Source organism: Cervus canadensis, chromosome 7 (assembly GCF_019320065.1).
Source record: "Cervus canadensis isolate Bull #8, Minnesota chromosome 7, ASM1932006v1, whole genome shotgun sequence".
Taxonomy (NCBI): Eukaryota; Metazoa; Chordata; class Mammalia; order Artiodactyla; family Cervidae; genus Cervus; species Cervus canadensis.
Window position 1 is genome coordinate 49,320,603 of NC_057392.1, and position 144,179 is coordinate 49,464,781.

The 144,179-nt window shown below is 39.4% G+C and overlaps 2 protein-coding genes across 5 annotated transcripts; both read left to right on the forward strand.

Moving 5' to 3' along the window:
• Positions 1 to 39,757: 39,757 nt before the first annotated feature.
• On the forward strand, positions 39,758 to 117,529 carry ATP13A3 (ATPase 13A3). 4 transcript variants are annotated; one of them, XM_043473328.1, is made up of 33 exons: positions 39,758 to 40,254; positions 61,269 to 61,367; positions 61,823 to 61,996; positions 62,869 to 63,045; positions 63,341 to 63,411; positions 65,216 to 65,296; positions 66,453 to 66,522; positions 69,233 to 69,367; positions 70,050 to 70,122; positions 73,216 to 73,347; positions 74,465 to 74,644; positions 74,795 to 74,952; positions 75,642 to 75,830; positions 77,361 to 77,422; positions 81,149 to 81,299; positions 83,078 to 83,194; positions 83,807 to 83,824; positions 83,967 to 84,120; positions 84,217 to 84,337; positions 87,747 to 87,871; positions 89,522 to 89,697; positions 90,228 to 90,350; positions 90,430 to 90,509; positions 91,432 to 91,474; positions 91,563 to 91,672; positions 91,977 to 92,073; positions 92,991 to 93,063; positions 94,683 to 94,860; positions 95,795 to 95,982; positions 100,881 to 100,969; positions 106,003 to 106,083; positions 107,890 to 107,979; positions 114,111 to 117,529. In XM_043473328.1, exons 2-33 carry the CDS (start codon positions 61,317 to 61,319, stop codon positions 114,306 to 114,308), a joined length of 3,765 nt encoding a protein of 1,254 aa, XP_043329263.1. In that variant the 5' UTR covers positions 39,758 to 40,254; positions 61,269 to 61,316; the 3' UTR covers positions 114,309 to 117,529. The 4 variants fall into 4 exon arrangements, with proteins under 4 accessions (XP_043329263.1, XP_043329266.1, XP_043329265.1 ...); XM_043473329.1 differs by lacking the exon at positions 39,758 to 40,254 and adding an exon at positions 54,718 to 54,931; XM_043473331.1 differs by lacking the exon at positions 107,890 to 107,979.
• A 4,865-nt stretch (positions 117,530 to 122,394) lies between these two features.
• Positions 122,395 to 124,510, forward strand: GP5 (glycoprotein V platelet). The gene has a single exon (XM_043473334.1). The coding sequence runs from the start codon at positions 122,395 to 122,397 to the stop codon at positions 124,117 to 124,119; it is 1,725 nt and encodes a 574-aa protein (XP_043329269.1). The 3' UTR covers positions 124,120 to 124,510.
• Positions 124,511 to 144,179: the final 19,669 nt, after the last annotated feature.

Sequence of the window (144,179 nt, forward strand, 5' to 3'; positions counted from 1 at the left end):
TAATGGGACCAGATGCCATGATCTTAGTTTTTTTAATGTTGAGTGTTAAGCCAACTTTTTCACTCTCCTCTTTCACTTTCATCAAAAGGTTCTTTAGTTCTTCTTCACTTTCTGCCATAGAGTGGTGTCATCTGCATATCTGAGGTTATTGATATTTCTCCCAGCAATCTTGATTCCAGCTTGTGCTTCTTCCAGCTCAGTGTTCCTCGTGATGCACTCTGCATAAAAGGTAAATAAGCACTGACAATGTTATTCAGCCTCCAAGTTGTGTCTGACTCTGCGTGACCCCATGGACTATAGGTTGTCAGGTTCCTTTGTCCATGGGATTTCCCAAGCAAGAATATGGGAGTGGGTCACTATTTCCTTCTTCAAGACATCTTCTCAACTGAGGGATTGAACCTGGGTCTCCTGCACTAGCAGGAGGATTCTTTATCACTGAGCCACCAGGGAATGAAGAAGCAGCAAAATCTTGGTAGCCTAGTATAATCTACATGATCGCTTCATTGTATCTGTATTCTTGCCTGGAGAATCCCAGGGATGGGGGAGCCTGGTGGGCTGCCGTCTATGGGGTCGCACAGAGTCGGACACGACTGAAGCGACTTAGCAGCAGCAGCAGCAGCCTACATACCAGTGAATGAATTGTTGTAAAATTTTTATGGCATACAGCATTATAGTCATATTCATAATACAGTATTGGAACATTGTTACAATCTGTGAAAACCCACTTTCCTGTGATAATAGGCTGAAACACAGTTTCTCTAAGTACTAGAGAGAGCAAGAGAGGCATACTGTACAGTAATGTAATTCTTTGAAAGCAAATCTATAATATAGTAAGAAAAGTAACACAGTATTAGTTCAGTTCAGTTCAGTCACTCAGTTGTGTCCAATTCTGTGACCCCATGGACTGCAGCACACCAGGCTTCCCTGTCCATCACCAGCTCCTGGAGTTTGCTCAAACTCATGTCTCTTGAGTTGGTGATGCCATCCAACCATCTCATCCTCTGTCGTCCCCTTCTCCTCCTGCCTTCAGTCTTTCTCAGCATCAAGGTCTTTTCCACTGAGTCAGTTCTTCGCATCAGGTGGCCAAAGTATTGGAGCTTCAGCTGTACACATTATTCATATTAAATATCACTCACCTTATGCCTATGTAAGGATAGACTAATCCATTTCATTACAAGTTTGCACATGATGTTAAGGATAGACTAATGCATTTCATTACAAGTTTTGCACATGATGTTCATTGCACACAATGAACGCTTAGGCTCTGATGATGACACAGAAATGTCTCCTACAGTTTTTGTCATTCAATTATTAGGTTTTCACATGAAGACACTCACAAACATGTACAATAAACATTTATTTACTATTCATTAGGTAGAAGCGGATCATCATAGAGGTCTCCATCCTTATTGTCTTCATGTTGAGTAGGCTGAGGAGGAGGAAGAGAAGTGGTTTAGCTTGCTGCCTTAGGGACGGCAGAGGCAGAAGAACTGGAGGAGTCAGGAGAGGCAATCACACTCAGACATACATTGTTAATTTCTGACTTTTATTTTGTCATTTCATTTCTCTAAATGTTTCTCTAATGTTTCTCTGTTATACCAACTCTTCTCCAGTTTGCTTTAGTTTCAGTGCCTGAAAGATAGAAGGGTCTATGTCTTAGAAGCCAAAAGCCATATTGAATATCTTGAATAAGCAGAATATTTCTGCCAGATTGTCTAATATCACTGTTTTATGGCACTGCTTTTTCTACATCTTCCTCATGTCTGGCCCTGGTTCAGAAGTGCTCATCTCAAGTCCTCTTCTGTTAATTCCTCTAGTGTGATGTCTATTAGCTCCTGAATTTCTACAAGATCCATATCTTGAAACTCTTCACCCCCTCACCTTTTTTTTCCTATCCACAGTCTCTTTCATGATTTCCTTGACTGGCTCTGTCATGAATCCTATGAAGTCATGCATAACATCTGGCCAGGTTTCTCCAGTAGGAATTTATTGTTTCAGGCATAATGACTTTCACAGCTTTTTCTATAACAATGATGGCATCTTCCATGATGTAATCTTTTCAGACTTTCATGTTGTTCTTTCTGTTGAGGTTTTCCTCTGTAGCATTGATAGTCATTTCCAGACAGTACCATGAATAAAGAGCCTTAAATGTCCTTCTGACCCTCTGATCTAGAGGCTGAATTAGAGATGTGTTTGGGGGCAAGTAGACTATTTTGGTGGCTTCAAGTGTTGAACTTATGAGATTTGGGGTGGGGGGTGGTGCGGGCAGGAACAGTGTCCAATATCAAATGAACTGTGAAAGGCATTTATTACTGGCAAGGTACTTATTGACTTTAAGGACAAAGCGTTGATGGAACTAATGCAAAAAAATTGTTCTTATTTTCCAAATCTCTTTGTTGGGCAACCAGAAGACTGTCAGCTAGTGTTTATCTTTTCCCTTCAAGGCTCGAGGGTTAGCAGCTTTGTAGACAAGGGAAGTCCTGATTATAAACCTGACTGCATTTGTACAAAATAGCAGTATAAGCCTCTTGTCCCTTCCTGTCCTAAATCCTGGCGCTCACTTCTCTTCATTACTAATAAATGCCTTGTATGACAATTTTTTTCCCCAGAATAGAGCAATTTGTCTGCATTAAAAATCTGTTCAGATATTCTTTCTCCTCAATGATTTTCTAATGGCATCTAGGATCTCCTGGCTGGCAGAAGCTGCTTCTTCTATTGTCTTCACATTTTTAAAGCTGTATCTTTTTCTAAAATGATCAAACCATCCTTCGCTGGCCTTGAATTCTTTAGACCCCTCACCTTCCTTTTGTTTTAAGGTGTCATGTAATGACTTTGCTTTTTCTCAAAACATACTGGAGTCTGTAGGTATGCCTTACCTATGGCAATATTGCACTCACATAAAAGCTGCGTTTTCAACACATGACAAAAAAGTATTTCACCAAAAGTGCAATGTTTTCACCCTGCTGGTGTAGCTGCACTGACGGCTTTGTGGATTTTCTTTTCTTTTTTCACAATGGTCCTTACTCTAGGAAACGGCAACAGCCTCAGTTGCAGACCTCAATTTATGGTGCATATTAAGCAATTTAACTTTTTTTTTGTAACGTCATGACTTTTTTCTGATTCTTCAGAGCACTTCCAACATCTCTAGTGGCACTTCACTTGGGTCCCATGATGTTATTCAAGGTTTAGTGTATTGCACTAAACATGATGAAAAATGCATGAAAACTGCTAGGGAGAAATTTTTTCTTCATTTTTAAAAAATTTTTTCATTGGAACTAATTACTTTACAACATTGTGCTGGTTTCTGCCATACATCAACATGAATCAGCCCCAGGTATACATATGTCCCCTCCCTCTTGAACCTTACTTCCATCTCTCACCCACTCCCACCCCTCTAGGCTGTCATAGAACACTGGGTTGAGCTCCCTGGTCACACAGAAAATTGGGGGAGAAATTTTTTTACTGTCATTTAAAATTTATTAGACAGATGAACCACATACGTGGAGATGATTAGTGCCACATGGTGTTTAAAGTGGATACTCACAATACTTGAGCTTATGGCAATAGCAACAGCAGTTGGCTACAAAATTGTTACAGTAATACTTAAGTAGTGTGTACTACTTAAGATTTAATACAGTCTGTGAGTGTTTTTTGCATATAAGTTTTGATACATTTTAACTTTTTAAATAGATTTTTATATATTTTATGGTAAATGATAAAATAGATGAGCATCTAGTATCTACATAGATTTTTATGCATTCATGACACACTTCACTTAAAAAATTACTTTTTATGCTTCTAGGTTATGTGGTTTGTCTGAGAGTTTTTTCAAATTGTCACAAATCTCCAAAATTTTTTTTCAATGTTTATATTGGAAAAAATTTAGGTACAAGTGTATCTACACAGTTCAAACCTGTGCTGTTCACAGGGCAATTATATTGGCAAAAAATTTTATATTTATCAAGGGACTTATATCCATGTATATAAACTGGGCAATAAATGGGCAATAAAATGGGCAATAAAATTAGACAATGTGTCACAATATTCTTTTAATTGCCCTCTGCAGATAACACCTTTGCCGTGTGGGGCACTATAGTAATGTTTGCTTAAAAGTTTTTTTGTTTTTTTTCAGGAACAGGGACTAGCCTTGCCTAGTTCAAACAGGTTGAGACCACCAAGCGTTTAGTTGGGCCCTAAGTGTCTGATGATGAGCTTTTGATGTCCAAGGGCCAAAAAAACTCTACCCTCAGTTAAGGCCAACACCACCATTTTTTGAACATGTGTCCCATGAAGAAGCATGTAGCTCAGATACACCTGCAAAGAGTGTATCTCACAGGTTTCCTCACCTGTCTTATATCTCTAATGACCTTTCTTCCTGATACTCATACCTTGATTTTATCCTGAGCCCGTCACCTTCAGAAGGCAGATTTAAGACTTGTTTTTCCATCTCCTCACTTGACTGCTTCCCAAATAAACCTTTTCTCTGCTGTATACCTTGGCATCTCAGTATTTAGCTTGCCACATGTTGGGCAAACAAACCTGGTTTGTCACACCAGCACTCTTACTATTAGGTTTTTATGCAAGGTAAATAAAATCATATATCCACATAAAATTTTTTAAGTAATCCGTGAAAGGAAAAAAAAAAATTGACTCCTCCAAATTAAGAGCATTTATTCCGCAAAAGACCATATTAAGAGGATGAAAGAAAAATCTGAGAGAAAATATTTGCAAACCACATATTAGACCAAAAGCTAGTTTCTAGAATATACAAAGAACTCTCAAAACCCAACTGCTAAAAAATCCAATTAGAAAATGGTCAGAAGGAAAGAACTGACATCCTGAAGAAGATATACAGATGGTAAATAAGCACATGAAAAGAGGTTCACCATCAGAGGCCATGAGGGAAATAAAATTTAAAGCACATGAACTATCACTACATACCTAGCAGAATGGCTAGAATAAAAAATAATGGCAACACCTAATGTTCATTAGAGTGCAGAAAAGCTGGATCACTGACAATCTGCTGGTGAGAAGGTAAAGTGGAATAGCCACTCTGGAAACGAATTTGGATGCTCTTACAAAACTAAACATGTAGCTATCATATAACCCAGCAATTGCTCTCCTGGGCATTTCTCCCAGAGAAAAGAAAAAACTCATGTTCCTGCTAAAAAAACTGTACACAAATGTTCAAAAACTTTATGTCAAATAGCCAAAAATTGAAGACAAGCAGGTATCTTTCCAAGTGTGAATGGTTAAATAAACTGTGTACATCCACATTGTGGAAAACTACTCAGTAATAAAAAGGAATAAACTCTTGATGTATTCAATGACTTAGATAACTCTCCGGGAAAATATGTGGCATGAAAAAGTTGATTTCTCCTGAATTACATATTGTATGATTCCATTATATTATATCCTTCAAATGGCAAAACTACAGAAACAGATAAGAGATTAGTGGTTGCCAGGGCCTGGAGAGGGGAAAAGAGAGGTGAATGGGGATATAAAAAGGCAACACAAGAAGCCCGTGTGATGATGGGACTGTTTTATATCTTGATCATATCAAAGAGGACAGACCTAAGAGTATATACTGTGTGACTCTATTTACATGAAATTCTAGAAAAATAAAAAACTGTAGTGAAAGGAAAAGATCAATGGCATTGCCAGGGCCCAGAGGGTGAAGATACAGAATGATTGCATATGGTTTCCAAATAAATTTTGGGGTGATGGAAATGTTCTATCAATATCACCATTGCAGTGTTAGTTAAATTACATTGTATATTTGTTAAGGATTTCCCTGGTGGCTCAGTGCTGAAGAATCCACCTTCAATGCAGGAGACACTATTTAATCTCTGGGTCAAGAAGATCCCCTGGAGAAGGAAAGGGCAACCCACTCCAGTATTCTTACATGGAAAATCCCATGGACAGAAGAGCCTGGTGGGCTATAGTCCATGGGGTCGCAAAAAAGTCAGAGATGACTTAGTGACTAAATAACAACAAATATTTGTTAAAATTCATTGGGATTTCCCTGGGGATACAGTGGCTAAGACTCCACACTCCTGATGAAGCAGGCCAGGTTTGACCCCCGGTCAGGAAACTAGATTCCACAGCTGCAACTAAATAAAATCCCGAATGAAGATCTAACAGCCTGTGTACTGCAACTAAGACCTGTTGCAGCCAAATAAATAAATAAAAATAAGCAAATATTTAAAAGAAACCTCAACTAATTGTGCACTTAATATTGATGATGAGTTTCATTAAATTATACCTGACTCCCAAAATGGGGCTAATACATTCAGATGAATTTGCAACTTTTTCACTTAACTTTGTATCATGAACTCCTAGCTTCAGGGTGTATAGCTTTTCCTTCTTTTCACAACAGTTGCATAGTATTCCATTGCATGGGTGCCTCATAATGCCACAATTAATTGTTCCCTTTTGATAAGCATTTGGGCCATATCCAATATTTTATTTTACAAATAATGTTTTAATAGTTAACCTCATCATATACCTTTGCATACTGTGTTTTTATTAAATGGATTCCTAAAAGTGATATAGCTTGGTTAAATGTTATATACAATTAAAATATTAGTAGTAAGCATCACATTGCCCAATAAAATAAGGTGGTTTAACTTGTACTCTCGCCAATGATGAGTGAGAGTCCTGTGGTTGTTCTAAGGGATTCTTTTTAAGCTCATTTACTTGTTCCTTTTCCCACAGCATTTTCATGCAGTTGGTGTTTTCCTTTTCACAACTCCCACAGGATTTCTGTAGCTTTGAGTTTTGACTGTTGATGCTTTGCTAGGATTTGTAGAATGACCTAGTTATTTGATGACCACTCAATAAACAAGGAATTCATATGACAGTGGTGAGCTGGACATGAAAAGCAATACTATATAGCAGGATAAATGGCATGATACTTGTACATAAGTATCAAACATACTGATAATAATGATAAGAGAGATGATGATGATAATGGTAACATTAATAGCTAAAAATTATTGAGCACTTACTATGTACCAAGAAGTAGTCTAAGAACTGCAAATATATGTATTTAATTCTCCCAATAATGCTCTGAGGTAGAGACTACTTCTACTGTTTTCATTTTATAGACTCCTTGGCTGGGCATTGAAGGTTGAATAGGAGTTAACTAGGTTACGAAAGGTTGTGGATTAAATGGAATCAGGCAGAATGAAAAGTGTGTACAAAGGTCAAGGCAGAAGAAGGAAAAGTCAATTCAGAGGTCCCATGAGTAACAGCACGTGGCTGGCAACCAAAGGGAACAGGATAAGAAGAAGCTGGAGGAAGTTCATAATTGGGTGGCTAGAGATGTGTCTCATTTTCTCTTGCTACACACACACACACACACACACACACTGCAGTTGGCTGTTCTCACCATTTTAACCTATGGTTTCTAGCAGAGAATGCAGGAAGACTTCTCATTAAGAAGCAATGCCTAGTTTCAGACCCAAAGATTAAGAGCCAACCAGACAAAGAAGAGGAACCACGTGTTCAGGCAGAGGAGGTGGCATGAAATGTCATGACAGGAGTGCTTAAGGAACTGACTGGCTTAAGGTGGCTGGGTATAAAGAGCTAAGGGAGAGGGACCATTGGTGAGGCCAAAGAAGGTGGCAGATGCCAACTCACGTAGAGCCTGTAGTCCACATTAAGGACTCAAAACTTTGATTGCAAAATCACTCAATGAAAAAAAGTGATTCACTATCTACTCTAGACAGGCCCTGTCTTGGAGGCCAAAGGAGATGCAGTGATGTGGGCTGGACTTCTCTGGTGGTCCAGAAGAACTTGCCTGCCAGTGCAGGGAACACAGGTTCAGTCCCTGACCTGGGAAGAGTCCACATGCCACAGAGCAACTGGGTCTGTGGGCCGCAACTATTGAGCCTGTGCTCTAGAGTTCAAGAGTCACACTACCAAAGCTTGTGTACCTAGAGCTCATGCTCTGCAACAAGACAACAGCAATGAAGACCCAGTGCACCTAATCAAAAAAAAAAAAAAAAGACACATCTGTTAACATTTTAAAAAGTGATGTGGACTGCCTTTAAGAAGCTCACCGATTAGCTAAGACAGTAAGACATGAGCAAATATAAGGGAGCCAATCAATGATAAAGGGCCACATATAAAAAGGAGTGAATGTGAAATGTTGGGTTACAGGAGGGAAAGAGAATTGGCTGGGGAAGTGGGATAGTGAGGGGTGGGAAAGGAATGAAGCCTTGAAGGGTGGGTGCCATTTGGAAAGAGATGGGGAGACAGCCTTCCATATCAGACATTTCAAGAAAAAACAAATGAGATCTATCTGATATATTTGGAAGAGACTGAGTAAGCCCACCTAGCCAAAGCATGGATGTGTGCAAGGAACATGAGAGAACCTTAGAAGAGGTGCATAACATCAAATGAGGAAGGGTCTGACATGCAAGGCTAAGGAATTTGAATTTAAATTTTTGTGGGCAAAGAAGGGCCATTCTGCCCTTTTCAGTGTCAAACAACTTGAATAAGGGATTTTGTTTTACAATTAATCTGGAACAAGAGAGATAACCAAGTCAGGGAGCCAACTTCAGAGGTCAGTGCTTACGCCAAAGTTCTGTACAAGGTTGGCCAAAATAAAGAAGAACCGAAAGACCAAAGGGAATAATGCACTGCATTATTTACATCTTTTTGCAGGAAAGTAATTTTCTTTCTTACCATGACGTACATTTTCTTTTCATGGTAATCTGCCTTCAAAGCCTTGAAGATGAATGTATTTAAAGTTCTGGAAGCCAAGTCAAAAGCATAGTATGGTGTCTTTTAGGAACGTGTACTCAAGATTCTTTATTGGCATCCACCACTATATTTCACGTCCACACTCCTGTTTGCTGAGTTTCCTTTTTCTACAGGATGTTCATTATTGAAGGATTCTTGAGACAATAATAAAATACATTGCAATTATTGCAATTATTTCATTGCAATTATTTAAAAGGATGTTTGCTTCTCTTGAGCGTTTTTACTCACAGCACTTCTGTGGGTTTTCTCACGCCAATAACCAGTTCTCCAACTCTCCAGACACCAACTGGGTTCCTACAATTCAGCTCTGTTCTGACACCGCTACCCGGCATTAGCCCAGACTCTACAGAGTTAAGGGTTCAGTACCACAAGACTGTCCCACTTATAAGAAACCCAATATTTTCAGATGCCAGTTGAAAGTACTGGGTCCCTTGGGTACCCACACTTCTGTCCAGTTTGGTTACAGGATCAGGGGTTCCCAAACTCACCCCACCAGCTTCAGGTTTGATCATTTGCTAGAATGACTCACAGAATTCAAGAAAACACTTTACTTTCTACCAGTGGCTTATTATAGAGGGTGCAAATGAAGAGCCAAATGAAGAGGTATACAGGGTGTGGTCCAGAAGGGCCCTGAGCCCAGGAGCTTCTGTCCCTGTGGAGATGGGGTGAGCCACCTTTCCAGAACAGCGATGCATTTGCCAACATGGAAGCTCTTCCTGCCCCAGGTTTTTATGGAGGTTTCACTACATGCGTGTGATTGAGTAAATCACTGGCCATTGGGAATTAACTCAATCTCTAGTATTTCTCTCCAGCCCGGAGTTTGGAGGTCTGAAAGTTCCAACCCTCAAATCACAGGGTTGGTTCCCATGGCAACCAACCCCACAAAGAAGTTACTTAGGGACCCACTAGAGCCTCTTTAGCATAAACTCAGGTAAGGTGGAAAGGGGCTTATTATGAATAAAATACCCCAAACACTTCTTTTCATTTCTATCACTCAAGAAGTTTCAAGGGTTTTAGAAGTTCTTGTATCAAGGAACTGGAGATGAAGACCAAATATGAAGGTATTGGGTTGGCCAAAAATGTCCTTCCGATTAAAAAGAATTAGTTAATTATTTATTTTGGCTGCTCTGGGTCTTCATTGCTGAGTGGGGGTACTCTTTGTTGCAGTGCATGGGCTTCTCACTGTGGTGGCTTCTCTTGTTGCAGAGCATGGGCTCTAGGGTGTGCCGGCTTCAGTAATTGCAACAGAGGAGCTCAGTAGTTGTGGCTCTTGGGCTCTAGAGCACAGGCTCAATAGTTGTGGCACATGGGCCTAGTTGCTCCATGGCATGTGGAATCTTTCTGGACCAGGGATCGAACCCATGTCCCCTGTATTGGCAGGCGGATTCTTAACCACTGGACCACCAGGGAAGTCCTCCTTCGGCTTTTAAGTAAAAATAAAAGATAGACTTTTCATTTTCACCAAGAACTTTATTGAACAATGTGTTTACTGTTTTGTTCCACTACCTTCTGCGGTTTTTTTCAGGCAACTTCACAATTCTGTCTTCCCCAAACTGTTTATCTTTTGGAGCAAAGGACTGTTACAAGTGTTTTTACAGTCTTTCAATGAATTAAAATCTTTTCGTTAAGAGAATTTTATAAAGACCAAGATAAATGTACATCAGAAAAAGCAATGTCTGATGAATACAGTGGATGAATCAGAACTTTCCAGCCAGCTTGTAACAATTTGCTTGATCATCTAGAAGCATGCAGTCTTGCATGATCCTGATGAAAGATTATGTGTTTTCTGTTGTCTAATTCTGGATGCTTTTCATCAAGTAACTGCTTTCAGTTGGTCTAATTGGGAGCATTACTTGTTGAAATCAATTGTTTGGTTTTCTGTAAGAAGCTCATAATGGAGGACTCCCTTCCAATTCCACTATATACACAACATCACCTTCTCTGGATGACCAGCCTTTGGTCATCCAAAAAAAACTGGTTTATTTTGTGGTTTATTTTGCTTGCCCTACAATCTCTTCCATTTCACATTATCACACAGTAGCTAGTTTTCATCACCCATCACAATCTTTATTAAAAATGTGCCATCTTTTTAAAGTAAAGTGTTTCCAGTGAACACTTAGTGTTTCTTCATTATTTGGCCCTCCCTTGTAAAATCAGACAACTTCATGAGAACCCGCTTAAAAACCATGGAGCATCACCCCATCCAAAAACACACCATGTTCACACTTACACACCCCCACCCCAAAACACACGTACAATTTTGCCTGCAATCTGAGACAGCTGAAACTTGTAGCCTCCAGGTTAAGTATCACTGTCCCTGTGTGTCCAGGGGACAAGTGCTGTCTGAAGGCCACAGAGAATTCAAACAAAATTCTGTTACCTCTATAGTGTTAAGTAAAAGGAAGAGAAGATATGAAATGTATTTCAATGATAAATTTTATTAGATTTTTGAAAGGTTTAAATGGTAAGATTCATAATAACAAAAAGCTTTGCATGTACACACCATAAAATGCTAATAAATTTAAGGGATTCAGTTTCCACTTGTATATACCATATGGTACAGAGCTTAAAGTGGAAGAGAGGTCTCCTCATTTCCCCTTCCCCACTCCCATACAGTTGTCCCTCACTGGACTTGTTTTCAAGGATTTGTAACGTGACAAAGGCTATGCTGGGTCATAGGTGGTGGGAAAAAGAAAGATTGTGAAGACTCTTGTCTTCTAGGGAGGTTTATAGCCCTGGGGAGAAGAACAGGTGTATAAAAAAAAAAATCACACTAATAAAAGACATCAATGATGTGCTAAAATAGACTTGTGGGAAAGCAGCAGAGGAAGGAGGTAGTATTAATTTTGCCTGGAGGTGAATTTGAAAGGAGCCCAGCAGAATGGGAAGAATGTTCAGGCCAAGTTTGTTTGTTTGTTTGTTTCTTCCCCTTTCAGCCATAGGAAGAGAGAATTCCAGGATACTTCTACCCTGGACTTGTCACTTGGACTCTCTACCTGCTATTCCAAAAAGAGAAATGGCCAAGTACATTCAACCTTCTCTTCAGTAATGGATGAAGTGGCTAATGTGTGTCAGGAACACTGCCAGGCAGTTTCTAGCTGTTATCCCGAATTCTGATGACAACAAAATGGTGGTCAGTGTTAGCCCCATTTTTTCTGAGGAAACTGGGTTCTGAGTTGGGACTTCTCATGGTCATACAGTTAGAAAGTGGCTGAGACAGGACTGTCTTTTTCCTCGACCCCACTTGGTTGCTTTAGGCCCATGTTAAGGGACCTTGTTGGAAAAGACTCTGAGGCTGGGAGGGATTTGGGGCAGGAGGAGAAGGGAACAACAGAGGATGAGATGGCTGGAAGGCATCACTGACTCGATGGGTATGGGTGTGGGTGGACTCCGGGAGTTGGTGATGGACAGAGAGGCCTGGTGTGCTGCGATTCATGGGGTCGCAAGGAGTCGGACATGACTGAGCAACTGAACTGAACTGAAGGGGCCTTATGATGTTGTGTGGTGCGTTTAAGCACAGGCACACACAGAGGACATTTGATACTTATATGAATAAATGGATACCTGAGGAAAAGAACAAAAGACTAAACTTTCCCAGGTAGGCAGTTCCCAGGAAGCCTGTCTTTGCATCCTGCAGAATGAATTTATCTAACTAACTATTGCCATACCAGCTGTCAGACTGGGGTCCAGAGAGACTCGCCCCAGCAGGGTGTGCCAGCCTCTGCTACAGGCACAGTCTGGAGAAGTGTACGTCTACCCAGCCGGAAGCCCTGCTTGTGTCTGAAAATTCACAGCACTACGTCTCAACTGTTCTGTCAGACTTTGCCACCGCATGCCCTGGATTTCACCACATGTGAAGAGGACTTGCTTTGCCTACAAAGGCTATAAGCTTCCTGAAGATGGGAACTCCATCTGCACCAATGTTACCAAAAGGAACTCGGGTCTGCTCACCTAATATGCAGCAAAACCAGTCTCCTTCACCAAGGAAAGTACAGCTTTTTTTTGCAAAGGGACAAGCAAGAATAATGGGCAGTTCATGCCCAAAAGCCACAGACTCCCTGATGATTTCAGGGAAGGGTCTTTAAGGTAACCTTTAAGGATGAGGGTCACGGAGTTCATAATCAGCTCAGAGACACTCTTCTGATTGGTTGGTGATGAGGTAATAGGGTAGTATTTCAGGGTCTTAATCATCAACCCGGTTCCAATCAGTCTGGGGTCTTGGTGCTTGCAGTATGGCATCACCATACTAGTGATGGTGACCCTAGGTGGGGGGTCTTAGTTTATGTAGAACAATACAAAATTATGCATCCAACTGTAATCTATCTTTGGGAGGAACTAGGAGTCCTGGGACTCTATCGTTTTAATCATTAACTGCTTGAGTCTGTTCTTCGGAAACTCAGGGAAGGCAAAACAAGAAGCAGGGGCCATGGAGGAACTTCTGTATCCTGGAGGCCCTCCTTTTTTTTTTTTAATACTCATCAGTCTTGAGGGGAACAGAAGCAGGACAAGAAAGGGAATACGGTTTTGGATAAAGAGGTTAACCATCAACTCAGCGGGGAACTCAATTTTAGTGGGACTTGGTTTTATCACCACCCTGCTCCTTGTGGCCCTTGAGGGAGCCAGAGCAGCTCTAAATTGGGAACCGCCATCCACCATTTTCATAAAGATTTACAGAGGCATAGCTGTCACTTGAAGCCTTTTAAATTATAGTGTCAAATACAATTACTGTTATTATTAGAGTAAGCACTCGATAAGTGCTTGCGAAATAATTAAACAAATGATAAATAAATGTTCCAGGAATTCAGATTAGTGTAGGGGGAGAGGCCACTGAGTAAGGGAGACTGGAGGGAGGGAGAATTTGGCTACGATGGCATATGGGAATGAGATTGGCAGTGGGGAATATTTCTAGAAGGGAGAAACTGCACCAGTATGCGGTTCAGCGCCAAGTACTATTTATATGCAGCAACATCCTGGTGGTCAGAGGAGTTCTACAAGGAAGTTGTGTGGAAAGGTAACTCAAGATAGCTAACTTTGATCAAGAGTCGCTTTGTGCTAGGCACTAAGCTGTGTGCTTTATCTGGGTGGCCTCCTTTCATCCTCACAACAGACCCATGAGGTGGTTACTGTTATAGTCATCAGGAAATTGAGACACAGAGAAGTTAATTAACTTACCTGACGTCTTTGTTGTTCAGTCGCTCAGTTGTGCCTGACTCTTTGCAACCCCATGGACTGCAGCATGCCAGACCTCCCTGTCCTTCACCATCACGCCAAACCATGCAGTGATTTGAATGCCAAACTATGCCCTTGGACTCCCACAGTGGCAAAGGAGAGCTGCTGAAGGTTCTTGGACAGAGAAGTGATATGGTAATATGGGTGCTGCGGGAAAAAAAAAAAAGCAATACAGCTCAGTGGTTAGGAGTTTGGGCTTTGGCACCAAACTATCTGTGTGTGGTTTTTTTTTTTTAATCTCAGTTCTGCCACTTGGCATCTGGGCTCTCTTAGATGTATTATTTAACTGTCTATGCCTCAGTTTCCTCATCTATAAAATGGGGGTAATAAAAACATCTAGTTTTTAGGGTTTTATGAGGAATATTCCCTGGTGGCTCAGATGGTAAATAATCTGCTTTTGATGCAGGGACACCTCGGTTTGATCCCTGGGTTGGGAAGATCCCCTGAAGAGGGGAATGGCTACCCACTCTGGTATTCTTGTGGAGAGAATTCCATGGACAGAGGAGCATGATGGGCTACAGCCTATGGGGTCACAAAGAGTCGGACATGACAGAGAGACTAACACTTTCATTACTTCAAATGAGATAATAAATGTAGGGCACTTAGAAACATCGATGGCATGTGTGTGCGTGATAGCTCTTAGCTGTTATCGATATGTTAGCTATCTGCTAGGTGAACTGGAGAGGTCAGATCAGGGGCCCAGCAGGAGGCAAGGACTGAAGCAGGGATGCCTAGGGTCATGGCAACTGGAATAAAAGGGTAAGACAGTTTAAAGTAAGATTTAATCAGATTCATTTACTGGAAAATGAGATAAAGAATAGTTAATAATGACTCTCAGATTCCTGGTCTCATTACTGGGAGGAAAGGGATGTCTGACAGTGACAGGAACACTAGGAGAGGAGCTAGTTTGGGGGGCAAGACCACATTTATGGAAGGCATGGGGAGCATGTCAAGGAAACTCTGTGTTCTATCGCTGGCTCTGCCACCAGCTTGGCAGAAGCCTCCTTCTTCCTCTGGGCTTTCTCATTAGCAAAATGAAGCTTTTACGCTTGAGAGCTCAAAATCAGATATTTTCCAATTTCACCTGAGAGTACCCTAAAGGGAAATGATGCTGTCAGAATGGTTAAGGCTTTTTGAGGTTCAAGGGTAGATGACAAGAGGAAGGCAATAATAGAACAGGACTTCTCCCCTTTTTCTACTTTAAATTGAGTTATATTTGACATATAACACTATATTAGTTTCAGATATACAGTATAGAAATTTGATATTTCTATATATTACAATATGATCACTACAAGTATAGTTATCATCTGTCACCTTACTAAGTTATGACAATATTATTGACTATTCCTAGCATATTCCCTATGTTGTACATTACCTTTCATCCCTGTGACTCACTTATTTTGTAACTGGAAGTTTGTGCCTCTTAATCCCCATCACCTATTTCACTCCTTCCCTCTGGCAACCACATGCTTGTTCTCTGTATCTATGAGTCTGCTTCTGTTTTGTTTTTTTTTTTTCCCATCGGTTTTGTTTTTTAATTCCACATATAAATGAAATTAAAAAAATAAATGAAATCATACAGTATTTGTTTTTCTATGTCTGAGTTATTTCACTGAGCATAATATCCTCTACATCCATCCATGTCATAATGGCAAAGTTTCATTCTTTTTATGGCTAATATTTCATTGCATATATGTGTGTATATATATATATATATATATACACACACACACATCACATCTTCTTTATCCATTCATACACCAGTGAGTACTTGGGCCCTTCCATATCTTGCAAATTGTAAATAATGCTGCAAAGATATAGAGGTGCATATACCTTTCTGAATTAGTATTTTTGTTTTCTTTGGAAAAATATCCAAAAGTGGAATTGTTGGATCACATGGTAGTTCTAATTTTTTGAAGCACCTCCATACTCCACTTCTCCATAGTGGCTGCACCACCAACTTACAATCTTACCAACAGTGTGTAAGTGTTTCCATTTTTTCCCATTCTCGACAACACTTGTGATTTGTTGTCTTTCTGAGAACAGCCGTCCATTCTGACAGGTGTGAGGTGGTTCCCCCTTTTTTTCCTTAATTCCTCCTTAAATCTTGCACCTCAGACAGGCTTTGAAGATAGCTTGTCGCATGGATCCCTGGAGGAGAAGTGTCAGAGAAAGTCAAGTTCAGTGTTTATTTGATTTAGATGCTCTCTCTTCCCCTTGATTGGTTTTTCAGACTTCCCCTTGATTGGTTTTTCAGACTTTGTTTTTCTACCAGATTAGAGAAGAAAGGGAAGGTTGTTTTTAAAAGTTCACTGTCCTCAGCACTGGCATGAGAGACACAGCGACAGAGAAACTAGAACCCTTGGTGGTGGCAGCAGCCCAGGAAAGCTTATGTTTACCCAGAGGGCACACCTGAGTGGGTGGAGCACCATCTGCCTGGGACACACTCGGAACTAGCCTCCAACAGGTGTGTGCAGCAAGCTTGCCGTTCAGAACGGCTATTGGAGAATGGGCAGGCACTTTTATGAGAAGAGCCGAATTTCAAAATAGTTTTTTACATCAAGTAAAATAGAATAACAAAGCCGAGGCTTAATAATGAAGATATTGAATGCATGCCAATCAACTCAGAAACAAACACTGGGAGAAACATTTGTTAAAAATAAGTACTACTAAAAAAAATAAATAAATAAGTACTACTTCCACAACATAGCAGGACAGTAGCACAAAGGAGGTGCTCTCTCCTTTTTTTTTTTTTTTTTAGAGCTGACAACTGTGCTTAGACAATTTTCTTCAGGTTGGACAATATTCAGGAATTAAAATCAACTCTTACATATACTGGTTGATATCATTGAAAAATCTTAACTGGTTCTCAGGTTTAATGATTGGAAAAAACTGTCATTAAGTAGCCTCCTTTCAGGCTTCCTTGGTGGCTCAGTGGTAAAGAATTTGCCTGCCAAGATGCATAAAAGATTATATTTTTATTACTGTTCAAACAAGTGATTAAATTTACTCTTTGCAGTAAGCAGGAGTTCACATGCATTCTTTAAACTGCTGGACTTCGTTGTGCATCATTTAAAACGTTTTGTATGTTCCTTCTTATCTATGTTTACTGTGTGTTCTTGAATAATGTTCATTTGTCAGGAGAACTGTGAGAAATAAACTATGTGGATACTGAAAAAAAAAAAAAAAGGATCTGCCTGCCAATGCAGGAGATGTGGGTTCAATCCCTGTGTCCAGAAGATCCCCTGGAGAAGGAAATGGCAACCCACTCCAGTTTTCTTGCCTGGGAAATCCCATGGACAGAGGAGCCTGGCAGACTACAGCCCATGGGCTTGCAAAGAATTGGACATGACTTAGCAACTGAACAAAAACAGGTTCCTTTCAGTTAACACAGAGTCATCACTGTCATTTGTGTCAGCAAATATTTATTGGGTATTTTTGTATTAGGTAAGGTCCTATTTATCAAAAGTATTTTAAATACTTTAAAGCACTGTGCAAAAATGTTAGTGTGTTTGGTGGAAGCACAGATTCCAAAAATTTCATGTCCCACATTTTATAGGTAGAGAAACTGAGGTTCTAGGGAGCAAAAAGACTCACCAATCATCGTTTCCTAGTTTCACTACAGTGCCAGGTTGTGATCATTCAAGGAGATGAGACATGCCAAATGACTGATAGTCTAGTTTAAGAGAGGATATCAAGAAATGGAAACCATGGGGTTTTTAAAAAATTTTGTTTGTTTTTGGCTGCCATAGTCTTCATTGCTGCACATGGGCTTTCTCTTGTTGCAGTAATTGGTACTCTCTAGTTGCAGTACTCTCTAGTTGCTGTGCCCAGGCTTCTCATTGTGGAGGTTTCTCTTGTTTTGGAACATGAGCTCTAGGGTGGGCATGCTCAGTAGTTGTAGCACATGGGCCTAGTTGCTCTGAGGCATGTAGGATCTTCCTGGACCAGGAAGTGAACCTGTGTCTTCTGCATTGGCAGGCAGATTCTTAACCACTGGACCATCAGGGAGGTCCCAGCCATGGTGTTTGTTCTTTGTTTGTGTCCCATTCAAATAGCATGACGGATGCTTCTGAGGATGAACTGGAGACCTAGGAGCCTGAATCTTCCATGCAAGTTTGGAGAGACAGTAGTGAAACCTAATAGAAAAGAGGGCACAGAAATGACTAGAAATGTATCCAGGACTCCCTGGAGAGATGGCAGGCTGCTGAAGACTGCTGGTGACTGCCCTGAAGCAAGCGTTCGATATCTAGGGAAAAGTCTGGGAAACTTCAATGATTGGTTAAGTATCAACACAGAAAACAGTGTGGTGTGGTGTGGGCAGAACCCATCTTTGGCCCCATCACTCCACCAGAGTCAGTCTCAGTGAAACAATCAGAAATATGGACAAAACTTTATATTTTCAGAATTATTTATAATTGCCTCTGTACTCCTCATTTTTCTTTCCACTCTTTGCTTTAGTCATGCTGAAATTCTTGTAGTTCCTCTGTACATGATGCATCTTTGTTCACGTCCCTAGGCCTTAGTATATGGCTTCCCTGGTGGCTCAGTGGTAAAGAATCCACTGCTCATGTAGGAGTGGCAGATTTGATCCCTGGGTTGGGATGATCCTCTGGAGAAGGAAATGGCAACCCATTCTAATATTCTTGCCTGGGAAATCCCATGGACAGAAGAGCCTGGTGGGCTATAGCCTGGTGGGCTCTAGTTCATGGGGTCACAAAAAGAGCTGGACATGACTTAGCAACTAATCAACAGCAACAAGACCTTAATATATACATTGAGTTGGCCAGAAAGTCACTTGGGTTTTTCTCTTACACCTTACAGGAAAACCTGAATGAACTATTTGGTCAACCCCAAATATTGTGTATGTCATATTATATGTACTATTTCTAACTCCTTCCACTTTTCATTTTTATCCATCCTTCTACAATGAGCAAATTGTCACCTCCTTCCAGAAGCGTTTTCTTGTCACTAAACATTTTGGGCTAAATTGGGTCTCCTTAAAATTCTTGTGTTAGGGCCCTGACCCCACCCAAAGCCTCAAACTGTGACTGTGTTTGGAGATAGGGCCTTTAAAGAGGTAATTCAGTTAAAATGAGGCCCTTAGGAAATGATAACTCAATCTGACCAATGTCTCTACAAGAAGAAATTTGGAAGTACAGACACCAGGGGTGCACAAAGGCGGAGGAAAGGCCACATGAAGACACAGTGAAAGGCCACTGAATGCAAGGCGTGGAGAAAGACTGTGTAAGAAACCAAACCAAACCAAACACCTTCATCCTGGATTTTTAGCCTCCAGAACTATGAGAAAATACATTTCTGTTGTTTAAGCCACCCAATGTGTGGTCCCTGTAGGTCCTTTCCTCTTTGGGTTATTGTAACCCCTTGTGCCTCCTCTTGTCACCTTATTTTCATATTGGGTTTCTGCTTCCCAGGTCTTCTTTCACCTTTTGAGTTTCTTGACGTCTGTCTAGACTTACTCAATTTACATCTTCAACCCCAGCCCAGTGTCTGACCCGACACCCAAGGGTTCAATAAATGCAGGATGAATGAATTAATCTGAATGAAAACAATATGCCGTGTAAGTGATGAACAATGAGGAATAGGATAAGCAAATTATAGCATCTTCATAGGACTAAAACATGCTTATGACTAATTTTGAATAATGTAGGGGGGAAAAGCTTATGTTCTTATATTAAGTGAAAAAAAGGTGGAAAAACAGATTCTACCCTCAGGATGTACACAATGTATATTAAAATGTATATTTTAATGTACAGGATGTATATTAAAATGAATCAAAGGAAATATATGAAATGTGCCCAGTGCCTTCTCTGGATAGTGGCATGTTTGTCTTAGTTCTTACCTCCTGTTTTGGAAATTTTCACCCCAGTGTTTCCTACTGAGAGTCAATCTGTACTTACCTCTTTTGTTGCCTCTCTCTGTAGTTCAAATTTCTGGTTTCTTATTTCTGTTTTATGAGTCAAGACTATAAACTCCTTGGAAAAGTAGCAGTGTTTTTGTACTATTATTTCTCTGGTACTTGGCACATCCTATTAAACACTAAACATTTAGTCATTCACTAAATAATTCTTCAATGAATAATGGCAATAGCAACCACAAAAATGAAAGTTTTTTTTTTTTTTTAAAGGAAACTCTCATTAAATCTCTTTTCCTTATGTCTGGAAATCTGGAAATATGTGAGCAGAGATGATGGCTTGTCACTATGAATGGAAGCCAGTAATGAATCAAATAACCTTGCATCAGAAAAAAAAAAAAAGAATGAGATAGGCCCACAGTGAAGAGAAGTGTTATGCAATATGGGAAAACTTCCTAAAAGACCCTGGGTCTGTCCACCCATGCAACATGCTGGGGGTGGAGAAAGAAAAATCTGACTATATTTTGTCAGATTTCTTTCGAATCCCTTCAGAGTACCGGTCAGTCTATTTGTTCCTCTGAAACTCGAGGTCATGGTAAGATAATACATGAGTGTTTACAATGAAAAATTACTATCAAAACACATGGAATGTTTAGTTCCCACAGCTAACACTTTTTCTCTGACTTTAGCCTGTTTATGGTGAAGTTTAATAGCAGACACCCCCAGCCACACCTGGAGATGGGATGTTTCCATAAAGGTCAGGTCAAGTTCTCCTTCCGAAGAGTGACTAATACAGGGAAACCCGCAGAGCCCCACTGTGAGCTCGGCACCCTGGGTCCATCTCAACTTCACATTCAAAACAGAAAGAAGCTTAGTGGGCCCGAAGCAGAGGTGGAATCTTAGAAAAACACAGCTGCCGGGGTTAGCATGCTCGTGCAAATGCTCCTCCATGTAACGCCTGTGCCCCTTTCTCATTTACTTGCCTCTGAAAGCTGAACTTGCGGCCTTTAATTCCAACAGACCTGAATGGATGCTACTTAACTATGCCTTGGATGTAGTAAATTAGCACCCTCTTAGGAAGTCATTCAGGTATTAAATATTTAGGAACTTATTACAAAAGAATTGCAACATGTAACCCCTCAGGCAGGAAAAGATGTTGCTAATCTGTTCCATGTATGGAGCAGTGCTAGCTGACAGGACAGGCTGCTGGTCATAAATCCATTTCATCAAATCCTACCTTGTAAATAACAAAAACATCCAGTATAACCTCGTTTCTTCACTTTTCCTACTTCTTATTATTACTTTTTTTTTTTTTGACCATGCTGCATGGCATACAAGATCTTAGTTCCCTGGGCAGGGGTTGAACCTGCCCCCTCTGCAGTGGAATCTATGGAATTCCAACCGCTGGATCACCAGAGAAGTCCCACTAACTTATTTTTATTTTATTTATTTATTTATATTTTTGCTGGGCTGGGTCCTCATTGCTGCACGGGCTTTTCTCTAATTTTGGTGAGCAGAGGGCTACTCTGTAATTGAGGTTCGTAGGCATATCATTGCCGTTGGCTGCTCCGTGGGCTCTAGGACACATGGTCTTCAGTAGTTGCAGCTCTTGGGCTCAGTACTGAGCCCATGTGCTGCCACTACTGAACTGCAACTATTGAGCACAGGCTCAAGAGTTGTGTCACAAAGGCTTAATTGCTCTGAGGCATGGGGGATCTTCCCCAACTAGGGATCAAACCCTTATCTTCTGAATTGCCAAGCGGATTCTTTATCTCTCAGCCACCAGGGAAGCTCCCTTCCACTAATTATTATTAATTTTCCTCTCTGTGGTCCCCTTTAAGTTGAAATTACATCTTAGTGTGCAGAGAGAGAATATTCATTAATACAGCAAAAATTTCCAGGATTGAGTACCTTCTCTGTGCCAGGCATCACTCTAGGCATTTGGGACAAACCAATAAATAAGATAAAGATCTCCGTATTTGGAGCATATAAGGAGCATATATTCCAATGGGGAAAACTGACAATAAACAATAAGCATACTAGCAAACACCCTCTTCCAACAACACAAGAGAAGACTCTACACATGGACATCACCAGATGGTCATTACAGAAATCAGATTGATTATATTCTTTGCAGCTGAAAATGGAGAAGCTCTATACAGTCAGCAAAAACAAGACTGGGAGCTGATTGTGGCTAGATCATGAACTCCTTATTGCCAAATTCAGACTTGAATTGAAGAAAGTAGGGAAAACCATAGACCATTCAGGTATGACCTAAATCAAATCCCTTGTGATGATACAGTGAAAGTGACAAATAGATTCAAGGGATTAGATCTGATAGAGTGCCTGAAGAACTATGGATGGAGGTTTGTAACATTGTACAGGAGGCAGTGATCAAGACCATCCCCAAGAAACAGAAATGCAAAAAGGCAAAATGGTTGTCTGAGGAGGCCAAACAAATAGCTGTGAAAAGAAGAGAATCTAAAGGCAAAGGAGAAAAGGAAAGATATATCCATTTGAATGCAGAGTTCCAAAGAATAGCAAGGAGAGGTAAAGCCTTCCTCAGTGATCAATGCAAAGAAAAAGAAGAAAACAATAGAATGGAAAAGACTAGAGATCTCTTCAAGAAAATTAGAGATACCCAGGGAACATTTCATGCAAAGATGGGCACAATAAAGGACAGAAATGGTATGGACCTAACAGAAGCAGAAGATACTAAGAAGAGATGGCAAGAATACACAGAAGAACGATACAAAAAAGAACTTCACAACCGAGATAATCACAATGGTGTGATCACTCACCTAGAGCCAGACATCCTGGAATGTGAAGTCGAGTGGGCCTTAGGAAGCATCAATACAAACAAAGCAGGTGGAGGTGATGGAATTCCAGTTGAGCTATTTCAAATCCCAAAAGATGATGCTGTGAAAGTGCTGCACTCAATATGCCAGCAAATTTGGAAAACTCAGCAGTGGCCACAGGACTGGAAAAGGTCAGTTTTCATTCTAATCTCAAAGAAAGGCGATGCCAAATAATGCTCAAACTACTGCACAATTGCACTCATCTCACACGCTAGCAAAGTAAGGCTCAAAATTCTCCAAGCCAGGCTTCAACAGTACGTGAACCATGAACTTCCAGATGTTCAAGCTGGATTTAGAAAAGGCAGAGGAACCAGAGATCAAATTGTCAATATCCGTTGGATCATCAAAAAAGCAAAAGAGTTCCAGAAAAACATCTATTTCTGCTTTATTGACTATGCCAAAGCCTTTAACTGTGTGTATCACAACAAACTGGAAAATTCTTCAAGAGATGGGAATACCAGACCACCTATCCTGCCTCCTGAGAAATCTGTATGCAGGTCAGGAAGCAACAGTTTAACTGTTGCTGGACATGGAACTGGACATGGAACAACAGACTGGTTCCAAATTGGGAAAAGAGTACATCAAGGCTGTGTATTGTCACCCTGATTATTTAACTTATATGTAGAGTATATCATGTGAAATGCTAGGCTGGAAGAAGCACAAGCTGGAATCAAGATTGCTGGGAGAAATATCAATAATCTCAGATATACAGATGACACCACCCTTATGGCAGAAAGCAAAGAAGAACTAAAGAGCCTCTTGAAAGTGAAAGAGGAGAGTGAAAAAGTTGGCTTAAAGCTCAACATTCAGAAAACTAAGATCATGGCATCTGGTTCCATCACTTCATGGCAAATAAATAGTGAAACAATGGAAACAGTGACAGACTTTATTTTTGGGGGGCTCCAAAATCATTGCAGATGGTCACTGCAGCCATGAAGTTAAAAGACGCTTACTCCTTGGAAGAAAAGTTATGACCAACCTAAACAGCATATTAAAAAGCAGAGATATTACTTTGCCAACAAAGGTCCATCATAGTCAAAGCTATGGTTTTTCCAGTAGTCATGTATGGACGTGAGAGTTGGACTGTAAAGAAAGCTGAGAGCCAAAAAATTGATGCTTGCGAACCGTGTTGTTGGAGAAGACTCTTAAGAGTCCCTTGGACTACAAGGAGATCCAACCAGTCAATCCTAAAGGGAATCAGTCCTGAATATACATTGGAAGGACTGATGCTGAAGCTGAAACTCCAATACTTTGTCTACTTGATGCAAAGAACTGACTCATTTGAAAAGACCCTGATGCTGGGAAAGATTGAAGGCGGGAGGAGAAAGGGATGACAGAGGATGAGATGGTTGGATGGCATCACCGACTCAATGGACATGAGTTTAAGTTCCGGGAATTGGTGATGGACAGGGAAGCCTGGCGTGGTGCAGTCCACGGGGTCTCAAAGAGTCGGACATGATTGAGCGACTGAACTGTATTGTTACTAGACAGGAAAATTTTCTAGAATGTTCAAAGGTCATAGCTGATATGGAAAATAATAGTGGGACTACATACTTTTGGGGCTAGTGGTGCAGGGAGCTACGGTGTTAAACAGGTGGTCAGCCTCATGGAGAGACCAGAGCAGGCATGAAAGAGTGGGTGGGGTTGGGGGGGCAGGCAGTTGGCCAAGCAAATGTTCGGAGGAAGAGCACGGCAAGAAGGACCAGAAGAGCAAATGCCCTGAGGTTGTGTGTGCTGCTCATGTCAGAAGAACTCCAGGGAGATCACGTGGCAGGTGAGGAATGAGCTTGGGAGGAGAGTAGGCGGGGACAGCAGAGGAAGAAGGGAATGAGGAAGCAGGTTGCGTTGGCTTTGCAGCCCATGTAAGGATGTTTTCAGCTTTTCAAGTCCACACAGAAGTTGACTGAACAGACCAGGTGGTTCTTTGAACAGAGAGTGGAATCCTGGGAATGAGACCTGGACTTTGCTTCTCCCTCTACCGCTGAGCTAATTTCCTGAGCCTGGACAAGGTCTATGTCAGAGCTGCCATCTCCAGGGTTGAATTAACTCATTCCTAATGTTCCTTTCTTTCAGTTCTGAGGTCCTGGGACCTACATGTGATAGGAGCAGCAATTGTGATTGCATTGCAACTCAAAAATCTCTCACATTGGCAGGCATCAGACCTAAAATCTTCAGACAAGCCTATAGGCCTCAGCCCTGAAGGCATGGGACCCCCCTGAACACCCGAATGAGAACTATAGAGAAAGGTAGAGCTGCATTTGCTCACAATTGTAAGGAGTTTGTGGGGTCCTTGAGGCATAACCATGGACCTTCCCCAACTGAAAGTGACCTGTGGGTTATTCTTTAAGAATCAATGCATTTAAGGAGGGTTGTTAATTTCCCCTGAATTTTCTATGAAATATGAAAATATTCCATACATTTTGAGAAACTGAAAGAATAGTACACCAAACTTCACATCTTCCATTTAAACTTCAAAAAATGTTAATATTTTACTATAGCTATGTATCTATCTTTGTTGTTTTATTGTTGTCGACCAATTAGAAAGTTGCAGATATCAAGGCACTTTCTTCCAAGATAGTTGCCCCAAGTATCGCTTAAGAATTAGAACAATCTCCTATTATACCACACCACTATTATCACATATAAGAAAACCAAGACTGATGAAATGTAAATTAAAAATTCCCTTTATTCTAAGAATCCTTTTAGATACTTCAGGATTCCAATCTAGGTCCACGTGTTGCATTTAATTTTATGATGGCTGGTCTATTTTATTCCAAAATAGTTTATCCACAATTTTGTTTTCTGATTGTTTATTTTCAAAATATTGACATTTTGGAATAGTTCAGACCAGTTGTCTTATGGAATGCCCCTACTTTAGGATCTGATTGATTGTTTCCTACTAGTGTCTAACTCATTCCTCTATCCCTTGCTTTCCCTGTAAACAGGAAGTTAGAGCTAATGGAAATTTGTGAGTTTTAGTTAGATAGAATACAGTGTACTCTGGGAAGAGGTGGTTCATTTTCTAGGTATTGACTGAATTACTTAGATGATCACTTTAGAAGATTATATTTAGCCTGGTAGGACTCCACCCCCATCCTTGACCCACCTGGGAAGGGATGCTATATGTAGACAGAAAGGAAGTTTTTCCTGGCAGTAAGAGGAGCACTGAATTTGGAGTTTAACCCTGAAATTGATCATATCCCTTTATCAGTTTCCTCATCTAAAATTTAATTTTCTTTTTAATGGATTGTTGGGTTCAAATGAAAGATTAGAAAATTCTTTTTTAAAGATCTGTGTGGAAGTAGCTCTGCTTCAGGGACTGACATCCAGTTCAGAGACATCCTTGATTCATCTCAAGTAAGTGAGCAAAGTGTGAAACTATCTATCTATTGTCTATATACCTACCTACCTATCCATATAGAGTAATGAATTTTTGTCATCTCAAGACTGACTGAAAAGAGTAATGTGGGTCAGTTTTTCAATGATGATTTAAGATAGTGATAATCATGGGCAATTTTGCCCTCAAGGGGACATTTAGCAATGTCTGAATACATTTTTGGTTGTCTAACTGAAGACCTGTTACTGGCATCTAGTGGGTGGAGACCAAGATGCTGCTGAATATATTACTATGCACAGGACAGCCTTCCCTCACCAAAGAATTATCTTGCTCAAAATAGCAATAGTATCAATATAGAGAAATCCTGATTTAATTTAAGGTACAATTAAATATTGAACCTTAGCCCAAAGTCCTGCACCAATCCTTCAAATATTGGGATTTGAAGTAACTTAAATTCCATGCCATAACACAGCAAATTACAAATAGAAAAGAAAAACAAAGAAAAAAATGGAGATAAAAATATGTTAATTATTTCAATCAACATAATTGCTACAGTTCAACTGAGCTTTCTCCAAGGCTAAAAAGAAATCACAATCAGTTGTATAATTTTGGTGATTAAAAAGAATAATTCCTAAAGGACATTGCTTTTCCAAAAATAAATTGTAAAATGTTATTTTCATAATGTATTTTATAATATGGTAGCAATAAATGACCTGATAATGGGATGGGCAATGTTTTCAGTATTCATGCAAAAAATGCAAAAGTTAGTTCCATATGGCTATTTATAACAGGAACTTAGATAAAAGCTATGCAGAAAATATTCAGATGAAATGCCTTCAGGGTAATTCTGAGAGGCACTGGATTAATATCATTCCATTTGGAGACTTCTGTTGGTCTAATTTGATTAATGAATTAGATTATGATACCTGGAGGGATATAAGGTCTAAGTAAAGGCAAAACTGAACCATGGCCTGGAGCCCTTATTATGTTTTTAAAAACTTTTTGTAAATACAGTATTTAAAAAAATATCTTTATTGAGATATTTTTCACATACCATAAAAATCACCATTTTAAAGCATGCAAGTCAGTGGCTTATGGCAAATTCATAGAACTCTACAACTGTCATCATCATCTAATTTCAGAATAACTTCATTACTCGAAAAGGAAACCCTGTACTTATTAGCAGTTACTTCTTCATCCCCCTGAACCTCCTTCTCTCACCCATGGCAAACATTAGTCTACCTTCCTGTCTCTGTGGATTTGCTTATTCAATCTTTTTATTGCCAAACAATATTCCATTATATGGATATACTCATTCATCAATTGATGGGCATTTGGATTGTTTCCACTTTATGATTGTTATGAATGATGCTATGAACTTTGGCAAATTTTTATCATGAAAGGATATTGAACTTTGTCAAAAATTTCTGCATCTATTAGGAAGATCATGTGGTTTTTGCTCTTTATTATCTAACATGGTGTATTGCTATTGTTGTTATTCAGTCACTAAGTCGTGGCCAACTCTGCGACCCCATGAACTGCCCTAACCTGGAATACCAGCCTCCTCTATCCTCCACTATCTCCCAGAGTTTGCTTAAATTCATGTCCATATTGAGTCTGTGATGCTATTTAACTTTCTGATCCTCTGCTGCCCCTTTCTCCTTTTGCCTTCAACACGGTGTATTATATTTATTGATTTTCATATGTAAGATCAACCTTTATATTCCTGGGATAAATATTACTTGGTGATGGTATAAAATCCTTTTTACATGTTTTTGGACTTGTTTTCTAGTAGTTTAAAGACACTTGTGTCTATATTTATAAGGAATGTTGGTCTGTAGTTTCTTGCAATGTCTCTGTCTGGTTTTGCTTATTAGGTTAATGCTGGCCTCATAGACTGAGTTAGGAAATGTTCCCTTCTATTTTATTTTTTGGAACAGTATGTGAAGAATTGATATTCTTCTTTATTTAAATGTTTATATACTTTGTTGGTGAGGTCATCTGGTCCTAGGCTTTTCTTTGTGAGAACTTTAAAAAATTACTAATTCAATCTCTTTATTTGTTACAGGTCTACTTAGATTTTCATTTCTGCTTGAGTCAGATTTGATAGTTTGCATCTTTCTAGAAATGAACCCATTTTGTCTAGGCACCTAATGTGTTGAATAGTATAATTATTCATAGCATTCATTTATATATCTTTTAATTTTTATAATATAAGTGACGATATTCTCTTTTTTATTCTTGATTTTGGTAATTTGAGTCTTCCCTCTTTTATTCTTGATTATCTAGGTAAAGATTTGTCAATGTTGTCAAAATTTTCCAAGAATTAAGTTTTGGGAAATCAGTTTTCTGTAATGATTTCTTATTCTCTATTCAATTTATTGTCATTTTAATCTTTATTATTTTTTTTGTAAATATACTATTAAAAGTTTACATAATATTCCATCATGTGGATGTGCTATAAATTACATTCCAATTTTACTGACTATCTTTAGGTTTTCTCTTCCACCATTTTTCTCCATTATGAATGATGTCTGAGTGACCATCATTATGTAAGCATTTTCTGTGTTTCAAATTCTTATATGAGTTAATAGAGGAGAAATGTCTTTGGAAGGGCACGCTGGTCCTTTAATTTACCCAGCTAGTTTGTTATTAGGTTTCTATTACTGAAACATCTTGGGCAGATGTTGTGAACATTTCTAAAGAAACTTGATACATATAGGATTATTCCTTCTTACAAAAAATTAGATAAAGAAATAAACACATAAATGGAAGAAGTCACTTTCAAAGTTCCAAAATAGGTATTTGAGGGATATGATGGTCTTTTTTAATGTGTCAATTAGACTACAGTCCCCAGATACTTAGTCAAGCATCGATCAAGGTGTTGCTACGAAGGTATTTTGTAGATATGATTAAAGCCCTTTGTTGACTTTCAGTAGGGAGGTTATCGAAGATGATCAATTGGTTGAATCAGTTGGAAGGTCTTAAGAGCAGGGCTGACTCCTGTCTGGAGAAGAAGAAATCCACCTGAGTGTTCCAGTCTACCTTTACTGATGGTCTGCCCTATGGATTTCAGCCTTGTCTAGTCAATCCCCATGATCGTGTAGGCCAATTCTTTGCACTAAATCTCTTAACAGATATCTTCTACTGATTCTACTTTTCTGATTGATCGCTGACTTTTACAAGGAGGGCCAGATTTAATAAAATTTTTAAAAAGTTAAAAATTCTAAAACTCCTTCTACTACATTTATTAAGGCTGTAGGCTAATCTATTCAAACTCTATTGAGAGTCTACCACCTAATGTTTACTCTTCTAGTTGCTTGGGTTATAGGAATGAACAAAATAGAGAAAGTTTCTGTCTTCGTGGAGGTTACATAGCAACAATAACAATATTGACCACCTGCTACTATAGTCACATGTAGGGGATAAAAAGGTGAATATGACTGTACCTTCTCTTTTGGAGCTTGCAATAAGTCTGTGAATATTTGAATTGGTATGAAGGAGAGTGAGACTGAGCATGAATTTTAATTGTAGGAACACATAATTTCTAATGGAGAGATAAAATCAAGTGTTTCAGACACCCGAAGGAATATTCCCTTGAAGGAATATTTGAGATCTTTAAGATCCTGAGACTTCAACTTCATTTATATTTTAAAAATGAAATTAAGTTCATAAATGTATTTAAAGGTATCCTAAAGAAATCATATAAGGTTAAAAAATTATAAACGGAATTGTTAGTAAAACTCCAAGTGGTTTCACTTTGGTGTTCTTTGTGGGCAATGTAAACAATTTATATTTAAAGAGTCCAGTGTCAAAAAGCAATAAGGAAATAGTGAGATGTTTCTTGTGTTCTCCACCTTAATGCCTTGTTTTATTTCATTTTGTACCTGCAGCTGCTGTGGAATTTGCAAAACCTTGAGCTGTTTGGACTCTGCTTTCTAGCTTGGATTAGGTTCCAGGTAACCTCATCGTGGAGTTGTCTTTTGGATCAACTTACTTTTGAAATGCTCCTGAAAGAAATTCTTTGGTAATGGGACTTCCATACAGTAGCTCAATCAGTACAGTATTGTCTTAATTTGCCAATTTGGTAGAGGTATTTTTTTCTTTTGAGAAAAGAAGAAAAAGAAGAAGAGCAAATGGGTTCTTTTTCTTTATAACTATAAAGGAGCAACTGTCTTCAGCACACAGACGATAATAAACAGCCTTCTAGTGATCTTGAGTTATGAACCCACAGTTTATAGCAGGATGAAAAGCTATCGACCTGAATGAGGCAATCATTTCCACCCAGCTGACATATGCCGGTCCTTTCACCTTCACTGAACAATTCTTTTCTGCTGCCTGGAGTATAAAGGAAACAATCACCTGTAGCTGGACTTGTTCCTCGTTCGTTTTGGAAGCCAGAACTACCAGCTCTGAAAATAGGTCATGAGTATAGTAGTCCCTGAGAGGCTCACAGGAAGTAGTTGCAAAGACAGGGGAAGTTTTTAACGACTGTCCAAGAGGCCAGTGAATGACAGGTGTTCAGGAGTTTCTCTGCTTGGCATCTGAAACAGCCGCGTGGAGGAGCTGCCTTGGGGACAGAACGACAGGTGTGAGCCTGGCACCTGAGCCCCATAAACGTGGTGACTTTGCTCTGTTGTACAAGAAGCCATGACTACACATATTGGGAATCATCATGTAGGGCTCAAAGGATGATCATGGAGGATTTACGGCATTAACTTCAGAACCCAATACAACAGTTCCAGGTGGAGAGTCAAGGTTGTGATGAACAATTTCTGAATTAATTCCAGTTCTGTGAGGTTGGGATCCCATGATATCAGGCATATGTTTCTACTAATAATTGTTATCATGGATCATTTGTTACTGAAGTTTATACCTTATTGTTATAGTACAAATGCCAGGGGACAGTGGCAAAATTGTTATGGTAAAAATGACAGGGTACAATTACAAACCTGACTTTATGTTTCACTTGTCTTACTGGCTCAGAACACAATTTCAGAACCAGTTTGACCTCAGGAGTTACTAGGTTCTTAATGAAAATCATTGTCTCTCCCATACAAATAGGCAGGATACCATAGAGCAGGGATCAGCCAACCTTTTCAGTAAAGGGCCAGATATTATAAATATTTTGGGCTTTGTGGTCATATGGTCTCCATCACAACTACTCAATTCTGCTGTTGTAACACAAAAGCAGATTTATGTTTATTTATGTAAGTGTTTACATAAACAAAAATGGTTATTTATATAAATAAACAGACATGGTTGTATTCCAATAAAACTCTATTTATAAAATCAGGCAGCTGCTTTGACTTGGGGCCCTAAAGTGTAAGAGCACAGACTTTGGAGCCAGGTTCAAATCCTGGCACTGTTGCTAGCTGTGTGACCTTTGAGAACTTAGTTAACTTTTCTGTGCTTTGGTCTTTCGCATCTCTCAGTTGACAGTAGTTGTTTTTGTTCAGGCGCTAAGTTGTGTCCACCTCTTGGTGACCCCATGGACTGCAGCAGGCCAGTCTTTCCTGTCCTTCACTATCTCCCAGAGTTTGCTCAAATTCATGTCCACTGAATTGGTGGTGCTATCTAATCATCTTATCTTCTGTTGCCCTCTTCTCCTTTTGTCTTCTATCTTTCCCAGCTTCATGGTCTTTTCCAATGAGTCAGCTCTTTGCAACAAGTGGCCAAAGTATTGGAGCTTCAGCTTCAATATCAGTGCTTTCAATGAATATTCAGGGTTGATTTCCTTCAGGATTGATTGATCTCCTTGCTGTCCAAGGGACTCTCAAGAGTCTTTCTTCAGCACCACAATGTGAACATCAGTTCTTTGGTGCTCAGCCTTCTTTATGGTCCAATTCTCACATCCATACATGACTACTGGAAAGACCATGCTGCTGCTGTTGCTAAGTCACATCAGTCATGTCCAACTCTGTGTGACCCCATAGAAGGCAGCCCACCAGGCTCCCGTCCCTGGGATTCTTCAGGCAAGAATACTGGAGTGGGCTGCCATTTCCTTCTCCAGTGCATGAAAGTGAAAAATGAAAGTGAAGTCGCTCAGTCGTGTCCGACTCTTCGCGACCCCATGGACTGTAGCCTATCAGGCTCCTCCATCCATGGGATTTTCCAGGCAAGAGTACTGGAGTAGGGTGCCATTGCCTTCTCTGGGAAAGACCAAAGCTTTGATTATAAACTGTTGTTAGGAAGATTAAATAAGTAAATGTGTAAGATATTTAAATAGTGCTTAGCTGACAGTAAGTGCTTTATAAGTGTTCATTAGATAACGAAGTCCTATATAAGTGTTTGTTAGATAACCAACCATTCTGTGAAGTAGGTAATAATATTCATATTAAAATTGAAATTTTAAGAAATAAATATGTTACTTCTAAGGAGGTTAAGATTAGAACCTAGTTTTCCCATCTCCAGTACAATTCTCTTTTTTTTTCATCAGAAGTGAAATCATTATATCTAAACACAGGGAAATTCATAGGAACAATTAGCTTGTATTTTTTCTCCCCATCCATGCAAGGGGGTACTATAAGCAGTAGTGTGCTGGCACTGATTTGTGTTGGCTCATTAGAGCAGATTGCTACATTTTCAGGAATTTTGTGAGCTGTGTCTACTGTTGGTAGCTGGAATATGGCTGTGGTGGAAATATTGACACCATGAAATTGGCAGGTGCTACAAATCAGGGCTTTTTCCCTCCAGGAGTACTGGTTTACCAGCACGTGATGGGCTACATGCCAGCAGTGAGCAGTCCTCCAAGCATGGGTCCTATGGTTTGAACAGTGAGTTTGTAAACCACATTCAGTGGCATGTGACCCACCAAATCCTAGGGCACCGTGGCCTGAGAAGAATGCAGATCTCTGGCTTTCTGTCTTGTGGCAGAGACAGAGAAGATTACATGCTTTGCTTAGCAACAGAAACAAGTCTGTGGTGGCCTCTGGACCCTGATTTCTAGACATCTGACTCACAGCTCTCCTTCTCTTCTTGTTCCAACACACACACACACACACACACAGAGACACACACACACACACAAACACAGAGGCATGTGTGGTTCAAGCTAAATAGGGACAAAATGACTTAGGAGGAACTAAAGGAAGTAGAAAGCTTGTTAGGCGAACACCATAAAGTACTTTAATGGTCACTTTTCATAGGAAAGGCAGTGAGTGCTATGGCATTTTTGCAATTTTTTTTTTTTAGTTTTTCCTAAGGTGTAGTCCTTCCTCAAAACTGTCTTCTAGCCTTTTGTGGAAGCAGCAGAAGAAATAGCAAAGAGGCTGGAGTCAGTCAGTAGGACAGTAAGTCAAATTGCTTCCTCTTATGAAGTTGTGAACCTCATTTTTCTTCTCTATAAAATGGGAAGCTTAGTCATTTCATTGTTAGTTTTGCATTGTGATTGTGAAAATCATTGGAAATTTGTTATTCATTTATTTAGCATATTTATTACTGAGTACCATCATGAACTGGGTCGTACATAGGTGCTAAGGATGGATGAGTTAGGTACCTGCTCTTGAAAAGTCAGGGTCTGGGTGCTTAAACAGATAATCCAAAGGGTTTGGATCCAGAGGCTAGATCCCTACAGCTTCATTTGGTTGTACTGATCAAGAGTTTGACCCTGAAGCCAAGGTTCCTGTGTTGAATCCAGGCTGTGGGTTGTTTATTAGCTCTGTGACTTTAAGAGAGTTATTTATTAATAGTATATTTTCCTGCTCTGTAAAATGAAATTTTAAGCTTTCCTCAGTTTCATCTGTAAACACTGAGATGACGATAGTACCTACTTCCTGAATTATTCCAATGATTAAATGAAATAATATATGTAAAGCTTCCTCTGTTTCTTCATCTATAAAAAATGCAGATAATAGTAGCCACAGCTTTTAGTGTTGGTATTGCTGTAATGATCAAATAACATATGACAGTAGTTAGAATTGTAAAAGCAAAAACATGAATATAACATAGACTAATGGAAGACAGAGACTAAACAAGGTACTTATTCAAAATTGTAAATGCAGTGGAAAAGATGAACAGAATAGGAATCCTTAGCCTGAGAGTCAGGAAAGGCATTTAACAGAGATGGTGTTTGAGACTGTACATTCATTCATTCACATTTGACAACAAACATTTGACGGTCTACCATATGTCAGGCTTCATGAGAGTGTGCTCAGTCACTTCAGTCATGTCCAACTCTCTGCAACCCTATGGACCATAGCCCGCCGGGCGCCTCTGTCCATGGATTCTCCAGGCAAGAACATTGGAGTGGGTTGCCATGGCCTCCTCCAGCGGATCTTCCCAACTCAGGGATTGAACCTGTCTCTTATGTCTCTGTCATTGGCAGGCAGGTTCTTTACCACTAGTGGCAGGTGGTAATCGATCCCTGGGTTGGGAGGATCCCCTGGAGGAGGGCATGGAAACCCACTCCAGTATTCTTGCCTGGAGAGTCCCATGGACAGAGGAGCCTGACGGGCTATGGTCCTTAGGGTCGCCAAAGTCAGACTGCACTGAAGCGACTTAGCAGCAGCACGGGTGCCACCTGGGAAGCCCATGCAAGGCTTCATCCAGTGCTAGATGTGTAGTGATAAACCAGACCAACTCAGCAGCACGAGGAGACGGCTTCTTGGGAGGGCAGGGGAAATGCTTTCTGTGTCCCTTCCCCTTAATTCCAAAACTCCTTTGCCCTTTACAAACATGGAAAACTGATACTTTTTCAGTCTTACATAAAGTGCCATGCAAACCTAGCCTCAAGACAAACCATCTCCTCTCTCAAAAAGACTATCACTTTTAAGCCCCTTCTAGAAAAATTCTGGCACCGTAATAAGTCCTCATCTTTACAGAGTTGAAATCTGGTGGGGGAGATAGTGTTAAATACATACATAAACTCACAGGTAACTAAAATTGGGATGATGGTTATAAAGAAAATAAATGGAGGGCATCAGAAAATAAAGGAAACAATGAATAGCTAGGGAAGGCCTTTATCAAGAACCGATGTACACATATTTAAGCCAAGAGCTGAATTTGCGAGGGTTAGCCAAGCAAGGAAACAAGGGAAAGAGAGAAATGGTTGTGCAAAGTCCCTGAGGGCAGGAAAGTGCAATGTGTTTGAGGAACTGAAAAAAGGCTTGTGATTGGAATGAGGTGAAGTAGGGAAAAATCTAGGATGGGAGGAAGGTGAAAGACAGGAGTGCCAGTAAAGGTGCAATGTGGGGCAGGCCACATCCAACACTGGACTATGTAGGTCAAAGAAGTTCACATTTTATTTCCAGTGAAATAAGGAGCAATTGAAGATGTTTATCAGAAGCTAGGCTCCAAGTCACACATAGTAATTCACTTTGCTGTTGTGTAAGAATGGGATTGGAAATGGGTAAGGATGAAATGGTTTCTGGGAAGGCAGGCATTCCTGATGTGAAGAGCCAACTCACTGGGAAAGACTGAAGGCAAAAGGAGAAGAGGATGGCAAAAGATGAGGTGGTTAGATAGCATCATGGACCTCATGGACATAAATCTGAGCAAACTGTGGGAGATAGTGGAAGACAGGGAAGCTTGGCACGCTGCAGTCCATGGAGTCACAAAGAGTCAGACACAACTTGGTGACTGAACAACAACAAGGATGAAATTCGAAAAATCAGTAGGAGGGTAAGGCAGTAGTTCCAGGTGAGAGATGGAAGTGGCTTGAATTATTCTAGTGGAAGTAGAGATGGTGAGATATGAAAGGATTTGTAGTGAATTTGATAATGAATTGGAAAGAATGACCCCTAGGTTTCTGGTTTGTGGAGCTGGGTAGGTAACAGGGCCACCAGACCAGAAAGCCTGGGTGAATGTCTGGTTTGGGGAAGAAGGGCAAGAGTTGAGTTTTGGATGAGTGAATTGATGAGGTACTAGTGAGACATTATGTGACATATGGCTCATGGACATATGGCCCAGGGATTCTGAAGTGAGACCTGGGCTACAGATATATATAATTATGTTGTAAATGTACATACAGATGATAGCTATCACCATGGTGTTTGATATCATTTGGGGGAGCAAATATATGGATCAGTGCTGTTATCCTTTTGGGGGGTTCCAGATAACTTTGAAAAGCTGATAGAAGCTATACTTCTTCCGTTAAAAGTATTTGTTTTCATTCAAGTTTAAGGAATTTACAGACCTCCCGAAGCCCATCCACAAGTTTTGTAAGGTCCATAGATGACAAAACCAAAGCAAACCAAAACAAAGACCAAAATCCAACAACAAACCCAAACAGACTGTACAAACAGAAAAACGGGCCCTGGATTGAGCCTTGGGGAGCAGCACCATTTAGAGGTGAGACAGAGGCAGTAGCCACACGAGTCTGAAATGATACACACAAAGAGGGAGGAGGAAATCCCAAAGAGACATGGAAACAGAGAAAAGTGTTTCAAGAATGGGAGATAAAGTTGCTGAGAGGGCTGAGAGATAAAGACTGAAAAGTATCCACTGGAGTTGGCAATAGCAGTGACCTTTGGGAGGCCCAGGACTATACTTAGAAAGGTTAGAGCTCTTAGAAGGAGGCACTGTCTGCCCCTCTGCAAAAAGGTGAGTGAGGGAGATACTCCATGCACGTGTGGGTTAATGCATAGATTTGTGGGTGTTCCCTCTTGATGGTCTACTTTTTTTTTTTTTTCAATGAACTAGAAAGGTAAAATGATGGTAAGAGGGGAAGACAATCGAGAATAAGGGTGGAAAGTGACGTGAGAGCTTACCAAATGACTGAGTGACTAATCACATGCACACATGGAGGACTGTTACCTATTTGGAGTTGTGATTGAAGGTTGGGTCTTAAGGAATGAGGAGGATTAGAGGGAAGGGCTGGGCTCAGCATGAACAGAGGTCCAGCTCCAGAATTATCCTGGGCCAAGAACCAGTCAGCCTTCCAGAACATTTCAAGGCTCGCTCCACTCCCTTTCTCTTCATCTTTGGCTTCTCCTTTCCTGGCTTGTCTTTCCCCTTGACCTGTAAACATGCTCAAGCTTTTCCCAGTGACTCAGCAGCTCCTCCCTTCAGTGTCCAAATTCTCTTCTTTCCATACCCAGAACATCTGTAACAGAAAACTATTTGAAATGTTCAGTTGCCCTTTTTCTTCCTATAACTTTTTCTTGTTTGGTTGTGTGTTGCCTTACTTTGGGGACGTTGGCTGCTTCTTGAAGTCTGGGCCTCTCTGTGGTCTTTTAAAGGCATGAGTGCATCGACAAGTTCCTGTTGGGTTCCTCTGAGATACATGCAACAGCAAGACACCAGGGGGAACTCCTGCAGGATTTTAGATACGTTTGTATTTTAGATAGTTCACTCTGGAGGCTGAATGGAGGATGAATTTGTCTGAAGAGAATGTTAGGAGGTTACTGTAATAGTTCAGGTTGGAAAGGATGACTGGAATGTTTGCCAGTGGAAATGGGGGTAGAGATTGAGGTGTATTAGGGAGGTGAAATAGAAATGACTAGATGATTGGATAAGACAAGGGGCTGAATCAATAATGACTTACACTTGGACTTTTCTAATGGTTCAGTGGGTAAGACTTTGCCTTCCACCGCAGGGGGAAGAAGCGGGATGGGTGGGCAGGTTCCATCCCTGGTCAGGGAACTAAGATCCCGCATGCCCTGCTGCAAGGCCAAAATAAAATAAAAACACTCACATTCATTCTCAACTGTCTAATTCTGATGGCTGTGGATGCTGGTGCCAACAGCTGAGGGAGGGGCTGCTTTGAACGCAGAGGGCAAGTTTAGTTTTAGACAAGCTGAGTTTGAGGTGCCCCTATGATACCTAGATAGAGCTTCCTGGCAGGCAGTTGGATATTTGGGTCTAACTCTTGTGGAAGAGGTCTGGGCTGCAATTGCTGATTGGGTAACTGCAACCGTGAGGTTGGAGTTCATCTCCTAAGAGTGGAATAAGAAGAACTGTGGGTTTGGAGTCTTGCATATAAGGTGGAGATTCACAACTAGTGGCACATAAGGATGCCACCCAAGGAGGCAGAGGCCTTATTTACTGAGATGTGAGAACTGGAAGAGTATACTTTTCTGCAAACCAAGAGAATGTTGAGATTCCAGAAGGTGGGGGTCATCTGAATTGTCATATGTAGCAGAGGGACCCAGAAAGAGAATGCCTGCAGGGTGCCTACTAAGATTTGGGAGAATGAAAGGCAGGGATTCTCTTGCTCAGGCAGGGTGAGGAAGGGTGTGTGTTGGGGAGAAGAGGGGAAGCTAGAATGCCCAGTGCTGAGAAATGAGGAAGTGGAGACAGCAGAGAGACCACTGTTTAAGAGGTCATGAGAGGGAGAGAAGCCCTTGGAAGCTAACTGGAGAAGGGCACTTAGAGCGGAGGTTGAGCACCATAGTTTTGTTTTTAGGAGCTAAGCTTGTTTAAAGGCCAAGGGAAAACAGCGAGGATCCAAGCAGCTGCAAGAGGTGAGGAAGGAAGGTTTAAGGGCTCAACCCCACCAAGACAGCTTCTTACAGTATGCCCAGCAACTACCACACTCCTTATCTCATTTACTCATTTGAGGGAGGAAACAGACGGTGAGACTGATCCCATGGGCTAGAGAGAGGGCTGTAGATCCATCTGGGTACCGTGTGCGCCCACGCCACGCGGTACGAGAAAGTGCGCGTAAACTGTCCCACTCCACGTCACGTAGGGGCCCAGGAACAGCGTGTTCCTGGCTCCCCGTGAGGCGACATCGATGCTATGGGTGTGTGCTGTCTCAGATGAGGTGTCACCACGTGTCGCGGATCAAGGGTAGCAACCCCCGACTTGTAGTATCATGTGCCAGGAACCAGAGCCTGAAAGCTCCCGAGGGCGGTGCACCAGAGGTCGGGAGTCTCTTCCTTACTTCCGCCCCTGCAGATGGGAGTTCTGTTGGCCGCGAGGTGAATGACACTAACAGTGATGGCGGGGCCTAAAAGGCGCGGGCGAGAGTCTCAGGGCGGAAAGATGGCCGGAGCCGGAGGCAGCAGGTGGCTGAGCGCGCTCCTTGTGCGCGTTGCCCAAGGGACGCCGCGAAACCGAACTCGCCATTTGTTCACCTGGCCGGAAGATTAGTTCATCTCTGTGCCCCGAGATAAACCTTCTACTAGGGGAAGTGTTTAATTTGCATCCAGCGCTGTCGGAAGAAAATCCCTACCCCTGGAGGAGGTGTAGTGGGCGCGTGGGAGCTTTCTCTTGGGTACGCCTTCCAGTCATCTTCCCAAGGCTGGGCACCACTGAGCTGGTTGTTAAATGCGATCTATAGTTTTTGGTTTCTGCAAGGGCGAGTGTAATGTTAAGGAACTGCGAGCCGAGCCAGGATCTTAACCTCCTCTCCATCATTGTTGTACAAGCTACCTCTGTGACCTTGACTCTGGGCAAGTCAGGCTAGGCCCCTCACTACAACTCGGTTTCCCTGTTCATAAAATGAGGATTTGGACTGTAATCTGGTCTTTGCACGGCGGTCAGGATGGCAAATACCACGTCCTCCTACCAAAAAAAAAAAAAAAGCCGTCCTGCGTTAGTAACACCTCCCCAACAGACAGCCCCTCTGCAGCGCTCTTCCTCCCTCTTTCTCTTTGGCTCCAGCCTGGGGAAGAGGGGCTCAAGGAGAAGATGTGGGCGGGGCCCGGCCTTCGCCCCGCCCACTCCGGCCCCGCCCCGCCCGACGTACCCTCTGCGCCCCTCCGCCTTCGGCGCTGGATGAGGCAAGCACGTGACCTCACATCCGGCGCGGGAGTCCCGAGCTAGCAGCGCGCGCTCCCCTGTTCGCCCGCTGGCTCTCCCCGCAGCGTGATCCAGGCGCCACCGCTGAGGGGAGGGGGGTTCGCTCCGTCGCTGGAGGCGAGAGGCAGTTTCGGAGTGCAGAACGCCCCCCTCCCCTGCCTACCTCCCCCTGTCGTCTGCCCTTGTTCTCGCCCTGCTCCGGCTGCACGCAGCCACCGCGGACGCAGAGGAGGAGAGCGCGGACGCCCTAGCGCCCGGCTCGGCCCGGGCCCCGCCGCGGCGCCTCCCTCCCCTCACCCGGAGCCGCAGCGCGCGGCGGCGGCGGCTCCTCGAGCTCGAGAGATCCGCTGCCGCCGGCGCCGGCCGAGGGCGATGGGGCTGGGCTGAGGTGAAGCGGCGGCGGCGGCTACAGCGGCGAGCCCGGCCCCGGCCCCACACGGCCTTTTGGCAGCTCCGGACGGGAGGCCTCCCGGGAGACGGCGCGGGGGCGCCAGGTGAGTGGCCCTAGCTTCCCCGAGACGGCGGAGGGCAGGGTGAACGGGGCGTGGAGCGGGTGGTGGTGGTGATGTGGGAGGTTGGAAGAGGGGAGTGGTATTGTTGGGGGTGGCGGGCCCCAGGTGAGCTCGGGGTCGGCCTCCCCGGGCCGGAATTGGGCATCTTTTTTCGGGGAAGGTGTGTGTAGGGTGAGGAGGGGAGCTCTAAGACTGCTGATTGTCTGGGACAGGTGGGGCGAGAAGAAGGGCTCCACGTTGTGGGTGTGAAGGCCTGGTTGGGACACGCCGCTAGTTGGGGAGGCAAGTGTGTTGGGGTTTGGGAGTGAGATGGTGAGGTGGTCCAACGCTTTTAGAAAGTCCTGGAGATGGTGAGATCGAAGGTAGCAGTATTGGCAGGGAGCTTGATGGGTTTGCTCGTGTGCTCGCTGAGGAATCTTGAGTTCGTCCTGAGCCACGGAGTAGTAGCCTTGCCAGTCACCGCATTAAGCCGAGTGAGGCCCAGAGAGGAAAAGTGACACAACAACTTGCCCAAGGCCTTTCACTTCGACCCTAGAAACACCTAGGGCGCTTTCCTCCAGTACTTACGTGACCTCTCTCTTTATAGCTTTTCCTTCTCCCCATGTCTTCCACATTCTGGTGGATGTGTGACCTGGTTTTTTCTTTTTCTTCTGCGGGCGCGGGGAACCGAGGGAATCTGATTTTGTTGTGGTTGTTCAGTCACCAAGTCGCGTCCGAGACTTTGCGACCCCATAGACTGCGGCACTCCGGGCCTCCGTGTCCTTCACCGTCTCGGAGTTTGCCCAAATTCATGTCCATTGTATGGGTGATGCCATCCAACAATCTCATCCTCTGTCGCCCTCTTTTTCTGCCTTCTATCCCAGCGTCAGGATCTTTCCCAATGAGTCGGCTCTTCACATCAGGTGACCAAACTATTGGAGCTTCTTCAGCATCGGTCCTTCTAATGAGGATTCAGGGTTGATTTTCTTTTAGGATTGACTGGTTTGATCTCCTTGTTGTCCAAGGGACTTTCAAGAGTTTTCCAGCACCACCAGTGATTGGGGATTGACAATAATTCAGAGCTTCCGAATTTGGAAAGCTTTTGTAACAGGTGTTTATCCTTCCTTTCCCCATAGCTCTGACAGAAACATCCTTGGATCTTAGTGTCTGGACATAGATCTTGGTGTCTGGATCTTGGTGTCTGGACACCATTAGATCAGGTGAGGGTGAGACAGCTAAGTGAGATTTTTGAACATTAGAACAACATAGCCTGTTTTTGATCAGAGAATTGGGTAAGAAAAATGTTGATTGTGGTTGCTTTGAATCCTAAGTAGTGCAGTTATAATAAAGATATTAAGTAGCAATTTCTTTTGAAAATAAAGTTGACAGTGTTTGACTCCGTGTCCAATTATGTAGTAAGAGGGGTGAGTTCTTTGTCCAGGAAGTTTTATTTGGGGTAGCTCTGGTTATTAAAATTATCATACTGTTACTTTGCTTAACTTCCCTGTTCTTCTTTTTCTTTCTTTTTTTTTATCAACAAAGGAGAATACTAGTACTTACATCACAGTTTTGAGGACTAGCTGAGAGCATATGTAAAGGAAATAGTAAATAGTTTTTTTCCCCCTTCCATTCCATATACTGCATCTGGCTGTGCTTGTTTAGTATGGTGGATTTGTAACCACTGTGAGTGTAAAGTTTCAAGACGTGAATATACTTTATTGCTAAAATTGATGAAAATCCTAGGAAGTGGGCAGTGATGAGTGATATGGGGTGTCCTGTGGAATTTTGTCTTTCTTTTGTAACTTTTCCCACTGGTCTAGGTGATGGTGGAAATGGGAACTTCATGCCTGTGAATGACAATGAGAATTGTAATTTCTAAAATCTTAGGAGACAGAAATAGAATTTCATAATGATATTGATTACTTGGTTCATTTAAAGCTGGCTTCTGTTCACTGGTATACTGGGTAACCTAAGCGGGAGACCTTGTGAATGCATCTTAAGTTGAATAGGAGTTAGCAGCTTATCACTTACTGAAAACAACATTCTTAAAACAACTGTCAGTGGTATGCTAAAGGAACATAGTCTAATGTCTGAGATCTACTTGACACATATTCAGAAGGTTTGTTCCAGTGATGGAATGTGTTCTGAATGTGCTAGATAGCTCATCTGGTTCAATCTGGATCTAAGAGTTAGCTGATGAGATTTAGTCTTTGGTTTTGGAACATAGTTTTTCTGTGTGAAATGAAGACCACTGGTTTTTTGGAGAGAGTAAATCTGTAGTTATCAAAACTGTATTCTAATTGACCCACTTAACTAGTCCAGGTAATGTGCAAGGAAATTATAGCGTCTTTAATCTTCATTTGTTGAGAGTAGAGGAATAAGAGAGGATCAGAATTGGGCCACATATTTTAACATTCAGGTTAAAAAATAAAAGGTTCTAGGCTTTTTAATCTGGGGAAAAGTCAGTATCATTTATAAGGTAGAATATGTTGAATTAATGGTGACCTGAAAGTCGTTCAGTCGTGTCCGACTCTTTGCGACCCCATGGACTATATAGTCCATGGAATTCTCTAGGCCAGAATACTGCAGTGGGTAGCCTTTCCCTTCTCCAGGGGGTCTTCCCAGGGGTCGAACCCAGGTCTCTCACATCGCAGGCAGATTCTTTACCAGCTGAGCCACAAGGGAAGCCACAGGGAAATTAATGGTAACTAGTAATTATAAAATTGAGATAAAAACATTTGTATTAGTAAGATTAAACATAGAGGCAATGTGAAATGTCATGAATAAATGGTAATTGGAAGAAATGATCTCTGTTACAATGGTGAGTTGAAATGATGTTTTGATCTTCAGTAAGAAAGGAAAAACGTGGAATGAAGGAAAGGGAGAGTTGGCCAGGTGTCAAATGTCTGAGAGTGAGGAAAGTTGAGGATGAGGAATGCTGAAGAGTTTCCATAGACCAACTGTCCTGTTTCCTAACACCAGACCTCATGATACCTAAACCCAAAGGCTTGTATTGGGGCCTTTGCTAGATGAGATGGTAAGTCATTAACTCATAACAAACTTAGAGACTGTCCAAATTTAAAAAGGACTTATGTACCATAAGGTGTCTCCACAAGGGAAGAGTTCTTACAGATTTATGAAAATTTAGCTGCCCAGAGGCACATGTCTTTGAAGTTACAGGTGAAATGCATCTTTCACCCCTTCTATCACCAAAGGCCACTAAAACTAGTATGAACTGAGAATGCAGGAAGGAGTAGTACTCTGTGTTTGAAGTCTTTTTTTTTTTTTGCATGTGACCTGAGATGAGTGAAGTAAGTTGTAATCAATCTCTTAATCAAAATTTCTGTCTAGTTAACCCTTTCACTTACTTGCTATGGATCTTGCTTTTAAACAATCTGTTGAGGGAATTCCCTGGCAGTCCAGTGTTTAGGACTCTGTGCTTCCACTGCCAGGGGCCTGGGTTCAGTCCCACAAGCCACGCCCCCCACAACCCCCCACCTCCCCCAGAAAAAAAAAGCCATTGACAGTCAGATACTAGTTAGGTTAGAAATAAAATTTCCAAGAACAGTGAGTTAGAGTAGGATTTCATGATTATATGATGTGAAACTTGCTGATGTCTATATAATCTTTCTCAAAAATTTTAAATAAAAATATTTCTCACCATTGCTGGTAGCAAAGTGAAGAACTGTTCTACCTTAGCACACTTGATTAATTGATTCTTACTTAGTTTTTCTTATTTTTTTCACAAAAGATTTATGAGTTGGACATTGAAATAAGGAGGTATGAGATTGGAAAATAATAATGTTGAACAGTCAAAGGTTATTTAAATTAGTCCCTTCTTTTTATAGAAAAGGAAACTGATGTCTGGAGAGGTAAGTGACCGCGTGTTGGTAAAGGAGAAGCTTTCTGTTGGTTGGGTATTCTTGTCACCCTGTCTTTAGTCTGTACTGTGTAGTAATGGCACATCTCAAAGCTTGGTGGATGTTTGTGGGTTTGTTTTTTCCCTCTGTTGAGAACCAGCTTTAAAGGATTGCTTTTGATCATTTGACAGACTTCTATTACCTTTTGTTTATTTTAAAATAAGTCACGGAACAGCTCTCACATGTGTTTAGTATGGCTTCTTTACAGCATCCTATTGCTGTCTTTTTCCCACTTGTGAAGTAGGATGAAAAATACATTGGTAGCTTACTCTGCTATATAAAAGACAAATGTTTGGATCTTCTTTCTGCTCTAAAGACCTGAGTAAAATGAAATCCAGTTTTATGTAGGAGCTTTGGACTTAAATTCTCATCTAAGGTAAAATCCTGTGTAGTCAAAATTACCCGTGAAAAAGTGGTTTAGGAAGGCACCAGTTTGAAAACTTGTTAACCGACGTACTGTTTTTCAGTTCTCACAAGCTAGTGTTTTCCCCAGCTGTTAGTACAGGTGACTTTTTTTCTGGAGTCGTAATCTCGACGGGTGACTGGACTTTGGATCGACTGAGGAACAGCAGTCAGTCTCCATTGCGTGCTCACTCTGGGACGAGGATGTGAGGGCAAGCATCCTACCACTGTTATTTAGAGTATTTTTCTCTCTTGTTTTTCTTTTTTTCTTGCAGCACAGATAATTGGATTGATGTAATTAAATCCATGTGTGCTGTGATTCTACAGTGTGAATAATACAGAAAGAAATTAGGTGTTTTAGAAAATCTATTTCCCTCGGGTTATACTGGGTGTTTTATACCACACACTAGCATAATTAAGGGCTAAGGAATAAAGTTGGGATTACTGGGGCACTGTTGGCACTTTTTGTAGTTTTAGGTGGATATTCAGCTGCTTTCAGTGTTTTTAAGAGTGAATGTCACCTTACTAGGAGCAAGATTTGCATTGTATTAAAACAACTATAAGTTGTTAATGTTTTCCATGAAGCTTAAAGTATTTGAACTTAATATCACTCTGGTGGTAGCACAGTAAGAAGACCCCATTCTTTAAAGAAATGTCATGGTGTCTGAAGATTTAACAGTCATATGCCCCAGTAGAGGGCATGGTATATTGGTTAAAATGTGACCTCAGAACCTTACACACATAAGAGATTTTGAATTCCAGCCTCATCACTTAACTACCTCTGTAGTTAAGTAGTTTTTAGTTTCTCCATTTGCTGAATGGAGGTATTAAAACCTAGAGAGTTCTGAGGGTAAGAGGCCCAGTAATTGGTAAATTACTATTGTTAGTTTATTGACTTCCCTGGTGGCTTAGACGGTAAAGTGTCTGCCTGCAATGTGAGAGACCCGAGTTCGATCCCTGGGTCAGGAAGATCCTCTGGAGAAGGAAATGGCAACCCACTCCAGTACTCTTGCCTGGAAAATCCCATGGACGGAGCAGCCTGGTAGTCTGCAATCCATAGGGTCGCAAAAGAGTCGGACACTACTGAGTGACTAAACTTGCAACTTTCACTATTGTTAGTTTAATAATGTTTAACATAATCAAAACAAGTCGTACCATGTGTGTGTGTGTGATGAGTGTGTGGATTGTGATTGAGGATTGCTTGTTTCAACTAGAGTAGCAGGCCATAATAACATGCTGTTCAATTCAGGCTGTTAATAGGAAAAATACCATGATTTGGCATCTTTGGTAGCAACATCCTAAAAAGTGTTAATTTCATGTGTCTCTAGTATACATTTGATGTATATTGTTACTGGGTGTGTCTTCAGACTAGTCCCTGCCCTGCCACTCCCCCCCCCCCCCCCCCCCCCCCCCCCCCCCCCCCCCCCCCCCCCGCCTTTCTCTGTATTACTGTTAACCTGTTGTTTCTCTCTCTGGCTACATTTGTAAAATTTATTTTATTCTATTTTATTTTTTTTCTGGCTACATTTATAAAATTTAAAAATATGTTTAATTATGTTTTCTTAATAGGATTTTATGTTCCCTTATTTAGAAATTCTGATTAGTGAAATATGTCTTCATCTTTTCCTTAAAAAGAGGGCTTGACATTTGTTTCATTTCTGTGGCCTTTGGATTGATTTCTTTAAAATGTGAGTCACTGGTTCTTCTTGGATCAAATATTTTTTCCTTTCTATTTTTATTATATCCCCAAGCACCAGAGGTGAAGTTCTTACTTGTCTGCTAATTATCATAATATAATTCAGTTTACTAAGTAAAATGTAAAGTACTACAGGCAGGTGACCTAAGTAGCACTTAATTACTTGAAAGACTAACCTAGCAAATTCTTAGTTAAAACAGATTTTTATTTTATCTATTTGTTATTTACTTATTTTTATTTATTTAATCTATTTTTATCTGACTTCTTTTGATGTGAAAATATACTTGTTATGATCCATGGGTGTTTTCAGTTCAGTTTTTAGTGAGAAGAGTAGAAAAACTGCTTAATTTTGTCAGGTTCAAAAGCATCTTAATGTGTTTTCCCCCAAATCCTTTTTCTGCATCCCATAGTGAATGACCTTTCTGCATGTTCTTTTAAAAGTTGTGGCAGTTATCAGTTACTATAATGCATAAGAGTTGTGATTTTATAGGCAGTAAGGAAGGAGGCTGGGTTAGGGCTTCTTAGTTGAGCCCTGAGATTGTGTTAGCATATCTAGCTGTTGGATACTGTTAGATCCTGTGGGTGCCCAGCACAGAACTGAACGTTGGGTATACACTGAGAAGTGAGTCTGCCTTCTTGGAGGTACACAGCCTAGCAAGGGAACTCAGAACTGCTGCACTGCACCCCATTTACATGGTATTCTTTGGGAATGTGGGCCCCTCCTCATGGCTTTGGGTCTCTTTCAGTTGAGAAAAGTTCAGAAGCTTCATTACATACAAGTTAATCCATAACTTTATCAAACAAGGTCTTTCATCATAATTTGATTCCGTGCCATCTTTTAAAGCTCCGTTTCCAGCCGTTCATCAGAGGCCGTCCTGAGCTCCAGCTAGTTCAGGCAACGTGTATTCCCTGACATTTTCTCAGATTTCGTACCTTAGCACTTCTGCATGTGGTAATTCCTCTACTTGGATTCCATCCCTCTCTGGTTTCCGGTCTTTGTACTGCTTGTTTGCCCGTTGAACTTCACCCGTCAGGTCGTCAGATCTTGGATCGAGGGAGAGCTGGCCCTTTTCTGCAGAGTCCCCTGTCCCCGCACACCTCTCCTCCCTCCCCGGGCCCCGCCTGCTCTCAGCGCTCCCGTGGTGCATACTTCACTGCAGTCTGCAACCACTTTGTGTGACATGTTTGTTTGCTTACTTACTTGTCTAACCTAGATTTGGCTTCTTGAGGTTAGAAATGTAATCTTTGTAATCTCCAGAATGTAGCACGTACTTGGCATGTGTGGACATAACATTCCAACAAATGCTTTTTTATGAAATAGGAAGTAGTGATCAACCATAATGATTCTTGCTGGAATGCTAATATAATATTATTAGATTTATTTTGAAATATTAGAGTACTTTGGCAAAATCTTGGTTTCCTCAATTTGCCTTTCCCTAAATCAAACAATTGGTCTGGGGTTAGGTTTCAAGATACTAATACTTGGTTAGGATAAAGGCCCTGTTTTAAGTTCATTGATGAACGTGTTGGGAGACTCCCTGTCCATAATAATGAAAAATTGACCATCAGTGGCCTCTAGAACAGAAACAAAGCTTTTCAGTCCGAGAAGAATGGGTGATCCATGGGCTTGCCACAGCACCAGCTCCGTCTGCAGCTGCCGGCAGCGCCCCTGCTGCTCCTGGGCAGGGGTGGATGAAATGACAGTGAGGAAGCCCTGCAGGGAAACTCAGTCAGAAGTACTCTTGACTCTGACGTGAGCCAGCCTCTCTGCGTACTAGGCCGCACTGCCCACTGCATACTTAAAAAAGAATAATTTCATTACTTAGAGAGTCATCAAAGCTTCCTAGAGGAGGTTGTTGACCATGGTCTGGAAGGACTAGCAGGAGCTCTTCAGCCAGACTAAGGTAGGTAGGGGAGGGCATTCTTTGCAGAAGGAACAACATATATAAAGGAATGGAGTGAGGAATCAGTAGGGCTCTTAGAGGAACTGCAAGCTGTGTTCTGTGTAGATGGGATTAAGGTTTGTAGGAGGTGGATAATAACCATTGTTGACTGGAGGATGATGTTGACAGCTGGGCAGGGCCAGGTTCCGAAGGATTTTGTCTTCCAGTTGGTTGTGACTTTGTCCTGGAGCCCTGTCAGGCCTCTCTTCTGCCCCAGTTTCCCATGGAGGGCAAACACATGGTAGTATTGTGTGTTGTAAACTTCCCAAAGTCTTGCTAGTAAAAAGGCTGATTCGCTTTAATTCAGCACTTTTCTTCAATTTATATGAGCAGGCAATGCGTTAAAAATTTTGGAGGGACTTTTGTCAATTGGGAAATGCTGCTGCAGACAGTAGGAAGCTCTGGAAATTTTAAACAAAGAGAAATGATCCTATCTTGTTCTTCTATTGATTTGAATGAGGGAGACTGGAGAGGGCTCTGGACCCAAGCTGAGGCATGCAGGTGCAGATAGGGGAGGTGGGTATGAGAAAAGCAGAGATGATAAGACAGAGCCCAGGTGGATATAGAAGGTGTGGGATAGGTAGGAGTCTAGGGTGACTTTCAAATTCGTGCCATGGTTTTTGAGGCAGGGGCTATCTGTTATAGAAGTAGAGGGAGCTGGTAGTAGTGGCAGCAAGTGGGAGAGCAGGTTTTTGGAAGATGAAACAAGCCTTTTGGGTGTTAGCAAAATGTGGTCAGTATATGTTTGAATCTGTGGGTCTGGGAGAGAGCAGTGCTGACAATACTGATTGGTGGTGGCCATGGTCGATGGGACAGTGGTATCACCCTTTACCCCTGACAGAAGCATAGAGAATATTAATGGCTAAGAAGTGGGCAGAAGAAGTGGAGGCTTGGGGAATATTAATAATTAAGAAGTGGGCAGAGGAAGTAGAGGCTTGGTCCCCTGGCTACCTGCCTCATGACCCAGGCTAGTGTGATAGGAAGTAGAATTCAGCTGCATTGTGGAAGGTAAAAAGGTCATTTGTGCTCTGTCTTGGGAACTTAGTCACTGTTTTCTGTATGAAAGTATGTGTTTCAAGTATGTGTTGCTTTCAGATGAATTTTTGGAAAATGGATGGTGCTATCTACATGACATCCCTTAATTTGTTGGTAAGGCTTTTCGATATAAAGTCATTCTATGCTTGGCTTTCTAGGGAAAGTGCAAAATGCTAATCTTAGTTAAGTGAAGATTATTTTCCTTCAGTCTTTAAAAGACAATATTGATTGAAAGCTGGTAAATAAAGTAGATAATGCCAGTTAAAATATTTTGGACACTAAAAATCCTTCTACAAATGTTAGTCAATATTATTATAGTTGACGTAGTACCCAAACACATTGATTTTTTTTCTTTAATCCTGAATAGTGGATTACAGAATGACCATAGGAAATGAGGAAGTTTAGATTTCTGTGATAGTTGTACCTTGAGTAAGGCTGTTATCCTCTCCAGCAGAAATTTAAAGTTCCATATCATTGAAGTGTTTGTTGAATGCAAATGTAAGGTCCTTCCCATGCTGAGTCAATGTGGGTAGGTTTCAAATTGGAGAAAAAAGAGTAAGGTGGGTTTTCCCACATTCACTTAATTGAAAAAAGCTGATCCAAGTGCCTATCAACTGTAATTGTGAATCTGCAGGATTGGGTTTTTTGTACAGAATGGTTTCCTGGTGATTTTGTGTTCTTTGGGGTTGAGTCTTTATAATGTTTGGAAGAATGAAATGTGAGCCATGCTGAACTACTGAGTTAATGAAGAAAAATTATTTGGAGTTTGTTGTTATAAGAAAAATGAACAAATCTGTAGTCCATTTGTGACTCCTTAACATACTGAAGATTTAGAAGTATAATTCTCTGGAAAGTTCTCCTGTTCGCCCCTCTCTTTTTTTTTCCCCTCTACTCTTCCCTGTCCCCCCCCCGCCCCCCCACTGTTTCTAATCCTGGTCCTTCCTTTCCTCTGCTGCTGTATTTTGATACTTTTCTGTGCAAATGATCACTTTATGTTTTAATATTCAACTACAGTGTAGTCTTTTGGAATACTTTTAATCATCAACTTAAACTGAGCATTGTAGTGCCAGTAAAACACTTTACTCAGCTGAAATGACAATGCTGTAAACACTGTCCTAGGAGCATGCACTGATGGTTGCATCACTGGGGTTACTGTCAACTGCAACAGTGACGTTTATTTAAGCTATATCCCAGTTGTACCTATGCTAAAATGTGAAGTATGAGTCTTAGAATTAATGTGTCTAGATTTCAAAGACCACCTTTTAAATTGCTGATTGAAATGTCAAACAAGCTATTATGGATTTGGATTAATAGCATTACAGTTTAGAAGAAATAGTAATTTGCATTAAAATGGAAGAAACATTCATGATATATATTGCTTAACGAAAACCTTTACCGCACCTCTATAAAGTAACTTTTTAAAATTGAAGTATAGTTGATGTACAATATAATGTAAGTTACATGTGTAAAATAATGGTGATTCACATTTTTAAAGATTAGGCTTCATTTATAGTTATTATAAAATATTGTATTCCCTATTTTGTACAATATATCATTGTAACTCACTCTATATATAATAGTTTGTACCATTTAATCCCTTAACCCTGAAAGTCTAATTTTTAGTTTGGGGAATTAGGTTCAAACAATTTGATTTATTTACATAGTTATTAGAACTCTTGATTTGTCAGTTCCTATTGTATTAAATGCCCATGCTATACAGTTTCTTCTGAGTTTAAAATACTATCATTTGTTTCAACTAGATTTTTTGTAAGTACCCATTCTCACTCCCAAAGGAAAAAAAAAATCCAAAACTTTTATATTCTGTTTCAGAAGTCTAACAATGCAGAGAGGAATTTGAAGAAAGGGTTAGTGATAACATACATTTATAGGTACATGTGTGATTTTTAATTGGGATTGTTGGATCAGAGTATGTAGGAGGTTTAAGTTTTCGTCTATAGTCAGTTGATTTTCCAAAAAGCAAGTATAGATTTACTCTTAGCAATGTATAAAGGTGCTTTTTTTTTGTTGCCAGTTTAATAGATAAGTAATGTTTTATCACATCATTTCATACTTTACCTTATCTTGTTCTCCAGTAGGATCATGTGCTCTTTAACTATTACTGTTTTCCCTCCTCCCTGGTTCTACAACATTGTACCCTAAATTCTAGTTTTAGAGGAGTGTGAATTTGGGAATAATCTGTATGAAGGGAATAATACATCTGCCTTCCCCTCCCCATTATCTTGTGTTTTATGTTTATTGCGATGTCTTATTTTCCATTGAGATACATGAAACAGTATTATGAGCAGCTCCTACTTTGTCATATTAATATTTGCACTGGTACTAAAAAAATTTTGTATAAAATTTCTTACCTTTAATCATACTTAATTGCCTTGTCAAAGTTGTGAAAACTGTCAGCCTTTCTTACCTGTGTTGGAGCACCACCTAACGGTGAAAGAGCGCAACAGCGGACTGTATACACAGGCAGTACTTCAGGGGGTCAGAAACTTCCGTGGTCGGAATGAATCGTGACTTATTACAACTGTCTCATTTTAGTGGAGGAATTGAAACCAAGTTGGGTGAAGGAACTTGCGAAATAGTTCATGGGGAATTAGTCGACATTTAAGAACAAGTTAAAGCTGACTCTTGAGTTCTGTACTCTTCTTTCTGTTTTTGTTATTTTTTTTTGTATTTTGGGATAATGGTGTATATCTCTTACTGTTCCTAATATAGTAACGAACATGGCATATATGCTCACTTAAGATTTATAGATTAATTAGTTTGATAAAATAATTTAGAATTTGCTGTTGCTTATGCTGTATCTCTGGTTAGTACTTTTCCTCAGTGGAGCCAAAATAGAGGAGGAAATAGAAAAATAAAATAATAAAAAAATAAAAAGAACCAACTGTAGCTTTCTTGAAATAGATTTGTTAAGGGAACCTTCAAAATGGCTACTTTACTGTGTCTGGGGTAAAATAACAGTGTGAGAGAGTGCTATTCAGGCAGAGAGAGTGGAATGCTTTAATGAGACCATTTGGAGGTTCCCACAGGTCAGGCCCACAGGTGGCCATGTGTGGTAGAATTAGAATTCTGTACATATGCTCAGTCTTTCGTCTTTCTTTCCTTATCTATTTAAAAACATTATTGCACATAGATGGTAGGAGCATTCAAAGAGTACTGAAGTCTCCTCCCTTCCCATCCTGACACCCTGTTGCCCCAATAGCTATGTCACCAGTTTACAGATCTGTTCAGCCTTTTGTTTTAGGGGTGGGTGCCAGTCTTCTTTTGAGGCCTTTTTGGTTCTGCCAGTTTTGAATATTCACTGTTTAGGACTGGCCTTAACCACAGTGAGCCTTTCTACTAGTAAGATTTTGAAATCAATCTAGCAATTAGAGTACTTTCAAAACTTTCCTTGAGTAGGGAGTTTTAGAAGGTTGAGGTTGAATATATGAGGAAGATTTAAGGGGAAGTATAAAAGTTTTAAGATCAGAGTAACTTGAATAAATGAAAAAAACTCATTTTAAGTAGACAAACTTAATTATTTAATTATGTGAACTTAGTTATGTATGTAAATGATTAATTTTACTTATTTCCTTTGTAAATTAAAATAATAAAAATGAAGCATAGATGCCATTTGTCAGTTCAAAGGTGCCTTCTCCCAGTTTTTACTGATTAAATGCTATACAGTTGATTGTAATACTCAAAGCCATTATGTTATGTAATGATAGTCTTACCACGTGGAGTTTCTCTGAATAAATGGGTTTGTTTCTTTCTTTAAATAGTATATATAATGAAAATGATTAAAATGTATGCATATATGCTATAGTGCAGGTTAAGTTCTTAATGTTACTTACTCTTAATGTTCTTAAATTGACCCTAAGACAGAAAATTGCATTACCTTTCCTAATTATAACTTATTTTGTTAAGCTATCACATTGTTTTGTAACTTACAAAAAATAAATTATACAAAGACTGCACTTTGCAAATGTAAATACAGTTTTGGTTTGGTGTATATTGGATACAATGGTCTTCCTTAAGCCTAAACACAGAAACAAAAGCATGTATTATAAGAGAAAGTTCAAGATGGGAAGTGATAAAATGGGTATTGAGTAGAGCTTTGTTAAAATTTAGCTGGTATCCTTGTAAAATTTCCATGTATTCACTAAATTATATTATGTCATTCTTATTGTTAGGAGCTGACTTGAGTGTTAAGTTTTACCCTTGTCGCAATTTTGTTACTGCAGTTGGGAGATTGAGATTTTTTAATTCTTTTTACACAAATATTTGTATAGATATTAAAATTAAGGTTGTACAGTGAGTAAAGATTTCATGTTTGTTAGGGCACATTTTATTTCAGTTGACTGCTGCACATTTTATTTCAGTAGAACTGCTTTTGAATTGCAGAAGGTCATCTTAATTGCTGAGGATGCTACACATTTGACAATGAAATAATACTCAGAATGCCGGCTGTGCTGTTTATTCTTTAGGATTTTTATGACACCTTTTGCTTTGTGATATTGAAAGATATATTTATCAAATCTTTATTTAACATGAGTAGATTTGTTTAATTCTAAGGAAAAAAAATCTAGAACTACAGAATAAAGTAGGATGATTCATTTTGTTTTTCAACAATACAAGGTAGCCCCAAAGTTGAGTGCAGTTTTAACTTTTAAGACTTCAAAAGTACATGTTTACAGACTTATGAAGGGTATCATTTGAGAACTTTTTAACTCTTAATTTTGTGATCATTAAATAGTATGTTTTTATTTCTTTTAACTCCAGTCTCCCTGAAGTTGGCAAATACCAACTGAAGTAAACAATTAAAAATATTTATTCAGAATATACTTTGCTTGAGGTTTTACTTGAGTGGCAGATCGTTAATGAAATCACCTTGTAAAATTATCTACTTTGGAATTTTAGGCATGTACATATCCTCAAAGAAAACCTGCCACATATACTGTTATAATATTGTTACATACATATCCTATAGGCACATACATATCCTCAAAGAAAGCCCTCTACACATAGTCTTATAATATTGTTACAACTCATGTGAAACTCAGGTTTGAAGCAAAGATACCTGAAGTTTGGGGATTTCTGTTCTTGTTGAGGCCAACTCATTCTGTTTTAGGAAATGAGATCGGACTCTTATCCTAGATTTAATACTATACTTTATATAATGTAGAAAAAAGTTAACTTTCACAAAAATTAGATTTAGTGAGATTTATTCCTGATAGCTTCCTTTTGTCCTGTGCTGCTGTTTTTACTCAACACAAAAAAAATCAGGTTCATTGTAAATGCAAGGAAGGGTTTGGTTAAGCACAATAGCCTATAAGCTGCTTGCTGTTTAGATAACATCAAGGCTTGTCATGCACTGTGGAATTGGGACTTCAGTACACTAGCTAGATGCGATTTATTCAAATATTAGGAGCTCTTCAGTGGCAGTCAGATGGCAGGAAGGTGTATCTTTTGAAAATCCACTTAAAATTGGTGCATTAAAAAATTCTGAATTTTAGTGTCTTAGTCATTTTGAAAACAGTTCAAAAAGAACTCAAACAAGTACGAGGCAGAAAATTCTTGTTTGAATGAATTTTTATGCTTAGTTTTATTTTGTTTTTTGTTAAGAGTTGGCTTTTGAAAGTTCTGCTAATATCGCAGTTGGAAGGAATGATGATATAGTGCTATTGGTAAGAAAAATTTCTTTGTTTTTTTATGATCTAGAAATTGACTTGATTAAAAAACACATGCACTCAAACCACCAGAAGTTATACTTCTGTAAGTCAGTAGATTTTAGAAGTTTGATATTAAAGCTTTAAATATTTAATTGGATAATTAGTAGACTAGGTTTACCATGTATTTTCACCTTTATACGTAATTTATTTTGAAATGTTTATGTAGATTTTTATCTTCATAGATATGTCATAGAAAATGTTAAGGGATTTCTATTTATGTACATATTTTTAAAATTTAACTATACATTTTCAGCATGTGTATGTTCATTTGTAAGCTGTTGCAGTTGTCTCACGGGGTTTTACTAAAAGTTTATGTGAAAAGTGAAATCTTGGTAATTTCCTTTGAAGTATAATATGTCTAGGGAGGATAGTAATTGGTGACTTTTAGAGAAACTTTTTATTTGAATTACTTAAATTATTTTTACTGTTTCAACTTTGGTAAAACTTGGTAACACATATAAGAACTTTGCCTTAAAAAGTAAGTTAAATTTCAGAGAAATAACACTTGTAAGATGAGTAATGAGGTAATATGGTTAAGAATTATGTTTAAAAAAGTGTGAATTCAGATTGTTCTAGGCAGTGCATCATGTAATAGCTCATTTAAGTATTTTTGCTGTGGTCATATGAAATGAAAATGTAGTTATCTTGAGCTAATGTGTACTCTCTCAAGAGATATTTTAAATAGTTATGAGTATAGGAAATTAATGAAAAGATTGATTTTTAATGGTAATTTTTTTGTCTAAAATTATAAAAGCATGTTATTTATCTGCAAATATATTCTATGCTGAAAAATTAGAACTTATGCAAGTGAGGACGTGCATCTATATTTGTAGGCAATGGATAAAAGATGAGAGTGAAGAAGGATTAGATTCAAAACCCAGGAGTAAGAGTTTATGGATAATACCTGATACATAATACGTTGAGTCAGTAGATTTGGGATTCAGAGGCAGAGTCCTCAAGATCTTATCCCTTGGTGCCGGGAATGACTGTTCTCTGAAAATTTTCTTCTGTTTTCTCCTCAGATGCATGGCTTTTTAAAAAAAATTATTTTATTCAAGCATGATTGATTTACAATGTTGTGTTAATTTCTGCTGTATAGCAAAGTGATTCAGTTATTCACACACACACACACACACACACACACATACACATTCTTTTTCACATTCTTTTCCGTTATGGTTTATCACAAGATACTGAATATAGTTCCCTGTGTTATACAGTAGGTCTTTGTTGTTTATCCTTTGTATATATAATAGTTTGTATCTTCTAATCCCAAACTCCCAATCCATCTTTTATATATATTAACAAGTAGAAAGAATAGTATCATCTTTAAAGAGTAGAATAATTAGTATAATGAACTCTAATGGACCATCACTCAGCTTTTAAGTCAGTTTTAGCAGTTATCAACTCATGGCTATTCCCTGGTCCATAATGATTTAAAAAAAAAAAATTTTTTTTTCTTTGGAAGTAAGTTCAGACCTGCTGAAAAGTTGGTATGTTTGTATCAAGTTGCTTGTTGGTTCCTTGATTCTCCTTCTGATATCTGCATAATCTAAAGCAATGTCTTCTGCCGTAGTCCTAATATTGATAATTTGTACCCTCACCCCCACCCCCCGACTTCCTTGTGCAACTAGAAATGATTATTTTATTGATGTCAAAAAACCAGCTCTTTTTCTTTAATTTCATTTATTTCTTCTCTAAATTTTAGTCTCTCTCTTAATTGCTTATACTGGGTATTACTTGCCATTCATTTTCCGCTTTCTTAAAAACCTTGTAAGAGTGTGCTTTCATTTCTCAATGTTCTTTGTGCTGTTGTTGTGTATAATTACCCACATAGTTACAGTTTCTGTATTCTTCAGACCTTTGTAGATATCTGTATTACCATCAGTTATCTTTTTTACCCCCTGTGTCTGAGGACTTCCTTTAACTTTTTATAGTGTAGGTTTGCTTTTTTTTTTCTTTTCTTTTTAACCAGCTTTTATATCTGTAAAAGACTTAGTTCAGCTTTGCTTTTGGAAGATATTTTTTTGCTGGGTATAGAATTCTCATCATAGTTTCTTTTTCTTAATACTTCAAAGATCTTCCTCTGTTTTTACCTGCATTGTTTTTAGCAAGAAATTTAATGTCATTTTAAATTTATTTTCATCACAATTTTGAGCAGTTTGATGGTGATATGCCTTGAGGTAATTTCTTAATGTTTTTGCTTAGTGTTGGTTGAACTTCTTGGATCTGTGGGTTTATAGTTTTTCATATAATCTGGAAATTTTGGGGCCATTATAGAGTTACATATTTTTTGTTCCCTTTCTACCTTACATGTGTATCAGAGTATTTGAGGTCGTTTCACAGCTTACTGATGCTTTTATGTTAGCTTTCTCCCCTCTCTTTAGTCTGTTTTTTCCTCTCAATTTTTAATTTTGGATATTTCTGTTATTTTGTCTTCAACTTCTTTGATTTTTTCCTGTAATATCCAATTTACTGTTAATTCCATCTAGTATATTTTTCATCTCAGACATTATACTTTTTGTGTTCAGTTTGGTTATTTTTTTGTATCTTTCATGTGTCTGCTTCACGTGATCAGTCTTTCCTCTTGTTTTTTGAGCATGTAGACTACAGTTACAGCAGTTATTTTAATGGCCTTGTCTACCAATTCTGTTATCTCTGTCAGTTCTAGGTCCTCTTTTGTCCATTGATTTTTCTCATTATGGGATGTCTCCTTTTGGTTCTTTGTAAGACTTAAGTTTTAACTGGATAGCAGACATAGTAACTAGATAGTTTACATTCCTGTAAATCTCCTTGGACTGTATTCTGTGAAGCACTTACTTGGAAACAATTTTATTCTTTCAAGTCCTAGAAGTTTTGTTTGGCAGGACCAGAGTAGCTTTTGGTTTGGGGCTAGTTTGAACCTACTACTACTGAAGCAAAGTGAAAGTTGCTCAGTCATGTCTGACTCTTTGTGACCCCATGGAATTCTTCAGTCCAGAACACTGAAATGGATAGCCTTTCCATTCTACAGGGCATCTTCCCAGCCAAGGTCTCCCGCGTTGCAGCCGGGTTCTTAACAGCTGAGCCCACAAAGGAAGCCCAAGAATACTGGAGTGAATAGCCTATCCTTCTCCAGCAGATCTTCCCGATCCAGGAATTGAACCTGCATCTCCTGCATTGCAGGTGGATTCTTTACCAACTGAGCTACCAGGGAAGCCCACTGAAGCAAAACCCTCTGGGTCCTCCTGATTCCATGCAACTAATGAGGTTTCCCACTGTGGTTGATGGGAACAGGTGCTCTCCCCCATGTGAACCTGCTGCATTCTTCCCCTAAAACCTTTTGAATGGCTTTCCCTGGTCTTGGTAGTTTTCTCACACAGAAATGCCAATCAGTATTCAGTTGAAGACTTGAGAAGAGTCCCCGCTTTGGAAATTTTTAGTGTTCATTCTCTGTACACACCTCTTCTCTGGTAATCTGCCTTGCAAACCCAGTCACTTTGGCACTTCCTTAGACTCCCAGCTTCATCTCTTCAACTCTGGAAGATTGTTGGGCTCCCCCTGGGTTCCCTGTCCTACTTTTTAATTTATATTTTGGCATCCTGTAATTACTCAGTTTGTAAACTGGGACAATTATAGAGCTCACCTAGGTATTTCCCATTTTTATATCAGTTTCTTCTGTTGAGTGAGACAGTTGTCAACAGTTGAAAGAAACAGTGACACAGTTGAAACAGTGACAGTGTTTTTTTCTTGGCTCCAAAATCCCTGCAGACAGTGACTGCAGCCATGAAATAAAAAAGACGTTTGCTCCTTGGAAGAAAAGCTATGACAAACCTAGACAGCGTATTAAAAAGCAGAGACATTATTTTGCTGACAAAGGTCTGTCTAGTCAAAGCTATGGTTTTCCCAGTAGTCATGTATGAATGTGAGAGTTGGACCATAAAGAAAGCTGAACTCTGAGGAACTGATGCTTTTGAACTGTGGTGTTGGAGAAGACTCTCGAGAGTCCCTTGGAGTGCAAGGAGATCCAACCATCCTAAAGAAAATCAACCCTAAATATTCATTGGAAGGACTGATGGCTGAAACTGAAGCTCCAGTACTTTGGCTACCTGAGGAAAAGAGCTGACTCATTGGGAAAGACCCTGATGCTGGGAAAGATTGAAGGCGGGAGGAGAAGGGGACGACAGAGGATGAGATGGTTGGATGGCATCACCGACTCAATGGACGTGAGTTTGAGCAAGGTCCAGGAGGTAGTGAGGAATAGGGAAGCCTAGTGTGCTGCAGTTCATGGGGTCGCAAAGAGTTGAACATGACTGAATGACTGGACGGCAATTTTGGTTGACATCCAGTTCCTTGAACTATATAGTTTTAGATATTTTATTAATTTTGTTATTTTATTGGGTTGGCAAAAAGTTCGTTTGGGTTTTCCATAACATCTTACGGAAAAACCCAAATGAACTTTCTGGCTAACCCAGTAGTTAGGATGGCTAGTCTGGTCTATGTTTGTACATCTTGGTTGGAAGCAGAACTTGCTTCCATTTAAGCATTTGAAGAAGTTCTTCTCAAGAAGCATATTTTAGGTGGTGGTGAGAAATGGGGGGTCAGAATTATACGTTTTGGTTGTTAAAAATGAGTGGGAAATCCTGAGCGATGACCCTGAGATTCAGGCCAGAATTTAAGGAAGGACCACAGATTAAAGGTTAAGAACCCCAGATTGGATTCTTTAGTGGGGACAGTGTCAGAGCAGAGTTCCTTTGCCTTACCCTTTGAAGATAGGCATATGCACATTTGAAACCTTGCAGGATTGGACTAAACCTTACAGGCTCAGGCAACAACAGCTGACCTTTTCTACACGGAAAGAGGTTGGATTTGCTCATTCTGCATGTAATCTATGGCATCAGGTGTATAGCCCTTGAGACCAACTGCTACCTCAGGTCATACTGATTTGATGGAACAGGCTTATATTGGTGGGATGATTCTAGTACTGTACTTTTTTACAGCTGCAACACACCCTAGTGTGAGAAGAAATTGTCACTAAATTACCTAAAAGGTTTTTTATGATAATGAAACTTATTTTCCTCTGAAAAACAGGATAACTCTGAGGCTTCTTTTCCATGATGGCACCAAGTCCAATGTATATTGTGTGTGTGTGTGTGTGTTTGTAGTCAAACTCTTGCATTTTATTTCTGTGGAAAACCCTGCCTCTACTTACCCTCAGCCCTGTCTTCAGGGCTACCACAAGGTAGAGAAACTTTGAGTGCCCATTCAGGGACACATCAGTGTTTTTTATAGGTCATTTTCTTGATGGCATAAATCAGGAGATTTCAGTAGTCTGATGTGGGGGATTAAGTTGAAATTCTGCAGTTGTTTTACTTTCCTATTAATTCATATCAGGTAAACATTATATAGCTAAATTCTTTATCAGGTCACTCAGGAAATATTTTTTGAGTACCGGCCACGTGTCAGGATTGTGCTATCCACCAGGTAGATGAGTGGAGGCATGGCATCTGAAATGAGGGAGGTAACATTCTCACCGTGTTCCGCAGAGGTCAACCACGTCTAAAGCAGTGGCTCTCAAACACTCATCCATCTCAGGGCTCAGACCTTTTTACATTCTTGAAAATTATTGTGAACTCTAAGAAGATTTTGTTTATGTGGGTTATATCTATTATTGCCACATAGATCTTTAAGAATATTAACTTACTAAAGCAGTAATAGATAAGTACATTTTCCCAAATATATAATTTCCAGAAACCAAAAAAAAAAAAAGAAAGCAAGAAAATCTGCACTGTTTTCCATTTTGCAGCTTTCTTTAATGTTTGAATTTAATCTTTTTTAATACAGGAGAAATTTTTTGTCAGTGAGTTCAATAAAGTTTCTGCTAGAAATGAGCATCATGGGTAGTCAGAAACAATAAGATTACTCAGTGGACTTGGAATCATGGTGGTCTACAGTAGGGGTCCACCTGCATTAAAGATTCACCCTTGGCCAGGATTGCCATACATGTGGTAGGTGCTCAGTGGATGAGTCTGGAGATTGAAAAAGAAAGATTCTGTAATTTCTCTTAGAATTTAAATGACTTTGCAGCAGGGCTAGTGCTAGTATAAATTAATTAGTGAAATATATCAAGTTTTATAATAGTAAGTAATTCAGTTTCAAGAATTGGCACACCATTGAAAATGTCATGAGAATCAGTTAACACTTTAGTGATTACTTAAATGTCAGTTAAACTTTTATCCAAACAAGAAGTCTGATAGTATGCAGTTACTATACAGTATGCATCTACTAAGATGTTTGTTACTCTTTCCCTCAGTTATCTTCAATTGTTCTGAAGCACACTACCTTTCCAACCACTGTAGATATGGACAAAGAAGAAAGAAAGACTATCAACGAGGGTCAGGAAGATGAAATGGTAACCAGCTTTTACAATTTACTTGTGAAGTGTGAGTTTATTTTTCTAGGGAAGTAGAAAAGTACATTTAAAAAAACACTAAAATGAAACACAATAAAACAACAGCTAAGTCCATGTGGTTTTTTCCCTTCTGGCTGTGTTTTTGAATTGGGCTTATGTAATACCTCTGGTGTTATTCTCCTACGGCTCTAGTGTGCTTCCTATTTCACTTGTGAACTGTTAAAACTCAGAGGAAAGAGATGTTTTTTCATTTGATATAACTTAAGTTATGTTTGCTAATGCTTATATATAGTCCTAAATGCAAAATTTCTAATTTTTCCTTTATAAGAAAGTTTAAAATCAGCTTAATAAAACTCAGCTCTTTCTTCGTGGTGTAAGTAGGGGAAAGATAGGGTTGTTACGTTGGAACTCTTATAACATTTGATATGTGGTTATTAATCACTGTGGCCATGCAGGAGATTTATGGCTACAATTTGTGTCGCTGGAAGCTTGCCATCGTTTCTCTTGGAGTGGTGTGTACCGGCGGCTTTCTTCTCCTGCTCCTCTATTGGATGCCCGAGTGGCGGGTGAAGGTGACCTGTGTGAGAGCTGCAATCAAAGACTGTGAAGTGGTGCTGCTGAGGACTACTGTAAGTCCACATGATTACTTGTAGTGGATTATTTGTGGGGTAAAATGATATATTTATGTGTGTTTTGTTCAAAATAAAATATGATGAGAACATCATTGCTAGGATACAATGAGAAATACTAATCCTGGTATTTCTAAAGTATCTGTGTTCCAAGTGACTAATATCCCAGTGATTTGAGTTTAAAGGAATCTTGAAAGGGAAAAAAAAAAGCAAAAGTGTTAGTCACTCAGTCATGTCTGACCCCTTGTGAACCCATGAGCTGTAGCCCACTAGGCTCTCCTCTGTCCATGGAATTCTTCAGGCAAGAATACTGGGTGGGTAGCCATTCCCTTCTCCAGGAGATCTTCCCAACCCAGAAATGGAACTTTGCTCTCCTGCATTGCAGGCAGATTCTTTACTGTCTGAGCCACTCAAATCTACCCTCTTTTATAGCTCTTGATGCGCTGAGAGATTAGATAAATGGCTGGTCTGTCAAGGTTACCTGAAAGGACTGTATCCCAGATCTCTTCTATGCAATGTTGCTGCCCCCCAGGTTTTGTTTTGTAATCTTAATTGGAAGTATTTTATAAGAGGCTTTAATACCTAGTCTCAGTATGTAGATGGATTAAATCAAGAAATTACTCAATAATCTTTTATGAGATCCTCTATCAGTAAAGAATGACATATATAAAATGGTAAGTGATCAAGAACACTTTATATTTGAATTTATGCATCTTCATGAAATGGTTTAACATTTAGTGAGTAGAAAGTGACACTTTCTCGTTTAGAGGTTAGGGTTAATAAATAGCATATCATGTAAAGAATGGAAACTGTATATATGGTTATATAATATGCATAATTGACTCTTTACCCTTATTCCTTTCTCTTTGAAGGATGAATTCAGAACATGGTTTTGTGCAAAAATTCGCTTCCTTTCTCTAGAAACTCCCCCATTTTCAAGTTCAAAATCTCTGGTTAATAAAAATGGCCATGCAGTTCACTTAACTGAAAATCTGGCTGAAGAGAATAGGCTTGAGATGAATAAATACTCACAGCCTCAGTCACAACAGGTATTGTTATCTTAGTCTCAGTGTTTCTTTAAAAACTGGGATTGTTACATTTTATGCTACTGTAGATAGCCTATAATTTTGTACTTGTACTTATTTTTAAGATAAAACTATATGCATATAAAATACCTGTTTATCACTACATGTAAAGTTTAAATATTTACTAGAAGAAATGGATTATGTCACATGTGATTGCTTTAATTTTAATAGTTGTTATATGCTAAATTTGTGTTAGTAAACTTAATTATTAGCAAGTGATGATAATGCTTTTGATGTAACCTTTTTATATGTTCTACAGATTCGCTACTTCACTCACCATAGTGTGAAATATTTCTGGAATGATAGCCTTCACAATTTTGATTTCTTAAAGTAAGTATTCTTCTTTTGTTTGGAGTGTATGAGTGTATTGATTATGTTTTAGATAGAAAATAATTCATTTTAGTGTTACATAAGATGGAAGATTTCCCTTCACTTAATTTTAATAACTCCCTGGTGGTATTTGAATACTCAGCAATACTCAGTAACCAGTTTAGAATAAACCCCATCTGCAAGTTGTACCCTGGCAAAATTGACACAGAAGTTAGAAGCACCATGCTCCCAAAATCTAGTCTAAATCCTTTTCTTTTTGAGGATTCATCTCAGAGTAAATTTTGAGTATACCTCTTAGCCTGCCTGAGTATCTGAATTATCACCTCTCAATTTACTGATGGTTTCATCCATTTGTATTCAATACTTGAGGGATGGAGTGATAGACAAACGTTAAATTTAACTTTCATATGTAGATAAAGATGAGACATGGTCAAATGTGTTAAGCCTTGGGTAGAACAAATTGGAATAATTCCTTAAAATTTGATTTTTATGGAGACTTCAAGTTACATCAGCAGTGAATTTACTAGGATTTTACTTATTTATTTATTTTTGCCTGCGCCACATAACTTGTGGGGTCTCACTTCCCTTACCAAGGATTGAACCTGGGCCACAGCAGTGAAAGCCCAAAACCCTAGCCACTAGGCCACCAGGGAACTCCATTAAGATTCTATTTTTATTGCTGTTAAAGTGATTATCATAAATACCCATTAAGTATCCTTGCTTGAGAGTGGCAAAGGAATTCTTTTTTTTTTTTTTTTTTTTTAGGGATTCTTAATATTAGCAGTAAGAAGAGAATCACCTTATGAACATTTAAAATATTCATGCTTGGACTTTTTTCCTCAGACGTTTCCTAAAGAATCATGTAATTCCTAAACAATATTACTATATTCCTAAAGAATTGGAATATTATGGAATGGAGCAGGGCAGTTCTACCTGCCTAGTTCCGAAGACTGTTCCTAGTTAAGAACCATTGCTTTTTTTTAGAGAATACTGCCAGTGAACTGTCATTTTGTTCTTAAAAAAATTTTGACTTGGAGTTGATCCCTGCTACCCTGGGGGAAAATCGCAAACATGTTTGTTGTGGAGGCTTTGCCAACCATAGCAACTTGTAGGATTTAAACTTATTCCAATGATTGCAGTTAATTATGAAGCTTAGTTTTTTCTTTTGGAAAAAGTAGAAAAAGATTTGGAGTTAATTCTCTATAGAGTTTTTGTGAATAGTATCTCGGTTTAAACAAGCATAATTAAGACATTTGAGAGGAAAGTAGGTATGTTAGTCGAATCTCAGTTTTAATCATTACAGATTTTAGACATTGTCTGTGACTTAGACAAATTCTGCACTTCTCCTTAGATGAGAGAAGGATTCCGATTGATGCTTTTGTAGAAAGAAAAACAAGTGAGTAGGACTTACTAGTGTGAAGCTTCAAAATTTAAGAAAGGAAACTCGATAAAAAGTAAAGTTTGAAACACTCGAGTTAGTCATACTTTACCTTTAATTTTTTTGGTTATTAAATGTTACAGCTTTGGCACAGACTTAAAGGATAATAATATTGTTGTATGGTCTTAACCTGTGATAGATACATTGGGTAGCTTAGAAGTTGCCACATTTGAGATTTAGGCCTTTTATTACTGTTTATCTTAGGAAGTGGATATTTAAAAATTCTCATCCATTGTCTCAATTTTTGTTAGGGTTTTCTATTTGTAAGGAAATCACACTTTAAAATAAGGAATATAGAAAAATGAGGCATTAAGAAATTTGGATATTTTAAACTTTGTTTAAAGTAAAAACTTTGGATTTATTTAGGGGACTGGATGAAGGTGTTTCTTGTACGTCAATTTATGAAAAGCATAGTGCAGGACTGACAAAGGGGATGCATGCCTACAGGTAATCTTTATCCAACTAAAGTTAGATCTATTATCAAAATTCTGAAATAAAGTAGTTTACCCTTTTACCATATAGTTGTAATATTAACAAGTATTTAAATATTATAACATAGTAATTGACAGCTTATTGATATTTTATTTGGGTGAGACTCTCTCAGTTTAAGAATTATAAAAGTGTTGAAGCTGATTTTGAAGTGAATATCCCTGAAAATATACTGTATTTCATCATTTCTAAGGTGCACACTTTCCTACATTTTAACATCTCTAAAAGGAGGGTGTGTCATACAGTGGGTGGAGTGTCACCCTTTACTTGACAGCATTTTAATCTTTCTTGATAGTACATAAAATCATGGAATGTCTTATGATTGATAGCATCTTCGATTTACTGAAATATTGGGAATTGTAAGCATGAGCTCAGATTTACTAAAATGAAAATTTGTAAATTGGGAGACAATATCTTTTTTATAGTGTTATTCTTTGCTAAGGTATAAAAGTATACCAGTGTATTATGTATTGTAAACGCCGTTTTCAGATTAAATTAGGAATTTTCTTGTACTCCTCTAGCATGTTCTTTTAAAGGGTTGCAACATAAATTCATTCATTCAGACTTCTGCTTCATAAAACATGAGAATTAATTTATCATCTAGAGAGTACTATTATAAAGAATTTAAGTGGAAGGTTTTAAGCAACTTTTCTTAAGCATTAAAAAAAGGCACCAAATGTATACTGTTTTGAAATAAACATTTTTAATGCAGTATTCTTATTGGAAAAATAGTACAGGACACCTCAAATTACTTATGTAGTCTCTTGAAAAAATTAATTGCAGTTCAGAATTATTGAGCTGTATTGTGTATATGGGTGGAAAAGAAAATCTTTTGCTGACATAGTTTATTGTAGATGAGTGGGAGAGGTACTTGTCACACAAAAGATAAAATAATAGCAGTGTAGTTGTCCATTATTGACTATGTTGATTTAAATACTGTAGATAGAGAATTTAACTTGTAGAAGACAATTGTTTAGAAAAACGAATGTTTTAAGTTCCAGAATTAAGGAGCAGTTGGTGTTTTGAGCCTGATCTAATGCAATGCCTTCCGTAAATTGCACTGTTAAAATACAGTATAGTGTAATATTATTATTATTATATTTTCCTGTTATAGAAAATTGCTTTATGGAGTAAATGAAATTGCTGTGAAAGTGCCTTCAGTTTTTAAGCTCCTGGTTAAGGAGGTAAGACAATTGTTCCTGTCTTAACATTTGTGATCAATAGGTTTGTCAATTGAAAAGAGCCAGGATTTAAGTAATAAGAAGATAGTCTTGTTTTTTTGTTTCCTAACTTCTCTTTGCTTATTTTTTTTCTTGGAAGGTCAGAAAGATCTTTCTCCAGTAGATCAGTAATTTGGGGGCATGATTACTTTTTTATTTTGTCTGATTTTTTTGGTTTTCTTGTCTATAGATTTTTTCTTATTCTCAGGAAGTTGTGCATCTAAACCTTGCCCTATTTTGCAGATGTGTACCTCTGTCTCCCCCACCCCCAATTTTAAAAACAGTTTATCATGTTTTCTTCACGTGGTACACTCTTAGGAACTAGGCATCATGCCAGATGTTTGGAATTAAAAACATTACATGATGAGTGACAGGAATTTGTACTTTAGCCTAGGGGGAATGCAGGTCAGTAGTTACTGTAGCGACTTTAGTTTGTAAGAGCCATAGAGGAGGCGTAAGTAAAGGGTTGTGGCATGTAAAGAAAGGGAGTAAGTGGCTTTGCCTAGGAGAGTTAGGCTCTCCCGTTTTCTTTCTGATTTTGGGCTAAAGATCAGAATTAGCTGTACTGGGTCAGTACTTTGAGTAGAAGTTAGATTGCCTTCCATCATTTCTCGAGAGTAGCTGTGTAATTGAGCCTTAGAGCACAGCAACGTGTAACGAGTCGGAATTAGAAAGACTGGCTTGTAACATGACTCCATCTGTAACCAGCTCTGATCATTAGAAGCCCTTCTCCCTGCTGCTCTTGTATTGGTAAAATTGTAGTAAATCCTTTAATGGCCTCATTTGATTTTGAAGTAAAATAGGATTATGTATGTGAAAGTGCTTTGAAAAGTACAGAAACATCAATTTTAAGACATTGGAGATTATTAATGAAATTGATAAAATACTATAAAATTTGGGTAGTCAAAGTCCTTTAGCAAGACTCTTTTTTTTTGGGAAGTAAACCTGCCAATTGGTTTTTTATTGGCCAAATCAGATGCAGACATCTTTTAAATTTTTTTAGATTATGAAAGGATGATAACACATTTATAGGAGACTTGGAAAATGCAGAAGAAAGTTACATATAATTCCACTATACATTAGTAATTTTTTTAAGTAAATTAAGGTTTTTAATTGGAGTTTTAATATCAAACTCTCAGAAATTAATAGAATAAATAGAAAAGTAGAAGGATGTAGTAGACCTAAAAAGCAGTATGAACCAATTCAACGTAGTAATAATTAAGATTTATATAATTTTCACATAACCACAGGATACAATTTCTATACAAGTTCCCATAGGCTATAAACCAGAAGACACTGGAACATATCCAGGGACATAAAACAAGGGGGAAAAATTTCATGGTCCAAAGGTACTGAAATCACACAGTCTATTCTCTTTACCACTGTGGAATTATGTTAGATATCAATATCAAAATATACTTGAAAATAACACACATACTTTCAAGTGCTATGTGACATTTGCTGTTAGAGATCTTTGACTAAGCCATTAAAAGCCTCAGTAAAGTTAAAAGGCTGAAAAAACACAGAAGGTGATTGCAGAGAAGAAAGGATTTAAGTGAGAAATTAATATCAAAGATACTTTAAAGGTCTCATGTATTTGGAAATTGAATGTCCATGTTTAAATGATGGGTGTATGTAAGAAGCCATAACAAGGAAGATTAGAAAATATTTTTAACAGAATAGAAATGAAAAGAGAATTTATCAGAATTTGTTGCATGCAGCTGAAGCTGCTCAATGCAACTAAATACAATATGAAGTCTTGAATAAGGTATGAAAACAAAAGAATGGACAGTAGTGTAAAGTTTTGTGAAATTTGAACAAAATCTGTACTTCTGTTAATACTGTATCACATGTTAATTTCCTGTGTGGGTTTCTTTTTTTTTTTTAGTGTTTCTTCATATTCTTAGAATTGGATTAGAAATTTCAAACCTTATTCAAATTTTTTTTGAAGTCACTAAAATAGTAAGTGGGGAAGTGCACACATGCACATGTTTTCATCCACCTAGCCAGCCTATGTTTTTTGGTTGGTGCATTTAATCCATTTATATTTAAGGTAATTATCACTATATGTGATCCTGTCACTAATTGTTTTGGGTTTAATTTTTGTAGATCTTTTCCTTTTCTTGTTTTTAGCAGGACTCCTTGTTTCTTTTTTTTTTTCCATTCAGGTTTTAAGCCTTATTTATTTCCTTAGAGAAAGCAAAGCAGTGTAACTTATCTCATATTTGTCTTCTCTTTGGACTTCAGTGAACCCTTGACTTTTAAGTAAATTAGTGTTTCAGGTTCATAATAAGTAAATGTTTGTTCCATTTGGTTAAACATTTTGTACTCTTTTACAGCACAGTAATTATTGAAAGTAAATGTGCTTTTTTGCTAAGGCAAAATGAAAAACAGCTAAATTCACACATTTTAGCTGTTTCTAGCTGAATCTATATTTGGGTTTATCAATCTAACTGGATGCTCCCAATTTAAATTAAGCTTATTTAGTCAAATTCTAGTAGTTTAATGATTGTTTTCTAAAAAGGTAGTATCTTGCTCTACTTTTGGGGTAGTTAGTTACATGTTGCCCTAGGGTACTATACAGCTTATCCTGTTAATATCTTGTTAGTTATTTCTTAAATCTGTATGGTTTTAAATATCTCATTCAATTTGACTTAAAAATTTTGTTTTTTAGGTTCTCAACCCATTTTACATTTTCCAGTTGTTCAGTGTTATACTCTGGAGCACAGATGAATACTATTACTATGCTATAACCATTGTGATTATGTCTGTAGTATCAATTATAAGCTCCCTGTATGCCATTAGAAAGGTGAGTCCAATTTATTACGGTTTTCACAACTGTATTTGTACTTTATAATAACACATAGGGTGTGCAGAATGATATTTGGCATAAAGCATGTTCTTGTTACAGTTTTTCTTTTAGTTATGTGAATATGTACTCCTTTGCCCTCTTTTTGAGGTAGAGGAACACAGATGCTTTTTAAAGTCAGAGTATCACGTGATTGCTTTGGGGCTGTAGGGGTCTCTAGTTGCTTATCTTAGACTGGAATACTGGAGGGCTGAATCTCCTGTTTTTAGGGCTGTCTTGTTAAAGTGTTTCTTATTTTGTTTGGGGCTGAAACATTGAATGATCTTTGAATCTTTTGGTATTGACTTTTTTAAAGGTAGAGTAATATGTGTTTATTATATTAGCTTGTGTGCTAAGTCACTTCAGTTACGTCTGACTCTTTGCGCCCCATGGACTGTAGCCCACCAGACTCCTGTCCATGGGATCCTCTAGGCAAGAATACTGGAGTGGGTTGCCATTTCCTCCTCCAGGAGATGTTCCCAACCCAGGGATCGAACCCAAGTCATGCATCTCCTGCATTGCAGGTGGATTCTTTACCACTAGCACTATATTAGCTTATCTTATTTTATATTACCCTTGCTTTCTAATAGATTGAAGACAGAGTTTATATTAACGAGTTCAAAATTTTTTTCCTCTGATTCAGCAATATATTATGTTACATGACATGGTGGCGGCTCATAGTACTGTGAGAGTTTCAGTTTGCAGAGTAAATGAAGGTAAGTACTTCATTTTACTCTTAGGAAAGTAAATAGAAAAAGATATCCACTATGCACTAATGTGTGAAGCAAGCCCAATATATTATGCATATACATACAGTTCCATAAGAAACAAAAATGTATGTTTGGATTTATAGTCATGTCTCTGTATCAAGTTCATTCATTTATGTGAAATTGTATTTTTCTTTTTCTGTAATGTGACAGGCACTATACTGGGCTCTCGGGATGGACATAGTCCTTGCCATCATTGAACTTCAGTCTAGTTGGAAAGACAGATGATAAACAGAACAATGAAGTGTGATAAATGATAGAGTTCAGGGAACTTAGATATTAGAGCTCATTTACTATAGGTGTCACGGATGGCTTCTTTGAACAGGTATATTTTAAGTGATTGAACTAGCCAGATAAAGTATAGGTGAGAAAGTGATAAGGCAGTGGTGAGAGAGGGAGATAAGAGGATTCTAGTGCCCAAAGGCCTGGAAATTAGAGAGTTTGTTCATTGTAATAACTGAAAGAAATTCAGTGTGGCAGATGCAGCAGTTAGAGGGTAGATAGTCTTTTAAGGCTTGTGAAGGAATTTGGACTCTCCCAAAAGGCAGTGGAAAGACATTGAAGGGTTTTAAGTAGGAGAGTGATATGATCCTATTACTTCATGGCAAATAGGTGGGGAAACAGTGGCTGACTTTATTTTTTGGGGCTCCACAATCACTGCAGATGGTGATTGCAGCCATGAAATTAAAAGACGCTTACTCCTTGGAAGGAAAGTTATGACCAACCTAGACAGCATATTAAAAAGCAGAGCCATTACTTTGTCAACAAAGGTCCGTCTAGTCAAGGCTATGGTTTTTCCAGTAGTCATGTATGGATGTGAGAGTTGGACTATAAAGAAAGCTGAGTGCCAAAGAATTGATGCTTTTGAACTGTGGTGTTGGAGAAGACTCTTGAGAGTTCCTTGGACAGCAAGGAGATCCAACCAGTCCATCCTAAAAGAGATCAGTCCTGGGTGTTCATTGGAAGGACTGATGTTGAAGCTGAAACTCCAGTATTTTGGCCACCTGATGGGAAGAGTTGACTCATTTGAAAAGACCCTGATGTTGGGAAAGATTGAAGGCAGGAGGAGAAGGGGATGACAGAGGATGAGATGGTTAGATGGCATCACCGACTCAATGGACATGAGTTTGGGTGAACTCCGAGAGTTGGTGATGGACAGGGAGACCTGGCGTGCCTTTGGTTCATGGGGTTGCAAAGAGTCAGACACGACTGAGCAACTGAACTGATATGATCGTAGTTGCCTATTTGAAAAAATCCTTCTGATTGCCATGTTCAAACTTATTTAGAAGGAAGTAATATTGAAGGCATGAAATGAATCAGGGTGAAGGTTGTGGAGATGGAGGGTGGAGAGATGGCTTTGAAAGATACTTAAATGTGGGCACTGAACAAGATTTGCTGATAGAGTGGTGTCAGGCTGGCGGGGGATGAATGTTGGTGTCATTAAATTAAAATATACCTGTTCGCCTCCACTGGAGGAGAAGCAGAATTGTAGGGAAGGATAACATTTTGGACACATGGGTTTGTCCGGTGATATATGGAAGAGGTTAAGGATACAGGGGAGGCAGCTCAGCATCATAGGTCTTGGAGACAGCAGCCTCTGATTTATCAGGAAAACCAAATCAGCCTGCATTCTCTTCGACTCGGTATCCCACATCCAAGTGTGAACCGAAGTTGACCTAGCAGGTTGTTTTCTTCCTTGTGCTTCTTGGTCACTTGCTACTTTAGCTGATTATATCGCCTTTCCTAGTTGCAGTCTTAAGATGTGTGGTTTATTGATGCTCCTTCCCTTCCCGCACTGCCACTACCAAAGATGCTGGGCATCTCTCAGTGTAGTTCTTCCTTACCCCCTCAGTAGTCCAACAGATCATTGATACTTAGTTTCCCCGTATACCTAAAGGTTAGAATTTCAAGTGGCATGAGGGCATTGAGTCAAGTTTATATTTTTTTTCCGTTTTTTTTTTTTTTTTCATTTATTTTTATTAGTTGGAGGCTAATTACAATATTGTAGTGATTTTTGCCATACATTGACATGAATCAGCCATGGATTTACATGTGTTCCCCATCCCAATCTCCGCTCCCACCTCCCTCCCCATGAGTCAAGTTTTTAAAATAAAGGATTGTATTAAGAAATGAAGATTATTATACTTACTACATGCTAAATAACTTTAGAATTCTTTGCTTTTAGCTTAGTAAACTACTTCTACTTTTTTTTTTTTTTAAGAAACAAAAGAATATTTGTCCTAAGGGCCAACATCACAAACAGTAGTTTTCTTCTCACCCATCTTTGCTTAGAAACTAGTGTAAGTCTCGTTTAAGCATAGTTTAATAAAATCTAGGGGTAGAGGAAGAAAGAATGCCCAAATATAAGGCCACCTTTTACTTGAGAAGATCTTGAAAGAAGTGTTTGACTAACTTGAATATAATACATAAATTTCTAAGGAAGTAATGAACTAGATATGGTAAGTTTTATTTTATACATTTATTTGAAATAATGTCTAAGATACTTTGGAACTGTTTTAGGAATACTGAGAAGACAATGAAACAATATGGAATATAAATAGTAGTCATAAGGAAAAGAATCCTGTTAGAAAGTGCTAAAATTTCAGTGCTTTTCTCTGTTTCCGGGGGATTATAGAAGTCTGAGGTTATGTACATATTTCAGGGGAGTGTCCTGGGTGGACTTACTGCCTGTTTAGCTCACAGGGCTGATAGCTAAGATTGACCATCCACTGTTGAAATGAGTGTTGAAATCCACCCATCTGTTAGCTTAGAGGGGACTTGGCATTAACTGTGTGTACTTGGTGTACTATCCAGGGACAAACTAGCTGACACATTATAGACACTGTGCTCTGTTAGCTTAAGGAATAATAATTTTGTCAGAACTCTTCATCTATTGGGATTTTCTTATTTAACTCCATTATATTTTTAATGTCTTACTGAGATCAGGTAACCTTTGGATGATCTTTAGCTTGTTGTATTTTTATTACAAGTTAAAGAATACTCTTTCCAGACCTGTCTTTCTTTTTCTTTCCTTAAATTCAGAAATAGAAGAGATCTTTTCTACAGACCTTGTGCCGGGAGATGTCATGGTCATTCCATTAAATGGGACAGTCATGCCTTGTGATGCAGTGCTTATTAACGGTACTTGCATTGTAAATGAAAGCATGTTAACAGGTAAACTAAATTAAATGAGTAAAAGTTAGCTGAGTTGCTTATAATGATAGGACTAAGTAGTTACTGATTAAGCTTGTATCAGTATTAACTATGCAGTTTGTATCCTTTATTCACAAACATCATGTGATAGATATTGAAGTTTAGTTTTTTTTTTTTTTTTGAGAGAACCAAATCCTGCATTATACTCAGCTGTAATACTAAAGTATAATGCTGGTGCTAACATCTCTTGTCCAGCTTCTGGACATTCTTCTGACAGGAGGAAATGCTTTATAGAAGGGACTCGGAAAAAAGATCTTTCCCCACAGCATATTTACTGCTTTTCACTTTGATGTACAAAATGTAGGAATAAAAGAGTTGATATTTTTATTAAATTGGGGAGAAATAGACTGCAAAATAACTTCCCTTTGGAAATTCAGAATCTAGAGGTAGAGCTTTATTTCTTTTTATCATATGACTTTTTTAATTGTCGTAGTCAATCTGGCAAGAAAGTGATTCTTATGTAATACATTTTTGAACTAGTAAGAGTCTGTCTTAAAACACACTCATGCACATAAACATCCCTGCACACCTTTTGCCCTTGACACAAGAAGTGTGGATGCTACAGAGCATAACATTGTAGCAGTAAAATAATTTGTCTGTTTGTTACTGTTAGAGGATTACCATACTCCTCTTTTCTCAGATGTCTGTTCTCTTCATGCGTGTGTGTGTGTGCTGGGGGGTTGTTGGGAGGTGAGGGTGGTTAGGAGTGGATCTTCACATGTTGTGTGTTCTTGGGGTTGCAGAGTGCTTCCCAGGTTAGTTCTCAGGGGTACCAGAACAGGTGCTGTGGTGATGGCAACAACCTTGTCTTCTTAAGAAACGTGATGTAATTATTTCCAAATGATTACCTTTGAGTCACAGATGACTTTCGAGAATTACTGTAGAAGACAAGATTTGCTGTTTCTGGGTAAGGAAATTGGAAGATAAAAGGCTGATTGATTAAGCTGTGTTATTCACATTTGAGAACTTTTAATAACTGTTGTTAACAGTTATTAACTCAAGTTATAAACACACCACTCAAAATTTGTGTGTTTGATACTGATTTCTATGCTTTAAGTTATGAATTTTTTTTTTAAAGGAGAAAGTGTTCCAGTGACAAAAACTAATTTGCCAAATCCTTCAGTGGACATGAAAGGAACGAGAGATGAATTATATAGTCCAGAAACACATAGACGACACACTTTGTTTTGTGGGACAACTGTTATTCAGACTCGTTTCTACGCTGGAGAACTTGTCAAAGCCATAGTAGTTAGAACAGGTAGAAAATACTTAATCTTTTCTTGCATGGTTTAGCACATTTGATGCTTATTGCATGTTTAAAGAGAGATTCTATTTTGAGAGATAATTATCATTTTCTGATAGAGTTACTATAGAATCATTTTCTTCTTTACTTTTTTTTTTAAAAAAGGATTTAGTACTTCCAAAGGACAGCTTGTTCGCTCCATATTGTATCCCAAACCAACCGATTTTAAACTCTACAGAGATGCCTGCTTATTTCTACTGTGTCTAGTGGCTGTGGCTGCAATTGGGTTTATCTACACTATTATCAATAACATTTTAAATGAGGTATGTACGTGGGAAACCTTTAATAGAGTTTGATTTTTAATTATCACATGTGGCTATTGAGGATTTGAGATGTGTCTAGCGAGACTGGAAAATTGAAATTTTAATTTAAATTAATTTAACTTAGAGCCATGTGAGACTTGTAGCTATTATGTTAGAAAGTACAGATGTAGAAAATCACCATTATAGCAGAAAGTTTTTACCAGGTTTAGATGGTCTTTTATTTGCTTTCTTGTGACTTATAAAAGGGAGGAGTGATCACATACTCACCAAAAGTTTTATTCTTTTTTCTTTTTTTAACCTGTGGTATATACAGCATTAAAATTATTTGTGATTACTGAATTGAAGATATTTCTAAGGCACCTTGTCAGATTTCTTTTTCTATTCCTTGTAGAGACTCTGATAGTAGTAAGAGTCAATATCTAATAATGTTGTTTACTTTAAAGTATGTAGTGTATGAAGTATATGAGGCTATTAAAGTAGGAATTTTTAAAAAAAATAGCTCTCATTTCACAGCCCACTGACGATTCATTGAGCTTTCTATTTTGCAGCATCTCTAAAAGGGAAAAAAATTGTTTATAATTAATAGGTGAATATATATGTGCTTTATATATAAAACTAAAGAAATACTCATTGGATTAATAAATATTTAATATTGGGGGGCCTGATATTTATTTTTATGTTAACCGTAGGTTGAAGTTGCAGATATAATTATCGAGTCTCTTGATATCATTACAATTACTGTGCCGCCTGCACTTCCTGCTGCAATGACCGCTGGCATTGTGTATGCCCAAAGAAGACTGAAGAAAGTGGGTATTTTCTGTACCAGTCCCCAAAGGATCAACATCTGTGGACAACTGAATCTTATTTGCTTTGACAAGGTTGGTTCAGTTTCATAATCATTCTCAAAGGTCACTTTGTAGTTTTGTAAACCTAAAGTATTTAGATTAATGGTTTCTGTGTTCTTTATCAACTAATTTGCACACATTTGAAAAGAAATGTTTTTCTAATTTTCCTTTTTAAAAACTTATTTGGCATCTGTATCATTTTTATATTATTTTTTCAATTTTTATTACTTTGGATATTGCTTATTTGCCCAAATCTGCAATTGACCAGTCCTTCTAGAATTATACCTTGTAGTAGTAGTTAAATTTATTTGCTGTTTCGTGTTTTTAACAGAATAGACTTCATACAGATATGTTTCCTGGAATGTTACTGCTCTGAAGTATATACATTTAGTGTTTGCTCTATGATTTTATTGAATGTGTTATAAAATTACAAAGGACACTGGTTATATAATTTCATGTGAAAAGGACAGATTTTTTTACTTGTTTGAAATACAGAGGGTTCTCCTTTCCTCATGTGGGATCAGTTTTTCTGAAAGTTCAGAGAACTAAATCTTGACCAGGTTCTTCTGGGTAACTGATATGATACACATTTGATTTTTGTGTGTCATCTTTATTATCAAGAAAAAAAAGTGAGGTGTATTTTGTTAAGAAAAAAAGAAGGTTGTAACTTAATGACTGTTTCATATTAAATTAATCTGTTCAGAAAATTTTATCTATGTTTGAGCTTTTTTGGAAATGTTTGAAAAGTTTTTAAGCAGACCCAGAAGTGGAAAAAAAGATGCAAGTGAAATAAACCCTCATTTACCCATTATCCTACTTAAACAGTTAACCAGCATTTTGTCAGTCTTACTTTATTGTCCCCTCATTTTGAAGGTGGCAGCATCAGACATTATATTACTTTATCCATATACTTCAGTATGTAGCTCTAGAAGATAAAATAATGTTTTAAAAACACATTACCACAATACCATTAGCACTGCTTACTACTACACTTACCAGAATTAACAGCCTCTGTATTACCTAATATCCAGTACATATTCAGGTTTCCCTGCTTTACAGTCTGTTTTCAATTGTAATCCAAATACAGATTGCAATGATTGCAGTTAATCGGTAACCATTGTTTTTCTTGCCTTTCTTTTCCAGTCATCTTATTGGAGAACCCAGCTTATTTATTTCCTGAATTTGGCTGATTACACTTCTTGATGTCATTTAACTTTGTTCTTCTTCCCTATTTTGGCTCCATACGCCCTAATCTCTCCCTCCTGTGTTGGCATCCATTGTGATAGGTTGAGTGGCACATTGTTCCACTGTTTAATAACACAAGCACATAAGTATACATTTTCTACACATATCTCCCCCCACCCCACCCACATAGAGGAACTGTACCAAGAGAGTGTTCTACACCCTTTTCCTCAGTTTTGTCTTGAAAGTTATTTTCTGTTAGCACACACACAGAGATCTTACTCATCTCCTTCCCCCTTTTATATCTGTATAGCACTCTATTTTGTAGACATAGCATAGTTTTTCATGATTTTGTAAATGTGTGTTGTTTTTTTTTTAAAGACTGGAACCCTTACTGAAGATGGTTTAGATCTTTGGGGGATTCAGCGAGTGGAAAATGCACGGTAATTATCAGCTAGATTTGACCATTTGTTGTTGTTGTTCAGTCGCTCAGTCACGTCTGATTTTTTTTGACCCCGTGAACTGCAGCATACCAGGCTCCCCTGTCCTTCACTGTCTCCCAGAGTTTGCTTAAACTCATGTGCATTGAGTTAATGATGCCATCCAACCATTTCGTCTTCTGTTGTCCCCCTTTCCCCCTCCCTTCAATCTTTCCCAGCATCAGGGTCTTTTATTAGTTTATTTTTAATAAATATATTAATATATGAACGTTCAGACATATAGAAAGTAATACGACAGATAACTCTGTACCCACTACTGAGATTAAACGTTGACATTTTGCCGTATTTGTTTCAGATCTCTGAAGCAAAAAGATTTAAAAAGATTTAAAACATTACAGATACTGCTGAAGTCTTATCCTATCCCTTTGTCTATCCTTGCCATTGTTCTGAAGTTGTGTTTTTATCCTCTCATGTTTTTATAGTTTACTTCCTGTATATCTACCCATAAACAAGATCTGTCCATAAATGAGTATATATGACTGATATGTACTGTATGTGTTTTTGCCACCTTTTGGCCTTATAACATGTTTCCAAGATTCATTCATGTTGATCTGTATAGATCCAAATTATTAATCTTAACTATTTTTTAGTATGCCATTGTGTGACTAAACCATAATATTTGTTCTTCAGCCAGAGGGCAGTTTCAATTTTTCTCTATTTTTCCTTCCACACTCATAAACAGTGTTGCAATTAAAATTCTTAGTGTTACAACTCCTGTGAGTATGTCCTTGAGTTTGAGTAAACCAGTTTTTTCACAGTTTCAATACTGGATCATACAGCACATGCATGGCCACAGCTCTAGTAGGTACCGTCTGCTTACTCTCTAAGTGACGGTGCAAACTCACTCTCCCTCACTGTATGGGTGATCCTATTGCCCTGCATCCTTGCCAAACTTGGTATTGCCAGACTTCTGATTTTCCCAAATGAATAGCTATGAAATATTATTTCATTGTGGCTTTGTTCGGAGTTTCTTCATTGCTTATAAAGCTGAACATTTTTTCAAATTTTTGGAAGGAGGATTATTTGTCATTCTGTGCATTGTCAGTTTATATCCTGTTTTTTTTTTTTTTTTTAATGGTGGTGTTTGTCTTTATCTTATTCATTTGTTAGAAGTCCTTTGTATTTTCTGGGTGATAATTTTTTTCAGTACTATGCGTTACGAAAATATTTCTCCAGTCTCTGTTTTATATTTTTTTACTTTGTTATTGCTATCTTTTGATGCTTAGAAGTTTTACTACTATAGTTGTGTTTTTGCTTTTTTTCCCCCCCCCCTCTCTTGAAAGTATAGGATTTTGGTTTATACAGTTTGAGAGACTGTTGTTTGGTTCATGTAATGTCAGAGTTGGCACATCTTGGTAAATAGCATATCACATTGTGAACTTACTTATCCCTGATGATGCCTGTTGCTTTTTAATTCTGTTTCATCGAATATTTGTGTGCTTACATACCAGCTTGCTCTTGCCTAATATATGCCTATGTATCTTTTTTCCATCTCTTTTCACTCTTTCTCTGCCATTGTGTTCACATTTATTGTGATTTCAGATATATTTGAAATTATTTCTACCACCGACTCTCTTACCCCAGTTCCCACACACAGGTTTCATATTTCTCTCATTTTTCAGAATTTATACATCCTAATCTTTATTACTTGTCTGTAAGTTACTAATATTCATATTTAGAGTCTAAAGTCTATGAATGTCTTTTTTTTTTTTTTAAAGATTTTATTGCTTCTGTTCTAAGTTTTGGTTTTTTGGCCGCAAAGCATGTTGGCTCTTAGGTTCCTGAACAGGGGTTGAACCTGCACCTCCTGCATTGAAAAGTGAAATCTTAACCCTGGACCGCCAGGGAAGACCCTATGGGTGTCTTTATTAGTTTCTAACTCCATAAAACCTATGGACTGTAGACTACTTTTACTTTTACCTCCCTTTTTGTATGCACTTGTTGTATAGCATTTTATGATTTTGGTTTCATATGCAGTCTACATGCTAAGATGTACCTAGATTAATGGATGGGTTTGGTAACCATTGCTTCTTATATCCCATTCCTGTGGATTAAATTGCCATATTCATAGATAACGTTAGTCTTCTTTAGTAATTTTTTTTTCTCCTTTGTTGTTTAAAAAATACTTCTTTATGCTTGATTTCTGCAGTTTCACCACGATCTTTTTGTTTGTGTGGGACTAATTTTGCTTCTTGATTCCAAAGATTCATTCTTTTCATAAATTCTGGAAAGTATGCAGCTTCTTTTTATTCCCATTGTGGCTTTCCTCCCATTCTTTCTCTCCATCTGGGAATCCTAACCATATCCTGGATAATAAATTTCATTTGTTTTTTTTCAAATCTGGCTCTCTCCTTTCCCCACCATGGTGTCTTGTTCTTTTTCAAAGTCTATAATTTTAAAATGCCTTTGCATTCTTTCAGATGGCCATTCTATTATCTCCCGTTTATGGGATTCTAATTCTGTCTTTGTTGTGTCTGTTGAGTCATGAGAGTTATTTCCTGGTTCATTTTTAAATTATGGATTCATCCTTAGTGGAATATTTTGGTGAGACTCCTTTGTAGCTGTGTTGTGGGAGTGCCTCTCCAGAGAGTTTTGACCTTTCTTGGCCAAAAGTAGTGTCAGTGGTGCCAGGCAAACTTTAATGTTACTTTTATAACTTAGGGATTTCTGGACTGGACAGTAGCATATGTATTCAAACCCAGATCCCATCCTGAGTAGCTTAATGGTTCAGACTTCAGGCCCTGACACCAGACCTCTTGTGTTTGAACCCTTGCTTTGGCACCTGTATACTGAGGCTTGGCAAGTCCCTTAAACCCTTCTGCTTCAGTTTCCTCATCTATAAAATGGTGATAATAAAACACCTTTTGGTGGTATAGGATGAGATGAGGCAAATAAATTTAAAGTTCTTTGAATAGCGCCCAATACATAGTAAATATTATATAGATATAACTATTTTCTTGAACTTTGAGTGGGGGAAAAGAGATAAGCTTGTTCTTACTTATGCATTTGAGTCTATGGGTGAATCTTTTCTTTTTCCAAGGTTGTAGTTCTTCAAGAGCATCTTGGTGAAAGGGATTCTCTCAGTTGCAACTTCCTACTTTGTATGTGGCCAGGGCTTTGTCTCTTGTTCCTGTATAGTTTTTAAAACCGAAGGCCTTAAGTGTACTGAGAGGGCTCCCTTCCCTTCTTCCTTCTCCCCCTGTAGTCACAGCATTTGTTTAAGGTCACACCCCTTTGGTTGTCCTTTCCCTGTTTTTGGCACTTAAAATTTTCCCTTTTTTTCTTACAAGCTCAGTTTTGTATTTGAAAGGTAGTGTGTTACATAGTCATTTTATGTTTTTGCAAGAGAGTGTTTGTGTCTTCTAATTTCCCATATGTTCATAGGCAAGAGTTTTAATTATTTAGTATGTAATATTTTCCGTACTGGTACGTCTGGTCTATTTATTTAGAATCTAAGATAACACTATATTTTACTCATGTATAATAATTTTCATGGAAGAAAATGTTTTTGAATGTCAAAATCTGTAATGAAATTAATACATGCAATACGTGCATAAATGCAAACATTTTATTTCTACTTTTAAAAGTAATAAAACCTGAAAAGTTCTATTAAACTACTGTCTTCAGTCTTGGGGTTTATGAATCTAATTCAGTGTGTTTTCTGTATAGTTTTCTTTTGCCAGAAGAAAAGGTTTGCAGTGAGATGTTGGTAAAGTCTCAGTTTGTTGCTTGTATGGCTACTTGTCATTCACTTACAAAAATTGAAGGAGTGCTTTCTGGAGATCCACTTGATTTGAAAATGTTTGAAGCCATCGGATGGGTAAGTTCAATGTTTTAAAGTACAGTTAACTTCAGGAAAATAGTAAAAATTAACTTACAGAAGAATTATTTCTTCAATTTGTTTTGATTTTGGTCTGTCCCATACTATATAAGGAACTATGTAATTTCTAAAGATATGTCACCAGAGAGATATTTACAGTTGTGTAGAAATTCTGCTTTAGTTTAATTGACTCATTCAAACAACCTTTAATAGAGGAAGACCTGGACCTACTCAGGGCCCTGCTTTATGTTTACAGGAAAAAGCAGGATCAGTATCTTGAGGCAGTAGGTCTAAGCAGTAAGGTGATCTCAGTGACTCAGTTTGTTGGCCATAGGGAAAAAGTATAGTGATCATATGTCTTCAGTCCCCACATTCTACTTCCTGTGTCCTTTCTCTCTCTCTTCCTCAACACACACATGTGCACACGCACATGCTCACAGAGGTTTCTGTTTGTTCACGTCTTTGTTTGTTTTGTCTTTGATTATTTTAATTTCCGAGTGTTTGCTCTGGTTGTGAGTATTTTCCAGCCTCCAGCTCTTGTTTTACAGGTATTAGTTTGTATTTAAAGTTCCCTTCTTGCTTCTGAATTCTTCATTTTCTCTAGGTTCAGTGTTTCCCCCTTCCTATATGTAATCTTCTCCTTTATACTTTCAAAAAAAATTGAGGTGTCATGGACATCTCCTTGTTGATTTTCATTATATTTCTTCATCCTACTTTCATATTTAAGAATGAAGGTTTGATTTGATACTCTGGGTAGCTGCTGTAACAAGGTTTTTATCCTTGCCCATATGTGTGTTGGTCCTGAGAAGTATGTTGGTATGTTGGTTTTCCTGGGAAGGGTCTTCCCTGAATGCGAAGGCTGCCTGGGGGAGCTGTTGTATAGGGGCCCCATCAGCAGGCCTTGAGTTCAGGAGAGAAGAAGTCGTCTTCTGGTTGCTTTCCCACCCTCTCCCACAGTGCTTGCACAAGCAGTACCCTGGAATACTGCCCCTCATTTTAGCAGCCCTTCCTCCTCTCAGGGATGTAGTTTATATCTATAGAGTATGACCTCTGTGACTTGTTTTTTCTTTTGCTTTGATCAGCTATTCTGACTGATAAGTTTGATCCCACCTCTCCTCTATGTCCTTTTGTGTTTATCCTGGGCTACTGTTTCCTTATTGCTGTATCCTGCCAATGCAGGAGAGTTCAATGCGGGTTCAATCTCTGGGTGAGGAAGGTGCCCTGGAGAAGGAAATGGCAACCCACTCCAGTATTCTTGCCTGGGAAATCCCACGACAGGAGCCTGGTGGGCCTACAGTCCCCTCAGGTTGCAAAAGAGTTGAACATGATTTAGCAACTAAACAATAACAACAACAAGCTGGAAATCTAAATTTACATCTTCCTACCTCATTGAGCTCCTGACCCAGTGGTTCTCTTAACCATATCTGAGCTCTGCATATTTTTAATCCTCTTCTGTTAGCAGCAAGGAATCTCTGGATGATAGACTAAAAATTTTTGGAACTGCAGGACCTTCTGTATTTTACAGAACTAGTCTCTAGACTTAACTGGTTATAGGAGCAGTATTAGAAGTTTTTCTCTTATTTCTTTACTAACCTCTACCTCCTCTCTCCCACAGGTTACTAGGACTTTAAAACTAGTTTTATTTATATTTTGTTTTACTTAAAAAAGAAAAAAAAAAACCTTAACTGAAGATAGCCATAATGTTTTATTTTAAAATGGAACCAGTGAGTTGAATTTATGAGTTTCATGAATCAATGTGTTGATTATTTTACTTTTAGATTTTGGAAGAAGCAACTGAAGAGGAAACAGCACTTCATAATCGAATTATGCCAACTGTGGTTCGTCCTCCAAAACAGCTGCTTCCTGAATCTGCACCTGCAGGAAACCAAGAAATGGTATGGAACTGCTTGATAATACTTTCGGTGCTCACATTTTCTTCTCATTTTAAAATATTGCTGGAAGATGGAATCACATGTCCTTTTAAAAACTCTAATGCAGATATGAATATCTTTACTGCGTTTATCAGAAACTATGCCTGGTGTGTTGCAGGCATTCCATGTAAAACATTGAGATGCAATTCTCAGTGCTGTTCCGTTCATTCCTACTTAGCAAGCAGCTTAGAGCCTTGTGATTTAGATACATGGTGGTTAAGACTTTTAGTTTGCGTCTGTATTCCTAGGATTTAATAAAAAAAATATGTGGAAGCTTTTATTTTTAGGTTAATTTTTAAATATATACCTCTTAGTTTAAGAACTTAATATGTTAATATTCCTAGGATAGCAGAGTGTTTTAAAATACTCAAGAATAAACTTTTTTTTTTTTTTTTTTAAGAAATGGGAGCTGGTAGAGAAGAGTCTTAAACCTGACTTTGAAATATTAAAAATTCCGTGTTGTTTTCCAAATAGTTGTTTGTGGATATGCAGTTAAATTTTTTTGTTGTTGTTTGAGTGTGTTAATTGGCTTAATCTGTACTTTTACTTTATTCTTTTTGTCTTGTTTATTTTTAGGAGCTGTTTGAACTTCCAGTAAGTGAAGAATGTTTACTCATTACCTAAGTATATCTTAAAAAAAATTTTTTTTAATTGAGGTATAGTAAATATACTGGTGTATCTGTTTTAATTCTTTGAAAAATAATGAATGGTTTGTGCATCTTTCGAAATTCTGTAGGCTGTTTATGAGATAGGAATTGTCCGCCAGTTCCCATTTTCCTCTGCTTTGCAACGTATGTGTGTGGTGGCCAGGGTGCTCGGGGACAGAAAGATGGATGCCTACATGAAAGGGGCACCAGAGGTCATTGCTGGTCTTTGTAAGCCTGAAACAGGTAAGGAAGCAGCAAGGCTTTGAGTGAAATTCTGATATTTGTGTAAGCTGCTAGTCACAGTTCTAACAATGACCTTCGTTTTCTCTTTTTTAAAAGTTCCTGTTGATTTTGAAAAAGTTTTGGAAGATTACACCAAACAGGGCTTCCGTGTGATTGCTCTTGCACACAGAAAATTGGAGTCAAAACTGACGTGGCACAAAGTGCAGAATGTTGGCAGGTACACGTTGATGAGTGGTTTTACCTACAGTTTTTCCAATAAGGCATCATTTATGTTTATGAAAGTCTTGTGCAATCATTTATACTCAATTTATTATTTATTAGGTAAATTATTATTGGATATGTGCAAATATATAACATAATTCAGTGTTTTAGGCAATTGAGATAAAAGTACAACTCCCTGGAACTATTTTTAATTTATTTTCTCAATGTTTATTGAGTGCCTGCTATGTGTTGGGCATGTTAGAGGAACATAGTTATGTTTTTGGTAAACATAATTTTACAGAAGTTTATTTTCCAATGATCTACAGTTATTCCTTGGTATCTATAGGGGATTGGCTCCTGGACCTGCCATGCAGATTCAACGTGGATCTTGTAGTACTAATAGTATTTATTGAAAAAAATCCATGTGTGAGTAGACCCACACAGTTCAAACTCATGTTATTCAAGGGTCACCCGTACTTGCTTTTGCCTAGTAGTTGAAACCACGTGCTCATTTGATCAGGGTATCATGAATCGCAATAAATACACCTTCCACCCTCACCACCAAAGGTCAGATGACCATTATCAACATCACATTTACCTCCAGTTATAGCTGTGTTTCACATTCAAGGATTGTCCTGTTACAGTAAAACTGATCTAGCCTGACCTTTTGAAAATAACACTTTTGGTTAGGAATATTTCATGGTGTACCTAGCATTTCAAAGCAAAAAGAAAGATTTGTTGGCTGTCCTGCTAATTATGTCTATCAGATAGACTTTTCTTTTCCCATCCCCGCTGTCATTGTCTCTAATTCAGGGACTTAGCTCTTTTCTCCACTTTTTCTTTGTCTAATCTGTGTACACACTCTGTCCACTGAGGGGTCTTTAACATTCAAATCTAATACCAGTCTTCTACCTGGAATTCTTATAATAAATGGCTCCCCATCACCTTTCAGAGGAGTTCATGATCAAGAATATAAATCGGGAAAGAAACAATGAACACATGCTTAATTTTTAAAAAAGGGTAAATGATACAGATAATTATCAGAAAAGGACATATAAATGGCCACTGAATACATGAAAATGATGAGACACTTCAGTTTTGGGGAAACTACAGAATTAAACCACAACCAGAGTTTTTTCCTCAAGTTTACAAAATTCAAAAGATTGATGCTATCAAGTGTTAGCGAGGGCTTGAGAAAATTTTAACCAAAATACTGCTGCTGCATTATTGTAAATTCATAAAGAACTTGCATAATACTTATTAAAATCTAAATTTACTTACGCAATTTGACCCAGCGTGTACAGTTCAAGGAATTCAGCCAAAAGAAATATGTCTATGTGAGATAAGATTCAAGTTTAAATAGTATAAAGATCATAAATATGATAGTGGTTAAATTATGAAGTATTAATACTTCTTTTAATTATTCTGAGCTCATTAAAGGAAAAGTGCAGTGCTTATAGTGCAATCCCATTTTTCTGGATGAAAATTAAAGGGAGTGGAGTGGATAGCTAAATAATAACTGAAAGGAAAAGCAACTTTAGGAGTTCTACCCATTAAAACAGAATATTGGGGGGATTTGACCTAAGCAGGGACATAAAAAAAACAGTAGTAATCAAATGGTTTGAGGCATACTTGTGATTAGGAGCCACACATGTAAAATACTGTATCCTGATTCCTATGAAGGGTACGTTAGAGTCGCCTTTCTTTACAGCTTTGCCTTTGGCCACTCCTCCTCCTTGACCTTAAAGACTGATAATTGAGTTGCCTCTGGTTCTTGAGCCTGTCTTTCAGGCAACCTTCCAGCCTTGGACCAGCTGTTCCGTCTGCCCAGGATACCCTACCCTCCCTATCAACTCTTCTCTCTCTCTGCTTTCCTTCCTCATCTTTCAATCAAGATCTTCTCTGTGTTTCCATTCTACCTGTGGAAACAGGTTTTGGCATTTTTCTTATAGCTTGAACCTGTGTATTTTGAATTGATTATTGTACTCTTCATTAATTAGAGGGCAAGATTTCTATGACCGGTATCATTCATAGGAGAGTTAGGAAACCGGCTGCAGGCAGAAACCAGTACAGGAAGATGGTTACAGAGCTTTGACCCAGTAGTTTCACATTGGTACAGCTTTGTGCTTTGAAATGCATTTTCAAGTTTCAAGGCTTATTTCTCCTGTTACTTCCAGCAGTATCATTTGTATTAAGTTTTCTAACTATTCTCTAATATCTTTACCACCCATTGTATAAATTATATAATTTTAAAGGTGTTTAGATTTAGTTGCTGTTTACTTAAGCACCCTTATAGTTTAATTTTGTGTAGAAAAACCACTTGGTTAATCCAAGTCTGAAATTTTGGTCCCTAATTTCAAGCCATGCTTTCCCCATTGAAGAGAATATTTCTGTAGTAGGATTTCAATAGCTTTAGCTTAAGAATGCTGCTATCACTGAACAGACTTCTCTATTATAGTACTGAAGCACATATTATTTTTGTGTGATCTCTTTGCTTGCATGTCTGTTTCCCTACAAAAGGTTCTTGAGAGGAGGAGGAGGAGTAGTGTTAGTCACTCAGTCATGTCTGACTCTTTGCGACCCCATGGTTTGTAGCCTGCCAGGCTTCTCTGTCCATGGGATTCTCCAAGCAAGAATACTGGAGTGGGTTGTCATTGCCTTCTCTAGAGGATCCTCCTGACCGAGGGATTGAACCCAGGTCTGCATTGCAGGAGGATTCTTTACTGTCTGAGCTACAGGGAAGTTGAGAGTAGAGATCATGGCTTTTCATCTTTGACCTTCCAGTGACTTGTGTGTATTTGGTGCATAGTAGATAATTACCTCTTTGAAGGAACAGCATCTTGATAACTACTGAAAATTAACATTGTAGAAGACCCATCTTTGGGTCCTGAATAGATCTCATTGTTGGACTGCTAATAGTTTTTGCATCGCACTTCCAAGATCAAGATTTTGATCAAGAGTTTTATAAAATTCCTCAAAGACTTGATAGTGAATTCAGTATAACTGTTGAATGTGCCTATGGTACAGTTTTTTCCTTTTCTCTTAACATTTAAATTAGGGTATGTTGTGTGGGAAGACAGTAAGGAATAGGTGTATTTTACGTTCATTCATTTTGTAGGTAAGATACAAGATGAATATTCCTTAGTACTAGAAAAGTTCTGTGTCTTACAAAGATATGCATTTCCTAAGAATCTTTATATACCCATGTTTCAAAGGGTAAAATTTAATTTCAAAATGTATTTCTTGGGAATTACTTTTTCACATTTAAATTTTTTGAGGTTGAACTCATAAACTTATACATTTATTCAGCATATAAAATGTTTTTCGTTTATAATTGATGGCTATTTTAAATTGCCTTATCAACAAAGTGAACAAATGCTTGTTCTCTTGACTAAATCATTATGTTAAAATTTCTTTTTCTGCAGAGATGCCATTGAGAACAACATGGATTTTATGGGATTAATAATAATGCAGAACAAATTAAAGCGAGAAACCCCTGCAGTACTTGAAGATTTGCATAAAGCCAACATTCGCACTGTCATGGTCACAGGTTAGACTTTATAAAAGGACACACAAAAAAATTGAGTGTGACTCTAAGAGTTCATGTTATCCAATATTGAGGAATGATCAGTGCATTATAAAAGCCTACTTATTATTATATAATTTCATCTAATACTGCGTTATTATCTTATAAGTCAAGTAATTAAATTTATCATAGAGTAGCTCCATCCTACATTGCCCTGTTTCAGCTCTGAATACTTTTCTAAGATAGAGGACAACTTCACAATACACTTTGGAAATCCTTTAGATCTATTTATAATAAGTATAATAAACTAGTGAAGGACATACTATAAATATTCAGCTATGCTGTTTTTTGTTATCTCTTTAATCATATGTTTCTTATAGCAGTTATTTTCCTTTGCTTGTGTTAGTTGTTTGTAGATTTGTTTTCTCTACTAGAATACAAGATTCTTGAGGATTAAGAATATGATTGGCTTATTTTGGGATTGTCTATAATTTTTAGAACTGTGCCACCAGATACATGGGAAGTGATTGGTTAGAGTTATATTTTTATATATAGAATAGTATATTTATTATTGTTTGAATGTGTAGTAGTGAAAAGAGCCATTTTTTGGTTTCTTTCTTAACTGCTGCATTCAAAAGATTCTCTTGGTGTTAACACTGTTGATAATAGCAGATAGTTACCATTTCTTAACTGTATGAAATTGTGGCAGCTCTAAAGTTTTCTTTCTTAGCAAAGAATCAGATTTAAGGCATTCACTTTATAACATTTATGTGTTCAGTAAGAGACTAACAGAGAAGATCTGCATATGTTTTTATGTTTAGAAACTCTGAGGTCCGTCTGATACCAGATTGCTTAAGTAACCAAATTTATTAGCGTCCCAGCAATTCTTGGTTCTAGTGACTTTGCTTCAGAGCTCTTTCTGTCTGTATCACTTGTCCTTGTTGTCCTGCCATGACAGAATATGGTGTGTCCCAAGAGGGTCTGTCAGGTCACAGGAAGACATGCTTGGAAACAGTGGGTGGGATTAAGGGAAGAGGAAACAATAGTACCTTCGTTCTGGTAGCAGTGGTCTTCCCAAACCTTTGCCTTCTTCTGTGCATTTGTATTTTCCTCCTTAATCTTGTCTTTACCAGTGTCCTTAATACTTTCCTCTCATGACTGAGAAGTTGTCTGTCTTGCTTCTCTTTATGTTTTATAAAAATTGTATACTTGTTACTTTGCTTTTTTGTGTGTGTGTGTGTTTGTGTGTAATCTTGCCTTTGTAATTCACTTTTTTCTTTATGTTGTGCTCATATTCTTGTACAGATTACCAGTCACTCTGTGGTTATTTCAACAATATTTATTGAGCACTGTCCCAAGCATTGAATGGGTACCCCTAGTGCATGACTCACAAAGGTTGAGAATGTATTTGACTTTAACAGTTGTGGGTGAGAATGTTCTGACTATTTAGTATCTATCTTCTTTTGATTTGAGGCTTCCTTTGATATATGTATGTCCTGATTAACTTTTAACTCCAAGATAACTTTTAAATTCCAAGAGTAAGGACTGTACATTAACTTCATTTTGCCCAGCCCACTCATGGGGACTGTGGTAGATTCTCTGTAAGTACTTGTTGTTTAATACATTTATGTTTTCATTTTAATGTTAATGTATTTTCAATGTTTTGAAAATTAGGTGACAACATGTTGACTGCCGTCTCTGTAGCCAGAGACTGTGGAATGATACTACCTCAGGATAAAGTTATTATTGCTGAAGCATTACCTCCAAAGGATGGGAAAGTTGCCAAGATAAATTGGCATTATGCAGACACCATGACACAGAATAACGATTCATCAGCAATTGACCCGGAGGTAATGTCAAGTAGAGTTTTCTTTTTTGAAGCTTGCTTGTTTTAATTTATTCTAATAAAAAGTGGTGCATTAAAACTCAACAAAACAAAAAGTTAACAAAAACAGAAGCCTGAGCTGTCTCCTCAGAGACTTGGATTCACTAGAATGGGGCCAGATGCAATATCTCAGTGTTTAATTTTTGATGTTTTTAGCCAAAGTTAAGAAGCACAGTTTTATACTATAAGAATCCCAATTATTTATCCTATTTTAAAAGTAGTGGTAAATGGTGCAGATGGTCCATAAATTTGGCTCATGGATCATTTCAAATTGAAGCTGATATTTAGACTTCCTTAAGTGTTATTCTTTAAATAAGCAATATAGATGGATTATCTTAAAATTGAATTTTCTTTAACATTCAATAAATGTTTAACACAGCGTTTTATATAAAACATCAAATGAAAAATTTAGTTTTGAATCAAATATATTCAAAATAGGATTTTTTAAAATTTGATCTGGCCGCCTGAATACTGTTCTGAATGTCTTATACACAGGCTATTCCAATTAAATTGGTCCATGATAACTTAGAGGATCTTCAGGTGACTCGTTATCACTTTGCAATGAATGGAAAATCGTTTTCAGTGATTCTGGAGCATTTTCAAGACCTTGTTCCTAAGGTTAGTGATTTGGGTTATGTATGTTTTCATATGACTATATGGCAAGCAGTATTTTAAAGAAATTTCATGTTTTTTCCAGTTGATGCTGCATGGCACTGTATTTGCTCGTATGGCACCTGATCAGAAGACCCAGTTAGTAGAAGCATTGCAAAATGTAGAGTAAGTATTGGTGGGTCTTGTTTTTGTTTTGTTTTGTTGGCCACACTGCATGGCATGCAGGATCTTAGTTCCCCAACTGGGGATCCAACCCGTGTTCCCTGCAGTGGAAGCTCTGAATCCTAATCACGGAACTTCGAGGAATTTTCCTGTTTTTGTTTTTTAATATTTATGAATTGTAGTTTTGTTTTCAAAACCAGAAAAGTAACTAATATTTCATGTATATAAATGTGTCAACTCTAAGACAGGTAAGCCTCTTTAAAAGAGACTTCCTGGTGGCTCAGTGGTAAAGAATCCACCTCCAAAGCAGAAGACTGGGGTTCTCTCCCTGGGTCAGGAAGACCCCCTGGAGGAGGAAATGGCAACCCACTCTAGTATTCTTGCTTGGACAATTCCATGGACAGAGGAGCCTGGTGGGCTCTAGTCCATGGGGTCCCAGAAGAGCTGGACACGATTTAGTGACTAAGCAACCAATGAGTGCTTATTTATTTAAAGTACATATCCACCATTCCTCTTCTAGGTGATATCCATAAGGTGGAGTTCATTCACTCAGCTTGATAGAAGTAATGTTACAGTTTTAGTAAATAGTGTTGTTTTCAAGTTTTTAAAGGAGAAATCTTTACTGATTGTCTTAAAAGTAAGTACTGAAGACTAGGCTGGCCTGAGTCCTTTGTGCTAAAGATTAGGCAATTGAGATGTCCATGTGATAGAAATGGAACAGTGACCCAAGTCATTTGAGTTGTAGGTTGGTGCTATTTGCGGAGTAACATACCTGTGGTCATTATAATGAAAAGATCCATTAGTTAGCAGTGGGGGAATCTTAGTTTGTTAACTCTTCCTAGTACCATACTGGAGGAAATCTTAAATTAAAAGTTGTATATTTCAAGAAATTAGTAAAAATCTTAACGTAATTTTTGTTTCTTAGTTACTATGTTGGGATGTGCGGTGACGGTGCAAATGATTGTGGTGTAAGTATAGACTTTGTGATTTACAGTTCTTTCTCTGGCTAAGTCAAGTACCCAAAACTCAGAAGAATTTTCTTCTTTAATCCATTAGGCTCTGAAGAGGGCACATGGAGGCATTTCCTTATCAGAGCTCGAGGCTTCAGTGGCATCTCCCTTTACCTCCAAAACTCCTAGTATTTCCTGTGTGCCAAACCTTATCAGGTAGTATACATTAGAAATCTTCCTATTATCTTTTTGTAGCTTGGTCTATTAATACGGAAAAAAAGGTCACAGAAAGTAACATGAATTTGTTTTAATGGTATGTTAGTGTACTTGATCTGTGATGCTTTGGAGTAGATTGATTGCTACTCCTCATTTCTTCCAGTTCTGCTTTGGCTTAGTTCTTTTTGGCAAAAAAGTGCATTGTTGTAACTTGAATGTTGATGTTCATCTGTCAAGATATAATTGTGGTTTGGAGGAGGCATTTAGAATACTTCTGTTCACATGCCAACATTTGTTTTCACAGGGAAGGCCGTGCAGCTTTAATGACTTCCTTCTGTGTGTTTAAATTTATGGCTTTGTACAGCATTATACAGTACTTCAGTGTTACTCTGCTGTATTCTGTGAGTACTGACATTGCCAACAGAGATGGTACTTGGTGTTAAGACATTTAAATTAAAAATATTGGACATATATGTTTCAGTTTGAATATATTCATTAATTGTGAAACTTAAATAACTAGCACCTATAAATTTTCCTTTGGTTTACTGAATTTTGAGTAGCAAATTGAAAATCTCGTTAATCTGGAATAGCATTTTCTTTAAGGCCAGCAGCTGTGGCTTCAGCCTTGTGAATTAAAGATAACTGTATTCTTTTTTTGCCTTTAGCACAGATTGGACATTTTTTTTTTTTTCAAAACTCTTCAAAATGTCAAGCTGTGACATATTTTAGAATTGCAGTTAACTTTGCTATACATTTATAAGGAAAGGGCGGGATGAGAGAAGATGTTTCAGCTGTACTTTTAGGACTTGTGTAAACAAGTGATGTCCCTAGGTACTCCATGGATTTTGTGGTTGAAATGATCTCACTTTAGATTTTTCTCTGAGTGAACATTGGTGAGATGCCAAGGAGTCTTTGTGAAACTATCCCTTTTTACCATGTGTGGAAAATATCAGGAGGGATGGTGTTGGATATTAAGGAAGGGTCAAGATACTAGTTTTCAAGAATGTTAAATATTGTGGGTAGAAGTCTGTGCTTTCTTTTTGCCAAAAAACTTTTTAAAGGTTTTTATTGAATGGATTTTTAGCAGCTACCTTTTATACTAATATATTAAATTGTAAATATGTTCTGTTTCACTAATCTAAAAGCAAATGTGTTTAATTTTTAAGCAGGCCAAGTGTCATTTTGAAGTCATCATTATTGGGGGAAAAAATTAAAACCAAGGAGGAAAAAGTTAATAAAAGCAGGGGGAAAATAGTATAAAAGTGGTACTGTAAGAATAGTTCCTGAACTCTATTTTTAAAAAAAATCCTTTCTCTAGATCTTAAGTAACCTGGGAGACTTCCAGTTTCTCTTCATTGATCTGGCAATCATTTTGGTAGTAGTATTTACAAGTAAGTATTTTGTTTGTTACTGTTTTTAAAGCGTAGGAAATTCTGATGTGGCTTATTAAACTTTGGTAAATTTTCATGAACAATTATAACACAGTGCACATCTTTCCATTTTCTGTGTAAGGTTCTTTTATTTCTGGTTGTTTATATTTTGCCCCATTTGTTTTATTCTTTCTCCATTTGTTTCTGAAATATTGGAGACTATGTTTACATTATCATGCCCCTTTGCCACTGAATGTTTTAGTATATATTGTCCCAAAGTCATTCTCTTATCTAGCTAAACACAGTTATAAAGACCAAGAAATTTAACATTGATACAATATTACCTAACCCATACCTGTATTTGAGTCTTGTCGTGTGTCCCAAAAATAACCTTATACCCATTTTTCCCCCTAGTCTCTTGGCCCAAGATCTAGTCCAAGCTCACAAACTTCATTTAGTTATCATGTCTATTTTGTCATCTTTAATTCAGAATACTACATTCAGCCTTTTGGGGAGGCTTCTTGATGTTGACTTTTATGAAAGATAATCAGTTATATGGGTTTGTCTGATGTATTCTCATTAGACTCAGGCTATGCATTCTTGGCAGGAATATCAAAGAAGTGATGCTGTGTCCTCCTGAGTACATCATATAAAGAGACAAGGTGTTGGTTTGTTTCAGTATTGGTGATGTTAACATCAAAGTAAATAATGATGGTAATGAGATATGATCTGTTTAATCGTATGAAAATTCACAAGTCCATACCTGAAATAAGTAATTGGGAGAGAAGGGAAAGCTCTTCCTTATAGTAGAATGCTAACTAACAATATAGAAGAAATGATTGGCTTATACAGTGGAAAGACCCTGGTCTTATTGACATTTTAGAATAATTTTTTGTTGTGGGGGTACTATTCTGTGTTTCAGATTGCTTACCAGTGTCTCTGACCTCTACTCACTTGATGCCAGTAGCACTCTCCCATTTGTGACATCCAAAAATATCTCCAGACATTGTGAAATGTTCTCTAGGGGTCATACTCAATTTGGTTGCGAACCACTGAATTTGAGAGTCTTTAGTGAATGCTAAAACTAGTGAATGGAAGTCAATAAGAAACAGGATTTTTTACACAGTCTTAGCATCTTTCTACAAGTTACTTATTAATTACAAAGAGAAAAATAGAAATATTACGGTGGAGAAACTTGGCAGCCCCCACCTTAATAAGTGATCAAAGTCTTTTTTTAATGTTACTGTTATGTTTATATAGTTTCAAACCTTTGTTAATGTCTTCTTATTTTAACTGTAGCTTTACAATTAAAGATTCAGAAATAAATTCTTAGTTAAACATATAAGGGTGGTGATGATATGTGCTTATATTTAGTATGCTTTTTACTTGTACTAGTGTTTCCTTTGACTTTTAGTAGACTAAAAAGTACTCCTGAGCCATTTCTTGAAAAAGCCTAAATTGTTCACTTTTACAGTTTACATAAACATGTATGGCATCTGGGTTGGTTTTTGGAGATTTTTCATGTTAAAGATTTGTTAGAGAAAAACAGTTTTTTTAAGTTCCTAAGTGAATCTGATTATGTATTTTATAATGACAAATAATTTAGATACAAATCTTTCCTCTCTTTCTTCTCAATGTAGTGAGTTTAAATCCAGCCTGGAAGGAACTTGTGGCACAAAGACCACCTTCAGGTCTTATATCTGGAGCCCTTCTCTTCTCCGTTTTGTCTCAGATTATCATTTCCATTGGATTTCAGTCTTTGGGGTTTTTTTGGGTCAAGCAACAGACTTGGTATAAAGAATCACATCCGTATTCAGAGTAAGTTGGTCAATCCATTAAAAAAAAAATGTGTAGAGTATATGGGGTTGCAAAGAGTCGGACATGACTTAGCTAACGACTGAACAACAGCAGCAGTATATATGCATGTAATAATATGTTTAAATTTATGTAAAAATTGCATGCAGCTTGATTACACATTTAAATAATTTGACCTGCATTTGACTTTATCTCTTGGAAGATGGTCAGGCCAGGTCCTAATAATCGTGACCCAGATGGAAGCACTGGACCAGTTTCTTAAGTTGCTACTGAGCCTTGCTTTCCTTATGTGTAAAATGAGAGAAGTGAAATTAATTACTAGGGTCTCTTCTAAACTCAGAATATCTATGTGTCTAAATTTTCTAACCTCACTTTGGGAAATGACATTTTGAAACTTAAAAAATTTGAGTAAAAGTATTAAGTGGATCTTTTATTTGTTTATGAGCTGAATGTTTTCCAGTTCACAAATTATAACATTTTTAAAATTAATTACACATAGGTAAACTTAAATTCTCTCTACCTTTACTATGCTGAAAGTGCGTGCTCAGTCGCTCAGTTGTGTCCAACTCTTTGGGACCCTGTGGACTGTAGCCTGCCAAGCTCTCTGTCCATGGGATTCTCCAGGCAAGAATATTGGAGTGGGTTGCCACTTTATCCTCCAGAGCATCTTCCTAACCCAGGAATCAAACCTGCTTCTCCTGCATTGGCAGGCGGATTCTTCACCACTAGCGCCACTGGGGAAGCCCCTTGCTAGAAGTACTGTGCAAATTAAAAGAGTGGGGAAAGGGTTTATTAAAAATGAGGGGCTTATTAATTAATGAAGTTTCTTTCGTCTAATTTTTTAAATTGACTGGAATGTGACTAGAAAGAAAAATTGGTTTCCTTTGGGACATAGATACTGTGTTTACTAATACAAGGGTGTTTTTGTGTGTTGTAGTGCTTTTAATACAACAGGAAGCCTAGATGGCAACTCTTCACATTTGAATGATGAAACCAATCCTGATAAACATAACATAGAAAATTATGAAAATACCACAGTATTTTTTATCTCCAGTTTTCAGTACCTCATAGTGGCAATTGCCTTTTCAAAAGGAAAACCCTTCAGGCAACCTTGCTACAAGAATTGTAAGTCTGGCATTTACTGTGATTTCCATCTTGCTTCCCTTCTTCAAAAGTAATGCAGGAGTATAGTTAAAACTGTCCTTTCAAAACAAATAGATCTTCACAAATAGAATGAACCTAGTGATTTAGATGTTTACTCTCTTGTTTTATTCTCATGATAGGTGCCACCCTAGGTTTAAAATTAAAGTCAGCAGTTCTAAACATTCCTGGTTTTCACATCCTATTCCTCTGGCTCCAACTTTTATTTTTACAGCCTATTGCAAAGTTAGAATTAGAAGCAAGAACAGAGGCTCCTCACTTGGAACAGTGGGTATTATACTTTGCTCCTGGGTGGTCTGCATAGCACCAGCTCTTTCCTCATTTTTGACACCGTTTCAGCCAGTATTCACCTGGAGTTCTCCATTTCTCTTACCTTTGCATCTGCCACAGAAGGGGCCAGTAGAATGAAGGCTTGTGCCTATGAAAACTTGTTTGCCTGTGGCTGTAAGAGACAGCATTTTGATCGATCACAGTTAAGGTTTTGGGGGAAAAAAACCATTCACCTTATGTAAGTTGCTGGTTTTAAGAAATTGAAACTGCAGTAATTAATATACCAAACAATGTTAATTTTTTTTTTTTTTTCATATAGGACTTTAGACTTTTGCAGTGTCTTAGGGTGAATAGTAGTTATTCTCATGCTGTAAGGAAGTCCCAGTGTTCTGGTTGGCGCGGTGTTAGGTCTCAGCTTTTGGTGTCTCATAGGAGGGATTACTGTGCACATCTCTGTCTAATGTAGCGTTTACAAAGCATATTCACATACATTGTCTTATTTAGTCTTTACTTCTACCCTCTGGTTCGTAGGGCAGGCTTTATTACTTTATATTTTAAGCAGGTAAGACTGTTCAAAAATTTAAATGCCAGTAATAATTGAAATTTGTTTTTACTTTTTTTCTTAAAAAGTGAACTGATATTTCTCATCTTAACCAATGAAGACTATATTATTGAAAATCATATTAAAACCATTGAGGACAAAAGGCCTTGCATAGAAGATATATCACTGTACTTTTTAAGAGAACTTCATAACTAAAGTTATATTATTATAAGATTAACTTGTCAAACTTACGGTTGATATATTTTATCTTTAGTTGAGTATCTTAAAATTTCAAGGAAATACTGAGCATGCCCAAGGGCAGCTAAAACATCTTTCAAAGAGCAAAACTAGTTGGTAATAAGCAAGACAGTCACACCAGGAAAGTTCATTTTAGAGATCTAAGTAAGTCCACCCTATTAGATATTAGATGCCTATTTTCAAATGCATCTTTTATATTATTATGGGAAACTTCAAAAAAAATTAAAGGCTTAAATGTTTTGTATTCCCATTTAACTTCAAATTGATTTAAATAAACTCAATTGTTGATGGCCATACTTTTTTTTTTTAAATGTATGTTAAAAATGATATTTTAGTAGAAATGTAGACACAAAACCTTTGTCCTTACTATTAGCAGCTTGTGCGTTTCTGTCAGTAGTTACAGAAGTGCATACTGTCATAAAACATGCCTCCTGGAAAATGTAATAGAAACAAGAAAGTTAACATATATTAATACATACTTTGCTGATTTTCACATCTTGTCTGTCTGTCTGTGATTGAAGTCCCCTGATCTTGGAATGTAGTTGATACTGGTAAGTAAAGAAAAGTAGAGAAGAAAGTAAGAAATGACAGAAATAAAGTATTACTGTATAAAGTGATATACAATGTAAAGTGTAAATATAGATGGAGAAAAGTAGGGGAAAGGTTAAGGCTTTCCTAGAGTGGACATTAGCTTTTCCTTTTCTAGAATACAGAAAACAGGTCTTCACTGGGGCCTGCTACTTGCTGTTCTCGATATCTAAATAGTATTAATATATTCAGTCTATCTTGAGGTGGTTTTCGTCAAGAATTAACCTTAATCTTAGGCATGTAAGGCTTTATAGAGTTTTTTGGTCACTTCTAGTGGTTCAGTTTGATTCTAAGTAAAACCTAATTTCAGTCTGGTTACCTATTTTTGATGTTAGCTCAGCCTAGTTATAGTTTCGTGTTTGACTATGCTGTCATTTCAAGGACCATGATCACACGGATGTATTTCTAACACTTTCTCTTAACTAGATGTGATTTCTTGGGATCTGGCTTCAATTTTTGCTACACTTTTAAAAATTTGATCCCTATAATTTACTGCTTGTGAAATCCAGTTCTTTTTCAGTTTTTGAAGGCATTATTACTGACTTGCCAGTGTCTCTCGTTTTCAGGCCTGTGTGTTTTTTCCTTGCCTGAATTGGTTGGAGCAGATTCCTAGGGGCTCTGAAGGATAAGGTGGCCTTTTAAAGACAAGTAACTGGGTAAGGAAGGAAGGATTAGGAATAAAAAGACTTGAAATTTGTGGTTATAGGTCAGACAATCCTGGTTGGTATTTTTGAAGAAGGAGCAAGAGGTATATGTCAGGCCATGGACAAGTATTTTGGATCTATTTACTCTATATAGGTTTTTATTTTTGAGTTACTTACTAAGGTAAATATGAAGGAAATCCTTTATGGTGCCTTATTTTGATGCCGTATTCCATCAAAAGGAACTGATACTAAGAACAGTTCTGTGACGCCAAGGCTGAGACATATGAATAATAAATCTACTCTTTCCTATAGGAACCTCACCATATCCCCATTTTATAGCTAAAAATTTAACTATGAATGACTTGCTGATGTTCACATAGCCTTGTGGCAGTATCTGAAACAGAATCTAAACCTTTAACTTGTGGAATATTCTCTCAGCTACCGATCACCACCAATACAGAGTTTGAAAGCTGTCTTCTGGTGAAGTGTATTCCTTGCACTTCGTAGGATTTACTAAGGAATCACTGACTGTGCCAGGAGATTCCAGGAGCTGAGAGCACAGTCTCCTAGAAACTCATACCGCTACAAAATGAACGCCTGACTTTTCCATTCTTGGTTGAAATTGGTATTCATTTTTCCATTTTGGCTATTACACAAATCTGCCAGCCATCAAATCTGACAAATCTGCCAGTCAAATTCCTTTGAACAGTGCCTCTTTTTCTCCCCTGGCTAAACAAAGGAAGGATTCAATTATTTATTTTCTCCTTCAGATGGAAATCTTGGCAGATTTTTAGAGGTGTGATCAAGGGTAGTGGTTATAGGAGAAAGAAAGATGAGAATTTGAGAATATTGTTGAGGTAGATGTAAGAAGTTTTTTCAGCTTGAATAAAAAAAAATTTTTTTTTCTGGTAATGTGTGAGAACTAGATTGAAAATCTGTTTTTGCGTATCATTGTAAAAATGCAGTAGGGTTTGAAAAAGATTAATTATGGGCTGTTATTTCATTGAAACAAAACATTTTCTGTGTCTCTCTCTGGCATTTATATTCGGACCTTTTTTTCTCCCCAGTCCTCTTTCTGATTTAGTCTGTGTTTTTGTATATATTCATGTACTCAACAGCTCGCAACTTTCCAAACACTTTTTCTTTAACTGACTATATAAATATTTGAATGGCTGTATTACTTGTAACATGTATTACTTGTAACATGTATTACTTTTGTTGCTACATTTATTGAATAGAATGTCGTATTTCCTGTTTGGAATTTAGTAGAAGTTTGGTTTAAAAAAAATCTAGAAAAAATTCCTTCTTTTATCTTAAATGGGTTCCAAATTTTTCACCCTGTTGGTCAGAGCCTTCTAGCGAAAAGATTCCTCACTTATGGCATGATTGGTAACACAACTTTCAGCCTAAGCGCTAGAACAGTAAATAAATATTTATATTTATACAGCAACAAACTGTTTTATATATAAAACAGTATTGTTTCTATAGAATAATAAGTTGCCTATAGTTTTCAACTGACACTAACAAATTTCATATTTACAAATGTCTCCCACATTTAAAAATATTGAAACCCCCCCCTCATTTACAGTCTGTAAATAGGATATTAAACTTCTTTACTCAATCTAAAGACTTCACAATAAGGTTTTGATTATATGTGGTCATAGTAAAGTTTGAGTTTGAAGCTGACCTCAAATAGGAACTTAGAAATAAATATCCAGACCAAGGAAAAACGGAGGGAAAAGTTGGAATCTGCCAATATAATTGAGATTATCTCTGAACCCGCCTCATAGCTTGTTACATAAGGGTGTGCTTTTATGTGCATGTGAAAGTATGTATGTACAGTTAACAAAACTGTCATAAGCAGAGAGTGTTTTGTTTTTGAGTTAGGAAAGTGATACAGAGTGCTGATGGATGAAATTTACCATCTCTGCCTACAACAGCAAGCCACAGGGCTAGCCCACACTTAAAGTAGCAGATCAAGCAATTCCTGGGTTTTGGCTAGTGTTTTCTGTGGAAATATTTTCATGGAGGAGATTAATGAAAAAGTGGGATTCACTTAAGTATAGAGTATAGAAATGTAAGTATAGATATAGAAATATACTTACATTCAACTTAGAATGCCTCTATTTAGGATTATAACTAATACTGATGATAAATATTACCAGCATTTTTACAATCAGCAATAATTGTCTTTGCATATAGTTTTAAATGATAATCTCATTTTGCCCTAAATAGTCTGGTCTCCTGTTTGTGAATTATAGATTGGCTTGATTATCTTATAAAGTGGCTATCTGTGATAAATACAAATAAATGTCCATAAAGGTTCATCCCTTATTTTTTTTTATAAATCTTGATTATTTTCACATTACATAAATAAATCCTTTGGGCCTGTATGATCTATCATATTCTAGGAAATATCATATAGCACACATTTTATATACTTCATCCACCTAAATAGAAGTATTCAAATCAAATTTAGGATTGACACTATACCAGTTGTTATTATATGCCTTTTTACTTAAAAGAACTCCCTAATTTAATTGTTTTACTTTCTTTTCCAGATTTTTTTGTTGTGTCTGTGGTTATGTTGTATGCTTTCATATTATTCATCATGTTGCATCCAGTTGACTCTATTGACCAGGTTCTTCAGGTAAGGTTTAAGCGCATCAGTTGTTACTGGTTGTCTGAAAAATGATAAGATCTGGGATAGCAGTGGTTAATAAGATAGTAGGGGAAGATGACACATTATTACTACAGCAGATGAGAGTGCTGGGTGATTGCTAGGGCTTAAGATTTATCCCCCTCCGTTGCGCTTATGTTACTGGGGGGAGAGACTAAACTGGCTGTGTTTATTTCTTCTGGTGTGCTCTAGGATAATTTTGAGCATGCCCTCTTCAGCTTTCTAAAGTCCCAGTTGCTTTTCAAAGTGTTTGTACCACTGTATGAGAGCTTTTGTTCCACATCATTGCCAACATTTGTCTAATGGGTATAAAGATGTCATGTGACTTTGTAAGTAATTTTGATACATGGTTGGGTAGGATCTATATCCTCAGCTCACATTGTTGTTCATCATGATCTTTTTGGCTGTTCGTGGGCTTTTCCTCCTCCATATAAATTTTAAGTGTAGTTTGTCAAGTACCAGGAAAAGCCCTTTTGGAATTTTTATTAGAATTACACTGGGTTTATCAAAAATTGAGGGGGAGGCCCTCCCTTACTTCTTCAGAGTATCTTTTTCTATAAAGGTTTTTAATACAAGTTTTTATCAGATTTATTCATGTAGTATTACGGGGTTTGTTCCTCTGATACGTATCTGTTTAAAATTACATTGTGTGATCCTTTTATGCTGGTGAATCAGTGCAGTTATTTAGACATTCATCTCACATCTGTCAGCTTTGTCAGATTTTATTCTTGGATTTTTAGATTCTCTTGGATTTTGTTTTAGACACTTATCATTTATAAATAGTGACTTTTTTTTGTTTCTCACATTTCAGTCCTTATGTCTTCTATGTATTTTTCATGTCCGTTAACAACATGAATGTTGGTGTGATAGTAATGTCCTTATTTCTATGGGGAGCGTTCCTAGTATTTCACCATTGGATATATTATGGGCTGTAGGTTTCTGGTATATACTTTTTACCAGGTTGAGGAAGCTTACTTGTATGGTGTTGGTGACATAAATATTTAATTTTATCTAATGCTTGTTCTACAGCTATTGAAATGATCACATAGTGTTTCTCCCAGAAGAATGTGAATTACAGTTGACTGATATTCAAATGTTGAACCAGTACTGCATTTGTAGAATAACACCAGTTTGGTCATGATGCATTCTTTTTTATATCTGCTCAATTTAGTTTATTACGATTTTCTTCAGGATTTTTGCTTTTGGTTGCATGAGTGAAATCAGACTTAGTTTTCTTTTCTTGATGTTATTGACAGGTTTGGATATAAAACTTAAATGAACTTTATGGATGAGCTTTATTTCATTGACTTTTCTATATTTTAACTAATTCCTTTAGTGGATATTTAGGTTGTCTCTGCTGTTTTGCTATTATAAACAGTGCTGTATTTGCAGATTCTTGCATACTTCTACTTCATTAAGAAAGACATATTTAGAAGTCAATGTCAGTGGTAGAATTTCTTGGTCAAAGGATGGCAAGGATATCTAGGATCTGAATTTTTATAAACATTACTGGACTCTGGAGAATTTGGCAGTTTATAGTCTTACTGACAAAACATGGTCCGCTGGAGAGGGAATGGCAAACCACTTCAGTATTCTTGCCTTGAGAACCCCATGAACAATATGAAAAGGCAAAAAGATATGATACTGAAAGATGAACTCCCCAGGTCGGTAGGTGCCCAGTATGCTACTGGAGAAGAGTGGAGAAATAGCTCCAGAAAGAAAGAAGAGACGGATCCAAAGCAAAAACAATGTCCAGTTGTGCATGTGACTGGTGATGGAAGTAAAGTCTGATGCTATAAAGGAACAATATTGTATAGGAACCTGTAATGTTAGATCCATGAATCAAGGTAAATTGGAAGTGATTAAATAGGAGATGGTAAGAGTGAACATCAGCATTTTAGGAATCAGTGAACTGAAATGGACTGGAATGGGTGAATTTTAATTCATTTGACCATTATATCTACTACTGTGGGCAAGAATGCCTTGGAAGAATTGGAGTAGCCCTCATAGTCAACCAGAGAGTCCAAAATGCAGTACTTAGTGCAATCTCAAAAATGACAGAATGATCTCTGTTCATTTCCAGGGCAAACCATTTAGTATCAGAATAATCCAAGTCCATGCCCCAACCGCTAATGCTGAAGAAACTGAAGTTAAATGGTTCTTTGAAGACATACAAGACCGTCTAGAACTAAGACCAAAAAAAAGATGTCCTTTTCATCATAGGGGACTGGAATGCAGAAGAAGGGAGTCAAGAGATACCTGGAGTAACAGACAAGTTTGGCCTTGGAGTGTAAAATGAAGTAGGGCAAAGGCTAACAGAGTTTTGCCAAGAGAATAGACTGGTCATTGCAGATACCCTCTTCCAACAACACAAGAGACAACTGTACACATGAACATCACGTGTTGGCCAACACCGAAATCAGATTGATTCTATTCTTTGCAGCCGAAAATGGAGCAGCTCTATACAGTCAGCAAAAACAAGACAGGGAGCTCCTTATTGCCAAATTCAGACCTAAATTGAAGAAAGTAGGGAAAACCACTAGACCATTCAGGTATGACCTAAATCAAATCCCTTACGATTTTACAGGGGAAGTGACAAATAGATTCAAGGGATTAGATCTGATAGACAGAGTGCCTGAAGAACTATGGACAGAGGTTCATGCCACTGTGCAGGAAGCAGTGGTCAAAACCATCCCCAAGAAAAAGAAATGTAAAAAGGCAAAACGCTATTTGTGAGGAGGCCTCACAAATAGCTGAGAAAAGAAGACAAGTGAAAGGCGAAAGAGAAAAGGAAAGATACATCTATCTGAATGCAGAATTCCAAACAACAGCAAGGAGAGGTAAGAAAGCCTTCCTCAGTGATCAGTGCAAAGAGAGAGGAAAGCAATAGAATGGAAAAAACTAGAGATCTCTTCAAGAAAATTAGAGATACCCAGGGAACATTTTGTGCAAAGATGGGCACAATAAAGGACAGAAATGGTATGGACCTAACAGAAGCAGAAGAAATTAAGAAGAGGTGACAAGAATACACAGAAGAACTATGCAAAAAAGATCTTGATGACCGATATAACCACGATGGTGTGATCACTCACCTAGAGCCAACATTCTGGAATGTGATGTCAAGTGGGCCTTAGGAAGTTATCACTACAAACAAAGCTAGTGGAGGTGTTGGAGTTCCAGTTGAGTTATTTCAGATCTTAAAAGATGATACTGTGAAAGTGCTGCAGTTAATATGCCAGCAAATTTGGAAAACTCAGCACTGGCCACAGGACTGGAAAAGATCAGTTTTCATTCCAGTCCCAAAGAAAGGCAATGCCGAAGAATGTTCAAACTACCGCATAATTGCACTCATCTCACACTCTAGTGAAGTAATGCTCAAAATTCTCCAAGCCAGGCTTCAACAGTACATGAAACAAGAACTTCCAGATGTTCAAGCTGGATTTAGAAAAGGCAGAGGAACCAGAGGTCAAATTGCCAACATCTGTTGGAGCATAGAAAAAGCAAGAGAATTCCAGAAAAACATTTACTTCTGCTTTATTGACAACACCAAAGCCTTAGACTGTGTGGATCACAACTAACTGTGGAAAATTCTTAAAGAGATGGGAATACCATAACACCTTACCTGTCTCCTGAGAAATCTGTATGCAGGTCAAGAAGCAATAGTTAGAACCAGACAGGGGACAACAGACTGGTTCCAAATCAGGAAAGGAATATGTCAAGGCTGTATATTGTCACCCTGCTTCTTTAACTTACATGCAGAGTACATCATGTGAAATGCCAGGCTGGATGAAGCACAAGCTGGAATCAAGATTGCAGGGAGAAATATCAGTAACCTCAGGTATGCAGATGACAACCACCCTTATGTCAGAAAGCGAAGAGGAACTAAAGAGCCTCTTGATGAAAGTGAAAGAGGAGAGTGAAAAAGCTGACTTAAAAGTCAACATTCAAAAAACAAAGATCATGGCATTTGGTCCCATCACTTCATGGCAAGTAGATAGGGAAACAATGGAAACAGTGAAAGATTTTATTTTCTTGGGCTCCAAAGTCAGTGCAGATGGTGACTGCAGCCTTGAAATTAAAAGACACTTGCTCCTTGGAAGAAAAGCTATGACAAACTTAGACAGCATGTTAAAAAGCAGAGACACTACTTTACCAACAAAGGTCTACCTAGTCAAAGCTGTGGTTTTTCCATTAGCCATGTATGGATGTCAGAATTGAACTATAAAGAGAGCTGAGTGCCGAAGAATTGATGCTTTTGAACTGTGGTGTTGGAGAAGACTCTTGAGAGGCCCTAGGACAGGAAGCAGATTGAATCAGTCAATCCTAAAGGAAATCAGTCCTGAATATTCATCGGAAGGACCGATGCTGAAGCTGAAGCTCCAATATTTTGGCCACCTGATGGGAAGAACTGACTCTTTAGAAAAGACCCTGATGGTAGGAAAGATTGAAGGCAGGAGGAGAAGGGGACGACAGAGGGTGAGATGGTTAGATGGCATCAGGGAGTCAATGAGCATGAGTTTGAGCAAGCTCCTGGAGTTGGTGATGGACAGGGAAGCCTGGTGTGCTACAGTCTGTGGGGTCACAGAGTCAAACACGACTGAGCGACTGAACTGAACTGATAGTTCTTTTTTATGAATTTGCTTTAAACAGTATAGAGTTTGAGTATTACCTCATTGTTAGATCTTCACTGTTTAAAGATAGGATTTTTTTTAAAAAATAAGGACATGTTAGAATTTCATAATCTAGTAGAGTATGGGCTTTTGAATTTGAATAGGAATTGTCTCAAGTTCAGCTGTTTAATGTATATATTAGGCATTTAGTTACTTCACTTTACATGTTATCATCTCAAAAGTGGATGTACTATCTGCCTTGTGGCGTTGTTGAGGATTGAATAGATAGTATATGTGAAAGTGTTTGGTATATACGAGGAATTAAATAAATTTGGAAATTATGATATAATGTTGTTATATCAACTACACACTATATTGACTTTTGTCTTACAGATAGTGTGTGTGCCATATCCGTGGCGTATAACTATGCTCATCATCGTTCTTGTCAATGCCTTTGTTTCCATCGCAGTAGAGGTAAGTAGCACTTCACATAATCAAATGGCTACCTTGCTGCTTTGCGATTCTTCGTGATTTAATGGTAATGCAGGAAAAGGATAGGTAACATTATGGAGATCCACAAAGAGTTTGTTTCACTCTAGTTAAATTCTTTTAGCCTTCTTGTCTCACTTTTTCTATGAGCTAATAATAGTCATATTAAGAGATATGAGGGAATTCCCTAGTGGTCCAGTGATTAGGACTCCACACTTCTACTGTGGAGGACACAGGTTTGATCCCTAGTCGAGGAACTAGGATCCTGAAAGCCACGCAGTGTGGCCCCCAAAAAAGAGAGATATGACTTAGGTACAGTCATAAATAAGCAGTTAGAAAAAATCAGTGATTGGGAAGATTGGTGCTCTTCTGGCTCGTAAACTGGTAAACCGAGGCCATGAGCTCAGAGTACCACCCGAGTCCTGTGATGTACAGTAAAGCCTCTCATTCAAGGGAGGAGAGGGACAGGGCTGTCTCCTTGAAGTACAGTAAACATGAATAGTAAGAGAGTTTACTGAAAGTATAAAATAATGACAGTTATAAACTTATTCAATTGCTGGAACTTCTGCCTTGGTATTTACTTTTAAGTTTCCCTAGGAGGAGGAAGTCTTAGGTATTCTTTGATCCATTGTATACCATCCGGTTATTCTCTAGGATTGCCTTTAGGTCAGCTTTTCTAAAAGGAGCTAGTAAGTTCTCATTTGCTGCTTATTAATAAAATTTGGTCTCTTCTCAGAACTGTTGTTATAATTCACTCTTAGAGTAGAAGTATATCAAATGAAGAAGGAGATACAGTTGTGATTTTTTAAAAAAAATTTATTTGTGGCCATGCTGGGTCTTTATTGTTGCACGTGGGCTTTCTCTAGTTGTGGTGCATGCGCTTCTGATTGTGATAGCTTCTCTTGCTCCAAAGCACAGGTTCTAGAACCTGCAGGCTTCAGTAGTTGGGCTTAGATCTTCCCAGACCAGGGACTGAACTTGTATCCTTTCCATTGGCAGACAGATTCTTAACCACTGGACCACCAGGGAAGTTCCAGTTGTGATTTTTTAAGTTACGGATTTCATAGAGTAGGCTTTTGAATTAAAATTAGGTATTTGTGGAAAATATGTATATTTTAGAGATAATAGTTGTAGACTTAGAAATTATGTTTAATTTGTTATCTTTCTAAAAAATGACTTGGTATTAAAATTGGGGCCATAGTGGGTGGCCTGGTAATATTATGGTACTGATCTTTTTAGGTTGCCCAGTTTAATGTATTTTTGCTATTTTATGGAAAGCACATCTAAGATAATGTATATTAAATGCTTTCCTTTTTCTGTAGTTTATCTTTTCATGTAAATGTTATTTAAGATAAAATATTTTTAAAAAATAGATTTCGGGGGAATCCTTTCTAATCTCCATTGATTTATTCTTGCTCACTATCAAAAGAATTATTTTTCATCATGCTCACATAGTTATATTTAAATATAAATAATTCATTGTTACAAAAACTAATTCAGATTATAAAGCATTGTTTTAATATAAAAAGCCTGAGGATTCATATAAAAGCCATATTCTGTAGAAAATTTAGAGACCCCATTTTACCAAGAATTTTGTGATGATTTATATTTGTTACAAAAGTCCTGTTGTTATTCTTTATCCTTTTTCAATACTAACTGAAATTCTCTGTGTGAAAACCAAATCATGTTTTTCACTAATGTTTCTGCATTGTGTGAGCTTTTTTAAATGTGTGCATTAATAAAGAATGATGTAGTTGTTTTTAATGCTTAACTCACTGGACTGTCTCTCAGAATTTCTTCGTTGACATGGTCCTTTGGAAAGTTGTGTTCAGTCGAGACAAACAAGGAGAATATCGCTTCACCACCACACAGCCACCACAGGTTGGAAATCAGCCCTTACTCAATTCTTCACGTCAGTTGTGTACTCTGCATTGTGTAGGATGGTATTCTGTTGTGTGTTGCTCACCCTTTCTCTCTGTGGCTGGAATTTCATTTTTTTGTAAGACATCCTAGAAAATTCATGGCAAGCATTTGTTACAGATGTTTTAGGACTTCAGAAATTTCTAAATCTCTTTTCCATTCCGATCTCTTTCATGTCAGTGTGTGAAGGTCTTGTCCTCAGTGGTAAGAGTTAATTTTTTCATTTCTGTCTGGCTTTCATTTTGTTTCTGGTTTTTATGAAGAGTCCCATTAGAAGCTAAATGAGATGGATGTAAACAAAGTTATGAAATGGAGATTGTTTCTTCATGGGTGAGTGTTCAAAAGTCAGAATTCTGAGGAATTATTTCTGATTCTTTGTTAGTTACTATACCTTAATTTTGGGTTTCCCCAATTTCTCATCATTCAGAAAAATTTTCAGAGAGAGTGCTCATTTTTATGCAAACCATGGTTTAGGACTTTTTACTGTTTTTGTGGTAAAAAGGAAAGAGAAACAGAAGAATAAAACCAATTTTTTTTTGGTGTTAGGATGTTGAAATTCTTGATAGAAAATATAGGTTAGTCTTATTTTTTAAACCAGTACCATTGAATCACAGCACTGAGCCAGCTTTCTGAATGCAGAGAACTTGACAACATAAAGCCTCACTCTCTCATTTTGCCCATTGCTATTTGTAGGTACGGTTTATACACATGAGTTCTAAACCTTTCACTCATCCCAAGCCACACAGACGCTTTCCGAATTCAAGAGGATTCCCTGGCATGGGTCACTCACTATTTTTAGCCTTCTTTTACCTGAGTATCTGTGTTCTGCACTTTGCTGTGGTAATTCGTTAGGCTTGATGCCTAGAATAGTATCACAGGATCACTTTATAAGAGGTCCTATAGAGCACCATTTTCTTTTCTCATGTTCGATGATGGGTAGGGATAGTTTTGTAATGATGTGATGAATCTGGAATCTGCTTTCACTTCTTTTTCTCAATACAGTGTAATACCCAGTGGTCCCCAGTAGTGTGCCCAGAGCTGTATTAGAGACTCAAGTCCTGAGCAAGACCTCCTCTGTCCTGGTTATCTCACTGCATTACTTCAGAGGGTTAAGTCTGTGTCATATCGTCGGTCCTCATATAAAATGTCTGTATTGTCAAAGCCTTGGCCAAGGAAAACATTTCTGTTGAGTTTTTAGTTTTTCCAAAGAGATCTCCAACTATTAATCTAAACAGGAAATGCAGATTCTGAAGAGGAACTATACCCTGATTAAGTCAAAAGTGGGTATCATAAAGCTCCTTTAAACCATTTGAATTGGAAAGCCCTCCTCACTTTTCAATCAAAATTAAGTGGCAGAAAATTCTATCATTTGTTATATCTGTTTTCTAAAAATTATAAGTGAGTATGTGTCCTCGTTGTTTGTAGGAGTTCATGCCTCTCATGTGAAGCTGTGCCTCAAGCGCTGTGGGGCAGAGTGGAGGTAGCAGAGTGGTCTGGAGCAGGCGGCTCCAGCGGGCCCCCGTGTTCACCAGTTCTGAGCGTCACTGAGCAGACAGACGTTTTGGCCTTCATTATCTAGGATCATGATTTAAGGAAGCATTTTTAAAATTACTGGCTTTAGTAAAGAGAGTTCTTAGAAACTTAGCACAGAATGCTGTGCTTACATCTTCTGACACTTCCATCTGTAGTTTACCCTCACTGTTCATATTTGTGACCCTTGGAGACCCATCAGTTAGTCAGATTACTGTGAGACTCAATGAGGAATAATTACAGTCCCCCCACCCCCCGACACACACACAAATCCTTCCAATCTTAAGGTATTTCTAACTTCAGTTAATACATAAAGAGCATTCAGTCAGCTTGCCATGGTTATGCAGCTTATGAGAGTGGCAGAGCTAGGAGTTGAAGCCAGGGTTTCCAATTTCGAGAGGAATGTCTTTTCCACTGTGCCTCACATTATGGGGCCATAGAGATGCAAACTAACATAACAGTCAAGTGACAAAATGGAGATAAGCAATAGCTACTGTTTCAGTACCTACTTTTTATGGTAGACACTGGGAGGTATTTTGTGTAAATTCTAATTGTTATAGTCACCTAAGAGATTAGGATAGAGAAATTAAAGATATTCCTGTCTTCACAGATGAGGAAATGTTGTTAGAACTGGAATTCAAATTCAGTTTTATCTGGGTCCAGGACCATGATATTCCTGTAACAGAAAGGCTCCAAGAGGCTTGAAAATTCTTGAAAAACCAAATAAGCTTTTAGGTGTCATTTTATTTAATAGTAGATGTTTTAGATATATATATATATTTTTTTTCCCACTGAATATTCATGCAGCTAACCTAATTTAGATACAGGTAAGGTTTTTATATAATAGTCATTTATTTCCCATATTTTTATTACTAATAAAATATTAATAAGTTTTTTCTTATTAACGCTCAGTGGCCTCAGTAAATGTCCGTTAAGTCAAATTGAATCAAATGGTTAAGTAAACCATTTGTAAATAATCAAAGTTAAAACGTTAATGTAACTAAGTATGTTTTTTCCTACAACGATCTTTAGTGGCCCCAGATATTAATACTTATTCTCTGACCAAAAAGAAAAAGAAAGGAAAAAAGATTCTTAAAATGGCAGTGCTTTTCAAGCAAGGACATTCACAAAATGCCTGAGCTCCACCTTTCATCTGCTGAATGAGAAGTGTTCAGTGGAGGACCCCATCACCTCTGGTTTACTATGCAGCTTTACCTGTGTTTGAGAAGATCTGTGCTGCATATTCTTTTAAAGAGGCGTTTGTATGTATCCTGTATCTGATAAACCGAGGCTGCTTAGTGCTGGATGTAAAACTGAAGTCATTTATATCAGGTATTTTGATAATGCCTGAGAATTTGTCCTGATTTTGTTTTCCTTTTAGACGGAAAATAATCCAGATGTCAGCCACAGTCTTTATGCCACTTAGGATATTATTTGAGCTTATTTAGATAGAATGCTAATTCTGATTGTCTTTGTTTTATATTCAGGATTGGTATGAAAAAAGACTTACATGAATACCACAGTACCATTACAACATTTTCCCCATAGCATAGCTTTATGTTTTACTTTCTACCCCTGAAAACATTTCCTAAAAGACACTGCTAGGAGTAAGCTGGCATTGGGATTCTGGAATGAGCAGCTTGGACTGGTCTTCTAAGAAGCAGGAGAATTTTAACTTTTTGAAAGTTCTTTGTGGTTTCTCTGCTGGGCTGCAGTAGCTGCTTTCCCTTCTCTCAGGGATACACTTGGTTATTTAACCTTTCCTTTCAGCAGCAAGTCACAGGATCCTGTTACTGGGGCTCCTGTGTTCTGCTTCAGGGACTTGGCCTTGATGTTTAGAGAGGCCTGGTGCACACTCAGCCCTGGGACGCAGCTCTCCCCTCCTTGCACAGTGCTTGCCTTTGTCCTCTCGCCACCATCTTCTCTCCCTTGATTTAGTTCTCATTTTGGCATGCCTGTAGCACCTTTTATTTTCTCCACCAATGAATTACATTGTTTGAGGATATCTGTGGTATGCTTGTGTTTGTAAACTAACAAGTCTGTGCTTGCTTATGGTGTATTTTTGTGTATAGTGTTTGGGGGGGTGAGGGTTCAAGAACAAAATATGAATCTAATGTGCAGGGGGGGATCCCTAGTGTTCCATGGGACTTAATTTATTATAACAAGTATATGCTGCTTTTAATAGGGACATGGGGATTTTTTTTTAAAAAACATACACTTTAATGTAAAAAGAATACTATTCAGTTGTGATTCTGTTTGCAATGGAATTTGTTTAAAATGTTATTGCTTGCCTTACTTTACTGGTGGGGAGTGATGGATTTAATTTAATTTGTGTGTGTGTGTTGTATGTGTGTGTATCTTACATTTGAATACACCTGACTGTGACTTTCCTTAATTCAGCCTGTTATGCATTGCTTTCAGCCTAGCTGGATCATCTGGGCAACAATGCCTATATGTTTCTGGTCCCCCCTCTCTTCTTTTTTTTAAAGTCACCTTCCTTCATCATCCGCCCTTGTCTGTGATCCTTTAACAATGTCATTTGCTGTAAAGTAAAAAGTGACAGCTTTCACATTGATTTAGGAACAGTGATTTTTAATTTTTTCTGCAGTTAGATTGAAGAATTTGAACAAATCTTGGGGAAAAGATAGGTCCAAGTGGTGAACCATAATTTTAGATTAAATATGTCGTGCATATGCCTGTACTGGAAAGGAATTATTTGTTCTTTGGATCAACTGAAGAATCCTCTGTCTAGTCTCTTCTGTATTCTAAAGCAGATGCTTTCCTGTGGCTTTCCTTTAAGGTGATGATAACTCTATTTTTAGCTATGATAGGCTACTAGATAAATAATTCTCAAATCTATATCCCCAGTAACCCACCCCACCACTTATTTAATATAGCTTACCCGTGACAGGTCACAGTTTTTGCCTTTAAACTCTTGGTAATGGTGCAGTTTACTATGTTTTGTTGACAGAGTAAACTAGAAGGCCTTTACAAGCACGTCATTATGGTGTCTATATATTTCATGGGGTTGCAGAGTCAGACACAACTGAGTGGCTTTCACTTCTCTCCTGGTGTCTTATGTGCTTGGTGCTCTGCCACGTGCCCATCCCCAGTTTTGAAGGAGAGAGTAGTAGGTCCTGGAGACCTACCGAGTAAAAGTATGAAGAAATTTTTAAAAGGTTTTCATTTTAAAGTATTTCTGCTGTTCTCCATTGTTTCAGGATCTATGTTACATCAAATTTGTCTTTCTCGATCATGAAAGTATTTTGAGAGTTGACATTAGAATGTCTTTGTCAGTTAGGTTGTGTTTCCATTCTGTGAGATTACAGGTGATCCTTGAATATGGCAAGGATTAGGGTCACTGACCCTCCCCGCAGCCAAAAATCTGCCATGATTTATATAATTTATAATTTATAGAACCCCCAGATAATGGGGCTCCTCCATACCTTCAGAGTCACTGCATCAAGGATCATGTAGTACTATACTCACATGTAAGTGGACCTGCGCAGGTTCAGGTCCATATTGCTCAAGGGTCATCTTTACTTCAGTTGAGATTACACCTGGTTGTAGCCTGGGTTATATGTTGATGGCAAAACAAAACAACCTAGGGTTTAAATATTCTTTGTAGAAGAAACAGTCAAAGTAATTTAAGAATTGACTGTTCTTCAGAGATGAATGTAACTGCAGATCTCAGTATAGTCATTTGGTTTTATTTCCAGTTTCAATTAAGACAAATTCTGAGGACCTGTATTGAATTTACATTTTTTTGTACAGTAACCAGGAACCTTGCTTTCTTGTTCTCCAAGAACTATCTAAGATCACATTCAGTAAAAACATTAGGATTGATCAGAAGGATTTCTGTGACAGCAGAGCTTTTTATAGTGATATAATACTAAGAAATAGTACTTGCTTTATACCTCTCTTTCCAGTTGTGGAATACCAAGGGTGTTCACTATAAAATAAATTTGTTTCATGTTAATGAGAATGTGGTTTTAAAAGAAGTGAGAGACATTAAACATGACCTAAGCTCTGATTTTGACCTAACAATATTTAAATAGTACTTTGAAAGGTGATACTAACAGTAGCAGTGATGTCTTTACACCGTTTTCTTCCAAAAATGATCAGGTGGTTAAGTTGCTAGAAGCAATTGCACCAAAAGATAGTTTGGGGCTTTCATATTAACAGTCTTTTCTCTTGCTGAATAGTTTAAAGTTATTCTCAATACATTAGATGTTTTGTGTAATGGAATCATAGACTCCAGATATACAAGTTATTTTTAAAATGTGTATGCATACAAGAGGAGATAGGAACATAGAACTAAATAAAATGAAGTAAATTACATAGATAATTTTAAAAATATACTCTTAAAAAAATAATGTTCCTAATTAATTGAAAGCTGACTTTTTTAAGTGTTTTTTTTTTTTTTTTTCATGTATTTCTTGTACTGAGAAGTCATTTCCTCTTATTTTTCTGTGCTGATGAACTATGCTTTAACAAAATTGTTAAAAAGAGCAGCTCTTAATTTACTGGGTGTCCCTTTTTTTTTTTGTTTATGTTCGTAGGAGTCACTGGATTGGTGGGGGAAATGCTGCTTGTCTTGGGCCCTGAACTGTAGGAAGAAGATGCCAAAGGCCAAGTACATGTATCTGGCTCAGGAGCTCTTGGTTGACCCGGAATGGCCACCCAAACCTCAAACAACAACAGAAGCTAAAGCTTTAGTAAAGGAGAATGGGTCATGTCAGATCATCACCATAACCTAGCAGTGAATCGGTCTCAGTGGTATTCTGGTAGCAGTAGTAGAGTGTAAATGTAGGACTTTATCTGATCCTGTGCGTCAGAATGGCACCCTTTCATTTGTACCCCTTCCAATATAGTAGCTGATTTGAGAGCTTTTTTTTTTAAAAAAAAAAAACAAAAACATAAAGAAATTGGCCTGCCAGTTAAACAGTTATCTATAAAGTCCTATACCTTCATTCAGTAACTCTAAATATTATATTTCCAGAACTTGCTTCCTTGTTACCCTCGGTGATACTCTATAGGGTAGAGAAGAAAGTTGGTATCTGAAAGGTGTTTAGATATTATTTTCTAAGACTTATTAGTTTATGCCTTTAAATTTATTTTCACAGCCCCCTTTTTAGAAAAAGTCATCATTTATATACAGTCCCTAAATTTGTGATTGATAAATGAGTGTTCATTAGCCTCCAATGAAAATAGGTTAAAAGCCTGTTTTCATTTGATTTCAGTATTTCTCCCAAAGAAAACTTTGTATATATACACCAGTTCTCTTTGATAGCCTAAAGTTAGGAGTGAGTTTAGGGTGTTGCTTATAGAACAACTCAGGTAATTTCCATTTATGGTTCTATATTTTCTGTACAGACTGCCTGGGTTTTATTTTTCTATCAGCAGGGTACTTCGCTGCTGTCTGAGACGTCCCTCAGAGCTCTTAAGTGCGTCTTGGGCTCCGTCTGGTGTCAGTAGTGTGATTTGCTTTAGTTATATGTTGTTAGATATTTCTCAGTAGGAAGAAAGCTTATTTCTCTTGGCAATAGATGTAGATCTATCTTTCTAATATCCCTTCATACCTGTTTTTTTCCCCCTCTCAGGTTTTATATTATTTTAAATGCCTTTTTATTTTCATTTACGTCTCATTACCTAAAGACATAGGATAATTGTCTTTTGGTTTTTTATGTTTTAGTTTTTTGAGTTAGAATTTTCCCTCTTAAAATTTTAAAGGTTTGATGTAGGTCTCTCCTGCCAATAATGAGGCTTATAAAACGAGCGGCTTTGAATGACTATTTTTTCAAACCAGTATGAACCTGGTGAGTGTGTTTTATGCCATTAGGTGGCGCCAGAGGTCAGAGCGTACCTATTTTGGATTGGGTGTTTGTAAATGAACATATTGGGTTGTGGAAGTTTCTGGGAGAAAAAAAATGAAGTTAAAAAAAAAAAACATTCATTGAGCCAAAAGAAATGTGGAACATGTTTTTCACCTTTCTGTTTTTCCTGGTTAGTGTTTAAATTCTAAACAAAATTAAGGTGATTTAAAAATGTCTTTATAGGTAAGATCCAGTAGTTTGGCAAAGTCCAGAGTTCTGATAAACAGGAAAACTGATACTGCTGTAAAGTAGCTACTAAACTACTAAGACTGTATGATCTTATCCTCTGTTCTGCCTTGACCAGTAGCATGCTTGTGCTTTCTGCTTCTAGCTGATCATTATCTTCCTGATACGTATTTACCAATTTGATCACATGTTACCCAGAACCGTAGAACCACATGGTTCTCATTTTTTATGCTGCAGAGACCTGATGATGTTTGGTAACTGTAGAAAAATGTAAGTTACACTCAGGATCACTGTTACTGCTATGGCCACTGATGATTCTTACAAAAATATAATCGAAGTTTTCCATCAAAAAGTATGATACTATATTAATACACATTAGATGATAAGAACAGTTGTTCCATGAATGATTCTATGAAGCTATGCATCTTAGACCTCTTGAGCTGTGAATTAGCACTTTTTTCTATAGTTACTCTCTTAATCATTTTATAATTTCCACATTCAATTCACTTTCAATACATATGAGTGTATCCTTTGATTTAAATACTGAAGCATATAATTAATTGCTAAGTAGCAGCTTAAAATCCAATTATTAGATTGTATTTAACATCCTTAAGAGCATGATCATAAAAGAGCTATATTTTTGACACCCTCCCCCCTTTTTTAACTTTTAGATTTTATAAGGGTTTTATATCACATCTTCCCATATTGTTTTCAGAGGAATGAGGTTTTTAGGTAGGTAGACAAAGCATTTGTAGGAGGTTAGATTTGAGTATAGACAAGGTGGGTTGTCCAGGTTGTTATTTGATGGCTTCCAGAATGTGATTTGAAGAATGTCTGTGAGTCCAGGTGTGGGTCCTGCTCAGTGCCATAGATAGAGTCCTCCTCTCTCTGTAGGTCACCATTACATAGTAATTTCAATTCTGAATTTCACATTAAATTATTTGAGTGTATACAGATCTAAATTTTAAAATCTGTACATATATTATTTTGATGTATTAAGATTAATAAATATTGCTGATTTAAATTTTATTTATGCACATACTTAAAGGACAGAAATGTCCAGAAAAGTAATTGTTAAATAATATGTAACTTTTTAACTTTTTAAATAAATAACAAGATTTTTAATGTGTGTCTCCCTCAGGGTTGTTTAAAGTTTTTTTTTTCCCCTCCCTCAAATATAAATAGTGGTAACTATATGTTTTGTAACTTTTAGCACCAACTGCTGTAAAGCAATGCTGCAAATAATGCTTGAATAAAAAGTGGCTAAGCCAACAATAAAATAAAAATTTTTTATATTAGTTTTGTAATCCCTACATTGGAAAGCTTTCCAAATTCTACTTGCATTTAAATAAAACTGTTGCAGTTTTTACTATTTATTTTGTTTCCCATGTTTAAGAAAATAACTGCACAGTTTCAAAGGCATGGAAAGAAAGTTATATTAGCATTTATGTACTCTGTTCCCATAATGGCTATGGATCCAGTCTCCAGAGAAGAGCAGAATTCCAGCTTTAGAAAACATTCTAAGATTTCACGCATGCAGTTTTGACATATCTGAAAATAGACTTTTGTATATTTATGGTGGGAGGTGGTTGGGAACTTTTAACAAAATGTTAATTTTTGTACAGTCTGTGGGCATTTACACATATTTTTAATGCATTAAGATTTGGTAATTATGTGCACATTAAATTAATAGTTACTTTCTGTTATGATTTGTGAATTCCCTAAGACTTCGGATTTTTTTAAGTAACTTTATATCAGAAATGATACTGCATCTTTATATTTTTAAAATTGTATTGCTGCTCAAGAATGGTACCCTGATGTCAAAAAGGCATACATTCAAATTGTACATTCAGCACTGTAAATAACCTTATGAATTTTTTTTTGATTGAAGCTGATCAAAATAAAGATTTAAATGAATGCTATAACATTTCTTTTTTTCTGTGTCTTTATATACATCTGTTTGCTCTTCAGTTACATGAATACTGCCCACTCTGGATTTATTTTCCTGGATTCAATATTTCCTGGATTTAATATTTCCCCCTGGATTTAATATTTTTTTTAACTTTGAATTTTTCAAGAAAACAATGCAGCTTTCCACATATCACATGTCTGTGACCAGCCCATGGTAACCCATCAGTCAGATGCATTGTAGAGCCAAATGTTAGTATCAGGAGATCTGAGGGAAATGGTGAAATAGAAGACCAGGGACTCAGAATTTATTAGTAGTTAGGAAGATCAAACTAAAAGCTAATGCCATGTAAGCCATGGTAAGCTTGAGGTGAAGCGGCACCCATGAATGTGAAAAGAGCACTCCATGGAGTGGGAAACCTTGGAACTAAGTACTGACCATAGGAATCCCAGAGAGGGCAGGATGTACCTGGCCTTGTGTTTTGGTAGGAGGGCTTTCCTTGTATCATAGGTTGTGCAGGAGCTGTGTGTCTGCTGTGAGCCGTGTGGATGGTTGCCTGGTGTAAGACCTAGTTTGAGCCCAAGTTCCTTCCATTCAGTGTGGGTTGGTCCTGTCCCTTGCACCACAGCCTGCTGGTGGTGGCACAGTTGTGCTGGTCTCTCCATCCTCTTCCCCCTCCATCAGCTCCAGGTGCCTTACTCTGGAGTATACTGCAGGGGAGGACAGAGGGAGTCCCAGGAGTTTGAATGAGATTGTCCCCGTGCCAAGCTGGGGTTGTAGTTACTCCCCAGGCCCAGGGAGATTCCTGCTGTCCCCTGGCCTTGGAATCTCCCCGTGTGGAGGAAGAAAAGCGTGCATCATTCAGGTGGATAATGTGCTTTTGAATGGCCAAACCCTGTAAGCCAGGGTTCTGGGACTTTGATCCAGAAGCTGCCACTTCCTGCTTGTTTCATGAATTCAAAATCCAAAGGACCGGAAACGAATGCTGTCATTACTTCAGTGCTCAAAGTTCTCAGTAGCTCATCAGTTTGTCCATTGAATGAACTCAGTGTTCCTCCACCATCTGCAACTTCTGTGCCCAGTGTTCCCTCCTTGGGTAATTATCATGTCCTCTCTGGAAAATAAAACTTGGAGGTAATTCTTGGAAATCTTCCTGGGGAAATAGGCCAAGGAAGTTTCTCCTGAGTTTGACTCGAAGTTGTACTTTGGTCCACAGCACCTCTTCCAGGGCTGGCTCCTGGCATTTGATGGGCAAGGGGCCTCTCACTTGGTGAGGCCGGGTATGTGCATGCATGACAGACTTCCTCTTGGGGAGCTGGTTTGGGCTCTGGAGTTGCTTCCCTTGATTTGAGTGGGAAGACTGGCCTCCCACAACACCTGGCACAGGCAGTGTCTTTCCCTGTGGTTTAGGACTATATGCCGTAAAAGGTGATTTCAGTCAGTTTAGCCTTTAATGGGCTTTGCCTGCATTGGACTACATCAAAGGCTGATTTCAGTTCCTTTTCTGTTACACCTGCCAGTGTCGGTTTTCCTGGTTTTCCCAACCAGGATAAAAGAAAGACCATTTCTGCAGTACCACTCCAGTCAATAATTCCAGAAGTTAATGTTTATTCTTTTGCAGTTCAGGCACTGGCTTTTCCCAGTATTTTTAAATACCTATGTTCTTTCCTTTTTTCTTAAAAAATGCCATTTTCCCTTCCAAATTACTTTATATTTGCATCAAAAAAATTTTAACAGTAACATTAAGCACATTTGATAAAATTTCAACCTCATAGGTATGTAAGGAAGTCGCCTTTTTCCTAGTTTCTCTCCCAAAGGGGGAATACTAAAGTTTCTTGGGTGTATTCTAGAAAATATATATATATATATGCTCATGTTTTTAAAAATCCTACACATTTGTGTAGAACCCCATGTTATATGCTACATGGCCCTTGTTTTACATCATTCAGTGTATTTTAGAAAGTTATGTTAGTAGTTGCAGCTCAAATCCGTTGTTTTCAAAGTCTGTAAGGCATCCTATTGCATGGATGTACGTACTGTAATTTAAATGACTACTTCCCTATTGATGGCCATTTAGGCTTTTTTTCCCCTATTACAATCCTGCAAATAAGTTTTTGTGTAGATGTCTTTAATGAGCATTTTCATAGCATGTATTTTTAGTAATGGAACTATTGGACAAAGAATATGTATATTTAAAATTTGGCTGATACAACTAAGTTTTCCTCCCCAAAGTTTGCTACTATTTATATTCCCACCAATGTATGAGAATGTCTACTTCTTCACACTTGATAAAACACTGGATATTTTCAGGCTTTATATTTCAGTGTGGTGTTGGCACAGGGATTATCAAATAGCCCAGAACACAGACCACACATTCATCCAATGGTGATCTGTGACAGTGCTGACATTGTAGCTCTGAGGGAAGAAAGGATATATATATATATATGTATATATATATATGTATGTATGTATATATATATATGACAACTGATCCTTTAGTGGAGAAAAAGCAATTGTACTTACATCATATACAAAAATCAGTTCTAGATGGAATAAAGACCTAAATGCAAAAGACAATATTCTAAAATGTAATAAGTTATTATAGGAGAAGTTTTTTGGTTTGCAAGAGGAAGAATTACATTGATAGACACAAAAATCATAAAGATTAATAATTACCTATATTAAGACTTCTGTCCAATAAAAGACATAAAGGGGGTGAAAAGGCAAAGCACACATTAGATGAAGATATCTGCAACAAACACCTACAACCCACAAAGGACTAATATCCAGAATATATAAAGAATGCCTACAATTCAGTTTTTAAAAGACATAATCATTTATTTTTCCATATAGAAAAATGGTCAAAAGAACCCAAATTTCTCAGAAGATTGGCCTTTAAAAAGAGGAAAAATGCTCAAGTTTGTCGTTCAGTAGGGAAATGAAAAACTAAAACCACACTGAGACAACTATTTCATATGAATGGCAAAAATTAAAATTAAAAAAAGTTTCAAAGCATGGGTGGAGATGAAGGACAGGACCCATCATACATGGTAGGTGACAACATATATTGGTATAACTACTTTGCAAAGCAGCTGGACATTCCTATGTTCAGTTGAACATGTGGACACCCTCAACCCAGCAAGGCCATTATGGAACACACTTGAAAATACTTTTAAAAGGTGAGTGGAGCACTTGAGAATGTCCTTAACCTTGTTATTCCTAAAAGGGGCAGAGGGGAGCCTGAGTAGAATTGGAGTGAAGTAGCAGATAAAGGAAGGTCTGAAGGAAGTGTAGACCAGGGATATATGGCTGCTGCAGTGGTCTTTCCATGTGACACTTGGACACACATCACCAGGTCTTACTGTGCCAGTTATGAAGAAACTGCGCCCCTCTTGCTCATCTTTGGGCTTTGGCAGCAGGACTTGGGTTACAAACGGTCTCTTTCAAAGTTTGAAGATAGTTGTCATTTGTCATTTAAAAACCTGAATATGCCCTCTGCGATAGGGCTCTTTCCATGACTTTTGTTCTGGGGAAGTCTTTATCTTCAGGATGCAAAGATACTCCCCTCTTCCTTTGGAAAGTGCCAAATCACATGCAAAGCTCTAAACCATTCAGTTGCTTCGGGGTGCAGTGCCATTTCAGGTAAGGCCAAATATTCTAAAATATTCTAAAAATTAAATGTGGGTAACTGGAGGGCTTGGCTAGTCTGTACAAATAACAAGTAAAATTTAGTACAAGATGCAGTTTATTTGAAATTACACGTGGGAAACATTGTTTTGGCAGATTAGTATTACTGTGTGTGTTTCACGGATAATTCAGTGCCTTGAGTACTAATTTTTAATTAGGCATCTTAGAAGTGATAGTTCCTTATTTATGGCACAATCAGAAATACTTTCAAATTCTAGCTCTGTGACCCTGGTTAAGTTTAACCTTTCTGCGCCTGCAGCTGCATCACCCTTTAATTGTGGATAACCTAACTCACATGGCTCAGACGGCAGTGAGTCCGCCTGCAATGTGGGAGACCTGCGTTGGATTCCTGGGTCAGGAAGATCCCCTGGAGAAGGGACCGGCTACCCACTCCAGTGTTCTTGCCTGGAGAATTCCATGCACAGAGGAGCCTGGCCTGCTATGGTCCATGGGGTCGGAGAGTCAGACACGACTGAGCGACTTTCACTTTCACAGGGTTACTGTAAGGAGTAAATGCATTAATTTAAATACAGTGCTGAGAGCAGTGTGAGGCATAAAGTGATGAAGTACTGTTAACCTACTTGTCTCAGTGTGGCTGAGACTATTCATTATTTTGAGCCGGTCCTGTGTTAGTGGAGTAAGAAGGCACTGCAGATACAGCGTGATAGAGAGTAAAAGAATCAGGCAGTGGTTGCTTTTGTTTTATCAGACTTCGCTGTTCCCTTCAGGGCTGTCGGTCATATAGGCACCCCTGGCTAAATTATAAATAAATTAAAAAAATTTTTTAAGGTGAATCCAAAAAAATTAGTAAAGTCAAGAGCAGGGTTACTTTCACAACGGGCACTGCTCTGTGATACCTCCAAGCTTGATCGTGAGAAAGATTATTTTAGTTAGTTCTTGCTATGTACAGACTTAAAGGTATTACCTTTTCCATACCTTGCAAATGCTTTAATTTTACCGATTTGAATTAAGAGTGGAAAATCAGTGAAACAAGAGGATGAGACCTCGGAGTGCAGAATGAATGTCTTTTCACCACCCAGGAAAAGTCAGCACTGCTGAGAGGGAGACGTAGCGTGGATGCGTATAACATTTAAAGTCAATGATGATCCGGGTGAAAGGATCATGCAGGATTACGAGCGTTTGCCCTTTTGCTTAGCCCACAGATCTGCCGCGGACGCCGTCGCAGACATGCTGAGGAGCGCTCTGCTGGTCGCGGCGCTCTGGCTCCTGCGCGCGCAGCCGTTTCCGTGCCCACCCTCCTGCAGGTGCGCCTTCGGCGACGCCGCGCACTGCTCGCGCGGCACGGTGGCCGGCATCGCTGCGCTCGGCCTGCCCACCAACCTCACGCATATCTTACTCTTCCAAATGGGCCGCGGCACCCTGCAGAACAACAGCTTCAGTGGCATGACCGTCCTGCAGCGCCTGTTGCTGTCTGACAGCCACATTTCCGCCATTGCCCCGGGCACATTCAACGACCCGATAAAACTTAAAACCCTGAGGTTATCGCGCAACAAGATCACTCATCTCCCAGGCGCACTGTTGGATAACCTGGTGCTCCTGGAACAGTTGTTTCTGGACGGCAATGAACTAAAGAGCCTTGACCAAAACCTGTTTCAGAAACTGGTTCACCTGCAGGAGCTCTTTCTGAACCAAAACCAACTCGCTTTCCTGCCTGCTAGCCTCTTCACACACCTGGGGAACCTGAAACTGTTGGATTTATCGGGAAACAATTTGACCCACCTGCCCGAGGGGTTGTTTGGGGTCCAGGTTAAGCTGGAGAAGCTTCTGCTCCACTCGAACCGGCTGGTCTCTTTGGGGTCGGGGCTGTTGGACAGCCTGCGCGCCCTGAAGGAGCTGCAGCTCCACACCAATCACCTCCGTTCCATCGTCCCCGGCGCCTTCGACCGGCTGCGAAGCCTGAGCTCCTTGACCCTTGCCGGAAACCGCCTCGAGTTTCTGCCCTCCGCCCTCTTTCTTCATTCGCACAATCTGACCTTCCTGACCCTGTTCGAGAACCCGCTGGAGGAACTCCCCAAGGTGCTCTTCGGGGAGATAGGCGGCCTGCGGGAGCTGAGGCTGACAGGCACCCAGCTGCGCACCCTGCCCGCCGCCGCCTTCCGCAACCTCACCGGCCTGCGCGTCCTGGAGGTGTCGCTGAGCCCGAGGCTGAGCGCGCTCCCGGAGGACGCCTTCCGAGGCCTCGGAGAGCTGCAGGTGCTCGCCCTGCGTTCCACAGGCCTGGCCTCGCTCCCCGCCGGCCTGCTCCGCGGCCTCGGCCGGCTCCGCCACGTGTGGCTGCGCAGCAACCGGCTGCGCGCCGTGCCCAGCGCCCTTTTCCGCAACCTCAGCAGCCTGGAGGAGGTCCAGCTCGACCACAACCAGCTGGAGACCCTGCCGGGCGACGCGTTTGAGGCTCTGCCCCGGCTGGCGGCGGTCCTGCTGGGACACAATCCCTGGCGCTGCGACTGTGGCCTGGGGCCGTTCCTGGCGTGGCTGCGGAGGCACGCGGACCTCGTGGGTCGAGCCGAGCCCCCGCGGTGTCACGGGCCCGGGCCGCACGCCGGCCGACTGCTCTGGACCCTGCAGGCCGGCGACCTCGGCTGCCCGCGCCCCGGGAGCCCGCCTCCCAGCCGCCTGGCCGGGGGCTACTCCGAAGGCCCCCCGCAGCCCACCCTGCCCGCCGCCCCTGCCCGCGCTAACTTGGGACCCAAGCGCTCCGAGTCGTGGACCCGGCAGGTGGCTGAGAACCAAAGTCAGGACCATAGCCTGTTCTGGGGTCTTTATTTTCTGCTTTTAGCCGCTCAGGCCCTAATTACTGGGATTATTGTGTTTGCGATGATTAAACTCGGCAGGCTCTTTCGGAAGTTAATCACAGAGCTCTGGTTCGAGGCGATGAGAAAACCTTGCAATTAATTAAAACGTGACCGGAGTATTGTTAGACGTGGCTCCGGGGAGAGTCCAGACCAGCTGACGCTATCTTCCTCTCCCTTCATCCTCCTCTGCCATCCCCTTCCCTCCCTCTCCCCTCCCCGCTCAGTGACACCTCTCCCTCTGAGCCCCCGTACCATTTACAGTGGTAAACCCTGACTGTCTGTTGTACCTGCTTTCCCATCTGCAGCGTGCTCCTAGCAGCGCCGACCGCGACGGCCCCTCCCTGTGCCCACAGTCGGGGATGGGTGGGCGGGGTGATGAAAGGGGGTCTCTGCAGTATGAACTGAGGGAGGGTGCAAAGAAGAGAGCCAACTCAGGCCAGGGCCTGCCTCCTGCAGCTGGTAGATGGCTGCAAATGTTAAAATGAATAAATAGAATGCGTGGGATCCGGCGATGGTAGCTTTTCCTAGGGGAGAAGATGGGTTGCTCTCTTTCCCTTTATCTGAAAAGCAGAACTCTTTCACAGTTCTTTTCGTCCCGTTTTTTCTCACTCTACGTATGTCTAACCTGTGGGATTTGGGAGAAAGCGCTGAACTCCATCCACCCAAGAGTGTAGACAGGCTTGTGTGGCTGACGATGGGCTGAGAGAGACAACCCAGCCCTCCCCCCAGGAGGTCTGTACCCAGCGCGGAGCCCTTACCGCGGCGTGCGGGCTGAGTGCCGACGAGCTGGAGAAGGGCGGGCACCAGGGCGGCACCAGGGCGGGTGGGACCGAGCTTGGGGGAGGAGCGGGGACGTTCCCGGGGCTCTCAGGGTGCTGCTGGGAGACGCTGTTGATCCCGACTGTCCCCGGCTGCGTGCCTGCGCAGCCCTGCTCCGCTTGTTCACGTGAGCTGTGAGTTCTTACTTGATCCCTACCAGGGTGAAGTCTGTCATTTCGACACTGGGTTGGTTTTCATTTCCTGGAACCAAACGCTACCTCATTTCACAAGCATTTACGGAACGCCTGACAGTGACAGGTGTTCATGAATGTAATGATAAGCTTGGGTTCTAGTTTATTATGCTCAGATCACGTTCTCATTTATTCCAATTGAAGGCAGTAAAACCCTCCTTTCTTTAATTGGGTGTCTGCTTGGGAGAAGCAGTGGTTAAAGCATGGGCTGGAAAAGAGTCAGAGACCAGTGGGTTGGGATCCCAGCTCCACCTACTAACTGCATAGGTCTGTGGGGGACACCCCTGACATCTCCAAGCCTTGGTTTCCTTATCCCTGGAAACGGATAAATAGTACCTGCTTTTTAGAGTTGTTGTGAGAACTAAAGACAAGCTTTTGATGACTTAGCCCAGTGCCCTGCATACAGTAAATGCTCAATAAATGGTAGCTCTTATTATTAAAGGGCAAGCAATTATTACTGCTGTCACAATTTTAAAAGAGCTTTGAGCTGGTAGGTTTGTTTTTTTTTTTTTTTCCCTCTGTTGTATTTAAAGGTGAGACCAAACATCCTGAAATAGGTGATTACATTCAAGTTAGTCTGTCTTCACTTGTGGGTGGTCTCAGCCCTGTGTGGTCAGGGTCTCTGCTCAGGGTCCAGAGAAATAGATCCTCCAACAACAACCACTGGATATGGAGCAGGAAGAGCTGGGGGTTCCTGGCATTTGTAGGTGCACTTTATTTTCAAGGTCAAGTTCAGATGTCTCCTCCTGGTGAAGTCTTCCTGACTGCCCTGGCAGACTAAAAGTGTCCCCTTCTGTGAGTCCACTTCTCAGGCTATCAGGCATTGGGCATGCTCACCACTCCATCTGGCCCGCTTACCTTGCACTCTAGGGGAATGTGTGTGTATGTGTGTGTGTATGTGTCTCCTTATCTTATTTATTTCCACTCCTCCACACTTTGAAACTACCTATAGCATAGAACTCAGACTTTTTATGGACTATGGACTCTAGTCCTAACCAACATGCTTTCTTGCAAGGATGAAATAATCCAGGCCAATGCATATGGGGCTTGATAGAAGTTGGCTATTACTGTGATTTGCTCTTTTAGAACACAACATGTTCTAGCATGTCTCAATGCCTTTGCATACATTTATTTATTCAGCAATTATTTATTGACTACCTCCTCTGTACCAGGCACTCTTCTAAGTGGAAGGATAAAGTAGCAAATAAAAATAGCAAATAAAACAAAATGTTTACATTTTGGTGTCCCCTTCAACTAAAACATCTCCCCCAAACTCCTGGTCATTATCTTCAAACATTCAGAAATGTGTGGAGAACATCTTTGGACACCGTAACCAGCTGTGTCAAATCTTGATACTTTGCTTTATTTGCTTCAAATATTTTTTTAACCAAATAAAATGCAACAGATAAATTTGAAGGCTCCTGTCTCCGTCTTTCCCCTGTTCTCATTCCTCTCCTTAGAGGTAACCGCATTAATAAATTTAATCTTTCACATCCCTAGATGTCTTTTAATACTCTTACTATATGTGCCCACACTCCCTAAGCAAGTGGAATCCTTTGCCTATTTTCAAGATTGTATATAAATGCTACTTTGCATATAGTATTCAAATTTTTTCCTGGGCTCGCATTTTTGAGATTTATCCACATGAAATATTTGACTCTAGTTCATTTTAATAGCTATATAATAGTGAATAAATATACCACAACTTATCTGTTCTCTTGTTGATGGACATTTACTCCCAGTGTTTTTTTCTTTTCTTTTTATGCCCCGCTACTCTACAATTTCACCAACTCTCGATAACATAGAATTTTAAATTTCTGTCAATCTGAAAAGTAGGAAATGATATCTCATAGCTGTTTTATATTTGCCTGATAACTAGTGAGCTTGAACTTATTTTTAAATGTTTATTGAGGGTTTAGATCCTTCTTGGAATTATCTGTGCATATACATCAACCAATTCATGATGGGACATTTTGTCTTTTCATTATTACTGATTTGTAAGAACTCTCTACATATCCTGGACACTAATATTCTGTAAATTATATGCTTTGCAAGTATTTTTTTCACTATGTAACTTTCTTAAAAAAATAATTTTATTTATTTATCTGGCTGTTCGGGTCTTTGTTGCTGTGTGAGTTTTTCCCGAATTGCAGAGGTCAGGGGCTCCTGTTTGTTGTGGTGCTTGGGCTTCTCATTGCAGTGGCTTCTCTTGTCGTGGAGCATGGGCTCTAGAGCACAGGTTCAATAGTTGTGGTGCATGGGCTTAGTTCATCCACAGCATGTGGGATCTTCCTGGACCAGGGATCAAACCTGTGTCTTCTCCACCGGCAGGTGGGTTCTTTACCACTGAGCCACCAGGACTGAAGCAATTTAGCACTCATTGACTTGTTTTATGGATGCAGGCTCTTGGATTTCTCTTAGGATACTAGAATTTAAAATTTTGTAATTATTTTTAAACTCCTTATTTTATATTGGGGTATAGCCAATTGACAAACAGTGTTGTGATAGTTTCAGGTGAACGGTAAAGGGACTCAGCCATACATATACATGTGTTCATTCCCTCCCATCCAGGCTGCCACATGAGCAGAGTTCCACGTGCTATACAGTAGGTCCTTGCTGGTTATCCAAAATTTTGAGGTTTTAAAGGCTTCCTTTCTGAGCTGTATCTATTTCCTCTGTGATTTGTTGTTGTTGTTTGCTTCCCTTAAGTGCTTAGTTATTGGCTCATACGTGAAAAGTGAGGCAATAAAAATCACCGACTCTGAGAGCTTTGTGTACATGGGCAAGCTTCATGTTAAGGGTTCTGGAGCAGCAGGCTGAGTATTATCCTGGGGATCTCGACAGGCCAGAATATTTGTGAAGGGTTGTTTTCTCCAGCATAGTGTAATTTTAAAAACTAATTTGTTTGTTTTCCTAGGGACAGAAGCAGAGGCAACTGTCCCATATAGTAGCTTTCAAACAGCCCCCTGGATTTTAATCCCATATCTCACACCCACCTGTCCCACACTGAGTGGGTGAAAGTCACTCAGTTGTGTCCAACTTTTTGTGACCCTGTGGACTGTAGTCCATGGTATTCTCCAGGCCAGAATACTGGAGTGGGTAGCTTTTCCCTTCTCCAGGGGATCTTCCCAACCCAGGGTTTGAACTCAGATCTCCCACATTGCATGAGAATTCTTTACCAACTGAGCTATCAGGGAAGCCTGAAAACTGTCCTGCATTGTTCCTGGTATAATCAATTTTCAAGCCTCTCTGGAGCTCTATTAAGGAAATGGGATCTCTCTGCTCAGCTACCTTCAACTGTTCTGTTCCATAAATGTGCTGAAATCTCTAGTCCATTGATAATCTTTTTTCATTCCCTGTGATGTAGTGGGTTTATCATTTCAGTTCCTTTGCTGCTATCTATGTGGGGTCCCTGGAGGGAGAGGATATAAATGGGGACAATCAATTTGCATGTTTAACTGCAGGTCCATCCATGTCTATTTCCCAACTTTCCAATCCCCCTTCCCCACAGCGTGTTGTAATTGGCTTCTCTTTCTGGAACGACTGCAAGTCAGACTCTGAATCTCTGCTTATGTTGGGACTGACCAAGTCTGTTTTGGGAGAAGTCACTTTGGGCTTCCCAGCTTTTAAAAATTTCCATTACTACCAGGGCGTGCCGAAGGCAGGGAGATTCCGGGACTCACTGCCCAGTAGTTGCACACACCCTCATTAGGCATCTGGAATGTTACAAGATGATTTCCTCACCATCATAAAGAGACAAGCATTAATTGAATTCAGTGGCTGGATCTGGAGTACTGGGAGCCTGAAATGCCCCCGGGTGAGGGAACAATAAACAGCCCCTCCCCAGTGACACTCTTTCTCCACCCCCTTTCCACCTCTCTGTTGATGCTTCTGGGTGCTTCTTGACTTTTATTACCCCAGCACAGATATTGATATTTTCAAGTCCACTGCTTGGGAGGGTTCTGTGTTCCAGCATCTGCCGCATTCAACCAAGCTTTATTAAACATCTAATACATGCTTAGTACCATGAAATCAATTTTCCTAACCCTCAAACTGCCCTGAGAGGTAGTTGTTATTATCCCACTTTATTGATGAGAAAACTGAGGTCCAGAGTGGAGCAGTAATGTACCTAAGGTTATGATTGGCAGAGCTGTCTGTGAGCTCTAGTCTCCTGGCTTCTGGCCTAGACTAGTCCAAGCCCCCAGTGCTTCTCCTGGTATGGACAGGTCACCTGCTCAACCCAGGACATGATGATTATGGGAGGCAAGCACCAGGGGGACATTCTTTTGTGGTTGTAGACATCCTGACATAGGAGTTCTAGTCCCTTAAGCCTACTGGGAGCTCCCTGAGAGCTGAGAGTTATTTGGGGGGCTTTGGTTGTTGAGAAGGAGGAAAGAAGCGAGGATAAAGAGAGAGGAATAGGGAAGAAAAAGGGGTGGGAGAGAGGTAGTTGAGAGGAGAAAGAAACAAGAGAAAGGAAGTAGAAATCTAAGTGCAGGCCATTCTGACAGTGGCTGCAAGGGTGGCCTCAACCCAGCAGTCACCGTCAAGAGCCCACGGGAGGCCCTGTTGTATGGCGGGAGTGGCAGAGGGTTGGTCTCAGCTGTGGGTCTCAGCAATGCCACTGACTGACTGCCCCCATCCTCTTGGGGGTATTATCAGAGTCAAAGAAAGGGACTTCCCTAACAGTCCATTGGTTAAAGCTCCACTGCAGGGTGAGCAGTTTCGATCCCTGGTCGGGGAACTACGATCCCACATGTCGCATGTAGCCAAAAAAAATCGCGTCTGAGAAGATCATGGTGTAAAAGTGCGTTGTAAACCAGAGTTCTGTTCAACTGGGAATGGTCTCCTCGTTGGCAGCACACCATGAGGGCCGGGTGGTTTTTGATCCACGGCCTCCGCATCTCAGAGCGTAACGCAGGACAGTCCTGCTCAACACAAAGAAGACCCAGGATTGAAAAACATCAGCAGAGGATGCAAAGGTACGACAGGGACACAGGGTGTGTCTTCTGCACAAGCCTTTCCCGTGGTCCTGTCCTCCCTCCACAGGCCCTGCAGCCCAGCGCACTCACATTCCCCTTGACCACCATAGTGGGGGCTGCCAGACAGAACCCCAGTAGAACCCCAGAGAGCTGGGGGTTGACAGAGCTGGGAGCTTGTCTGGGTTTTGTCTCTGCCTTGACAGAAGCAATTCAGATCCTCAGTGACATCAAAAGAGAAACAGAAAATGTCAGTATTTCCGTGTTTTTGCCCCCTTCAAACTCAAAGTCAAAGTCAGCCTCAGTTTAAATTCCTTTTGGTTGATTTGTAGGGCAGGGGCAGAGAAGAGGACTGCAGTGAAACCCTGCAGGCCACCCAGCTTTGGGGATGCTAGTGTTCTAATGAGTTATTGGCCTCAGGCCTCCAGCATTGGGAGGCATGTTCTTTACCACTAGCACCACCCAGGAAGCCCCCTGCATACAACTACAATGCCTTAAAAATTCTATTCCCACAAGCAATTAATTATTCCCTATGGAACATAATGGCCAAAATAATGGCCACCAAAGATGTCCGGGTTTTAGTCCCCAAACCTATGAATTTATAAATAGTTTACTTTACAAGGCAAAAGGGGTTTTGCTGAAGTGATTAGGTTTAGGATCTTGAGTTGAGAAGATTATCCAGGTGAACCCAATCACAAGGGTTCTCATAAGTGAAGGGAGGCAGAAGCTGGAGAGAGAATTGAAGATGTGACGACAATGCTATTGGCTTTGAAGATGGAGACGGGGGCATGAGTCAAGGAATGCAGGCAGCCTATAGCAGCTGGAAAAGGCAAGGATGTGGATCCCTCTCCTGGTACTTCCTGAAGGAGCCCAGCTTGGCTGACAGCTTGATTTTAGACCAGGTAGACACATGTTGGGTTGGTGGCCATTCATTATTACAGCAATAGGAAACTAACTTTTCCCATTTCCATGCCTCGATCACAGCATCTAGCAATGTTTACTGTAATTCTGCATGTATGGATCTCCTTAACTGGGCTCCTTGGAATAAAAGCTATATATTAAGTAGCCTTGTGCCATGGTGCTCCTGGGTCTAATAGGTGCTCAGAGCTTGCTCTCCTAAATGAATATTCCTTACCTAATTTGAACTCCAGAATCAGACCTGACAGAGGTCAGCTACCTCACAGATGTCCTGCTTTTTAAAGAATTAAATATTCTTCCTTTTTAAGGTTTTGGAAAATCAGGATTTACCACGCATGTAATTATGAGCACCGGTTCACGTAACTGTTCTCTGAGAAACTGTGGCCTTTGTGTGTGTGTGTCTCTGATGCTTAGAGAAGAGATGGCAGGAAGAAGGGGCCTGTGGATAAGCTGCCCCCTTAGGTCTCTAGGAGGGTGATTTGAGATGTTGGCCTTCACCTTGAATATTATGTGGAACCAGGATTAGTAATTAATCTAGTGGAGCCAGTGTAGTAGGAAATGATTAGGGTGAAGGGTGGGAGGGGGAACTGGTGAAAGACTAGCACCCAGGTATATGGAAACCGGTTGAGAGAAGCAGGGGTGTTTAGTCTGGGAAGGAGAGGATTTGGGGGGCTGGTCTCTGTGTTTAGCGCTTCCCAGGTGGCACTCGTGTTAAAGAATCCACTTGCCAGTGTAGGAGACACAAGAGACTGGGATTCAATCCCTGGGTTGGGACGATCCCCTGGAGGAGGGAATGGCAACCCACTCCAGTATTCTAGCCTGGAGAATCCCATGGACAGAGGAGCCTGGTGGGCTACAGTCCACGGGGTCGCAAAGAATCGGACACGACTGAGCACACATACATCACTGTGTTTAACCAGTTCAGCTTACTATGGGAAAGGGAGAGGGACTTGTTTCATGGGGTCTCAAGGGACAGAACGAGGACCACTTGGCAGGAAACACACGGTGGGTGGTGGGGGAGACGCTTGGCCCAAGGATTAGAGTGGCCGTCACGTGGGGGCATGAGCTGTCTCTGTGAGCTGCTCAAGCTACAGCTGAGCCACCCAGAGATGGAAGGAGTTTGTGTTTGATGGAGGCAGGTGTGAGCCTGGAACATGCCCTTTAAGATCCCTTCTCCCTCACACGGCCTGTGATTACTCTTACCTTGCCCTGGGTTGACCCGGGCAAATATGGGTGTAACCCACTGCCCAGACTTGGGCCTCCGGAGACACTGGCCATGGCCTTGTTGAGCTGCTTTGAACAGAAAGGAAAAGCAATTTGCTGACCCTGTGTTGGTGTGGGTGCCTAATGCCCTGGGGTCAGTCACGTCCTCAGACATAAAGCCTGCTGTTCCAACAGCAGGATTTTTGCAGCTTGCTCTTTTTGGGGAGGAGGCCTGTCACTGGCCAGCAGGGCCTCCCAGGGGTTTCTATTCCAGATTGCTTTGGAAAAGCTCAGTCCTAGGTTCCCACAGTCCTTCGAGGGCTGGCCCCTGACCAAAGGGTGTGTTTGCTTTCTCCTCACTTCCTGTGCCTTCCCCTAGGCACCCGCTCCCCCAGCTCCTCCACTCCGCCCGCCAGGGATCAGATCCTCACTCTGATACTGACCAGCTGCGTGACTCTGAATGAGTTCTTTCCCTTCCCTGGGCCTCGGTGTCCCCACTGGTAAAGTAGGGGTCTGGATCCGAAGGCCCCTCCCACTCTGATGCTACTGGAGCCCAGAGTCTAGACCCTGAAAAAAACACTTCCCTCCTCTGTCCGTCTGCCTCTGTCCTTTCAAAGACACATCCCTGCCACCTGTCTCCCCACCCTAGGCTGCCCTTGGATAGTTGAGGGTCTCATCTCCTTCCTAACACTTAAGCAGCTACAGAAAGGGCCCCTTTGCAGTCTGAGTCTGTCCAAGTGTCTCTGTCCCCATATGCACTCCTACCATCTTTGCAGAAACGCATTTTAGCATTATTCTCATGACTCCTGGTTGGATAGCACCTCGGGGAGGTCCCCTCTGAGCCGTGGGTTCAGTTGGTGCTGTGGCTGGGCCCAAGGCTCCCTGCTAACTGGGAACACAGCCTGCCTGTCCTGCAGCAGCTGCCTGCCGCCTTGTCCCTGCCATCCTCTGGCAGTCCTGGAATCTCGCTCATCCTAGTGTAATGGCAAGAGTTCTCTGGGTAATCATGGCCCTGCTCTCTCCCTGCACCGATGGCTGGACACAGGCGTTCTTGGAACAATCATGGTGAGACCTGGGTGAGGAAGTGTTTTGTGAGCAGCAGAGTTCTGTGTGAGGAATGACCACATCTGGGAGGTCCACTGGGACAGTCAGGCAGGGCCTCCCTTGACTGGGCCGTCCCTGGTAGCATCGGGGGAGGCATGTTAGGTCAACTGGTGCTACTGGGCTTAGACATGTGGAGTCAGATGCTTCCTGGAGAGAGAGAAAGAGCAAGACAGAGACAGAACAAGACAAAGATTGCATGTGGACTCCATCTTGGCCATGCTCCTCACTGCAGGGCCCTCGGCCAGTTCTCCGTCTCTGTGAACTCCGTTCCCTCAACTGCAAATCGAGAAATTTGCTCTCAATGTCAGACCACCACGAGCCCCTGCTACCAGTGAGGCTCTGTGAACTCAAGGCTCTTCTCTGCCTCCCTGGGACACCTGAGTTGTCACCAAGGCTGGGGCAGCAGGGACCAGAGTGGCCTGGGCAGAGGAGGGAGCCAGTGGGGCCGCGGAGACCCCCACTTGGGCCATACCCCCACGGCCCTCCTGCCCTGAGGAGGAGCCTGGGGGAGAAGTGGGGCGGGTTTCCAGGGGTTCACTTCTGTCACGGATGACACGGCTTCCCGGGCACGTCAGCCTCCTGACGGGCCTGCAGTGCCAGCCTCTTAATCAGAGCCCTGCCCTTTCGACGTGGTTTATAGACTGAGTTATGGGATGTCACTTAAACACCCAGTGGAAAACCAGTTCCCACATCTTTGTTTCTTCCTGAGGAATACCTGCTTCTGCTCAGATTAACCAGATGGTCCTTTTTTGGGCATTTAAAGACTCTCCCTTTTAAAAACACTAGATTTTATAAGAGGTCAGCTCCAGCATGGGTGGGTCTGGATTTCTGGGGAGAAGCCCTGTACTTTGACACTTGGTCTAGACAGCAGAGTTGGCCTTATGGCCACATGATGTTCTTTCAAATCTCAGGTGAGTAGAGCAATATTTAGTGCAAGTTGCTGGAAAGAGAAGACATGGAAAGTGGTTCAGGCACTCCCCCAGGCCCCCTAGAAGATGTCCCTGAGACAAGCAAGTAGCGTAGAGAGCTGTGAACGGGTTTTTTAAATTCCCACCCATAAACCCATACAGAAAAGTACATAAATCACATGTGTGCCACTGGATGATCACAAAATGAAGTTTGAAGTGTTCACTTTGAGTCTCGTTCTTAAGACTTTAGTCCTTCACTTTTGTTTTTCCTCCTTCTTTCCTTCTTCCTTTTAACTTAGATTTTGTTTATTAATGTTTTGTTACATTTTATTTTGTTGTTGTTCAGTCGCTGAGTCATATCTGACTCTTTGTGACCTCATGGACTGCAACACCTCAGGCTTCCCTGTCCTTCACCGTCTCCCAGAGTTTGAGATGACACCTTTGAGTCGGTGATGCCATCCAACCATCTCATCCTCTTCTCCTCCTGCTTTCAATCTTTCCTAGAATCAGGGTCTTTTCTGAAGAACTGGCTTGTCACACCTGGTGGCCAAAGTATTGGAGTTTCAGCTTCAGCATCAGTCCTTTCAGTGAAAATTCAGGGTTGATCTCCTTTAGGATTGGCTGGTTTGATCTCCTTGCTGTTCAATGGACTCTTGAGTCTTCTCCAGAATCATGATCTGAAAGCATCAATTGTTTGGTGCTAAGCCTTTATGGTCCAACTCACATCCATACATGACTACTGGAAAAACCATAGCTTTGACTAAACGGACATCATGACTATATGGACCTTTTATTTGAGCTACCTCAAATCCTTTCTGGAACTGGGAGGGATGAGAGTAAATATGCAAAAAGACGAATGAGTGTCTGGATAAATACACAGTTCTCTGAGAGGACTGGGAAGCTGGTCCACTCAAAGTAACTAGTCCTGAGGACCATGACTCCTTCCTAGACAGGAGGAAAGGCTTCCCAGGAGGGAGGGGTGATTAGAGCAGGAGAAAGCCAGGGGGGGATCCTTGTTCAGTCCTGACACCAGCTCTGACACCAGCTCTCTCCTCGTCACTTGTCACCTGGGTCTCCACTCAGCCTGTTAACCACTTGCCACTTCCTTCTAGGTTCCAGTTGTAATAAGCTCCATCACTGCACTTCTGTCTTCAAAATCCTCTGCTGTCAGGAACAAAGCTTAGTTATATCTCTTAATTTGTCACCAGGGAAATGACTGATGCCAGAGAAGACAGCCTGTCATTCCAAGGACTCAGGTGACAGCTCTGACGATGGGGCCCAGTCAACACTGTCATTTACCCTTGTTTTCCCCATCCAAGCAATAACCACAGTTTCATTAATGAGGAGCAGCAGCTTGTTCAGCTGCCTTATTTCTTATGCAAAAGCTGACCAGAAGGCAGTCTTAAGAATAGAAAGGAAAAAAAAAAAAAAAAAAAAAAAGAATAGAAAGGTGTGGGGGTAACAGAAAATGCAGGATTCTAATCTCAATCTCTGACCAAGACCTCTCTGGAATTCAGTTTCCTTTTCTAGAAGAGTGTAGATTTGAACTAGATGAGGTCTAGAGTCCTTTCTGGATCTTGGCTTCCCCCTAACACCTCCCCAAAAGCATATGATTTGGGTGGGTAGTATTGTGAGGACCCTGACCAATTTTTTTTTTTTTCAATTTCTCCTTTATTTATTTATTTATTTATTTTTCAGTGGGTTTTGTCATACATTGATATGAATCAGCCATAGATTTACATGTATTCCCCATCCCGATCCCCCCTCCCACCTCCCTCTCCACCTGATTCCTCCGGGTCTTCCCAGTGCACCAGGCCCGAGCACTTGTCTCATGCATCCCACCTGGACTGGTGATCTGTTTCACCCTAGATAATATACATGCTGTTCTTTTGAAACATCCCACCCTCACCTTCTCCCACAGAGTTCAAAAGTCTGTTCTGTACTTCTGTGTCTCTTTTTCTGTTTTGCATATAGGGTTATCATTACCATCTTTCTAAATTCCATATATATGTGTTAGTATGCTGTAATGTTCTTTATCTTTCTGGCTTACTTCACTCTGTATAAAGGGCTCCAGTTTCATCCATCTCATTAGAACTGATTCAAATGAATTCTTTTTAACGGCTGAGTAATATTCCATGGTGTATACCTGACCAATTTTAAGTGACAAAAATGGTTGTGGATAATAACACATGTATAAGCAACTGTTTGAACAAAAGAAGAAACCCCAATTCTTTCTGATACTGATTTTATTTGAAAAAATTTATAGACTTATTTCTTTTTTGCACAAGACCTTACAAGGAGGAATGGGAACCTTGCTATGAAAATGTCTCAGTTTCTGAACAGTAGCTGCCACAACCTTTCAAGGTACAGGATTGAATAGATGGCCTAAAAACACAAGTTGGGAGTTTTTCGAAGCAAATGAGGAGCAGCATTACAGAGGCCTCAGCTCAGGCATGGAGAAGGTAATGGCAACCCACTCCAGTGTTCTTGCTTGGAGAATCCCAGGGACAGGGGAGCCTGGTGGGCTGCCGTCTATGGGGTCGCACAGAGTCGGACACGACTGAAGCGACTTACCAGCAGCAGCAGCTCAGGCAAGCCATCTGAAGGGGCTCCAATTTGAAATGTTCTTTTTAGGTCCTACTATGAAACTGAATTGCTGAAGGCTCCAAGTGCAATGAAATCTCTGAAGAGCTAACTATGTATGACAGTCTGTTATTCTGTGAGAAAATCTGGGCCTGGGATTTATCCAGACCCAGCCCAGCAGACTCCCACCCTGCAAGAGCCGCCACTCCCCCAGTCAAGTCTAGGAGGAGCCTGGTTCCCTCTATGCACCTGTGTGGTAAGAGAAGGCCTTCTCTGCTCTTGTTCACCATTTATATATAATAAATAACAATAACAATAAATAAAGCTGGAAGCTATCGAGTCTGGGTACTATGTATGTGGTGCACAGTACAGAGTCAAAAGGGTCTGAAATTAGTCAAAGTTAAGGTGTTACTCACTCAATCATGTCCAGCTCTCTGCAACTCCATGGACTGTAGTCTGCAAGGCTCCTCTGTCCATGAAATTCTCCAGGCAAGAATACTGGAGTGGGTAGCCAATCCCTTCTCCAGGGAATCTTCCCAACCCAGGGATTGAACCTGGATTTCCTGTATTAAAGGCAGATTCTTCACCATCTGAGCCACCAGGGAAGCCTGAAATGAGTCAAGACAAATGCAAATATAAAGTGTGAATAAAAATTTCCCACTTTCTTCCATCCCTTCTCTCCTCCCTCCCTCCTTTCTTTCTTCTCCTTTATCAGATGGAATGTGATGAAAATTTATGATTTTTTCACAGAAAAACAGACTGTTATCAATAGTTAGCTCACATAATGTCCCCACTTTATGGATGGGAAAACTGATACCCCAAAGGGGACATGACTTACTAAGGTCCAGATTCTGGGCTCCTGGCTGTCCCTGACTGTCTTGAAAATGGTGGTCTAGCTAAAAGCATCTTCTTGCTCCTTTTTGGGTTGCACACAGAGAGGTATTTGTAATGGGAGTGATGAGCCAGGCAGGTTTCTCAAAGTGGGGATCAAGGGAAGAATGGAGCTGCTCAGACTGAGCCCACATGCCCCTGGGTTCTTGTGCAAACTTCAGTCACGTAGGGCATTCAAAACAGACCTGTTCATGTCATAATTAAGGAAAACACAGCTACTATCCCCGCGCTCATCTCTGACCTTTAATTAGGTGTGGTGATGCGCTGGAAGCTGCTGTAGCCATGAGGACCACGAATTTGCTAGTTTAATCATTTCAAAGTCTGCTCTGTTTTATTGTGGCATAAAATTTGGAAGTCTCACATTAAAATGTACAATTAAATGTAACTCGAATAAATTGCTTTAGGCCAAAGAGAACTTTCCCCTTCTTCTTCTAGCTCTGTCCCCTTCCCACCCCTGTCTGTTAACTATTTGCAAACTCCCTGAATCGCTTTGAGGGAACTGGAGGATGGGGCTCTTTGAAAAGCAGTGTTTAAAAAGACATTTGGCAGGCTTGCTGGAGTCAGTCTGTAGGTTCAGAGACTGTACTGGTTAGGCTCACACTATCCTCCCGGCATGACTTGAGGCTGCCAGGACAACAAAGCAGACTGTGAGGCCTCATGGTCCAGGTGGGCTAGTCTCCTGATACAGTAAATGAAACCATAGCCACCACCAACCACGCTCCTGGTTTTTGCAGTCAGCTATGGAAGCCCAAATCTCTCAGCCGGATATACAAGGGCTTCACAATTGACAACCAGCACCCTTCAAACAGTACACTTTCTTGCCTTTGATCACCCCATGGCCCTTGTCTGGAATGCTTTCTCACCCCCTTCAACACATTCAGAACCCCATTCACCCTCCAAAGCCTGCAACCTCCCTGCCATGGCTTCCTTGATCTGTCTTGGCTGGGGAACCTTGCCCTCTTCTGTCCTTTCCGGACACTCCACTTGCATGAGATCAGGTCCTGTTTTAGTTTGAGGTGCTTTATGGTGGCAGGCCCCCTGAGACTGACCTCTCTGGATGCGGCCTTGAAGGTCATTCCAGTTTGTCTCTGCAGGCAATTTTTCCCTATGAGTGCCTACCAGGAGCCCAGTTGATGGCCACAAAGGTTTGCTGGGACGTCTGTTCATCTGGCCTGTGAGCCTAACCTATCCCTGTGGTCCTACCTGCATGACTCACTTAGCAAAAGAGCGTTTCACTCGAGGGCTGGTCCTGAACAGTGGGGGTCCCTCCTGAGAAATACTGAGCCCTCAATCACAGGGGCCAGCATGGAGGATGGGGCCTTTAAAATATGGGGAATTTAAGGAATGTTTTCTTCACTGTAAAAATCATCAAATCAATTACAGAAAATGTGGAAAAAATTACAAAAGACAAAATTATAGGGGAGGGAAAGATGGCTCATATGCTCATCACCCAGAGGCAGGCCAGTCTCTCTCAAAGGCTCAGACATGTCTGCTGGGTGAAGTGAGCTGAGTTCTGGCCAGAGCAGAAGGGTGAGTTCTATGACCTGTCCACGTCCGTCTGAACCAGGAACCAGTTTCCATAGACTGGGTCTCTGTTTATCTTTGATAATGTTTTCAGAACGGCCTAATTTTTAATTGCATAGAAAAATATCTCACCAGTTAAACAATGATCATCAATTCTGTCTAGCATAATTCAGTACTAGAATTGTTCATACATATGTATTATATACATATATGTATCTCATATATATATATATGTATGAGATAGATATATAGTTGTTGTTATTCAGTTGGTAAGTCATGTCTGACTCTTTGCAACCCCATGGACTGCAGCACGCCAGGCTTCCCTGTCCCTCACCATGTCCCAGAGCTTGTTCAAACTCGTGTCCATTGAGTCGATGATGCCATCCAACCATCTCATCCTCTGTCGTCTCCTTTTCCTTCTGCCTTCAGTCTTTCCCAGCATCAGGGTCTATTCCAATGAGTTGGCTCTTTGCATCAGGTGACCAAAGTATTGGAGCTTCAGCTTCAGCATCAGTCCTCCCAATGAATATTCAGGGTTGATTTCCTTTCTAATTGACTGGCTTGACCTCCTAGCCGTCTAAGGGACTCTCAAGAGTCTTCTCCATCACCACATTTCAAAAGCATCAATTCTTTGGCTTTCAGCCTTCTTTGTGGCCCAACTCTCACATCCATACATGACTACTGGAAAAACCATAGCTTTGACTAAATGGACCTTTGTCAGCAAAATGATGTCTCTGCTTTTTAATACGCTGTCTAGGTGTGTTATAGATTTCTTTCAAGGAGCAAGCATCTTTTAATTTCATGGCTGAAGTCATCATCCTCATTGATTTTGGAGCCCAAGAAAATAAAGTCTGTCACTGTTTCATTTTTTCCCCATCTATTTGCCATGAAGTGATGCCAGGATCTTAGTTTTTTGAATGCTGAGTTAAAAGCCAGCATTTTCACTCTCCTCTTACACCTTCATCAAGAGGCTCTTTAGTTCCTCTTCACTTTCTACTATGCATATCTCTAAATGACTTGAAAGATAAGTGTACACCCATGTTAATTGCAGCATTATTCATAATAGCCAAAAGGGAGAAGCAACCCAAATATCCAAAAGGACAAATGCTGTATGATACAACTTAAATGAAGTGCCTAAGCCTTCATATTCATTAAGGTAGAAAGTAGAATGGTGGTTCCCAGGGGTTAAGAGAGGGAGGAATGGGGAGCCAATGCTTCATGGGTGCAGAGTCTCAGTTTGGGGCAATTCAAAATTTTAGAGATGGATCATGATGATGGTTGCACAATAATATGAATATGCTTAATGCCACTGAACTGTACCCCTAAAAATGGTGAAAATGCCAAGTTTTATGTCATATGTATTTTAAACACACAAAAAGCAATTCTCATATCTAATTGTGTGGGACAGGGTTGAAGATCCTTGTTTAACTGGTGAAATGTTTTCCTATGCAATTAAAAATTAGGCCGTTTTAAAAAGATAAACACAGAGACCCAGTCTAAATGAGCTGGTTCCTGGTTCACCCAATGTGGACAGGTCATAGAACCAACCTTTCAAGTCATTTGGATAAATAGGCTTCCCAGGCTCAGCAGTAAAGAATCTGCCTGTGATACAGGAGACATGAAGCAGACCTGGGTCCGATCCCTGGTTGGGAAGATCCCCCTGGAGAAGGAAATGGCAGCCCACTCCAGTATTCTTGCCTGAGAAATCCCATGGACAGAGGAGCTTGGTGGGCTACAGTTCATGGGGTCACAAAGAGTCGGACACAACTTAGTGACTAAACAAGAACATAAACGTGTGTGTGTGTGTGTGTGTGTGTGTGTGAGAAATTGCTGGGTCATCCAGTAATGCTGTGTTTAATTTTATTTTATATTGTAGTACAGTTGATTTACAATGTATCAGTTTCTGGTGTTCAGCAAAGTGATTCAATTATGCAAATAGATATATCTATTATTTTTCAGATCCTTTTCCTATATTGTTTACTACAGAGTACTGAGTGAAGGTCCCTGCTCTGTTTAATTTTTAAGAAACCACCATATTTTTATATACAACAGTTGCACCAGTTTTACATTCCCACCAGCAACACACAAAGGCTGCAATTTTTCCACATCCTCTTCAACATTTACTAGGTTCTATTTTGGGGATAGTAGACATCCTAAGAGTGTGAAGTGATACATATTATGGTTTTGGTTTGCAATTCTCTGATGACTAGTGATGTTGAGCATCTACTCATGTGCTTGTTGGCCAGTTGTATAACTTCCTGGAGAAATATCTACTCACATCCTTTGCCTATGTTTTAATTGGGTTGTTTGTTTTTAAGATTGCTTCTTCACGTGTGAAATCTTCTCTCCTCCACCCACTGCTTCCAGGCTTGACAGCCTCTGACCAAACAGCCTCCTTGGGACACTCATAACTCTAAACACATCATCATCCTCAGGAACAGAATGCGAGGATAAAGAACCATCTCATGACACTTAGAGAACTACCACTAATAACCAGTTATGGATGGAGATGAGTCTGGGAGTCGTCACTGAGGATTTTAAGAAGGTAACTTTCAGAACCCTCCTACACTGTTGGTGAGAATGTAAATTGGTGCAGCCACTATGGAGAACATGGAGGGTCCTTTAAAAACTAAAAATAGAGTTACCATATGATCCAGAAATCCCACAGGCATATATCTGGACAAAACTCTGATTGGAAAAGATACATGTACCCCTAAGTTCACACCTGAATTCTTTACAACAGCCAATACGTGGGAGCAACTTAAATGTCCACCAACAGAGGAATGGATAAAGAAGATGTGTTATATATATAATGGAATATTACTCAGCCAGAAAACAGAATGAAATATGCCATTTGCAGCAACATGAATGGATCTAGAGATTATCATACTAGGTGAAGTAAGTCAGACAGAGAGACAAATATCCTGATATCACTTACATATGAATCTTAAAAAATGATACAAATGAACTTATTTACACAACAGAAGCAGACTCACAGAAATAGAAAACAAATTTAGGGTTACCAAAGGGGAAAGAGTGGGGAGAGATAAATTAGGAGTTTGGGACTAACAGATACACGCTACTATATATGCAGTAGATAAACAGTAAGGACCTACTATATAGTATAGGGAACTATATTCAAGAACCTGTAATAAACTATGATGGAAAAAAAATAAGGTGACTTTCTGCTTGTTTGTCCCATTAATTTGTTTGTCCTAATCTGTATATTTTAAGCATTTCATTCTTCCTTCATGAGGCTGGTATACAATCCTTTAAATGGCCCAAATCCTGACACTTTGGGACAAGTAGGAAGATTATAAAGTCATTTTCTTAAAGACTGTCCTTTCCCTGAGAAGTAAAAAGCAGCTGTCCTATAAGGAAAGGAGGATGGGGAGGAGAGAAGGGCCCTCCCAAGCACTGAGCACCTTTTGTGATCAGGATTGAGCTGGGTATTTCACCCATGATTTTTCTTCTCATCTGAGTTCACACACGGAGACAAGGAGGCTTGGAGAGGTGACTAACTTATCAAGGACCCAGTCAGAGAAGACAGGCAGAGGTGGAAGACACTCCAGCAGTCTGAGCCCTTTTCTGTGGCAGCAAGAAAAGGGTCAGTTGTGGTCCCTGGTGCAGGGACACACCTGAAGCTGGTGTCAGGAACCGGTTTCAAGAAGAAGATATAATTTGTACTATCTCTCTCTTCACAATTCCACTCTCTCTGCTGGACATTTCCACTCAACCTCTGACACACTTAATCCTCTGTTTCCCCAAAAGCCCCGTGTCCCCTCCAGGATGGGCCGTTTCCCCCATCCTTCCCTCCGGGACCCCGTCTCCTACATCTGCTCTAGTTCTGTACACCACTGCCATGTCTATAGGCCCCGCCCGTCAACCGCCATCCCCATCTTAATTCTCCATCCTGCTGCTCAGCACTACTGCCTTCCTTACTGCTTTCTGGTCCCTCTGGTGGGCTCCTCTTCCTCTGCCTGCCTCAGTAATATTGAGGAGCCCCAGACTGCCTTTCTGAACCCCTTCTTACCTTCTTACTCTGCACCCAGACCCCTGAGAATCTGATGCCAGCCGCGGGCTGTCTCCCTAGAAAAGTGCTCATGCACAGCCCATGCTTTGACAGGCAATCTCAGGGGGTCACAGGTGGCCTCTCCCTCTCGTCCTCTATGTGTAGAGCCTGCTTGAATGGCTGGGGTTCTTGGACTCCACATCCAGCACTTTTTCTGGACAGTGTCCTTATTGACAGTTCCTCACATCTCCATCCCCACCCAGGCCCTCCCCTGAGCTCAGACCCTGATCTTGGACTCTGCTAGACAGTCTACACTGTGGTCCCATAGGGCTCAAATACAGTCTGTCCAAGTGACTCTGCCATCTCCCCACAGGCCCTTCCCTGTGTTTCCTCCTCTTAACAGAACCCACCATCCACTCAGTCACTCATGCTGAACACCTGCCCGTTTTCCTTCACGATTTTTTCCTTTTTCATCACCTGTGGAATGCACTGCTGCGAGTTCTTCAGAGGCTGCTCATCCCGACTTCCATAGTTGTAAGAGCTTTGCTTTTCTACACGGCACTCAGCTCAAGACTGCATTTCCCTTACAGGTAGTGGCAGCCACGCAACCAAGTTCTGACTGATGGAATGTGATCAGAAGTGGTATGTATAGCCTCTAGGTCATTTCTGTAAAGAAAAGGACTGAGCCCTTCACCTCCTCTTTCCTTGCCTTTCCTTTGGCTGGAATATGAATGTGAAGGCTGGAGCTGGAGCGGCTATTTTGGATATGAGAGGGCAACCATGGATTGAGATGGGAATTCAATCTCAATCAGATAGATGGGAACTCAGCACCTCATGCAGCATCGTTCCAGCTCTAGATGGAAAATAAGCATTCATTTAAACTCTTGCTTTTTGGGGCTCACTTTGTTGTCATCTTATCCATATAGTAACAGCTCTCACTTAACCACCATACCCAATCCATCATGTTTTACCAGTTTAACTCCTAATATAACTTTTGATTCAGGTCTCTCTCTCAGTCTTTGTCTTAT

What these genes read in the sequence shown, in the direction of transcription:
- ATP13A3 (XM_043473328.1), top strand. Translation starts at nt 61,317, where the DNA reads ATGGACAAAGAAGAAAGAAAGACTATCAACGAGGGTCAGGAAGATGAA. An exon ending in CATCAGCAATTGACCCGGAG is followed by an intron (nt 89,698 to 90,227) that starts GTAATGTCAAGT and finishes TCTTATACACAG; the next exon opens with GCTATTCCAATTAAATTGGT. An exon ending in GAATCACATCCGTATTCAGA is followed by an intron (nt 94,861 to 95,794) that starts GTAAGTTGGTCA and finishes TGTGTGTTGTAG; the next exon opens with TGCTTTTAATACAACAGGAA.
- GP5 (XM_043473334.1), top strand. Translation starts at nt 122,395, where the DNA reads ATGCTGAGGAGCGCTCTGCTGGTCGCGGCGCTCTGGCTCCTGCGCGCG.